This window comes from Ambystoma mexicanum, chromosome 11 (assembly GCF_040938575.1).
Source record: "Ambystoma mexicanum isolate Mex_15411 chromosome 11, UKY_AmexF1_1, whole genome shotgun sequence".
Lineage (NCBI taxonomy): Eukaryota > Metazoa > Chordata > Amphibia > Caudata > Ambystomatidae > Ambystoma > Ambystoma mexicanum.
The window spans coordinates 195,523,949-195,668,127 of record NC_090934.1 but is presented as its reverse complement, the minus strand read 5'-3'; the positions used below and the strand labels follow the sequence as shown (position 1 = coordinate 195,668,127).

Sequence of the window (144,179 nt, the reverse complement as noted above, 5' to 3'; positions counted from 1 at the left end):
AAAGGAAAAAGGATTGAGAGATAAAAGGATCAGGAAAAAAGATAGGCAGAGACGAGAGCAGTTGTATCGCGAAGAGCAAGAAAGACAACACAATAATAACTAGAGAGCAGCAAATGATCAGAGCAGGCAGGAGCAGCAGAGACTAGAAGAAGAAGAGCAAAAGATATGGGAGAAAAGACTAAAGAGAAAAAGGGATGAGGAAATACAAAGGGCAAATGAACAAAGAGATGCAAAGAAACTGGAAGAAGATAGGGTCAGAGAGGAAGCGAGGAAGCACAGAGAATTTGATGATGATGTAGAACGCAAACGAAGACAGAGAGCACGCGATCTTGAATATCTGGAAAGAGAGGTTAAAAAACCCAATCCAGTAGTAGAGTGGGAAGACATCGAAGACATCCTGAGTACGATTCAGTACCAGGCATGTCTCGGGCAAATATCGAGGATGACTTCAACACCAGAAGCATCAGAGAGATGATCGATAGAATATATAAAGAAATGGGGCTAGAACAAGCACCCAAGGGAAAGGGAAGGACAAGCGCCTGGAAAGCACTCAGTTGTATGACACTGCGGACGCCTCCTGAAGTAGTAGAAATAGGGAGCTGTCCCTACACAGGTTGACAATCAATAGGAACGAGGAGGATGAGAGAAATTGCATGAGTTGGGCACAGACGCCAAAAGAGAGGAACATGAGGAAAAGGAGGTAGAGAGGAGACGCGAAAAATGCTTCTCTGAAGGAAAAGGGATACGATGGTCAGATTCTAGTGGGTCTGCACCTAGGGCATCAGAGTCAGCCACACAGTTAGACCGACATGAAGAAGTATCTTACTGTCAGAGGGGGAAGTCTCCACCACCCTATGTGAGCCGACAGGTGGCAATGCGGAAATATCTCTCCTGCAATAGACAGAAAAACAATGAGAGAAGGTAGGGAGGGCTATTTATCACAATTTCCGATGCTCAAGAAAGGAGGAATGAGACCACAGTATATTCCATGGCCACACATGGATCAGGAACACCTGAAAAATAAGCTTCCATTGTTACCATCGGGAGCCAGAAAATGGATACATGAGCTAGAAAAAATGACAGGAGGGAACATGTTAGCTATAGAGGATATCAGGGTCTTTTAATCGTCATACTTGGTGACAGAGCTGACGATGTGTGGACATGTGCTGGTTACCCTGGTATGACTACAGTTAATACTGGACACGACGGAGCACCATTTAACAACTGCAGAGCCACGGTATGGAAAACATTACGATTGCTATATCCGGATACTTCTGACATGGGAGTTATAATGACACGTAAAATGAAGGAGTCAGAGGATCCTTTGCTTTACATTCAGAATTCCCAAGACACGTGGGTGCTCGAGACTCGTGAATCTTGGGGGAAATCTATACCTCTGTTTTACCATATATTATGCCAAGGGCTGCCAGATAAGGTACAGAAGCAGTTTAAGAAATTGTTGGGATTCGAGGCCAAACCGTGGTCTGAAATACAGTTGACAATAGCACACTATTGCAGACTACTGCAGGAAAAGAATTGCAAAAAAGAGGCTGCACGAAAAGCCAAAGAGGCAAAACTAGTGCAGAAAATAGTCTAAATATGCCATTGAAGGGGCAATGATCACTAAACAGACAGGTCGAGCATACAGCAGGTCAATAATCCACAGCAGGTTAATCAGGGCAATAATGGGTCTTACCCCAGTGGGAGAAAATTTAGAGGAAGAGGATGGCAGAGTAATCAGGTAGGCTTTCAAAACATGCAAAATGGCAACCAAGATTTGTCAAATGGGCAATTAATCAGACCACCGCCAATATGTTGGACTTGTGGGATGACAGGGCATCTAGCACGCACATGCAGAAGTCAAGACATGGTGCAAAATGAGCAATGAACAAGAGCAGGTATGGTGAATCCACCTGTGTTTTTACAACAGGAAGGAAATGGAGTTGCACAAAATCACACGGTGCAGCAGCAAACGCCAGGAGCACAACAAAGTTTGCAACCTAAGAACTTGATGAGTTTTCCACAAGGATAGTCTCAGCAGTCTCTGATGCAACTGTCACAGATAGTAAGTGCAGTCCAGGCTGCGAACTCGGGAATAAGAGCTAACACTGGAGATGGTGGAAGTCCATTCATGCAAAATGGGACAAAATTGTATATGGACTTGGACAGCTCACTGGGAACTCTGATGTGTTCTATCCTATCAGTGACACCAGACCCTCACCAGGAACCAAGGGTGGATGTCGTTATAGGGGATAAAGAATATTCCCTCTTAGTTGACATAGGTGCAATACGCTTGTGTATACATGAAGGCAAGTTTTCCTTGTCTGGCGATGTTATAAATACTCAGGCTTCACAGGAGCTGCAAGTTGTGTTCCTTTTAGAGATATGCTTCCAGTCTCTATAGGAGAATGTGATATGAATGTACCACTGTTATATTTAAGAAAAACCCCAGAAAATATCTTGGGACGAGACCTAATTACTAAGTTAAACATGACAATCTCGTTCACAAAGAAGGGCATAATATATTCAACTCCAGGAATGCACTATTTGAATGTATGCGAGATGAGTAGAGCATACGCGGGACACACAGCTATGAGAGCTATCCCATTAGAGCCAGAAATATTTGCATATGGAGTACGTGTACTAATGGCGGGGCTGCCAGGCTTTACAGACAAAACCATGAGGACCCCAGATGAATTTCTATTTAGACCAAGAATACCTATGCATGAGGAGAAAGGACAAGTATTTCCCTAGATGATACACACAGCTATAGTGCAAGGGAAAATGGCTTTGATCGATGGTTGCGATGACGAAGGACGACAATGGTACACAGTAATTGCCATTGAAGAAGGGTACAGATTGACTAACGTCACTGATGATGATCTGTTTGACGAGCAAGCAGATGGAGAAGACACAACAGTTCAGGTAAATCATGCTTTTTGGGTGAGAATGGTCAATAGAGAAGTGCCTCAGAGAATTATGTTGGCACAAAATCGTCCTGAATATTTTGAGGATGACATGGCCCAGGTGCCTGTCTCAGTATGGACCACAGGCCCCTATGACGTAGGCTTATTGAAAGGAGTCGGAGAAGTAAGGATTAAATTGAAGCCAGGAGAGATTCTACCCAAAGTATGACAGTATCCCATGTCTAGGGAAGCTGATGAAGGAATGTTCAAGACAATTTCGGCTATGATGGAACAGGGCATCTTAGTAACATCAGAGTTGTCATGCAATAGCGCAGTTTACCCTATCAAAAAATCAAAGGGAGAGTCTTGGCATTTAATCCAGGATTTAAGGCCAATAAATGACACAGTAGCGGCAGAGTTCTCTTTAGTCCCTAACCCGGCCACAATCCTATGTAATTTACCTGTTGAGGCAGCAAATGTCACAGTGATTGACTTGAAAAATGCATTTCTCTCAATCCCATTGCTCCCAGACTCACAAGATTTGACGTCATTTACATTCAGACATATGCATCTGAAAATCATGAGGTTGGTTGCCCCGTGGGTACTGGGAGTCTCCATCGATCTTTAACAGAGTCCTGCAGATGGAATTAAGCAATATGCATTAGAGAGTGTTGTCTTGCAATATGTGGATTCCATCCTAATTTGCAGCACAACAGAGGAAAGATCCAGACATGATTCTGTTCAGCTATTGACCATATTGGCTGAGAAAGGATATAAAGTTGACAAAGAAAAGTTAAAATATTGTCAGCAAGAAGTGCTGTACATAAGCTAGCTGATCTTTCATGAGGGGAAAAGGGTTACCCCTGAAAGGGATGAAGCCATACTGAACACAGCTAAGCCACACACGATAAAGCAGATGCACAGCTTTTTAGGTCTTTCTAATTATGTCCGAGTTTGGGTCTTTGACTACAGCTCATATACCAGACCCTTGTCACAGGCTCTAAAGAAAGCACAAGTGACGAAAGGAAAAATTGAATGGTCTGGAACCATGGAAGAAGGGTTTACTGAACTCAAGAGAGCCATTTGCACGGCACCAGTTCTAGGGATTCTTAATTATACAGAGGAATTCTACCTGTTTTCACACACAAATGGCAGCGTTATGACAGCAGTGCTCACACAGAGAACCACATTGGGGTACAAGCCCCTGGCATACTACAGTGGGAATTTGGACCCAGTGATGAGAGGCCACTTCCCTTGCTAAAAAAGTTTAGCTGCCGCACCATTCACCATAGAGAAGGCTATAACCATTGTGATGGGATGCTCCATGATATTGTACGTTAAGCCTGCATTATTTGCTATTCTAGAGAAACCAAAGGGTATGCTGACATCTCTGAGAACTTTGGCATATGAATTGATCATATCAAATCCATCCATTAAGATAATTCGATATAAGATAGTAAACCCAGCAATGTTCATAGCAAAACCAGTCACTGAAGGAGAGCCAATACGCGAATTATGAATAATTTTATGATGAGATTCCCTGAGTGAAAGAAAATGCATTGGCAGAAGGGTAAATTGTCTTCGTTGACGGGTCCTCAAGAATCGATCAAAATGATGGGCAAAGATGTAGAGGCATTTCTGTAGTGAAGCAAACAGTTAACAGAGAATTTTGATTACTCATTAGTGCATGATTACCATCTCATTATTCAGAACAGGCTGCAGAATTATTGGCGTTGATACTCACAATTGAGAATCATGCAGACCAGGAAGTAACGGTGTACAGTGACTCCACCTATGTGATGTCGACAGTGCACGCAGGCCTAGCGCGCTGGAAAAGGAGGGTCTACCACTGAGCGGATGGCACGATAGTGAGCACGCAGCCCTATTGGATAAGCTCATTAAGGCACTACAGCTCCCAGTGGGCATAGTAGTCGTGAAATGCACCGCCCACACGAAGGGGACAGATTTTATCTCATGAGGAAATCAAGCAGCAGACACAGAGGCCAAGCGTATGGCATCCAAGGGCGAGGCCATAATGGATGTGGAAATCACTGATGTGAACGAAAAAATTATTATTGCACCAGGTGAACCTGAGAGCTATAATAATATGGGGCAAACCCAGTTAATGGAACTCCAAGGGGAGGCACGACAGGAGGAAAAGAATCTCTGGAAGCAGCGAGGGTGTTCTTTAAACCCCTCCGAAAGCTAATGGTGACAAGACAGCACTGGTAAACCAGTAATGCCTATGCCCTGTTTAAATTGGCATTGGAACAGTTGCACTATCCAGCGCACATGACAAAAGAGAATCTCGCAGAAACGCTCGCTGAAAACTGGTTTATAAAGAACTTAGCAGAGCACGTTGCATTTTTTATGGTGAACTGTATAATCTGCCAGCAGTTCACAGCTGGGCACACACTAAAAGTAATTAGAGGAGTCATCCCAAGGCCCAATGGACCTTTTGAACACTTGCATGTCGATTATGTCAATATGATTCAAGTATGTAATAGATACAGGTACCTAATGGTTGTGGTGTGTCCATTGTCTGCTGTCATGATGCCTACCCCCGGGGACCCAGACCAAGTCCAGCAACCCCAGAAGCAGGCATCAAGTTACCCCAAGCAAGCCCAACAACCCCCGCTAGGGGCTATTTGGGAGCAGTCCTGGCGCCTATGGCACCAGGCTCATATGGAGAGTCAGACTCATAGATTAAAACTTACCTGATGCAGACCATGCTACAAACTTACCTGATGCAGACCATGCTGCAAGAGCTCCAAGCCAAACGAGGCTTGGAAGGGACTATTTTACCTAGGGACTATTTTTTACTCGGGTGGTGCTGGGGAGGAATACTTACCTGGGACTACTATGGAGGCTATTTAAACCACGCCCGAAGAGCAGCACACGCTTCGCGTTATTCTGCATCCAGCAGCGTAACGCTCACCGTGCCTGCAAGTCTGCATCCAGTCTTCTGCCACTCCCGCCTCGAGTTTGGAGCTCCTAGAAAAAGGGAGAAAGAAGGAGAAAAGGTTAGAACAAGAGCAATACCTTTGATCCTTACCTGAATTCCCGATCCATCGCGCCTTCGAGCTGGAAGAAAGTAGTTATTTTATGCGTGTTGCCTCGCCTGCTGTAGCGCCGCGCAGAACTCACCGGCCTTCGCTGCATCTTCACATTTCACTGCATCCTCCTGCATGTTCCTGCCGCACTCAGGCACCTAAGGAGAAAACAAGAACAGTAAGGTGACCCAAGGGAATACACAGCAGAATACCCTCCATAGACTTACCTGATTTTACCACCAGGGGTACTATTCTTCTTCACGGGTCGGCACAGCTTCCACTGCATCCTAGCCGAACCCCGGCCCCTAAGGGGAAACAAAAGGACAGCAAGGTGAAACAAGGGATTAACAAGGGGAACCCTCCTCACCACAAAAGACTTACCTGATTTTACCGCCGGAGGCATTATTCCCCAAGACTTCATACTTTCTCTCAGCGCCTGAATAAGGAAGAAATCAACAGGTTATATATGGACATTATTTTTTCGAACTGTATTGGATAATACAAATCCTTACCAAAACATTACCGGTTGCCACGAGGAACTCTTCAGTAGGGTCAAGCTGCAACCTGCAAGGAATCGGACAAGAGTGAGAGTCAGGCATTTGAACTCTTACGAACTACATACTTACGGTGTCTTGCCGGGAATATCGGAGACAATATTGTCCTGGAACTCACCAAATCCTTCGAGCCAGTGAAGCAACTGGTTATCTACGTGCCCCAGCGCTCAATGCAGGATGGAGAGCTCATCTTTTCAAATCATCAGGTGAGACTATAAGAGGGGACATCCAAGGTGATCAGTGGGGAGAACAGCGGGGTGGGGGGATTTACGCTCAACTCCACGGCTGGTTAATTCCCTTTCTCCATTTGCAGAAGAATATTCCTACAGGCCAAGCAAACAAAGCTAGATGGGCCAGTCCAGTCCATCATCTCGGCCCTACGCGTCACATTGGTGGAGGCCACAGCAGTCCTGTCCAGATAGACGCCTCTGTGGGGGCCAGGTGAGCGTAATATCTAGATGGAGAGAAGCTGGTCCATGTACGCACCCAGACTCTACCTGTGCAGCCAAATTTCTGGTGAGTGAGGTATTTCCCATGTGGGGAGTATGTGAGGTCATGAGGTCAGATAATGGGGCTCACTTTGTTAAAAAAGTCTTTGAACAGATTAGCTTGTTGCTTGGCATAAAGCACAAAGTCTAGTCAGTGTATCACCCGCAAGGTAATGGAATATGTGAGTTGCTCAACGGCTTGTGAAAGGAAAGGATAGCCAAGTTGAAGATTACTCTAAGAAAGGGATGGTTACACTGCCTCCCTTTGGTGCTCTATGCACTCAGTAACCAGCCTAGTTCTGACCATCATATTATGCCGCATAAAATAGCAACAGGAAGAAGAATGTGCAATCCCATGAGCCCCCAGACAGAGCTACATGTGATGCCCAGACAACAGGAGACATCTTAGGGTCTGAAATGCAAAATTACTTGAATTGTATGACATCTTGTCTTATCGTAATTTGAGGCCAGCTGCAGCAACATCGAAAAGGGTGCAGGGCAGCACAGAACACAGAAGGAGATACTACTGCAGACTCATCTCAAAGTCAATGTGTTCCATCAATCTTCCCTGGAGACACCGTACTAGTGAAGAATTATAAGAGAAAGAAGTGGGACGAGCCACAGTTTAACGGCCCCTTACAGTGGAAGACGTCACTCCCTCTGCAATGAAGTTACAATGAAGAAGAGCTTGGATCTTTGTGGCTGACATCAAGCCATACATTGGAGAAGACCCCCTGCCCGCACCCCAATGTGTAGAGATTACAAACAATGGGGAAGAACCACAGCATGTGCAGAAAAGATCCATGATGAGGAAGAAGGATGCATGACCAGCAAAGACAAAAGAACTTTTGTGCAAGGTTGTGGATTAATTTTGGGCATTTCCTCTGAGCAAAAAAGAGGATAAGGACATAAAAACAAACACTCTGTGCATCCCAGTTACAGGGTGAAGAAGAAAATTGCACGTATAAGCCACCACATAATTTGTTGACTTTGAACTTTGGACTGAGACACACTGAAGCCTTGATAAGAAAGGAATATGCCAAACTTTGATCGAGGACACAAAAATTGGGAGAAAATACAGTATCCAGACTCATTCCACACGGAGATATTGTTCAGACTCACTTATAGTGTTCCAGAGTAGCAACACCACCAAAGACATCCTGTGTTACTTTGACATAGACTTAAGGTCATACCCATCATTGGTGGAGAGGCTCAACAGTATCACTGAATTTCTTCAAGATCCTGAAAACAAAAAGATAATAAGGAGGCTGCTCACTGTGATTGCTGAGCAGTTCCTCCTGCTTCCTTAGTACAGAGAGGAAAAAACATATGTCTCAAGCAGAGGAAGAAGCGAATAGGCATGTCAGAGTGCTGTTCTTTCGCTTAATTGAAGAATGCTCAGATCTTGTCGGGAGAAACACTGATGTTTTGACATTTCTTCCAGATCCAGTAAACACTGAACGTTTAAGTATAATCCTGAACAGAATTATCATCCAAGTTGCTCTCCACACACATCGAGATTGCAGAAACTGCTCACAGTGAGTGAGAGCCAAACAGTCCATACTTTAGCAAAGGCAGGAGGCCAAATGTCCCTGTCACCAGAAGATAGCAGATTGGCAAGCAACATCTTCTTTCGCCTAATTGAGGATTTTCCAGGACTTGTGGAGAGGCCCGCCAGTGTTGATGTCCTCACATTCATCAGAGACCCAGCTAATTCTAAACAGATGAGCATGCTGTTGCATGGTATCGTGATGCAGGTTGAACTTTCTAACCATCAACAGAACTATCTGAGAAGGTTTTAAACTTTCCGCCGAGGGACAGATCGAGAAGGTATTGCCAGAGACTTCACTCTTGTTATACTGACAAGAACGACATGTCTTCTGGAGTGAAACAAATAAGAGGCATCGACTGGGAACTCGTGTACTTTGAACATGCACAGTAAAGAAACCTGCTGAATTTATTACCCGATTTTGACATTTTTTCGTATACAGAAAAAAGAACTGTATCCAGAGACAATAGACAATCCAGTGTCCAGGCAAAAAAGGACAATTGTTTCGGTACCTGCAACCCACAAGAAAAATGGCAGAATCCAGAGATAATATTGTCTAGTGTGCATTAAAAGTTAGTTTTCTTTCCTTAGATGATCGAGTTGGGAAACCAAAGTTGCAATCTTGTCATCCCTCAGGGGGAGAGACGCCCTTATTTTTCCGAAACTAAATGATGTAGATTAACCTATAGGGGTATCATTTACCTATGCATTGCATTCATTGTGTTACTGTCAATGACGATTAGAACTGCATTTTTTATTGGTGCACAAAGTGTTCTGATTCCAGTGCACCCGCCTAATAATGTACACATGAATCCCACGAAGGCACCAAGACCCTATATAGTCATTCCAGTCCCTAGAAGGTCTGATAGCGGAATGAGTGAACTTGAGATGAATGTGATTAGCAATGGTGCATACACACTTATGGTAACAAACAAATTGAAATGCCGGAGACAGGTTCTGCAGAGTAAGAATGAAAGAAGGTTACTGACACAACCACACGCATACAAACAATGAATGCACACACACCAGGTCTAGTGTCAATAATTACAGAACCACAGAACCACATGCCTAAGAAGAAAGGAAGGTTAAACAACCAACAATGAGAAGCTCTACTATAAGTGAAGTTAAAAGCCAAATGAAAAAAGCTGAACTATTACAGAGACAGCCAGAGTTGGAGAAAAAGCCACCTGAGCCAGAATTGATAAGCACAACTGACACATCACTGAAAGAAGCGAGTGCAAGCCCAGAGAAAATCACAAGCACAGATGATAGTAGAATCAATATGGCTGTTCATAACCAGAGCCAGGAAAATACAAGAGGACAAGGAAAGGATTGTCAGACTTTCCTCTACTCAACTGACACAGATGAAGATGCCTGCACCATGGATCAGGATACCTGAGAAACTTGCAGCAAGAAGACGCCATATGGATGTATCCAAGGATGTAGTTATAGCAAACTACATGAAAACCTTGAGAATCAAGAGAAGCATACAAGGAGATGACAGTGAGCTAAACGACTACTTGGACAGCACAGCACATTTGGGAAACATCATATCATACCACCATATGAAGGAAGTTGGAAGACGGAGTTCCGAGGGGGAATGCTTTGCTTTTGCACTCCTACCTTACAGCATGGTGAAGTCAAAGATCCTTGTAGCTGTATAAATTGATGTCCAGACAGCGCACTGTCTATCACACGTGGCAATGTGCAAGACCAGAGACCAGTTCATGGGAAGTGATGCTTCATTGAAATGGGTAACTGAAGCAACTGATCCAAATGAAGATGATTATGTCCAGGACATAAAGACAAGAAAGAATGGAAAAATAAAACACATTGTGAACAGATACAAGAAGCCTGGATTTAAAGGAGCAGAAATAAGAATAGAAGCAAATCACAAACTAAACGTTCCAGGAAAGATGCCAGAAGAGGCTCGAAGTTGGAAGAACAGTGGCCAAATGCAAATTTGGGGAACAGCGCTTGCACCAGACGGATGGGAAAAAGGAGTAGTGATATGCAGAGCATGGATGGTCACTGGTCATTACCAAGACACCATTGACATAGTACAGAACGGATGAAGCCATTATGGCAAAAACTTGCTAAACTATTGACATGGGTCTTGGACAGAGGAGGCCACTTGCAGATAGTTGGTTTTAAGTAATGGGTAATCCCTCTTTTTTGATAACGGGGGGTCTGATCTGAAGGAAGGGACAATCTTTAGAGAAAACAAGTGAGAATCAGATCCACTACCCCTCTCTTTTAGTCTTGTATGGAACTTAGGAGAGAGTATCAGGAAACCTAACTGTATCAATGATTAGGAAATCGCCAGCGGAGAAAAAATTGCACTGAACAATTCAAATTGTAACAAGGGTTCTGTCTCTTTAATAGTCATAAAACGTTTTTAAAAAACCAACATTTGTGAAATAACACTCAATCATACCACTCATTCTACATACATCTCATCTAACAGGGGAATTCTAAAGTGAATCTAAATCTTTATAGACATAACATTGCTGTTTGAAATGTGCATTTGTGACAGAGGAAAAAACCATTTGTTTTTCCTAGAACAGTCGACATATGTTTCGGCCCGTTGTGATGTACCACTTTTGTCAACGGTGGTCATCCAAATAAATGTAAGGCCATCTTCAGGACGCCAATTGCTTTGTAGTTGATCAATCTTGATCCCCATTTAGTACATACACACATCTGCAAAATAATTTTTCATATATCAATGTAAATATATTCATCTTATATAAGACTTTGCTGTAAAACATTTGTTTTTGTAAAATGAAAACGACAGACCAAGGTGCATATCTCCCTAAAAACTCAATTTAAGAGCGATGGCTAGTTGTATATTGTGCTAAACCTACCTTTACCCCACTAAGACCATCTTAAGCTATTTAGACTATTGAGAAAATATACAGTCAAACGGTGTCTCTAAACTGTACTACTACTTTCGTCTTGGGTTGGTGTCACTTAATGGGACCCTGTGATCTAAATTCTTTTTAGACCATTTGCCAGATTTCGAAATATATTGAATACACTTACAACTACTTTCGTATTGGGTTGATGTCACTTAATGAGACCCTGTGATCTAAATTCTCTTTAAACAATTTGCGAAATTACAAAATATTTTGAATAAACTTACATGTACATGTTCTATGTGACTGGAATTCTTCGTTTGTCTCGCTTGTCTGAGCTTGTTGTATTTGAATCTTCAAGCGCAGGTGTGTTTGGATTGCGCTCTATGATGCTGGTACCTAAAATTAATTAAAGGAACTCTTTAGAGAAAGCGCCTATGGATAATTTTGTATCGCTATTTAAATATATTACAGTTCGTCACTGGCCTCTTTTAATAGAGTGAAAAAAAGGGTAATGACTTACAAATTAGCATCCGCTGTTGATAGTTGTTAATGCCTTAGTGGAAAGTTGCCGGATGTCTTCTAGTAGTTTAAGGTGGACTGAAGGGCTGTGAGTAGATTAGTTACCTGTGGTAAAAAACACCGAAGCTAAGTGAGCCCGAAAGCACTTCAATGTGTGAAAAAACAATTGTACGAATGTTCGTAAAATAGAAGCTCTATTGAGGCTGAGAGGCACGCAAACATTGCAAGTGTCTTTATTATTCGTTTTCATTTTACAAAAACAAATGTTTTACAGCAAAGTCTTATATAAGATGAATATATTTACATTGATATATGAAAAATTATTTTGCAGATGTGTGTATGTACTAAATGGGGATCAAGATTGATCAACTACAAAGCAATTGGCGTCCTGAAGATGGCCTTACATTTATTTGGATGACCACCGTTGACAAAAGTGGTACATCACAACGGGCCGAAACATATGTCGACTGTTCTAGGAAAAACAAATGGTTTTTTCCTCTGTCACAAATGCACATTTCAAACAGCAATGTTATGTCTATAAAGATTTAGATTCACTTTAGAATTCCCCTGTTAGATGAGATGTATGTAGAATGAGTGGTATGATTGAGTGTTATTTCACAAATGTTGGTTTTTTAAAAACGTTTTATGACTATTAAAGAGACAGAACCCTTGTTACAATTTGAATTGTTCAGTGCAATTTTTTCTCCGCTGGCGATTTCCTAATCATTGATACAGTTAGGTTTCCTGATACTCTCTCCTAAGTTCCATACAAGACTAAAAGAGAGGGGTAGTCGATCTGATTCTCACTTGTTTTCTCACTTGCAGATAGTGCCATTGGAAAGCCCAAAATTCTGCTACAAGAATAAAGGCACCAGAAAGATGGGGGAGAATCAGAACTGTGGCCGAGTTTTTGATGCTCCAGGAATGGTACATGGCACTGCGTTGATCATGGATCATTATTGGGCATGTGGATCCAAAGCATATATCAAACTGCTGAGAAACTGGGGAGGTATATGCACGATAGTGAATGTCCACGTACCAGTGCTGGTGATTCAGAAAATCGCCCTGAATATTGACAGTTTCCCGACTGAATATTGACAGTTTCCCGAAAGCAGATGCTCACTTGAGGAAGAAGAGATCTGTGGAATTGATGAACTAAATGAAGCAAGACAATTACTTTTCTGCCAAATCCATAGAAGCATTTGATGCCATCCCTTATGAACATAGGATGTTCAGTCAGACTTCCTCAGTGTTCACGACAATCTTCATGCCAAGAATTCAGGTTGGAGCAAATACAAAATGGTTGCAGATAACCAGAAGGGAGATATTGCAGACCATCAACACGACCATAAAGGGATTCAACGTAATCAAGGAAGAGTTAAGAGCGATACGACTAATGACTCTCTAGAACAGATACGTCCTTTACATGATCACCGCCATGGATGGAGGTGTTTGTGCAAAAATCGGAAAATCATGTTGCACTTTTATACCTTCTCATGATGAAGAAAATGGAACTCTAACAGAAGCCATAGGTATGCTGACAAAACTACAGAATCACATGATTGATGAAACTGACAAAGTGGATGATGACAGTTGGTATGGAGCTCTATTTGAATGGGATCCTCATTGGATGGCAGATACATTAAAATTCCTAGGAGCCCTGCTAGTGATGATATTGCTTGGATTCTGTGTTATCAAGATAATAATCTTTCAGTGTCAGAAAACTGGAAAAAAGCCACAGGGATGAAGATCATGATTGATGTTGAACCAGGGTGGAAGCCCAAAGATCTGACTGATGAAGAAATAAGAGACTTTGTGAAAGCCAGCATTCATGCACCAGAAGGAACAAAGTTTCGATATCCCAGGAAACAGAGAAATTATGTGGGAAGATAGATCTATTGCATCCCGAATGGACAGTGTCAATTAATGAAAAGTAACAAAGATGAACACGTAAGAACAACAGGAAGTCTAAAAGGAGTCATACAAATATGGACCTCAAAGAGACATGTCTTCAGACTGTCATGTATAGAACCAGAAGATGAAGAAAACCTGGACCCAGAAGAGGAAGTGAAAGTGAATACAGAAGATATAAAGAAGATGGATACAAAGGAAGAAATGAAAGTGGTTGATGAATCACCCAGAGGGGGGAGTGTAGCGGAGGTCCCAAGTACGGCCTGCACTCCAACTGTCCATTTTTAGGTACCAGGAACATTCACGCCGAAGTATGTGACATACGAGGAGCAAATAAACCAGCAGATTGCCGCAGTGGGGCTCTGTCCAGTACCTATAAGAAGAAAAGAAGAACCAAACCCATTGAGGTACCTACACCTAAGAAAACCTGAACAGTAAGGTATCCATTGAGAAAACCATATCAACAAATGAAACGGATTGAATATCGTCTGAGTACAGTCCCCGAAGAAGCCAAAAAGGTCTTAATGGAAGATGAATGGTGACATAACAAGACCCTGGACTGACTCACATATAGAAAATATGACGACCTGCGAACGACAAAAGGAGACAAAACACCATGGATAAATGACACCATGAATCTAAAGTCAAAGGACGATGTCAAATAAAAGAACATTATGCCATTAGCACGATGAAGATATTCAGTTAGTTTACACGTGTACATATGCTTGGAACCACAAGAAAGCTAAGAAAATCGTGCAGCTTTCTATGCTTAGTAGTAAGATAGATAGCGGCAAGCATCACCTATACATATCCACGTCAAAATAAGCATGTTATATAAGTATACTTCCACTATGCACAAAGGCAGAATCAACCAAAGGTTACTAAAGGCCACATGAGGAGAGTTTCATAGTTAACAAATCGAGAATAAAAGACAGAACCGAAACACAGACAGAGACAAATCGTGGCAAAAAGCCAAGGTCGTATCAGCTAAAATGGACTTACAGTAGCTACAATTAATGAAGCAAAGAACAGAATATCCTTCTCAGAAAGGTCAAGATAAGAAGCAGAAGGCAGGTGGTGGGTAAAATGAAAATCAAATTCACAAATTACATGGCGAATGAGGCGTTTTTACGGTGTCTGAATCATGTGACCAGCCAAGTGAGAAGAAGGGGGACTTTCACACCTATGCATGGCAGTGGGCCATGCAAAGATATCAGAACTTTTACAGACAAGAGATGCAGTCTCAAGGGAAACCACAGTGAAATAATGAACACATGACCACTGAAGTGATGAATGTTTGTAGCAATAAGTGGAGGAAGGCCGGGGGAGATGACGAGCACCCTTCACCTGGCCGACCATTCTTCATGCTGCTAGGCAAACTGAAAAAGTATGAGTGGGGTTGGTGCCAACCCAATCAATATGGACCAAGTAATCTATGGTACTATAGTTAGTAGAACCAATGTGACATCATACGTTTAGTGACGTCTACAGTAGCTATTTTTAAGGCAGGGCTTAGATGCCATACCTGACAGTGTTTACCCAATCCCCTCACTCCATTACCATATACAGATATAGTACTTATATTAAAGTTACCTTCCTAGAACCAACAGAATTGCATGCAACATGGTAAGCATTATACGTCAGTGATGATGAGTTTTTAGTATAAATTATGTGTTTTTTATGAAGTTGTTGGAGTTGTCAAGCGAGAAGGAAGATCAAGCAACTACTGATATTCATGACACTCCCCATTTTTTGTACTTGTCATGTCATTAAACAGACTCCCTTTGTCAAACTATTGAGTTGTCATTATTGATTTGATGCTAGAGTACTAATCTGCATCCCCATCCATCTCACGGGTGCTGCTATTCCATCTTAAAGTTCCATTGGGTAACCCCCAGCTTTATGGGCCGGTCGGGGTCCTAGTGCACACATGTCATAGCAGCAGTACAAAATCTTGGCGAACGTATGAAGGAAGAAGGAGGGGTGTAGCCCATCACCTGTTTCCATGACATGTTTTCGTGGGTACGGTCCTGGCTTGGAATGACTGTCAAACTATTAATACCCACCATCGTTTTTCTGCTTTTGATTTTTGATGTGTGCCAATTAGGCCTTAGGTGCTGTGCAAATGCTGTACCTCACAGTGCAATGATGATGGTGACAATGGGCAGTGCAAAAGGAGTGGTACAGATGACACACGAGGCACAAGTACAAACAGGAGATGACTCAGAGCCGAAATATAGAATGACGGCTATATACAACACAGGATACATTGTAGACAGGTTAAATCACACAACAATAAAAAAGCTCCATCAATTAGCATGGTATGACGAGGTATGGGTCGACCTGGAAGGGTATGGGGGTTGTATTTACATGACCTGCACCCCAGATGAATATGCTAGGGATGGAGAAATCCTGAGGGAAGTATGCAGACCATGGATGCCACAAAAGGGAACACCCGCATGGGATGAGGCAGTAGCAGAGGAACAAGAGCGTAAAAGGTAGGGTGAATTACAATATTTGTTGCTTAAGTAATGAAAAGGGGAATGTACGGGAGGAAAGGTCGTTTAGGTCCCCTCCCCTACATTCCCTCTCTACATGTACACTATACTCGTCCCACGGCTGCCGATGTGCCTGTGCCAGAGGTGCTGGACAGCCTCGGGATGACACATACGAGTGCTATGTCCAGAAGAGGACGCATTACTGACTCCAATTTGTACCGAATCCTGACTCCGTTTTGTATATACCAAAGCAGGCCTCATAGCAAAGTCAGTCTGCAGGCCTGCTGCTCTCCCCTGGCGCTGCACACAGTTATCAAGCTACTCCCCCCACCTCCTCCCTTCTGGTGTCCCAGGAGCTGTCCTGTTCTCATGGAATACTGGGCAGAAACAACTACAAGTTGAACACTGTACCTTTCGCCTTCCTCCTTCCATCACTGACCTGTAAATGACCAGGCAAGAACTTAGGCCTGGAAAAAACAATCCATCTCCATAAATACGACACATGATTGGCAGACTCTACCCTTAAGATATATAACGTGTATAACAGCCCAACCTCACACCCCATTTGATATAGCAGATACATGCCACACGACGGTGTGCCACCCTGGTTCACCCACAATGCTAATCCCCTTTGTAGGGCTATACATTCTCTCCTGTGTTTGCGTATAAGGGTGCTGACTCTATGAGATGTAACAGAACGATCAATAAATAACCCATCTAAATCAATTGCAATGAATATGATATCATGATCCATATGTTGGTGTTCTATAATGTTGGTTACATATTGTTCACTAACAAATGCCCCCGCATGCGTATGAGATGCTAGGTGACGTGTACGTTATGATGCAAAATGTGTGGTCCGCATGCTCACTTGTTTTTACAGTACTGAGTATACTTGCAAATGTATTGAGATGTTATAAGAACAATTTTAAATGGTGCAGCCAGGAGACTAATGTAAATAAAAGCAATTCTGTAGCACAGGTGACCATGGTATATGAGATGATAATAAACATGATGGAACTCCATACCAATGGTTTATGTATAATTCCACTGATCAAACTGGGCCAAACTGAAAGAGCCAAAGGGCCATCTCCCCCCACTTCAGCACCGCCGCACACGAGGGGTGCACAGCCGCACCCGTTTCTCCCTTCCTCATGACAGTGCTTCTGCCAGAGGCCCATGTCTCACTAATGCCTTAATGCAACAACTGTATCTTCTCCCACTTCTACTAGGCCCACACGAATGTCACCTCCCTGCCCCGTGACACATGATGGCCCCTATACTTGTTCTCCCTTTCAGGTGAACCAGACAAATGTATGTATAGATAAGTGTGAAATGTATGATTCCCCCCACTGTCAAGATGCCAATGATGATTTTTAAGAGTGTCTTTCTATTGCATATTTTGAAGTGGTGTCTAGATTAGAGAGTTATTATCAATCACACCATCGAGGGCCCCATAACTTTCACCTCAAACTGACCAGCCCGGCTGAAGCATGTGATGTCCACCATCCCGCCAAACAACTATCCAATCATCTGGAGGTGGTGCCTACACAACTACACTGGATTTGGGACTCCACCAATGAGAATGTAATAAAAGTAACACATGTAGTGACATCATTTATGATACTGTAACCCTTTTTAAAGTACTGTTATAGTGATGTTCGGCAGAGCGCTCTCAGAGTTTGAAGAGTTCTCTGCTTGCCCTATTTTGGTTTAGATAAACTTTACTTTTACTTTCACCCGCACTTGGTCTTGGTCTCATTCCCTCCTGGGGTGTGTCCATTATTGACTCTCATTGGGGAGTTTTTGATTGCATTTTGGGGGACTCTCACTTTCATTTGGTGACCCGACATGATTTTGTCCTTCCGTTCCTTCTGGCATGAGACATCCAAGGCCACAGCAGAGACCCAGGGCCCACCCCCTGAACGAGCTGCCCGCCTATGGCAACCAGTACACCTAGATGTGCGCACGCAGTAGGGCAAGAGGAAACGGGTCCCGGCTTTGCAAAAAAAACCTGTACCGCTCGCCGGATCCAGGTGCAGCCATTGAGTGCGGGGCGGCGCCTTGACAGTGCGCGTCCGGAGGGTCTCGGATCAAGACAGACAAGTCAGTATCAAGTGCGACCGACATGTAAAGGAACAAGGGGGGGAGTGGAAAAATAGTGTAAGGAGTCAGATAAGTGGAAAGGAGAAGAGTTCACATAACAGAGAGGGAACTCGTGGGCTTAAATCTGTTCTTTTTTCTTACTGCATATGGCCATTATGGCAGTTCATGAGTTTTCAAGGTGAGAAGGGATATGGGAACCTAGCTCCCCAAGGGAGTGGAAGGCGGCGACTCATAGTGCTATCTCGACTAGTACTGGGTGTAAAGAGGAAAATAAGTAGAAACAGTAGGAGTCTTAAATAAGGAGAAGACTCGAAATAGTAGCTTGAAACGCTTCATCTTTTTCGTTTTCCTTGGGGAAAAGTGTAGTGTGTAAGGGATTAAGATGGGGAACGGGCTGGCATACAAAGGGAAAATATTGCATGGGGAAAGGGAAACAGGCAGGGAGGATTTATGTTAAGTGTTACATGTGTTATGTTTAACAGTCATTGTTGTGTAATCATCTTGTTATTTCTGTTGAGTACAATGTACATGGATATGCAATGATAAAAAGCAATATTGCATAATGTTGTTTACCCACTCTGTCATAATAGGTGTGACAGATTGTAGATTACCAAATACAGTGTCATAGAGGTGATATACTAAGAGGTGAAGTATTGAAGTATTGTGAATTGCATTGTTATACTGATTTAAAAGGTTGGCAAGGCATTATTAAGACAGGATGGGTGCGGAGACACCATTGTCACATATTTGCCAAAGTTTGCCAAGCTATGCAGACACGATCACTAAGTACCACAACCAATGGATTACAGAGTTGAAAGGGGAAGGTTTGCCCCAGCTATGGCCCATAGGAGGGTCAATTTGATAAGAATGTCCTAGACATGGTAGCAACCTGTTTGTGAAATACAAACGCAAACAACTCCAGAATAGTCGAGAAATATTAAATTTGAGGAGATTCTTCGAGGAAGTACCTCCAAGCAAGGCAAAGGAACAGGGTGCATCTCCCCTAGCAACAAATAGCAGTGGAAGGGAGGGGGAAGAGAAGGAGGGTAAGATAGAGGTTGCACAATTATATCCCCTCCTGCCCAAGCCAGTACCAGCAGAAGGGTATATTGACCCAGTGTATGTTTCAAAGCCCACATCTTCCTCTGCGCCCCAACCAACAGCCCCAGCACCACCCACATATGAGTGTCCAAGAACAAGTGGACAGGTGAGTACCCCTGCAATAGATATCGAAAAGTTCACCCAAGATTTAGACTCGCGATTAACAATGGCCCGGACAGAATTATCACGATTAAGAGATATATGTCAGCAAGGAAGTTATGGTACCCCTAGAGCAGAACAAAAATAGATGTCACAACCACTTGAGAGGTCAACGGAGGAGGTGTGGAAGAAGGGAGACATATTGTTCCAAATCAACAATACACCCACGAGAATAACAGAAATAAACCAGGCTGTCAGTGAGGTGGGTGCAGAATGAGGGGACATGGCATTGGATAGAGAGGAAGATATAAGGATATCAGAATATGCAGCATGCATGAAACCTCTCCTACACGCACTAAAGGAAGCAGAAAGGGAAAAAAGTAGCAGTACAATGGACACAAGAAATTCACATTGATTTCAACACACTGAAAGAGCTGATATTGGCAGCACCCGTCCTAGCGACGCCTGATTATGAGAGCAAATTCTATTTATTTTCCCATTGTGATGGAACACATGACGGCAGTGCTGACACAAAAACATCACTGGGCCACAACCCTCTAGAGTACTACACTGGTACACTAGACGTAATGATGCAGGGAAACTTCGCTTGCGAACAAACTCTTGCAGCTGCGGCACTCGCCATTGGAAAAAGTGCAACAATTTCATGGGATGCTCCGTAACTCTAAACATGGAACATTCAGTTTCCCATACTTGAAAGGTCAAAAAGTACATTAACAACACAGTGAGCCACGGCCTATGAAATAATATTATCAAGTGCAAACATACACATAGTGTGGTGTAAAACAGTGAATTCTGCCACATTTCTCACAGAAGCATGCACAGTGGAAGATATGCAAATTCATGATTGTGCCAGGTACAGGGGGGAAGAAGATTGGTACACCCACAGCAAATGAAGATGCACTGACTGAAGGAGAAGTATATTTTGTAGATGGATCAGCATCAATAAATTGTGTAACAGGAGAAAAACACATAGGGGGCAGTGGTAGGATTGGAGGAATGAGAATATGAAGTGATTGTACAAAAGAGGTTGCTCGCCCATTTTTCAGCACAATCAGCCAAATTAGTGGCACTAATTGAAGCTCTGCACACATCCAAAGGAAGTGTCGTAACAATGTACACTGACGCCACATACATGACAACAACAGTACATGGGGGATTGGCCCAATGGGGTAGGAGAGGCTTTAGAAGGGCAGATGGGTCCGCTGTGCAGCATGCAGAACTGCTTGCAGAATTAATAGAGTCATTAAAGTAGCCAACAGTTGTAGCATTGGTAAAATGACAGGACCACAGAAACAAGAATGATGTCATCTCATTAGGAAATGCAGCAGCGAATGCTGCTACAAAGGAAACGTCTTACCTAGCAAAAGAAATAACAGGTGTGTACATACTGCAAAGGCATATGGAGGAAGAGCAAACTCCATGCCAGTTACTCAATATACTAGAGTTGCAGCAGGATGTGCCAGAGGAAGAAAAAGAAGTATGGTTTAAGAGAGGGTGTAGTCAATCATCCACTGACCTTCTCTGGTGACAGAACAACACAGGTAAAGTAGTAATGACATGGAAACTACTAGAAATAGGATTCCACAAGCTTCACTTCCCAGCCCACAATGCTAAACAACATATTGCAGCAGACATTCAGGAAAACTAGTTTGTGCCAGGGCTACAAGAATAGATATCCAACATGGTGATAGAGATTACCACATGTCAAACATATAATTCGGGAATTACATTGAGAACATTACAAAGAACATTGCCTAGGCCAGTTGGACCCTTTCGAGAGCTACATATAGACTACACAGACATGGGAGAAAGGTGTAATGGATTGAGGTACTTAATAGTGGTAGTGTGTTCCTTTTCAAGGTGGGTGGAAGCAGGCCCCTGCGCCCACCCAGACGTGAAGTGTGCAGTCAAGTTCATAGTGAGAGACGTATTTTCCTGCTGGGGGATATGCGATGTCATATGTTCCGACAATGGAACGCATTTCGCCAATGACCTGTTCAAAGCAGTGACAACAATGCTGGGCATAACTCACAAATTATGCATGATTGTTCACCCACAATCAAATGGCATTGTTGATAAGATAAACTGACTCCTTAAAAGTAGGCTGTCAAAACTATGTCACACATTAAAGAAAAATAGGGTATATTTTTTACCATTGGCCCTATTTGAATTGGGAAACCAACCCAGTAAGGACCACTACTTGTACCCGGACGAGATAGCGACGGGTAGACGACTGCACACAGCTCACTCCCCATTACGAAGACAATCAGATGCCACAGAAGTGCAACAGTTTTGGGGGAAGAGTTCCACGAATATTTAACAACTTACAAAAGCAGCATGTATGATTGCAAAACAGCTAGCACCCCCTTCACACAAGAAACAGCGAGTGATACGGTAACCCCAGCCACAGATAGTCCAAGCTGTCAGCTCATGCCAGGGGAGATGGTGTACGTGAGAAGCTTCGTACATCGGAGGAATGCACCCAGATTTCATGGTCCATATGAAGTAGTGTATTGCACGCATACAGCAGTGAAGTTGAAGGGCCTGAGATATTGGATTCATTTGTCTGACGTACGCAAAGCATATGACAGTGCAGGGCAAAATGAAGGAGGAAACAGGTCTGAAGGAGCAGCACAAATGTAAAAAGAGAACCAGACAGAATTGATAGATATCTGAAATAAACGAAAGTAGGAAAATGGTAATGAAAAAGATAAATTAGTCTGTAAATGATATAAATGATAAATGTGAAGATAGGAGAAGAAATATGCATTTGAATAGTAGTTGCAATCAAATAATAGTGATGGTAGAGATTGTCTCTCTCTCTCTCTCTCTCTCTCTCTCTCTCTCTCTCTCTCGTTCATATTGGTTCTCTAGATTTAATGATGATGTTTATGGATGGACACAAGAATATTAATCGGGAGAAAAATTTGTACAAAACATAAAGAGCTCTAAGTCACAGTTACAGTGATACCCAAAAGCCATATCGAAGAGGGGAGGGGGCCATCTACAATCAAAGATCCGGAGCCCCTACTAACAACTGAAGGTACCAATATATATGCCCTTTCCGAGGAGAAGCTGCAGAGCACAGTCTCGCGAAAAAGAAGATCATGAAATTATATCTCCAAGGGATCCTCTGAACTTTTGGCACAGATTCCAGATCGGTTCCAACTGTTCAATTCCACTGAGACGTTCTTTGCTTCCCTTGTTCCAAGCATCCAGGGGCAGGCCATAGCAAAATGGCTGCAAATAACGCGCCGGGAACTGATCCAATTGGCCAACGACACAGAAGAAGGGTTTAATGTGATAAAAGTGGAGCTAAGGTGTTAAAGATGGCGTCACTAGGGCGCAGCGTACCTGTTCGTCTGGAAGTCGGCTTAGTAGACGATGCGAGAATGCCAGAAGTTCTGTGGTGAGGTGAGAGTGACACAAGGAACCAGCCCAACTCCCATCCAAATGGATACTGGACTGGAGGTGAAACAGCTCCCGATGCCACAGGTTAGCTCACCCCTGATTAATGTGGCATCAGGACAGTGCAAGCACTGACAGGGGGAGCCTGATAGTCTTTGGCTAGAAGTTCTCTGCAGACAACTGGAGCAAGAAGAGTTGCGAGTCGAATCCAGGAGCAGGAATCCAGGAGGCAGCAGAATGCAAGGGAAGGTGGGAAGGCAAGGGAACCAAGGAGGACCAAGAACCCAGAGGAAGAACAGAGAACAACTGAGAAGGGGGAAACCACCCCAGCAGGAAGGGAGCAAGGAGAAGGGAACCAGGGAGACCCCCTACCCGGGCAAGGAAGGGCAGGTCTATACAGAAGGGACTGGAAAGACCAGGCAGGACAGAGCGGAACTCAGGTCAAGGCAGGAGCAAAACAACGATCCGGTCAGACCACGTTGAGACGCGGTTTGATCAAACCGCCAGGCTCCTTAAGTAGGGCCTCCCACACCCGGGAGGCTTGGAACGCAAGCCGTGCTGATTCCCAGGTGCTGGGAGGCCCAAAGCGAGGCTTGGGCCGTAAACCGGCCGGGAGCCAAGAGCATTGTGTACCGCGCATGAGCGGATAGCGGGAAGGGGTCGGCTGCGCATTCGCGGAACAGCACGCCCCGGGAACCCGAAAGAGCGCAGGAACCGGAGCGGCCGACTGCGTACGCGCGAGACCAAGCGTCCCGAAGATCCAGGAGCAACCGGTACCCAAGACCGCCCCGTACCCCCCAGGTGAAAGCGGGGGTAAACCCTCCAAGGCGTGGCACGCCGCATCAGGTAAGTGGGCTGGAACAAGCCTGGGTTGGGTGGCGTGACAGCATGCCCCCTCCCAGAAAGACCCGGGGCCCCAGGCTTCCAAGGAAACCGGAGAAAAAAGTCACGGACAAGGCGAGGTGCATGCACGAAACCGTGCGGTTCCCAGGTACGGTCAAAAGCAGGATAACCCTTCCAATCTACCAGAAACTGGAGCACACCTCGATGAATGCGGGAGTCACATATCTCCTGCACTTCGAATTCCGGAACCCCCTGAACCTGGATTGAGGCTGGACGTGGGCTGGAACGTCCAAACGTGTCTTTCACAAAGGGTTTTAACAGGGAAACGTGAAAGACTGGGTGTACCCGCCAAGATTGGGGCAATACCAATCGAAAAGCTACTGCAGATATGCACTTGGAAATCTTGAAAGGCCCAAAAAACCGAGGTGCCAGTTTAGTGGGCAGATTACGAACAGGTAAGTTCTTGGACGACAACCAAACCTGATCTCCCACCTGAAATCTGGGTTCAATGGTCCTTCCCCGGTTAGCCTGCTCCCTCATGCGCTGTTGAGCATCTGCCAGGGCATTCCGAGCCAAATCATGCTGCTTCTGGATAATGCGGACCATCTGGTCAGCCGATGGGAAAGCACTGGGTGGCACAGGACAAAAGGGAAACAGCTTAGGATGCTGTCCGGTAGAGCAAATGTAAGGACTGACACCAGTGGCCGTAGGGTTGCATTGTTGTAGGAAACTTCCGCCAAATCCAGGTACTTCATCCAGTTGGATTGGGTGGCGTTAGCGTAGCAATGTAAGTATTGCTCCAAGGTCTGATTCGTTCTTTCAGTCTGCCCATTAGTTTGCGGGTGATAACCCGAACTCAGAGCTCTGCCTATTCCAAGGTGGCTGCACAACTGATGCCAAAAGGAGGAGAAGAACTGAGACCCACGATCCGAAATGATCTTCTCTGGTAACCCATGTAAACGGTAGATGTGATGCAGAAAAGCCAAAGCCATTTGAGAGGAAGTAGGAATCCTGGAAAAGGGAATGAAATGCGCAGACTTAGTGAAACAATCCACCACTACCATGATGCAGGTGTGTCCCTCTGATGGTGGAAGCTCGATGATGAAATCAGTGGCTATGGTATGGCAGGGATAGGGTGGTAGTTCAGTGGGTCTGAGCAACCCCAAAGGTCTTCTCCTGGGCGTCTTGGTCTGGGCGCAAACTGGGCAGCTCTCCACATATAGTTTGGTTTCCTTAGCCCAACCAGGCCACCAGAACTGCCTGGCAATCAACTCCTGGGTCGCCTTGATGCCACGATGAACTCCTACTTGCGAATCATGGAACCCATGGAGAATGTCCAAGCGAAGAGATCTCGATGCTATGTACAACCGGTGTAGGAAGAAAAGAAAACCTTCACGTTCCGTGATTTGTGGACGTTTCAGTAGATTGGTGCGGTCTGGGTCTGTCTGAGTCTCTTGGAAGATCTTCTGCAAATGGGGAGAGATCGTGAGAAGAAAGTGCTTGGCGGAAATCAATGGAATGGGTTGGTTGTCCTCCTCCACCTCTCTTTCCAAAGAGCGGGATAAAGCATCGGCTTTTAAGTTCCGGGCACTAGGAATGTACGTGATGTTGAAATCGTAGTGGGAGAAAAAAAAGGCCCATCGAGCTTGACGGGCGGTATGACACTGCAAAGATCGCAAGTACTGCAGGTTGCGGTGGTCGGTGCGGACTTCTACTGAAAAGCGACCACCAAGCAAATGATGCCTCCATTCCTCAAACGCTGTCTTGATTGCCAATAGCTCTCTTTCTATGACTGAGTAGTTCTGTTCGCAAGGAGAGAGTTTGCGTGAGTAATAGGCCACAGGATGTTCCTCACCCGTTGAGGGATGTTTCTGCAACAGGACTGCGCCAACAGCAAAGCTGGAAGCATCTGCCTCGACGATGTAAGGCATCTCATCATTGGGGTGACAAAGTACAGGTGCAGTACAGAATGCAGACTTCAAAGTATTGAACGCCACTGATGCCTCAGTATCCCAGAGGTAGGGTATCTTCACACTGGTCAGACGCGTCAATGGAGCTGTGAGACGTGAAAATTGCGGAATGAAACGCCGATAAAAGTTTGCGAATCCCAGAAATCGCTGAAGTGATCTCACGTCCTGTGGTTGTTTCCAGTTCTGAATAGCCCGGACCTTACCGGAATCCATGCTAATTCCTGTACCAGTGATTACATATCCCAGGAATTCCATCTCATCCCGATGAAAGGAACATTTCTCAGCCTTGGCAAACAGATGATGTTGTAACAATCGTTGGAGAACTACACGAACGTGGGAGATGTGTTCCTCTCGGTTGTCGGAGTAGATCAAGACGTCATCTAAATACACCCAAACAGAGATGCCAATTAAGTCGCTGAAAACATAGTCCATAAACCGTTGGAAGACAGCCGGGGCGTTACACAGCCCGAAGGGCATTACCTTCTATTCATAGTGCCCGAAAGGTGTCTTGAAAGCCGTCTTCCATTCATCTCCCTCCTTGATTCTGACGAGATGATAGGCTCCGCGGAGGTCTAATTTAGTAAAGAACCTGGCTGAACGTAAGGACTCCATGATATTCCGGATCAATGGTAACGGGTACCTGTCTTTAAGGGTGATGTTGTTCAGTTGGCGGTAGTCAATACAAGGCCATAAAGAGCCTTCCTTTTTCTTCACAACGGGGAACCTGCAGGTGACTTGGAAGGAACGATGTATCCTTTCTTGATGCAATCATCGAGATAATCCCGGAGGACCTGTTTTTCAGACTGGGTGAGGGCATACACCTTTCCATGTGGCATCACGGCTCTGGAAACCAAGTCTATGGAGCAGTCAAAAGGCCTGTGAGGCGGCAGTGCGATGTCTCTTGGTTCGGAGAATACTGACATCAAGTCAGCATATTCAGACGGTATCATAGACAAGGAACACAAACCAGATGATTCTCTACCTGGGACTAAGGCTGTCGAGACGGACGTCTCTGAGGACGTGTTAGGGCTACAGCATTCTTGAAGGCAAAAAGAGGACATGAACTCCAGAGTACGTGTCTCCCAGTTTATTGTGGGGTTGTGTCGCTGAAGCCAAGGTAGCCCTAAGACCACTTGATATGAAGGTGTCCTTATAACATCCAGCACGATTCTCTCTTCATGTCCTTTGCTGCGTAACAACATACCCACAGTATGTAGTCGTATGGGGCCAGAAGCCAATGGGGTTCCATCAATGACTTCTACTGGAATCGCTTCTTCTTTGGTAAGCAATGGTATGCCGTTGTTGATGGCAAAGCGCTCATCGATGTAGTTCCCAGAGGCCCCACAATCCAACAACCCATGGATCTCGACTGTCTTATTCAGCCACTTGAGACTGACCTTCAGAATCATTCGGACTGCAGGCAACATGGGTGGAAACACAGATTCAGGGCAGGAAAGGACTGGTGGTTTAATCAGACCTGTCGGGGCCTTTCCGGAGCACCACAGGTCACCTAGTTTCCCCCTTTCTTGATTGGTCGTAGAGGACAAGTACCCAGAAAATGACCTGCGGCTCCGCAGTACAAACATAGGCGTTGGCTTCTCCTCCGCTTCTTTTCTTCCTCAGACAAAGGGCCCCTTACGGCACCTAGCTGCATAGGTTCCTGAGTGGTGTTCGAGGACACTGGTGTCCCACCAGGCGGAATTGGAGGTCTGAGGTCCGATTTCTCAAAACAACGCCTTTCGCCTCTTCTCTCAGCCAATCTCTGATCAATCTTTAGCACCTGTTCAATGAGCTTCTGTAGATCTTCAGGTTCAGGAATGTGTAACAGCTCGTCCTTGTACTCTTCTCTTAACCCACGGCGAAACAAGGTCTTCTGTGTTATCTCAGGCCATTGGGAATCAGTTGCTAGTTGGCGAAAACGGCCTATATAAGAGATTATGTCTGTGTTGGCTTGTTTTAAATTCATTAACTGGTTCTGTGCTGCTGAAGCCAGATTGGGGGACTGAAACACTTCCAGAAATGCCTTTTCAAAGGCCACAAAATCGCAGAGAATGGGACTGTTAGAAACCACAAGCGGTGTCACCCAAGCAAGAGCGTTGCCAGACAAATTGCCCAAAATATATCCAATCTTGGCTTTATCTTTATTGAAGTGGGCTGAACGATACAGGAAATGTATCCGGCAATGGTTGCAGAATTCCCCCACACGTCTGCGGTCTCCATCGAACTTGATGGGAGTGGTGTGTGCCATAGCGCTCTCAGGTGGAGGAACAACATTTGAGCTCTGGGTTACCATCTGGCGTAGGGTTTGGTTCTCCTGGCGGAGTCCAATCATCTCAGCACGTAAGGCCTGCATCTCATCACGAAGACTGGTGTCCTCATCCATCTTCGATTCCGAAGAGCCTGAAGCCTGGCATCTCAATCTGTTAAAGATGGCGTCACTAGGGCGCAGCGTACCTGTTCGTCCGGAAGTCGGCTTAGTAGACGATACCAGAATGCCAGAAGTTCTGTGGTGAGGTGAGAGTTACACAAGGAACCAGCCCAACTCCCGTCCAAATGGATACTGGACTGGAGGTGAACCAGCTCCCGATGCCACAGGTTAGCTCACCCCTGATTAATGTGGCATCAGGACAGTGCAAGCACTGACAGGGGGAGCCTGATAGTCTTTGGCTAGAAGTTCTCTGCAGACAACTGGAGCAAGAAGAGTTGCGAGTCGAATCCAGGAGCAGGAATCCAGGAGGCAGCAGAATGCAAGGGAAGGCGGGAAGGCAAGGGAACCAAGGAGGACCAAGAACCCAGAGGAAGAACAGAGAACAACTGAGAAGGGGGGAACCACCCCAGCAGGAAGGGAGCAAGGAGAAGGGAACCAGGGAGACCCCCTACCCGGGCAAGGAAAGGCAGGTCTATACAGAAGGGACTGGAAAGACCAGGCAGGACAGAGCGGAACTCAGGTCAAGGCAGGAGCAAAACAACGATCCGGTCAGACCACGTTGAGACGCGGTTTGATCAAACCGTCAGGCTCCTTAAGTAGGGCCTCCCACACCCGGGAGGCTTGGAACGCAAGCCGTGCTGTTTCCCAGGTGCTGGGAGGCCCAAAGCGAGGCTTGGGCCGTAAACTGGCCGGGAGCCGAGAGCATTGTGTACCGCGCATGAGCGGAAAGCGGGAAGGGGTCGGCCGCGCATGCGCGGAACGGCACGCCCCGGGAACCCGGAAGAGCGCGGGAACCGGAGCGGCCGACCGCGTACGCGCGAGACCAAGCGTCCCGAAGATCCAGGAGCAACCGGTACCCAGGACCACCCCGTACCCCCCCCCAGGCAGAAGCGGGGGTAAACCCTCCAAGGCGTGGCACGCCGCATCAGGTAAGTGGGATGGAACAAGCCCGGGTTGGGCGGCATGACATAAGGGCCTTGTCGTTGATGACGATGAAGAACAGGTATGTCCTAGACCTGTTGACAGCTATGTATGGAGGTGTTTGCCAAAAAATCGAGAATGCATGGTGCAATGGAACTCTTTCACATGTCATAGCAGCCGTGCACAACCTTGGCGAGCATATGTAGGAAGGAGGGGTGCAGCCCAGCACAAGGTTCGATGACATGTTTTTGTGGGTACCGTCCTGGCTCAGAATGACTGTCAAACTATTATTACCCACCATCGTTTTTCTGCTTTTGATTTTTTGTGTGTGGCAATTAGGCCTTAGGTGCTGCGCAAATTCTGTACCTAACTGTGCAATGATGGTGGTGACAACGGGCAGTGCAAAAGGAGTGGTACAGATGACACACAAGGCTCAAGTACAAACAGGGGATGACTCAGAGCTGAAATTTAGAATGGCGGCTATATACAACACAGGGTATATTGTAGACAGGTTATATCACACAGCAATACAAGAGCCCTGTGAATTACCATGGTACAACGAGGTATGGGTCGATCTGGAAGGGGTTGTGGTTTGTATTTACATGACCTGCACCCTGGATGGACATTCTAGTGACGGCGAAAGCCTGAGGGCAGTATGCAGAGCATGGATACCACGAAAGGGAACACCCGCATGGGATGAGGCAGTAGCAGAGGAAGAAGAGTGTAAAAGGTTGGGTGAATTACAATATTCATTACTTAAGTAACGAAAGGGGGGAATGTAAGGGAGTAACGGTCATTTAGGCCCCCTCCCCTCCATTCCCTCTGTACATGCACACTATGCTCGTCCCGCGGCTGCCCATGTGCCTGTGGCCAGAGGTGCCAGACAGCCTCGGGATGACACATACGAGTGCAATGTCCAGAAGAGAATGCATTACTGACTCCATTTTGTACCAAATCCTGACTCCATTTTGTATATGCCAAAGCAGACCTCACAGCAAAGTCATCCTGCAGACCTGCTACTCTCCCCTGGCGCTGCGCACAGTTAGCTAGCTACTCCACCCATCTCCTCCCCTCTGGTGTTCCTGCAGCTGCCCTGTTCACATGGCCGACTGGGCACAAACAGTGACAAGTTGAACACTGTATCTTTTGCCTTCCTTCTTCCATCACTGACCTGTGAATGACCAGGCAAGAGCTTAGGCCTGGAAAAAACAATCCATCTCCACAAACACGACACATGATTTGCAGACTCTACCCTTAAGATATATAACTTGTATAACCGCCCAACCTCACACCCCTTTTTATGTAGCAGATGCATGCCTCACAACTGTGTGCCACCTGGTTCACCCACAATGCTAATCCCCTCTGTAGGGCTATACATTATCTTCTGTGTTTGCGTATAAGGGAGCTGACTCTATGAGATGTAACAGAACGATCAATAACTAACCCATCTAAATCAATTGCAATGAATATGATATCATGATCCATATGTTGGTGTCCTATAATGTTGGTTACATATCGTTCACTACCAAATGCCCCCGCCCATGTTTGAGATGGTAGGTAACATGTCCGTTATGAGCAAAATGTGTGGTCCGCATGCTCACTTGTTTTAAAGTATTGTGCACAAGCGCAAATGTATTGAGATGTTAAAAGAATAATATGAATGGTGCAGCCACAAGACTAATGTAAATCGAGTTTTGAAGTTCTAGCACCAAAATCTTGGAACTCACTGCCACCTAAACTGAGATCAGAAACATCACTCATTGCTTTCAGAAAGGCACTGAAAACTACCCTATTTGAATAAACATATACCACCCACACTGCTCCCAGGTACCTGTAACTTCAAGTAATGACTGTAACCAAACTCTTTACTGTTGTAACCCATCCTACTACTGTAATGTTCACTGTTCCCATGTAACCTGGAACACGAGTAATGGCTGTAACCAATCTTTTACTGTGTCCACATATTGTACTTACGTTAAGCGAGTTTTCAGTAACAGCGCCTCGATGCCCAGGGGCAGTTGCACGCTTTAAAAATGCAAATAAAATAAATAAATAAAATCAATTCTGTAGCACAGGTGACCATGGTATATGAGATGATAGTAAACATGATCGAACCCCATACCAATTGTTTATGTATAATTCCACTGATCAAACTGGGCCAAACTGAAAGAGCTAGAGGGCCGTCTCTCCCCTCTCCAGCAGCGCCGCGCATGAAGGGTGCACAGCCCTACCCATGTCTCCTTTCCTCATGACAGTGCTGCTGCCAGAGGCCCATGTCTCACTAATGCCTTAATGCAACAACTGTATCTTCTCCCACTTCTACTAGGCCAACACAGAATGTCACCCCCCTGCCCACTGACACACAACCCCGATGCTTGTTCCCCCCTTCAGGTGAACCAGACAAATGTATTTATAGTTAAGTGTGAAATATATGATTCTCCCCCCACTGTCAAGATGCCAATGATGATTTTTATGAGTGTCTTTTTATTGCATACTTTGAAGTGGTGTCTAGATTAGAGAGTTAGTATCAATTACCCCGTCTGTGGCCCCATAACCTTCACCTCACAGTGACCAGCCCGGCTGAAGCACGTGATGTCTGCCTTCCTGCCAATCAACTATCCAATCAGCTGGAGGTGACGTATACACAACTATACTGGATTTGGGACTCCACCAATGACAATGTAATTAATGTAACACATGTAGTGATGTCATTTATTACGCTGTAACACTTTGTAATGTACTGTTAGAGTGATTTTGGGCAGAGCGCTCTCTGAGTTTGCAGAGTTCTCTGCTTGCCCTATTTTGGTATAGATAAACTTTACTTTTACTTTCACCCGCACTTGGTCTTGGTCTTATTCCCTCCTGGGGTGTGTCCATTATTGACTCTCATTGGGGAGTTTTTGATTGCATTTTAGGGGACTCTCACTTTCACACATTCAGCGGCCCTTTCCAAATTTCTCTATACAACTGCAAATGCATGTTGTAAGTGCTTCCTCAATTCTTCCACATATTTGTGAACTGTGGATGCACTCACAAGTGTCTGTTCATGTGTCCTGTACAATAAATGTTGTGGCAGTACCATTTTTCTTCCTGTCAGTACCTCATGAGGCCTAATGCCTGTTGCTTTAGCAGGAGTCAACCTAATGATCATTAACACTAAAGATAAACGTAGATCCCAACTGGAACCTGCCTCTGCTACAAATGTCTTTAGCATCTCCACAATAGATCTATTGCTTGGTTCAACATTTCCATAAGAGGCGGGCCGGTAGGAGATGTGCAATTTCCTTTTTACCCCCAACATCTGCCACACCTTGCTCATCAGTGCTTGTGAATTGACCTCCTCTGTCTGATTCTATCCTTTGGGGTAACAGGAACCTTGAAAATATATGATTTACCAATAAGGTGGCTGCTGTTTGTGCACTACAGTCTGGCGCAGGAATGCATTCTACCCATTTCGACATTAAACATACCACCATCGATAAATACTGATTTCCCCTAGCTGATCTTTTCACAGGCCCTACATAGTCGATTTGCAAATCTGATCATGGACGAGTTAAACCTCTTATCATTAATGGAGCTCTATGCATTGAAGCAGATATAAATTGTGCACATGCCAGACACCCAATGGTATATAATTCCACCTCCTGGGACATATGTGGCCAGTAAGCATAGTCTTTCAATATTTCTACAGTTTTCTTGTGTCCTGAAGCTATTGCATAATGCGTATGGTGTAACATTAGCCCTCTGAATGTTAGAGGTACTACCTACCTTATCTGCCTGCCATAGACTCCCTAATCATCAGACCATCCTGTACTCTAATTTTCTTCTTGTTCTTTAATAACACTCTCAGCTCCTCCTTTCCTGCACAATCGTTTTCAGTTAAGGGATTTTGTTCGGGGTCTATCAAATGATTATAATAAATCCCCAAAATTGGGTCCTCTTTTTGTGCCTTAATCAGATCCTGATCTGGCATATCATAACTCCATTGCACTACAGGTTGTTCAACTTCTTTCAGAGATTTGGAGTGTTTAACTGCATCCACCTGTATTTTACCAGTTAGGTATTCAATGGGCAATAGTTCCTCCATAACAGCCCCAATCTTGGCCCCAATCCTGGCCAATTGATCTACTTTATCGTTTCCCTCCTTATCCTCTCCTGGTGTCTTTAAATGTCCACGCATTTCCCTCCAGTGTATTGTTAAATCATTCTCTGACACTAACTTGTCTATAGCTTGAATCATTTTCCCATGTTTAAGAGACTTTTTGGTATATGTGAGCATGCCTCTTGCTTTCCAGCCAGGCAAATATTCTACGAAGCTATTTTGTGCATAATCAGAATCAGTTACCAGGACACTTTCTTTGAATTTGTTATCAGCTACAGTAGTATTTGCTTTATAAATGGCAGCTAACTCTTCTGCCTGGCTACTCCTGGCATCAATTATCATTGCTATACTAGGAATGCCTTCACAGCTTATCCAGACATTTCTATCCCTGACACCAGCTGTTTATTGATATCATTTTCAATATGATAACCACACCCATCTACATACACAATTGGCAAGTCATTGCACGTATTTTCATTAAAAGCTTTTTGTGGTGATTGTTCCAATTCCTTCAAACTGGACTCCACTTCTATCTCATCTGAGACACACCCAGCTGCACAGTCATGTAGATCTGCTATCCCTTGAGCAAACGGGCTCTTTTTGTTCTGTCCATATCTTACTTCTATAGGGAATCCCTGCAACGCCAACGTCCAGGAAGCAATCCTTAACTGTGCTAGGTTGGCTGAACTCATTCTTTTACTCTGTAAGAATTGCAATGGTTGATGATTTGTTTCAATAATTACCTTTTCTCCTCAAATAATGGGACGGAAATGTTGTAACGCCCACACAGTGGTCCTAGGGCCTTTTCACATTCACTGAATTTAGTTTCAACCTGAGATAATGCCTTCCTTGCATAGGCGATAGTTTTATGATTCAAATTATGTTTTTGAGATAACACCGCTGACATAAACTGCTCAGTGAATCCTATTCCTACAAAGAAATCTTTATTCTTTATGGGGTAGGCCAAGCATTGTGCCTTCATGAGACATTCCTTCAATTTAGCAACTGCTGCAGACTGCTACTTTTTATAATTTCCAGGGTACATTCTTTTTCAACAGTTTAATAATAATAATAATAATAATAATAATAATAATAATAATAATAATAAAAATAATATTAATTTAGTCAAAGGTTGAGTGATTTCAGCGTAATTTTCAATATATTTTCTGTTATATCCTGTCATCCCTAATAGACTTTTTCAACCTTTCATATCTTTAGGATCTTTTAATTTCTATATCGCACGCACCTTTTTCTTTTGTGGATTTAACATGTGTTCAATTACTTCATGGCCTAAGAAATGCACTCTCTTTTCTACCATTGGGCTTTCTGCAGAGATACTTTAGCTCCTGCTTTCCTTAATTGGCCAAGCACATGTCTAAACTCACCAAAATGACTTTTTAGGCTCTCATTTTTAACTAGGACATCATCCACATAAACTATAGTCCCTCTTTCCGCCGGATCTGGCAGCGCTTTTCTCAAAAATATCCCATACTCGCTACCACTATTGACATACCCAAATGGTGTTCTGGACCAAGCGTATTGTGTTTCATCAAATGAAAATGCCACCAAATTCTGTATGTCTTCTGCCAATGGCACACACCAGTACCCAGATGTAAGATCTAACGTGGTAAACCCCTTTGACCCATGCACCTGAGCAAGTCCTTGATCAATGAATGGAAGTGGCCATCTAGACACTGGCACCCTTTTATTTAGCTCCCTCTGGTCTGCACACAAATGCCATTGGCCATGTGCCTTTAATACACCCATAATGGGAGTGTTGGAAGTGCTATGAATGGGTCTGATAATTCCTCTGGATTCTAAATTCTTAAATATCTCTGCTAGTGACTCGAAGCATGCCAATGGCAACCGATATAGGTGCACAAATACTGGATTTCTACCACATCCCTCTGGTAATGTGGCAACATGTAGATCAATTAGGCCACAATCATATGCATCCTTGGCAAACACCTCCTTAAATTCCATACATATTTTCCTCAACTCATTCCTGTCCTCTTCACTATCACAGGCATCTCCTAACAGAATTTGCTCCTCTACCATTTTTGAAAATTCTGGGAAATCCTCCAATGGAGGAACATCTGTGCTTTCTTCTAATTGTGTGACTGTATCTCTTTTGCAGAGTTGCCACTTTTAAATATTTTGGAATATCAACCTCCATTTCAATGGGCTGATTTCCTGTTACATTTTCACCTGAATCAAATACTATGCAATTCTCTTGATGGCAGCATACGGTCTCATTGGAATCATAAGGATGCACAGACTGAATTTTGAACATCCCTTTGGGTTGAGAATTCAGAGACCATGGCAACACACCCTGTGCATCTACATACCTCCTAGGGATATTCCCATTCACCATATTGTTGAAATCTGCAGTATAATGTGATTTTTATATTGCCATTCCTAGTAAGGAATTCTCTAAATAAATATCTTGACACCCTTTATTATGCAGCATGATTTTGAATGGCCCTTCCCCAATTTCTACCAATGGGGTATATTCACAGCCCAGCCCTTGCTGCTTCATGGATTCACTTATGCATACAAAGGCATCATAATCCTTCATCTGTTGTCCACTTGTGTGCTTTAATGTTATAGCAACCTGTCTAGTGAATGCAGGAATGGTAATATCCTTCTTCAATTGTAGCTCAATTGCATACGGCAATAGCTGTGCGCAATGATATGCCTTTCTTTTGTCTCCAAATTCGGGTGCAGGCCCACCTAGCCGGGACCATACTTTTTGGTTAAGGAAATCTAACATGATACACATCCTGTGCATAATTTCATTGCCCAGGTAAAAATCGTTTTGTGTACCACTCACTATCCACACATTGTGGTAAATAGTTTTTTTTCCAACAGTGATTTTTAACATACATCTTCCTGCAATTCTATATGTGTTGGTTTTTAATTCTGAATTTTGGGGTCTCCTCCCTTTCCATTATTTCTGGAGTAGTTTCACATTAATAAAACTCCTTTCTTGTTCAAGTGCTAACATGGCTTTTATCATTTCAGAATGGCCATTTACACCTTATGGATCCATGGCTGCTCATCTTCCATGTATATTTCAGCACGGGTGCTGATATGTTTTTCTGCGGTTGCCTCAGGGACAGTATTCTGCTTGCACTTCTCCTCCTTTAGGTAAAAGCGCAATGTATGTTCATCTATTTCAATTTGCTATTTTTTTCCTAGGATCCAAATAAATCTGCATGGATTGTTTTTCCTTTTCACTTTGCTTTTTGCCCTGACACCTCAGGATGACTGTGGCACTAGGTACACAGCCATTTTGAAGATATACCTCCACTGCATCATTTGATTTGGCAACGGTATGACATTGGTTTACACTGCCCTTTTGTGACTTTATTTTCTTAGGCCTTAATGGTTTCTTTGTCAGAGACTACAGGATTACATTCACTCCATCAATGAGGGGTGACAACCTTTTCAGGCAATCTGTTCCCATCAGGAATGGAATTTCACAGATAGATGTGATCAATACTTCCTGTCTTATTCTGTGTTTTCCTATCTTTATGTCAACCTCAGTGACACCTTCAGTAGGTACCTCCTCGCCATAAAAATTATTTACTGGACCTTGATTTTGTTTCACACTGATCTGGTTTTGTGGGGATCTCCCTTCATTGATACTATTTACCAACTCTTTGGACATAATCGTGGCCTGGGAACCTGGGACAATCATTGCAAATGCATTGCACTTTTCTTCCACAGTAATGGGAGCATAATACCTGTCTTCAACTTCCTCCAATACACGCAGAAAGTGTGAATTTCTGCTGATTTCAGGACATACCTTTCTCAGGCCCTTCTCGCTTTTTGCCAAACACAGGGGTAAATGAAAGATATCTTTCCCTCCTTTTTGCCCATCTCATCTTGGGAATCTTGGTGTCTCTTGTCATGTTCAGAAGTCATCTGGAGTGTAGCCACGGTCTGCTCCTCTGCCTGGGGACCATCAGCGTTTACACTATAGTTCTTCAACTGAACATGCTCATAAACATCACATGGTAAGTTGTCACTTTCTAATTTTGAGAATCTATTGGTGTCTGGCGCAGTATCAGCCTTTTTGATTTCTTCAAAAATATGTGGCTCAAAGAACTCTTCAGGTGACTGACCTGCACCCTCCTTTTTAGTACTTATTTTTCCTCTTTGCATTTTATAGGCATTTTGATTGTCTATGGAGGATGTTTTAGTCATCACACTCCTCCATCAGTTATTTTATCAGTGCATATGATGTCTTTTCTGAATCTCTCTATTTGCTCTTTTGGAACTTCATGTTTATTTTCTCCTTCCTCTTTTCTATTTGCACACACTCCCATAGTCTGATTCAACGCTACGTTAAACCAAACCTCTTTTTTAGGTGTGGTTGCAATTCCTGCCTCATTCTCATTTGCGGGCATCTTCATGTTTAAATCAGCAAGCAACTCAGGGCCGTTACATTAAATTGGTTTAAGGGGTTCTGTATTTTTATCATTGCAGGTGCCATTAGCATTTAGTCACTTATTATCAGAGGCCCCCAGGTCACTTCTGCGACTTTCTGCCCCTGCATTTGATGGCTGTTTTTGAACTGTACAGAGTTTCCCTATCTGTTCAGACAACATTTATACTTGGGCCTCAAGACATCAAAATCTGTCAATTTCTCTAGAATCTTCTCTTTGTGGCCTAAACTGGTATTGGTTATTTTCATCCTGGTTAAATCTGTTTTGATATCTCTCAGGAGATTGATTTCTTTTTGGGTGGTTTCTGAACTCTTGATTCATGGAGGGTGGGGAACGTGGTGTGCTCATTCTTTGGTTGTGATCCATTGGTGGTGGTGATTGATTATAGTGGCGTGGGGCATAGTTCATATTTTGTCTTTCATTTTGTGGGTACTGTCCCCTATTCTGGTTTCCATTTTCAATGAATCTATCCACATATCCTGGTCTGTCCTGGTTGCCATACACCATAGTATTGGGATCAAATCGGCTCTGTGCCCCCAATGTCTGGTAGGGACTATTATTCTTTTGATCCTGATTTTGTCTCTGATTGTTATTTACGCCTGATATATGGTCTCCCATGTACCTAGGGCTAATGTAACTCCCTATTACTTGGATCATGTGACTGAAACATCAGCGCCTGTGATGGTGACCTCTGTCATGCACCCCTCTGATCAGATGTCATATTATTTCTGACTGGAGTTTGAGCTGACTCGAGGGACATTTTGGCAGATCTTATCTCCATTACTCTCGCTGAGGAGTCTTTAGATTTTTTACTTTATCTTTTATTTTATTTCCCTCTCCACTGTTTTGTTGCTCTTTATTGCGATGTTCTGCCGTTACCCCCACCCTCTTCCCTTTGGTGGCTACCCCAGAGCGGCGGCGTCCTAGTTTAGTTCACATCACATCAGAGGCGAAGACAGGGTAGGGCCTGAACGGGCAAGTCCCACCCAAGTTCTGTAAATTCCCACTCAACAACGCTGTATGGGCATTTACAGATGTTAATGTCACTGCGGTGGGCCCAACAACATTACCTTCAGGCCCCACTTGTTAGACGATCCTACCTACGCCTCTGCATCCCATTGCCTAGTCCCACCTTGAAATTGATACACAGCCATGTTTCATTGCCCTTATTGCAATACTCTGCCGTCACCACCGCCCCCTTCACATCTTCCCCTTGCAGGCTACCCCGTACCAGCGTCATCCTAGTTTAGTTCACATCCTGAAACCTTTCCCACTTTGAATTTGCCATCCTACCCTGTTGTATTACCTTTACATGGCCTGCTCTGCCGTTACCACTGCTCCTTCCCCTTGCTGCTATCCCAGTGTCAGCGTCCTCCTAGCCCTTTTCCTCCTTCTCATGTCACTCTGCTGCCTTCTTTAACCTACCCTTGTATCTACCTCCCAAATCCTCTAAAGCTTCCTTGGTGCCCATTGTCATGCATGCCAACCCCGCCGCCACAAGTGCTTTGATTAGGTGCTTCACTATCCGTCTAGTAGTTTTGACCATTGTTGTGGAATATTCCTTAAATTCCACACTTCCATACCTTTCCCCCAGTCATTTGCCCTGTTTATAACAGCAAATTGCCGCCCCCCCTTTTGTTTGCCTTCTAGAGAGACTACTTTTGGACCCTCAACCAAACCTACGCTGATAGCTATCTTAGACCTGCGCATGTCCCCACTGCCTGGCCCTCCCCGGCCCCACAGTTACGCCGGCCAGAGAACTCCCCTCCCCTGTATACACTTACCTTGGAGAGAAAGGGATCCAACTGGAGCACCCTACGCTAAACACAACTTGGTACTAATATGCCCCATCCACCCCTGAATTCACGCCTGCATGCCTTTATTTGTGAAACGAGATCAGCTCCAACCATCCCACTAAACCTGTGGGGGACTGTTGCTGATGTGCCTGAAAGGATAAACCCACGTTTTGCAGTTGTGCACCATAGACCATCTTTGGTAATGGTAATGTTTATATATAAAGTGCCCATACACAGACAAAAGTTTAAAAGCACTCAGGCAGGGTGGGGACATGGGAAAAAAAGAAACGGTCGCTCAGAGCCCTTGAAATTCTTAGACGATAATAGTCTGCACAGGCAGAGTTAGTGCATATAGTAAATGCACAGTTGAGACACAGCAAATAGGCCCAAACAGCGATTCTGCAGTTCTTACCAAGTGCATTTAAGGGTGAGGACAAGGGAGAACAGACAGACGATCTTCCGGCACAGTGCATTCGAACATGCTCATGCTCAGGAGGTCACAGGGTGGGGAGCGGGGTCCAAGTACACCAAGTGCACCCAGTCAGTGTAGACTGGGGTAAGTGCAGAGAGAGCCACCACTCTCCAGAGAAATTCCGAAGTGCAGCATAGATGGGTGGGGTGTAGGGCCCTGACGCAAGTGCGAGAGAGAACTGGCATGGGTGTCGAGACCTGGGAGACTCTGAAGTACCCCAGGCAGCCAGTCAGCAAAAAGCTGTAAGGGGGAGGAGGGAGAGTGAGAAAGAGCAGAGAGCTAGATTAGCAGGGAAGAGGGAGAGAGAAGGAAGAGGAGAAGAGGAATGTCTCAAGATGAAGGGCGGCAGGGAGGCTGTTCCCAAGGAAGGTACCTGCTGAGGATGAGGATCTCCCTCCAAATCTCTGCTTGAGGCCAAGGATAAGTCTCACGGTTCTGTTCTGGATGAGTTGCAGAAGGCGCAGGGCAGAGGCGGGGAGGTTGAGGAAGAGGCTGTTGCAGTAGTCCAGCCTAGAGAGAACCAGAGCTCTGGAGACAGTGAGCTGCTCTGGGAAAGTCAGAAAAGGTAGAGTACCTCTGAGGAGGTGTAGCTGATAATTAGATTTTTTAGAGATGTCTGAATTGTGGGAGAAGGTAAGAGTGGAGTCAAAGACGACCCCAACTCATCCTAGTTGTGCATTGGGGTAATATATATATATATATATATATATATATATATATATATATATATATATATATATATATATATCTAGAGAACCATTTCCTTAATATTAGAAATTTGTGGTGCTAGCGCGAGCCTTTCACCCTCCCGTACATTACACTAAATTGCTGTGTACTTCTTGCCATGTTCCCAAATTGCCAACCGCCAAGGGGAGCCATTCCCGGTTTAAAACATTATGAATTCAAATGCATGCACATTTTAATACACTGAGAGTGGGCTTGAATGGATGTCATGGCTTCACAAGTCACTATCCCAACTTGCAGTCTCTCTCGTTCCACCCAGACAGATGCAGGGATCACAACATTCAGAACGGGCACTTTGTATCAATTTTTCCAAGGCCGTTCACTGGCATCTGACTGACACCCCCCAACCCCACCAGCCTCTCTAAGGCAATGGCTTGGTGCCAGACTCACTCCATCCCTTTCATCCCTCAAAAAGCCCCAGTCCCACAAGCTTCCGGAGGCATGTGAGGGCCTCGGTATCAAGTCAGACCCTGCCCTTTAGGCATCATTTTTATGAAACATAACCTTGACATGGCATTTGACACAAACTGGCCACCCTGGGCTCCACGAGTCAAAGGCTCAAGACATGACTGGTTGTGCCTCCTCCCTAGAGGCCTTCTGAAGGCAAAAGCCTGATATGTGATGATCGTGCTACACCCTGACCTTACAAAGAGATCGGCCTGACATAACGCGCTTCAGCTGGACTGCACCCACCATGACTGACGCTATCACATCCTCTCGTTCACACTACCAGGGTGTGCTGTGCGGAATTTCCTTTTTTTCTACTTCTTTTTCTTTTCCTACTCTTTAGCTTCGCTGACCACTGCCTCATTTAACACAGTGTGCCATTCAAACCTTGAAGACTGCAATGCATTGAGGGTTCCAGCATCTGTAATGCATGCCTCCCAAAACAAAGTACAAATCAGGGACTCTGACAGGAACAGATAAGGAAAAAAGGAATCCCAGGAGGGGCAATTTAAGCTGTAAAGTTGCAATGTTTTTCAAAGGCCTAATTTCATCCCAGTCCAAGGAAGTGTTCAAGACCACGAAACCTCACAAATAAATGACTTTGTTAGCCTAAATAAGGAGCTTATTTGGATCCAAACTTTATTTTCTCTCTCTCTCTCTCTCTCTCTCTCTCTCTCTCTCTCTCTCTCTCTCTCTCTCTCTTTCTCTCTCTCTCTCTCTCTCTCTCTAAGACATTTAGATGTTGCACTGTGTATGCACTGGTAGCTTACGTGTGCTGGATTAAGGGTGTTTATGTATTTATGTAAACATTGTGAATGCTGTCGCAGATTTGTTTTAATACATTGTATATGATTTGCGAAATAATTTGGATTAATGTAGATTGTGACATCATACATGGTACTGAAAGGGTTGATTAATTCAATAATCAAATAATTGAAGTATAATTTTTCAAGAAGTTTCAAATAATTTTCATCAATTGGTCTCATCTAACCCACATATTTTTTTGAGATGCTCGAATAGGGTACAGCTGGCCAGTCGCTGACTCTGCATGTCCAGGTACTGGGCGGTACAGGCGGTGATCAAGAAACACAGGTCAGGTAAGACTGGGCCTATTTGGGGCCAAAGGGGTCTGTGTTTGAGGTTCTTGTGTTGAGGCTGTCAGGCACTCTTGCCTCTGGCGTTAGGCTATGCAAGGCCAAAACGTGCTGAATTTTCTGGGAGCAGAGCATCCTGGAGGTGCAGGAGGAGGGAGTTCCAACTTCACTGTTACCTCGGGTCTAGAGAAGGTTGACATCCGCTGATCCCAGCTCTGCTTCACCTGCAGATTCTGATCTTGGACAGATGCCGCAGTGGAGCTTCCTCATAATCAGCTCCAGATGGAGGTGTCTTCTCAGCTGCTTCGGGATTCGTCCCAGTGATTAATACCTGCAAGGTGCTGATTCCCCTATTTTATGAGATTATTTGAGTGCATATGTATGTTTCAATCACAATCAGGCAGCCTGTCAGATATTCTTCCCGGCCAATCACACAGGATGTGAATTCAGCCTTAAATCCCAGACATCCAATCCAGTCCCTGGCCAGATGTGGTCTTGCCCACCCCCCTTCCTGAGCAGACAGTGGCCATGGCCATAAATGGCCACATTGTAATATTTTCATGCCAAGGAAATCAATTTTGGCTTTGGATATCCTCTGCGATTTCCAAAACAAGACTGCCACCTAGGGGCTCTTGGCCAGGCCGCAAGCTGTACATTCCTAAAACGAAATATCACCACCACCATTACACCACTATGGAGCAAACACAGAGATAGTTTGGCAAAGTTACTCACAAAAGAACATACAGGGTACCTTTGGGGCACTATTTTCTGAGAAGTTGCACGCCTGGCATGGCCGGGTCACGTCTCTAGTGAGACCCTAGGGTAGGACTGAGTTGAGAAAAAAGTTTGGTGAAACAGTTCAGGAAAAGCAAAGCACTCATGGTGCAGGGGGGTTACTCCAGATCTACAGCCCATGACTGTCTCCAAACAAGCATGAATGGAAGTCACTCCTACTGGATGAGCGGCTGGTTGTGGCTGTTCCCTCTCCTGCTAGCACTGCAGTCCCAGTAAAATGATGGCCACCATTCGGCTTCATTGCATTTGCAAAGTGTCAGAAAAGCAACTCAGGTTGGGCCGTTTGAACAGTGGGCACCGCCAAAAGCCTGGTGTAGATTTTTTTGTTTGCCTTTTACATCAAAGCAGGGGTGAAAGTGAAAAAAAAGGAATTAGTGGTACCCTGGCTGCATCCAAAAAGGAGGCCGTGGGACGGTCGGCCGGATGGCCGGGAGGGCAGGAGGGGTGGGGTACGGAGTGAGGGAGTGAGCAGGATCACAATCTTTGGCTCAAATAGTTGGGTTTCAAGGTCTACAGTAATAATGTCTTATAGAGTTTACTTACAAAACACACAAATTGCATATTAAATCCACATGACAACATTCAAATCCTTAAAGCAACATGTTAAGCCAAAAGAATATCCTTGTGGCTTTAACTTTCACATTCTGAATGGTCAAGTACAAGTCCCAGAATGCAAGATAATGCCAACCTGAAATATCTTGTTAAAACCAGAATACATTCAGTGATTTGAGACATGTAATAAAAGAACTTGTGTAATAAGCAAACATAGCATAGATATGTGAGATTCTTTGTCACAAACTTCCAGCTCGCTGTTATTCATGATGTTGAAAACATTTCATTAGTGACTTAAAGCAACTTAATTGTTTTGCATATCAAGATAGTAGACATCGTGGATATAAACACATCTTTAAACGGGTGCTTTCTGTTGCTCACTTTAACTAGTACAGATTTGCAAGGTAACTGGTTCTTTGCGAGCTGTTTGAGCTGGAAATGCTCCATCATGCATATGCAAGGCTCTGCCACTGATAAAAGAAATGTGTTTGCAACCGGAGCACCTTAACGACCTGCGAGCCACAGATGCTGTGCACGTGTCCGCCCAGCTGAGACTTTGGAAACTGGCAGTGCTTGAATGTCCGGCCTAAGCCGATTCTATATTGGCTCAGGAGAAGGACAACGCGTCCTGGACCTGTTTCTTGAGCCTTTCAACTAAAGGTACGCTCTGTAAAAAGCAAACAAACTAGTGGCACAGCGTACCTACCATCTCTGCATCAAAGTACAACACAAGAGCAGCTTCAATGGATGTTCAAATAAGGGCGAGTAGAAGGGGTCCATGAACGGGCAATCAGGGAGGTCACTGAGGAGGCCTCAGTGAATGGTGTGAGCTTGAAAGGGTTGAAGAAGGCCTCAAGGAGCTGTATCATGAGAGCTTGCCACATCACCTTATAACGCCAGCCTCGGATCAGAAAACATTACAATCCCAGGAGGCCATGTTTGTATGTAGTGAGTTTTAGAATGCGAACACTCTAGATTAAGAGCCCACAGTAAAAAGTTACACAACATGGCCACTATAAGGAGAGACTATTAAGGGTACACGCAGAATATGTGAGAGAGGGCCAACAGAGGAAGGCAGGGAGGGAAATATCGTCCCAGTCTTGGGTACGCAGAGTCCACTCTTTGAGATGTTCTTTCAAGAGCAGCGCCTTCGGCCTTTTCTCAGTAGCAAGAGGGGCAGTCGCTGTCAGGCAGAAAGCTTTTCCATATTATCTGGGTGTCACGTGATGAAGACAGCCAAGGCGCTCTCCAATGGGAGGGCAAGGACACACCCTGACTCTTAAACCTTGCATACAGGGTAGGCCTGGGGCGTAACATTTTATTGGGCACCAATGAAAAAGTGGCCACAGTTGCAAATGGCAATTCATTCCTTTTGTGACAGACCCTCCCCCGCCCCCACCTATCTGCTCCCTGGTCCCATTATCTACTCTAAATGATGTATAATCTTCTGTTTTAGGCAGAGCGTTGTATGATGTGCTGTGTGCTGGCTTTCTCCTGTCGACATTTTGTATCCCAGCGTTCTGTGACTGGTGCTCAGACCCACAACATTTTCAAGAGAATTGCTTAGCAGAAGGACTTACTTTAGCAGTACACGGGCTTGGGAGTAAAAAAAAACAAAAAGGGGGGGGGTGAGGATTTGGGGCTTGCTCTGTAGAAACCAGAGTGTACTCCTCCTAATGCGCATGTTTCTGTATGATCCAAGTTCTGGTTCTTTCTCTCTGCATGCATTTATTACATAATATTAATAAGGTAACATAGTGCTTAAAGATGAATTCCTCCTGATTCTAAGTGCTATATGAATAGCTATTACTAGTACATCATTTACTGGGACTAAATTTATAAACCTCGGTAGGCTAAAATGGCTCTCCCGAGCGTCGCATAACCCGCAAACTATCCACCCAAAGCTCCATGCGTTATTGGCGTGTGTCACCGCACATGCCACCATGTTTGCATTGTTTCTTTGTCGGTCCCAGCTTCTGCAAGTGTCAGTGTAAGAGAGACATGCACACGAGTTTTAAAATGCAAAATGTTGTAACAATTTAATCAGATTGATTGAATATTGGTAATTTGTCAAATAGAACAGGACAGCTTTACTGGGAGTCCAATTACAGAATAGACACAAAATAACCATTAACCCATGTTAATCATTCCCTAGATGCATAATCACAGCTGGAACCAGTCCCTGAAACAAATAGGCTGTTTATTCACAAGCAAGAAAAGGGGCGGGGGGTGCTTTCAGAACTCAAACTATGACGTCAGTGCAGCAGAAAACAGGGGGCTGCAGTGAGTTGAATGTCCAAGAAAGAGTTCAGGCTTCAGTGCTTAGGAGAGCGAGAGCCCCAGATGACTCTCCAACCACTGGCAATGGGGATTTCATGCCACTTTGCTGGTGTCCCATTGATATGATATGATATGGTATTTGTAACGCGCCTATACACAGGTGTTTCAAGGCGCGACGAGGCAGGGAGGGGAGGAACAAGGGGAGACAGACAACGATCCTACTAGGCCAGGTGTCATTCAGATCGCGCAAGTGCAGGGGTGGGGGAGGGGGAAAAGTGCAAGGGGAAGGGGTGGGGGGGAAGTGCAGTACAAGGTAAGTGGCGTAAAGTAATAAATAAATAGGGCCAGCTGGTGGCAAGTGCAAGGTAAGTGCAGAACAAGTGCTGGGGAAGGGGGGGGCTGTAGGGATACAGAGACAGTCCCGCAGTGCAGAGGGGTTCCAGGGCATCAGTGCAAGTGGAGAGTGGCTGGGCCCAGGGCCGAGGCCGTTTAGAGAGGTCCAGTTGCAGGATCAGTGCAGTTTCAGTGAAGAATATTAGCTGTTTAGCAGGGGAGAGGGAGAGAGAAAGCAGAAGCAGAGAGGAAGGTTTTGAGGTGCTTCCGGAACCGGAGATGGTTCTACTCGAGTTTCAGGGAGGCAGGAAGGCTGTTCCAGAGGGAGGCCCCTGCCGCGGAGAGAGATCTACCCCCAGCTCGTTGCTTCGAGAAGCGGCTGACCCTGAGGTGACCCATGTCAGTCCAGGTGGGCATTACAGGCAACGCTCCAGGTGCCTCGGGCAATGGGAATGCCACACGATTCTACAGGTGTCTTTGGCGAAAACGGCATTTCATGCAGTGCTACGGGTGTCTCAGAGGATCAACATTCCACACGGCTCCCCAGGCGTCTCAGAGAATGCTGCATGTGTCTCGTGCAATGGGGTCACTTTCCAGGTGTCTCAGAGCAAGGGGATTTCATGGCACACTCCATGTGACTCCAGAGCGCCACATGTGCTTTTCACGTGTCTCTCACGTTCAGGTGGCCCTCCATGTTTTTAGGGCAGTACTCATTCTATGCTCCCCCATTGGCCTCAGTGTTCTTTTGCAGGACACTGGTCCTGCCATGCAGTGCTCCAGGTGCCAGGTGAGCCTTTAGGTGTGCCAGCTCATGCATTTCCCCAAATTCCACCAGCAACACGGTGTCCATCTCAGAAAATGGGAATGCCAGGTTTGGTGGGGGTACCGGCAAGAGGGGCTGAACGATGGCTGGGGCAGGCAGTGCTTCACTTAAGCCACTTTTAGGATGTTTTCAGTCTGGAAAAAAGACAAAACCCTCAAAATAATAGGAGCCAGAAAGTCCAAGCCTTCCATCCATTGCACAGTGTTTAAAATCTGGCTTCCGGTTGGGGATCCTCAAGAGCGCACTTACACACCTGGATGCTATTTTCTTCCTTGAACCTCTCTTGGAGTACCTCCCCACCGCCTTTATCCAGATGTCCACTTTTTGCAAATATACTTGCCACTTTGTCTTCTGTTTTGTTCTCCGAGTTCAAAAAGTAAAGGTAAGAGAATTCAACACATCGTCTGACTTACTGAGTTGCATTTGGCGCGTCATTGTGTTTATAGAAAGAACTGTGTAACAGACGTGTATGCATCTTTTAGGAATATGCTTTCTTTTTTATATGATTTGCTATGACAATTGATGTATTAATTGCGCTTGCTTTAGTTATTTATAGCATGTTTATGGTTAAAACAATAGTTAACTGTACTTTTGTGCTCACTGACATGATATGGCATTTATAACGCGCCTATACACAATTGTATCAAGGCGCCAGGTGTAGGCGTGTGTGTTAGTGCAAAAGGCTTATATGTTAGCCGTAGGCACTTTAAAAAAAAATACGAAAAGGAAGTGATTACAGTTTTTTTTAACTTCCTTTCCAGAGCGCTAAGGACTGGGGACTGCAGCGCTAGAAAGCTCTGAAATAAGCTACCTATACCAATCGTACAGCAGGGCAGGTCAAGTGTTCAGATGGAAACGACACAGAACACTTTGCAATTGCTTCTTGAAGCTCAAATAGTCAGGGAAATGTCCCAAATGTGCTGTGAGCTCATTCCATTGCTCCGCCCCTTAGTCTGACAAACTTTCACCCATGTGAGGCAAGGTTACATGTTGGAGTCACTAGGTTTGAGTGCTTACGTTGGCAAGAGCTACTTGTAGTTAATGGCTATACGCGGGAGCTACGGGCGAGAGCTACTGGGGTGATGATGTCCGAGGCATTTGAAAATTTGTACCAAGATTTGTTTGGGTTGTTTATTTGCTCTTTATACAAAACAAGAATGACATATGAATTTAAAATATTAATACCTTTAAAAACATCTTCATTTCATTGTTTTTATTAGTAGCTGTGTCCTAAAAATTGTCAAGCGTATCAGAATGTAGGCGACCAATCAGGACATTCACTGTGAAGCAGCCGCTGCATGATAGCCACTCGTGCTCACTAATCTGGTGTGCAGCTTGAAACATCAGCAGCACTCAGATGCTGTCAGACAGGACATGGTTCATTTCGAAAGGGCGGATTCACAGAGATAGGCAATCACATTGGCTGAGGGTGCAGGTACCTCCTTGCCATAGTGTCTGCACCTAACTGCACACCTGGCATGCCAGACATACATTCAGGGAAGTTTTTAAAATCTCTTACAACAGACTCAGCCATGGGTGTCATCGCACCCTTCACTATTGCAAGTACGTTTCTTTCTCATCAAATCGTTCGCAACTTTGAAGGATGCCTCTGTAGCAGCATTTACGTTGCAGTGTTTGGTTTACCTATTTTTTTGGATCGCAGACAGCTTCATTTGGGAGCATTATTTTCATAGTGTGTGTGTATTATTGCAAAATGTCTTTCAACATTACTCTTTTTCTGCCACTGTACTTTGGCACCATAGATTAAAGATGCACATTTTCTTTTAACGCTGGAAGTAAAATAAACATGGGTTCCCACTCCGGAGGGAAATGGTACTTCATTTGCCTTTTGTTGGATGGTGCGTCCCCATCTAGGATTTCAACAAGGATAGCAAAGAGCTACTGGGAAGCCTCAGGCGAGCTACCGGTAGCTCACGGTCTACTGGTTGGAGACGGGAGCTGTGGCATCAAGGCATGGATGAGATGATGTAACCATTAGAAAGTGCCCTCTGGTGGGCATGTGAAGCCAATTAAGGCGTTGCAGGGCAGGTGTGACATGGGGGGCATATGGAGTTTAGTCACAGTTCTGTACATTCATTTGTAAGATGTTGCCTCTCTGTTGATGTCAGTTTTGGTAGAACTGATATGGAGAGCCTTTCCATAGTCACATGTTGCCCCAACAACAGTTTTGCATTAATGCCCAGACGCATTTTGCCTGGGTAGGGACCAAATCACTTAGAGAGGTGAGCATAATAGCTATTTCTATGAACTAAAAATGCACGAGCGTGGTGACCAATTTTTATATAGTGCTAGCTTAATCGAGGGCATCAAAGCGCTGTAATAACAGAACGTGGTACTCAATTTATCGACCTCAGAAGAATGAAAAGACTGAGATGGCCCAGCCGGGATTAAAACGTGTGTCAGCAAGCTGCACATAGACGTCAGAAACGAGCGCTCAGCCCACTGTGCTATCTAACCAGCATCTTATACATATTACAAGTATATCTCTTTTGATGCTAGTAGGACACAGCCAGTTTTGCTTAAAACAGTGCTTTAGAACATTTGCATCTCATTTAAAGCCTCATATCGTGTGCAGTGTGTATTTGTATTTGTATTTATTTGTATTTATTTATTTGTATTGCGCAGCCTGCCCACGGGCATCAGGGCGCATGTTTAGAAAGGTGGTTACAAGAAAGTGTTACAGCAGGCAGTTAGAGGTTACACTGTGCCCCACCATCTTTAGAAACAGCTGCAAAGCATCCATGTGGCTGTGAAGTCCGACATTCAGGCTGAGTAAGGCATCCTGACATTACTTGGTGCATATAGTGAAAATAATGGGACTCAGAGAAGACCCTGGGTGGCACCACTGTGCACCAGTGCAGGCCTGGCTTCTAGTCCTGAGTGGGACACAGTGTTAATGTAAGCTTCTAGGGAGGCACTACACCATCCCAGGGCGTTATCAGAGACCCTAACTATTTTTTGTTATTGACATCTTGTAAGTGCTGTCTATTTTCAGGGGTTTTAGAACAAGCCCATTGTCTCTGGGCATCCCTCGAGGCCACCAAGGTTGTATATTACTTCTGGTGCGTGGATTTACGCTCTAGTTTAATTAGCTCAACAGCCACAACTTTTTGCAATGCGTGCAAGGGTAGTGTTATATAGATCTATTTGTTGGGTAAAGTCACTGGAGCATTTCGCTGGTTAAAATTCCTCTATAGTTAATGGTATTAAAAACTTCATTGTTGAAAGCTTAAATGCCTAGACCTTTTTAGATAGCACTCTGGTTGGTTTTGAGATTAGAAATAATTCACTTTAAATTGACAGTGTTATGCTCTGCCCAATCCATTTCAGTGTGAAAAGGGGTATTTGCCCATAATCATCATTATTAAAAATGCAGTGTAATGTGTGTCATTTGTAAGGCATTGGACCGACCTCTAGAGGGGCAGAGCCAGTTGGCGTAGCCTAGATTTATTCACCATGGGCATAGCTCTCTTGACCATTATCTGCCCATATACTGAAGTCATCCAACACCATAAAACACCCAGTAGAGGGGAATATTGCCAATAAGGCATCATTCAATGTGTTTGAAAACTCCATTATGCTTTGCTTTGCTTTGCTTTGCTGGAGGACATATTAGCAAAAAGGAGTAGTTTGATCATCAACAGTTACTTTGAGAAATATAGATGCACTGGTGTGAAAAGTTTAAATATGTGTTTGGGTGGTCTATCGTGGTTTCATTGCACTTTCGTCGGCCAGTAAATGTCCACTATGTAGAATGTCCATCGCTCTTTTTACGCATCTGGTTTGCGGGGGGCGTGTACCCATTCCCTACTACTATAGGGGCAGAGAGATGAGGAGGGCACGGATTGAGGAATAGGAAGCACAAAAAGTAATGCTGGCACAAGGTATGTCATGGAGGCAGTGGGCAGGTCTTGTGGGTATGGAGGTGTCCCCAATTGCCTGATATCATAGGGCCTGAGGTGTAGGAGTCACGGGCCAGCGGCCTGAGAGGCCCAATGAGTAAAAGCTGGCGCGAGGGAGGCAGGGGGTGCTCTCAAGTGTTTGGGGGCCTCCCCCTTTTTGCTGCTGATGAACAGAAAAGGAGTTAGGCCGAACGAAGAGTTGACAATAACAAGTGCCGAACAAAATGGGCACGTTGGGAATGTGGTCAGTGAAACCACATACAACCATTAGGCTCATCTTCACGGGGTCTCTACAACGAACTTCCAGAACCCTCCTATGTTTTGTGGTCCACCAACATGTAGAGGGTGGATCCGTGTCAGGGTTAAAAGGAGTCTCGTTGGCCACATACGTCATGTAATCACGTCTCGGTTACAAAAAGACCATCCAATTCGTTGCCCATTATATAGCTACAGAGGAACAAAGCGTGGAACTCAGGGGACCTGAAATGCTGATCCCTTACTTGCTTGTCAATTACCAAGCAAGTAAGGGCTCGCCATTTCACTTTATTATTTATTTGCATTTTTAAAGAAGCGCTCACACAGCCTGCGGGCATCAAGGCGCTGTTACAGGAATATTTGTGTTATTGTTTTTTTATTTTTTTGGCCTTAGTTGCATATATATAACACGGTTAAATACTCAGAGGTTTCTAAGTGCGGACCAGGGGATCCAACCTGTGTTGCTTCATGTTGTCTTTCTTCCAAGGCGAGCACGTTGTCGCTGAGCTATCCTCCCGGGATTTAGGATAATCCAGTATAAAATCCACGGCAGGAATATTATTTAGTGGTGGCTCTTATAACATAACCAGAGAAGTACTTCGGCTTAACATGTTTAAATAAGGATGTTACTTTGTCAGATTTTGCTGCATGCTCTAAGAGACATGTCCTTGTACTTAGTGTTCTGTTTAAAGTAATCCTTAACTAGCACACATGTCCTTCTCAGTGGGAAAGATGACATGTATTCCGCCATTTCTGAGGGCCCAGCAGAATAGAAAAACAAATAAAATGTAAACAAAACAAAAAAAATAGACTTTTAAAAACACAAGCTAATGACTCACAACCCTGAATCCTACCAATACATCGGGTCAGGTAGGGAAGGTTACTTTATGAAAAAAGATTATTATGGGATTGTGTAGACAACCAAATTTGAAAAAGGGGGAGTCAGGAAGTAAACACACAGCAGCACTTCCACTCCTTTCTGGCCCAAGAAGCACTAGGAATTTAAAGCTTAGAGGTATTTTGATTTATTGACTTCCAAAAACCCGACTGACTTCCAAAATATTTGACATTGGGTTTCATGACTTCCTGTTCTAAATGGTTCACTGAAGTTCTGGGTGAGGGTTTACTGAAGAGATGTGTTTGTGAGCTAAGGTCTGGCGACTGTCCTGCGTTTGTGGCTTGTGATTGTATGATGTAAAATGTCGGTGGGACACATTTGGGGGGGATTGAGAGCATTTGAACAGAGAAGGTTGTTCAGTGGGCTCTGTTAGGGGTTGCTGGTTTGGACTGGAGCTATCGTTGAAAAGAGATATATTTAGAAAATGTCTGTCCATACAGTTATTTGCTGTGGTTTCTCCAATAGAAGAAATTGGTGTTTTTTTTGGCCCTATAGGGCTTTGCTGTTTGTTGATGGAAGGTATGTCTTGGACGGGGCTATGGGACTCTCTCCAGTGAGTGACATCATTCATTGTCATGTGATTCTCAGAGAGGCTGGAAGAAATTTGAACCCTTTGTCTTCTGCTCTGGGGTCTTGCATCATACAGTGACGTTGAATGTAGAACCTCTTGGCTATGCCAGAGTATTGACCTAAATCAGAGAAAGACTGAAACTACTGAGACAGTGAAACTCAAGAAGGGATACATTTATGAATTCATTAATGTAGTTGCTCAGTTATGTACTAATTTATTTCATTAGTAATGTAGGTGGATTAGAATTTGAAGGGATTGAGGCCTTCAGAACAGACATGTGATAAATATAAAACTCAGCTTCTCAAGCTATCAATATAAACTCTCCATATAACTAGAGTGGACAGTGGTCAATAATTATCCAGCTTTCGATGTATGGCTCCTAAAGGGCTTAGCAGGACGGCTGCATTGCCTAATGCTGGTTCTGAAGTTGGCTGACAAGCAGACTAGAGGTTAGGGCCATCACAGCCGGCAGCTCTATGGCAGGTACTTTGGATCCTGCAATTGGTAATGGGACTGGGATACTGAGGCATGTTAGTGACTGGTCCAGGGGCCGGATCCCAGCACCTGATCTGTGGGAACCTAAGGGTTTGGAAAGCAGTCTAGGGTTTGAGGGCATGGGTGCAGATTTGGAGATGTTTGGCTGATCAATCTTCTGCACCCACAGCTCGGGATACATTTGTAGACTAGCTGGACGAGGTTCAACGTGGGTCACAGTCATTAGAGCAGCTGATCAAAATGGTCTAATGCATCATGGTAGTGGATTCGGGCCATGTGGAGACTGAATAGGTCACTTGCGTTGTAGTTTGCTTGCTGACTGTTGTGGTTGTGGTGGTTGTGCTTGTTCCACCATCTAGTGCAGCTGTAGTGGTCTCTGTCGTGGTGACAGTTGAGACAGGCTCTTGCAGGAAGGGACACGATGGCAGTAGTTGCTCTAATGGTACATCATAGTCCGTTTCATTTTCAACATGTGCATGCTCTGTGGTATTTCTGTAGTCTACCGACACACACCCATCTATGGTTATGGTTTGGGTAGCACAGGAACTGGAGGTGATATTTGTTTGTTTTTTTGTCTCCCTAGTGATGACTGTGATAGTTATGGTGGTCCTAGTTGTCTTCTTTATTGTTATATTGGTTGTCGGGATGCCATTTGCATTTCTGGTATCAGTTGTAGTTTGAATTTTGGTTTCAGTTTCCGTTTGAATCACTGTAAGAGTGGGTTCAGGCATTAATGGAGTAGTTGATGGAACAGGCTCTGTACTTGAACTTGTGTCAGTTAATGGTGCTATGGTTGTCATATCTGTTGTTGGTTCAGTCTCTGGTGATGTTGTCTCAATAGTTGTTGCTGTTGTTGGCTCGGGTGTTGAAGGCTCAGCAGTTGGAGGCTCAGTTGAAGATGGTTCCGCTGTTGTTGGCTCAGCTGTTGAAGGCTCAGCTGTTGAAGGTTCTGCTGTTGAAGGTTCCGCTGTTGATGGTCCAGCAGTTGGAGGGGTTTCCTCTGTTGTTGGCTCAGCTGTTGAAATTTCAGCTGTTGAAGGCTTAGCTGTTGAAGGCTCAGCTGTTGATGGTCCAGCAGTTGAAGGTCCAGCAGTAGAAAGTGGTTCTTCTGTTGTTGGCTCAGATGTTGAAGGTTCAGCAGTTGAAGATGGTTCCTCTGTTGTTGTCTCAGCTGTTGAAGGACCAGCTGTTGAAGGTCCAGCAGTTGAAGGCCCAGCAGTTGAAGGTGGTTCCTCTGTTGTTGGCTCAGCTGTTGAAGGTCCGGCAGTTGAAGGTGGTTCATCTGTTGTTGGCTCAGCTGTTGAAAGTCCAGCAGTTGAAAGTCCAGCAGTTGAAGGTGGTTCCTCTGTTGTTGGCTCAGCTGTTGAAGGTGCAGCAGTTGATGGCCCAGCAGTTGAAGGTGGTTCCTCTGTTGTTGACTCAGCTGTTGAAGGTCCAGCAGTTGAAGGTCTAGCAGTTGAAGGTGGTTCCTCTGTTGTTAGCTCAGCTGTTGAAGGTCCAGCAGTTGAAGGTCCAGCAGTTGAAGGTGGTTCCTCTGTTGTTGGCTCAGCTGTTGAAGGTCCAGCAGTAGAAAGTGGTTCTTCTGTTGTTGGCTCAGATGTTGAAGGTTCAGCAGTTGAAGATGGTTCCTCTGTTGTTGTCTCAGCTGTTGAAGGTCCAGCAGTTGAAGGCCCAGCAGTTGAAGGTGGTTCCTCTGTTGTTGGCTCAGCTGTTGAAGGTCCGGCAGTTGAAGGTGGTTCATCTGTTGTTGGCTCAGCTGTTGAAAGTCCAGCAGTTGATGGCCCAGCAGTTGAAGGTGGTTCCTCTGTTGTTGGCTCAGCTGTTGAAGGTCCAGCTGTTGAAGGTCCAGCAGTTGAAGGTGGTTCCTCTGTTGTTGGCTCAGCTGTTGAAGGTCTAGCAGTTGAAAGTCCAGCAGTTGAAGGCCCAGCAGTTGAAGGTGGTTCCTCTGTTGTTGGCTCAGCTGTTGAAGGTCCAGCAGTTGAAGGTGGTTCCTCTGTTGTTGGCTCAGCTGTTGAAGGATAAGCCGTTGAAAGCACTGTTGTTGGCTCAGCTGTTGAAGGTCCAGCAGTTGATGGCCCAGCAGTTGAAGATGGTTCCTCTGTTGTGGTCTCTAGTGTTGAAGGCTCAGCTGTTGGAGGCTCTGATGAAGAATGATCTGCTGTTGATTTTTTGGTTTCTGCAGTGGTTAATGCTGATGCTTGTGTGGTTGTGGCAGTGGGTGCCATTGTTGTTGTTGTCGTTGGTGTTGTCGGTGTTGTTGTTGTCATTGTTGTTGTTGTTGTTGGTGTTGTCGTTGTTGGGGGTGGTGTTGTGGTTGTTGTTGTCATTGTTGTCGTTGATGTTGTTGTCGTTGGTGTTGTTGTTGTTGGTGGTGATGTTGTGGTTAGTGTGGGAATCAAAGTGGTTGGAGTTATATTTGGATCTAAAATAAAACGAAAAACAGTTAATCAATAATTAACAGAGAGCACAAAATATCTGTGGCACAGATAATGACTAAGGACCAGTGGCCACTGCATTTACTATTCACCCCTTTATTGCAATCTTATATTTGACAAATTCCCAAATACCCATTAAACATTTGTCTCTGGAACTATCATAGCCTGCTTTATTCTGATCACTGAGCCGAATTTGGGTCATGATTTCTATTATTGTTTGTTTGTTTCTATTGCGGTTCTATATTGTGCTAATATGCCTCTTGGGCCGCTTCAAAGCCCTTTGAGACATTGCAGCATGATGCAATGCCAGAAGAAGGCACGATGTATACAGACATACTAAATGGAGTGAGCATCAGTTCACAGCAATATCTGTGCTATGGCCTGAGGGTGGCCCTAGGAAGGCCCAAACACAGCTGAACGTCGTGTTCTGTAGTCCAATTTCTATAGGCAAGAGAGAGTAGTCCGGATGACTCTCTTGAGCGAGGGTGGACTGTATGTTGTACATCCTGAACTGAGTATACTTCCCTGTTCCTGCTCTGATGGCAACCCATCCTTTGCGATTCCATGGGTCTTGTACATGCAGGATCCCTCCTTATCCTGTGCATATATCAGCCTGCCTCATTGACCCTCTCTAACCTGCCTTTACTTACCTCCTTACATTAATGGGCACAGTGGGTTGATCCTCAGATGCTTGTGATGTGACACAATTAGAACTGGTAGAACGGGGGCAGAGGGATTTGTGGGGGTCTGGGGGGTGGGATTGGTCAGGTCTCATGCTGATCATACACTTGACTGGCTGGTCAGCTGTCATTTAGTCTATTGTAGTCGGGGACTGACAGGCGGAATCTTTCCAATAGGTGTGGCAAGGTCTTTCAGCCCAGGTGGGTCCGGAATTCTAATAGACCCCTCAATGTCAATGCCATTGACTGTGCACTGTTTTAAATGGGGCCTTTATTTTGTAGGGGTGCCAAACTACATTTAGATGTGAACCTGTTATAACCTGGGCACTGACCTACATCTGTATCCAAACCACATTTGCATTAGAGTTTTTAAAACCATGGTATCAACCCAACTCTGTATTAGAGTATTTTTATCAAAGGTGCTGACCACATAATGAAGAATGACCAAAACTTGGATCATAGTTTGCAACATACTTGGGCTTGATCCACATCTGAATCAGACCTTGTAGTATCCTGGTTACAAATCTTCTTCATCTAGATTGAGAGTTTGTAATATCATGATGTTCAACACTCTAAGAACAGAAGCTCCAGTATCATGGTGACATATACACATCTAGATCCTAAACTGTACTATCACGGGCATGACCTACATCTGGATCAGAGCTGTAATCCCTTAATTTCACTGCAACTGACCAGAACTGAGTCGAGGCTAGTCTTTGGAATTTGGCAAAAACGAGATCAATTTATTTAATATAATTGCAATTGATGTGGTGCACACTGCCCTGGTGCTGGAAAGTTGCTTTGTCTACTCTCCCCTGTGGTTCAAACGTCCATGAGTCCAATAAAGAAAACATTTGTTTCTCCCAAATGTGTATACTTAACATCTCAACTTGGAGTGATGTCCTGTAAATGCAAAGATAACTAATGTAACTTCTTCCCTTGCTTATCAAATTGCTGTTCACAAAGTGCCATAACAACTGCTGTTGCATAAGAAGAAAAGAAGGGGATACCCTCACAGCACTAGCCATGTCTCCCTCTGTCTGCAGGTGGGCTTATCCTTGTGACTGCTGTCTATGCTGGACTCTGCTTATGCCGTCCTTCCGCCATTTTCTCTGTGGTGGGTTGCAATTCGATGGATTCTGCAACTTTGCAGAAGATCTAACCGAATTCCTGAGATATGTGGACGTAGGGAGACCAGTGTTGGGAACTGACAAATTTGACTTGCTGAAATAAATAACATACCACCACCTGAGTATTTTGGATAACCGAAGGGAACCAATTACTCTTAACTATGATAATAACACTGCTCACTGATATTTTGGGTGTACATCCGGGTGAAATAACAAAACATATATTTTTTTATGTCTCATTAGTACCCGAAGTCGAACGTTGGCAGAGTCTTAGCCAATCACGATCATCGGAATGTGGGCTTTCATTGCTGGTTTTTGGTTCCAATATTGAAGATCTGTCTACTTCCTCGCCTTGGCAACACCCACTGCAGGTGCATGCAAGTGCCTCTTCTCACTCTGCGGGTTGCAAATTCTGCCCTGCAGCCCCAGGCCCAATACCTATTTCTTGTAATGGGGCAGCCTCCTCCCATTCCATGCCTGCTCTATTTCACAATCCCTGAAGTGTTCTAGGCTGATCTTGTTTTCTTCTGCACCTGTGACCGCCTACACGGTTTCTGCTACCACATTGCTCTTTATGTCTATTGTCAACATCAAAAGATGCTGTCACTCACTTGTGGGTATTGACATTTAAAGGTTTTCATATCTGTGCTTGGCATCGCTTTAAATGGCATGCAAAATCGAGCTGGGTCTCTTACGGGGCATGGCCAAAAAGGGGTGTGGCCTTAAGGCCAACATTCAGATCAGGCAAGTGTACCCACTTAATTGCAGTTCCAATCCCCTGCCAGGTGCCCCGTTGCATCGATAATCACCCTATCACCTGGGGTCCGAGGGTGATTATCACTGCATCTGTAGATAAGGGGGTGCCTGGTGGGGTCAGCGCCATAATTCTGGAAGAAAAGGCAAGGTTCTTTTTTGACTGAAGCTCTTGCTTATACAAGAGAGCTTCAGGCTTTAGGAAAATGTCCTTGACGTCTAGCAGCCTGGTGGGCTGGGGTTATCATGGGACTTTAGGGAGCTCCAGCACAATAAGACACCATTTTTGGAGACTGCCAGGGCTCTGTCCCGGTGAGCCCCAGCCCACTTAAGCCCTAGTGCGGGGGAAAGAATCCATGCATAAAGTGGTGTGGTAGAATGTGACACCTGGCCTGAATCAGGAAAGAAATAGCATACAAGTCTGAAGATGCGGGCCACTACAGCTGTTATGTGCCCATAGCCCTTCTGGTAAGTGGGACCAACCCTTTGGCTGCAGGCCTTAGAGTTAAAGTAAACGTATGTGTACAGCACAAAAGAAGGCTCTTATACTGTGGGTCAATTCACATGCTCTTAATAGATCTTTTGGCAGAATTCCTCATCTCCCCATGCCACCAGCCCCACTTTCAGGGTTTATTGTGTTCACTCAAAAGCAGGGATGCCTGGGAATTCTATGTGCAAGTGCAACTCAAATAATAGCATATTTCCCTGTTCACAGGGACTATGCTTTCTGGCCAGAGCCCTATGAGGCTTGGTCTCTCACATCTATGAAAATCAGATGATGGCCATCCCACATTAGACTGGCCAAGTGGCCTTCCCTAGCAGTGGTTCATGGGGGCTAAGCATTCCCAGATCAAGCTCATGGAACATTGAAACATTCGGTGGTCAGTCCACTGCAACATTGGTGGTTCTCTGAAGGATCATGCTAGCGTGGACCCTGCCCCTTAAAAGGCAAGGCAGTTTGTGTCGAGGTGGTTCACATAATAGTGAGAGTGACTGCACTGCCTCTGCACTGGTCCACTCAGCTTCCACCTCTCAAACAGCACTCCTGATTACATCTAGCCTCTCTAACTGATTCTACATCCTTCTCACAAGGAATGCCCCCAATGGACAGCCTATCTGTGGGACCAGTGTCCAAGCTATGCTTTCCTAGGCGTCAAGTGCCAAACCTCTAATCCTAGCAATCACACCCACCCAGACATATAGGGCTGGATTTCCTCAGAGTTACAGGGTACCAACAAAAAACAAAAGATTAATGACTTCTAAAGTGGTGATTTAAGGTTTCAGCTCCTGTGCTGGCTGTCATTCTGGATTCTGCTGTACAAAGGGCAATCAACCTTTCTTGTGATAACTTCGTGCCACAAGTCCCCTGTGTGGCCTTTTTTTAGGATTTTGACACGAGCTCAGGCTCACGTTTGTGGGGTTTAATGGCAGCCTCAGGATCAAATAAACTGAAAGACCATGTTAGGTCCAAAATGCGCAGAAATACTGGCTTGTGATGAGAAGGCACCCAGCCAGAATGAAAAGTCAGCCTCCAAACTTCAACAGAGCCAATATGCCTAGTGAAATCACATGTGTGTACTTCTGCAAGTGAAGCAAGGAGCTTGTGAAGAATTAAACCATGCGGAAGAAGGGAATTTGAAAGGCACATTGTTGATGAACAGACAAAGAAGCAGTATTTCATTTAAACTAACAAATCAAAATACTGTTCCCAGGGACTAAAATCAAAGAGCCTCGTGTGATTGACAAAGTCCAAACCCAAGGCCTACTTTTCAACACAAGTGACTAATGTCTCAAATTGTGGCATTCACAAACACAGAAACTGATAACATGTTAATGGAAAGTGTGTGCATTTTGCAGCTTGAAATGAATAAATGGAGGGAACATGTCCCCTTTGCCAAAACATCTGAGCCCATCATGATGGGAAATAAACATTGTTGGTTCTATCCAAGTATATTGAAAATAGACAGTGGGCCACATTCGCCCAAAGACAGATAAACTTCCCCAAACATAGGTTTCTATTTCCTGAAAAATGACCTTAAGTTTCAGTTGCAAGAGACATGACTTTAAGTTTCCTAGTTCGCCCATGCAACCTCCTGCTAAAATGCTAGTCATCTTAGATTAGCTGAACAGTGGATTTTAAGAATTTAAATGTAACATTTTATCATAATTATAATTTCATTCGGCCTCATTACGACCCTGGCAGCAGCCGTGCTGGTAAAAACAGGATGGCTGCCGCCGGAGTTGTGTTTTTTTTCGGTGCCTTGCTTTGGGGAATTACTGAGCCATTACAACCTCGGGAGTCCCAGAAGATAGGCGCCAGAAAAAGTAAGTCCCCATTCCCCTTTGAGTCACATAAGACTCCATGGGGATGGTAGCACTGGCACCACTCCGAATGGTGCTGGTGCTAGCATCAAAGACTGCGGGCGGATGCCGTTCCCCCTGCCAAGTCAGACCTGGTGGGTGGGACGGCACACACCCACAGCACTCTGAGTGTGCCGGATCGGTAACAATGGTGCTGGTGGCTTACTATACACTTTGTAATGCGCATTGTTGCACATTTGCTGATTTTCACTGATGCGGGCATTTGCACCTTAATTACATTTTTGCACAATTGCATATTTGCACATTATTTATATGCCTGAACTATGTATTAGATATGTTCATGGACAATTGATGTTTTAGTTTCAATATGGAAACTCCAGTGTTTTTTTGTATGTTTAGGACATCATTTTTGTGATAAGAGCTGTGGTTTTAGACAGAGTATTTGTATTATGTACTTAATTCTGTACATTTGACATCTGGGTCCACATTCATGCACTGGAGAGCATGTGACATAATCTTGTTAATAGATGTATGTTTTAATTAGAAAATCTGCACCCTGCACTTTATGTGTCATATTCATGGAATTCAGGTATAAAACTGCGTAGAATAAAATGTCATGTCTAGAACATGTGTGCTTGTATTCAGAGGGGTTGCACTATGCACTTCATTTTGGATACTTAGCATTTGGGGTACGACATTGCATGTCATGATATGTCATGTTTACGTTGTCTCATTGGAGAGGTCAGTCATAATTAATTGTGTTCCCTCAATTCAATTGATATTTATTTTAGTTGTTACAGACTCACATGTCAAATGTGACTAGACAATCTTGCAGACCATGAATGTAATATGCAGCAATTCAGCATTATTTCCTAATTGGGAAACTCTTTCAATTGAATGCAATGACATGGTATGATATACTAGGCTAAGATGGCCAACATATTGTTGGATGAAACATAGAGTTGCTAATGTGAGACTGAAAACCCATTTAAATGCATTTTCAGGATGAGATCTATAAGTGTGTCAACAAGCGCTCAGTTGGGTGTTTATACTGCATCACGTTTTGTGTGTTTGCTGTATTGTTTGCCAAGGGCATTGATATTTTGTACTCAATGAGGCCAATTCTTTCTAAATTTTCATGTTGGCATCTTGAGCATTTTTTGATGGAGGAGCAGAGTGTGAGCTGTGTGCACTGGTGTGCATTTTTGTGTTTTTCATGCATATATGTATAGCAGGTTTATGTGTAAAATAAAGAAAATTGCCATGTAGAAGATTTTGGAGTGCAAAATAAAAAGGCAACGCAATGTAGATGCAAGTAGATGTGTTCCTTCTTCCCATAATTTAAGTTCAGAACTCCAAGAGCTTATCCGCAGAGAGGGGCTGGCCCTTGGGGGAGGGGAAGAGAATAAAAGTTCAATCCAAAAGTAGGACCAATAAACTGGCACCTCATAATTTCAATATTTCTGAGGTGTGGCTTTGAGGTGAAAAAGTGGCTGTACAATCCAGAGAGGGGTGAACTGCCGAAAAATTTCCTGGGTGAATACTGAAAAAGGGTTGCAGAATTTAACCTTGCCAGGACAGCTGCCTGAAGTCATCTGGGTGCAACTATTGAAAAAGGCTACAGATTTAACATTGCTTTGGAGACAGCAATTGGAAAAGACTTAAGAGGCTGGGATCTCTTCAAGGTGAGCAAAATAGAAGGATTCATGCTGTCTCTATTCATGACTGAAGTGCCTGACCAGATCCCTGTGCCTCCCCAAGAGAGAGTCCTGAAACTCAGATGCCTTTCCTGAACGCTGAACCAAAAAATACAACGTACGTAGTTTGTGCAACAGAACCAAGTGTGGGGATTTGTTTGTTTTGACACCTTCCCCTTAGTTAATCAGTGGGGTGTATGGAAGCAGATCCTTTGTATATTTTGATGAATAATAATTCAATGAATTCCCTCATAGCTAAAAACTATTGTCTGTTAGTGTGATTGGGTAAACCTATTTTCGTTGTCAAAACCAGAATTCCCTACATGGAGGGGGTGTCTATAAACTAAATTCCCAACGGTCATCATTCCTCACACCTGGCCTTTAAGCCGAGGGGTGCTGAATGTATCTGAAGGTCAGGGTTTGTTTTGGTGATGGGTAGACAAGTGCTTTGCTTAATGAATCAAAGTGTAGTTCCTAATTGAAAAATGCACAATATCTCCTGAGAGTGAGAAAAGGATCCTAATAGAAGTGGGATTTTTTATTGCTTCAGGGTGAAGAAGAAAGAAAGGTTTTATCAATCCAAAATATTATCAAAAGTGTGTGGTGCTATTAAAACTGCTATCCTTTTCAGGTGTGTATAGAAATTAAACCTACAAAAAGATGCACGTGTGAAATTGATTTAGAAAATAGAAAAGGTTGCAATTGGTTTAAATCTAAACCTTATCAAGGAGTGCTAATGCTCATGATTTTGTAATGTTCCAAGGTATGGTTTAATTTTGACATCAAGGGGTTTTTGTGGGACAGGATGGATGAACTTCTTATTTGGCCTGCATTCTATGTACATGAGGCACAAAGGTGGCAGCCCAAAAAGTGAAATTGTGTATTGAACTTTATTTTGTGCCACAGAGAAGGTGGTGTGTGTAATCATTTGATGCAAATATTAATTGAACCTATTATTAAATAGATATATATTCTTTCTGTACCCCCGCATGGTTCTTGGCTTATTGGTGGCACAGGGCGAGCGATCTCAGTGGCTCTATATGAGTTGTAGACAGGGCTAGAACGGAATAGATTCAAATGATATATTGTGTGGCTCTTTAATTGGGGGGTGAACTCCCCATGTTAAGGGCACTCTCTAAATATATCATTACATGATTCAGATGCGCTGTACATTTTCTGGACCTAACCGAGGTAAGTTCAGGTGCACCAAACATGTCCGGAAACCTCAATGGTAAGTACTGACTCAGGTGCACCTTCCCGGCTCTGGATCTCACAGGTCCATTCAGATCAATGGGCCTCCCTGCCATGTATGCAGGTGCACCATTTATGTTTTGGGCCTCGCTGGGGCAGATTCAGATGAACATCACAGGAACAGGGCTTTAAAGGGGCGGATTGAAATGCCCATACATGTTCTGAGCCTCATCAGGGCATATCCAGAATCCCTAAACATGCTCTGATCCTTGCCAGGGAGGATTCTGAAGCATCACAGTGGTCCTGAGCCTCAGTGGCTGTGACCTAAAAGAAGCACAGTGGTTTGGGACTTGCTGGTCCATACTCAGATTCCTCAAACATGGTCTGGACCTAGCCAAGGTGGATTCAAATGCACCAAACAAGTCCAGGACCTCAATGATAGGGACCAACTCAGGTCCACCTCACCGACTCTGTATCACACAGGTCCGCATGCAGATTACTGGACCATATAGGTTCTGTGCTTCATTGGTCCAGACTCAGATTCACTGTTAAGATTCTGGGCCTCATTAGCCCTCGTGCAGTAGCTCTATCCAGATTATGTGACACATTAGCTCTGACTCAAATGCACCAAATGGGTCTTGAGATTAGTCGGCTTGACTCTGACGCACCATACAGGTTCTGGGTCTCACCGATTCTCACTGTGATGCACCATACAGGTTCTGGGTCTCACTGATCCTCACTGTGATGCACCATGCAGGTTCTGCGTCTCACTGACTGATTTACACTGTGATGCACCATACAGCTTCTGGGTCTCACTGATCCTCACTTTGATGCACCAAATAGATTTTGGGTCCCACTGATCCTCACTGTGATGCACCATAGAGGTTCTGGCACTCACTGATCCTCACTGCATCAGTGGCCACGACTCAGATGCACTATATAGGTTCTTGTCCTCACAGCTCTTTGCTTAATAGCACTATACGAGGTTGTTGCCTCACTGATCCGGACTATGATTCCTTTATTAGTTCTGATACTCAGTGGTCATGACTCAGATGCACCACACAGGTTCTGGGCCATATTTGTCTTGAGCCAGTCACAGTATAAAGGTTCTGGGCCTTGCTGGTCTTCACTTAGATCCCCAATACAGGTTTTGGGCCTCAGTGGTTCTGACTCAGATGCTTAATACAGGTTCTTGACCTGACATGTCTTGACTCCCTAGCACTATAAGGTCATGGACCTCACTTGTCTTGACTCAGTAGCACTATATAGGTTCTTGGCCTCACTGGTCCTGACTCAGTAACACTATACATGTTATGGGCCTCACTGGTCCTGACTCAGTAGCACTATACAGGTTCTGACCCTCAGTAGCACTGACTCAGGTGCACGCTACACGTACTGGACCTTCACTTTGCAGTGTCTGTAATGCTTCCAATTGCACTAGAGCAAGGCCCTGGCATGTGCATATCACTGAGCAGTGTTTCCCGTTCAGGCCAATGATTTTGCAGGAAGATGCACTCACATGTGGAGACGCAGCCCCACTGCCCGCAGGGCTTCCCAGTGACATAAATGAGGCCTCCCCCGCGTGTATGTCATCTTCAGAAGCCTCCTGTTTACTGCAAGTTCATCCAGAGGCAGTGTCAGGGCCTCTCAAACGTGTTCAGTCCAATGGGCCCCAAGTATCGCTGGTGGGACGGGGGCAGCTGCTGCCCCATGTTGTATTACAAATCAATGCAAAAAACACGTAGAGGGGCCAGATTGAGCAGGTGTGGGTGTACTTCAGGCAAACAAAATATACGACAATACTACAGAACCCCAGTCTGCAGTTTGCTGTAGTCACTAAGTTACACCAAACAAGATACTGCCATTTTTGAATCTCTTGGTTCGATGCCCTAGTCACCAAATCTGCAATGTATACTAATACACACCACTCATGAAAACCAATTCATTGATTTTACACAATACTTGAGTTATACAAAACAGTTTCCTACATAAAACACACTTCTGATAAAATGGTTAAAAATACACATTTTAAATCCATCAGTCCAATTAAATTGGTCAAGCTGTTATTTGTTAAGAGCGTGGGCATACGCTGTTGAATGAACGCTGCAGACGTACAAACAAATTAATATTTAAAAAATGACATTTCTGTCTGAAGGGAAGGACGGATCGACCTTCACACTGAGGTCAGTATACACCCCTTTTCAATCCATTCACTGACCCATGAGAGTAAACTCACACATTTGCATTGAGGATTTAGAGATGTCGCTCTCTTCGTCTTCAATGAAAACCCAAATGTGATAAAGGATATCTTGGTGTCTGTGGATATAGGCTATCAGCCTATGGAGGCATTGCTCTGGGATCTCAGTTTGGTTCTTCACCCTCAGCATGTGTGTGCTGCACAAGTGCCCAGATGGGACCAGAGTGAACTCGAGAAGTAAATATTGACAGGTTTCATTACATTAATTATGACAACCAGTATATATGTGGAAAGTGGATATCCACATCTGCCTTCTAATCACAATTATAATTTCTTGGTTGCAGAACTATTGGAAAGAGTGTCCACTCCATTTAAATGAAAATGATGGTTATATAAACAAGACATAGGCCCTCATTACGACCCTGGCGGATTTTTTCCGCCATCGACGGACTTTTCCGCCATGGCGTAAAGTCCGTTTACGCCATGGCGGATGGCGGACTTACCGCCCCATTCCGAGGTTGGCGGGGCGGTAAGTCCCCATTGACCCATTTACCCTTCCCCATTCCCATTTCGGCCCCATAGGGCTCAATGGGAGTGGGGAAGGCGTTAATTACGCCACCGTACATTACGGTGGCGTAATTAACACCAAGGTCCCATAGCGCCATGGATTTTTACGCCCGCAAAAAGCGGGCGTAGAAGTGACCATGGCGCTTTGGGAACTCGTAGTTGGCGGTAAGGGGTCGGCGCAGCTAACGCTGGCGTAAACCCCTTACCGCCAGGGTCCTAATGAGGGCCATAGTCCCCTGAAGAAAGTTCCACATCAGCACTGGGACTGAAACATGTCGGGACTGCACATGACTATTTGAAGTCAAGTTGCACCCACTTGATGGATTTGTTAGTTAGCCATTTGTAGTTGTTGAAAGATGTAGTATTATTTTTGTCACTCACAGACACTTGGTTGCGGGTTTAGTTTTGTTTAGATTGCTTCTTAACATTACTTGTTCATTTTTTATATTAATTTGTTTTGATATCCGCATCGTTCATTCAACAATGTATGCACACCCTCTTATCAAATATCAGCGTGACCAATTTAATTGGACTGATGGATTTTAAAATGTGTATTATAAATCAACACTTGTTTAACGCTGTACATAAAATGGCTGACTTTGCTGGCACCACCGCTAACTAACTCCAGCCTCCTTTTACACAGCAGCTGCTCCTTTTAAACGCCTCGGTGGCTTTCCAAGCTGGGTTTCCGAAGCATTACCGTTTTGTTGAGTCCCCCCGAGCGGTGGTCATCTGCCCGGCCCTGTTGCGTGACTTCTGCACACCTCTTTGTCATTCCAATATGTTTGCTCCCTGCTGTATTCTGGCAGGGCTGGAATCTCCCTTGCCTTGGGCCCATCCTGCCAGGGTGCTGACTGGGCCTGCTTTACAAAAGGACTGGAGCCTGTTTGCAGCTTTCATTGACCCCCATCCTGAACGTTCCCTCGACTATTGCCTGGCCCCACTGCATATCTACCAGTATTATATGTTATGTGGGTCCCCCACGTCCCCTGGCTGTGACTGCCTCACCCATGCAAAAACAAAGGGAGCATGTCCCTCTGGATTCATTGCTATATTCAAGCCTGTTTGCTCGTTGCTAGTGAGCGTTGTCCTCCTGCTGTGTCATGCCCCATTGCCAGCACCAAGGAGTTTCCCTGCTCCTATTGTTTTTTCCCTGACTTTTTTTGTTCATTGTTTATTCTCTGCTATACACACGTTGCTTATACCAGGGTATCTGTATTGAAGGCAGAAATTAGAAGAGGTAGCTCAGGATGTTGAGAGACTGCAGCTGAGAAATGTGTTTAAGCTACATGACACATCTCCTTTTTGAATCCTTGTGCATTCAACAGAGCCCTTTTTTTCAGAATGGAGTTATATTTGCTTTTGACAACATGTGTCTATTTCAACTTTGTTATATATAACCAGGTTGATATTTCCTTCACAGCAAGCATTGCATGTTGCTTCTAAACCAAAAGATGAAGCAAAATAACATGCATGCTCTCTGCTGTTTAAATTGCAAACTGTTAAACTGGGAACCAAGTGTTTACATTTTGACTTCCCCACTGGTCGCGTTTGATACTGAGCGAATTCAGTTTAGCTCATTGCGCCTTATTTCCCTTAACGTCCACGCTACACCCTAGTGATAATGGTGCCAGTATGCGCCATAGAAAGAATGGGTTCGGATCGCAAATGTGCCAAGAGAGGCCAAGTCTCAGCCACCCCACCTCCCTCCCCCCATCCATGCATTCACTCAACACTCTGCGCCTTTCTTACTTGTACAGAACACCTCCATGGAAACCAGTCCTGCAAATTTGTAGACGTAGAACCCATTCGCGGACGGATCGTTCAGAGTCCGCGGACACGCCTTGATCAGGATGTTCCCGCCCGCCGAGCAGACACCACTGATCTTGTTCCACAGCAATGGCGCAGACGTAATGCCGGTCCCCAGGAGGGGGTGTCCTCCCGTTTGCACGGAGAAGGGCTCCGCGGAACCACACCTCACCGGCCCAATGCAGCCCTCGTGCATCATAACCCCCCTGGATCCGGTGTACCGGTACCAGCCGAACATATACCTGTCGGTGGGGAACACCCCGGTGGAGATGGTGCTGGAGAGCCGGGAGGGTCCAGAGATCGTCTTGTCTGTGGTGCACGGGTCACGGCACTCAAAGATTCCATTGTTGTTGTAACAGTCTGTGTGGCTGTCACAGTATATGCCACCACACAGGACAGAGCGGCTGGATGAGCAGAGCTGGTTGCTGGGGATGTTAGTGCAGGTTGTAGGAGGGACGCACTGGTTCAAGGTCGGGCTAGTGCATTCATTAATATCGACGCACGTCTTTGTGGATGTGCTCCAGGTGGTGCCCTGTCTGCAGCACAGGGAGGTGGTGCACCTGGCGATGGGGTAACAGGTAATGCCGCTGCCGAGGTACCCGGTTTTACAGGCACAGGACACGTACGTGGGGCCGGGTACCGTCCCATAGGAGGTCACTGTGCAGTCCGGTGACGGGCAGTTACTGCTGCTTCCTGCATCTGCGGGACAGAGAAAGAGAGAGAAAGAGGGGGAGGGGGGTACATTAGTGAAACGGCAGTGCGTCCAAGTTCACATCATAACAGGCGGCTTGACTGCGCAACCTCGGGCCACGGCCATGAAACAGAAATAACCTCTAGGAGGTGAAAACTCAAACACTGAAAACCTCAATAGGTGCCGTGCCGTGCACGAGTGGACGGGGAACCAAATGTGGCCCTGGAAATGATATGATATGACATTTATAACGCGCCTATACACAAGTGTTTCAAGGCGTGATGCAATCTGTAGATGCTTACCCAGTCCTGTTTTGTTTTTCTTTGCATTCTGGGACATGCAGTTCCACTTTTTCAATTATAAAACTCAGACTGCAAGTCCCAGAATGCAAAGAAAAAAGTATTACTGGATACGCACCTGCAGAATGGAATGAGTCACGTTGGCAACTATGGTGTTATGCTGTGTGAGAAGGCCAACCCTAATAAGTGAGGTCTCGGGACCTTCTCATACAAGAACATTCTGAAAAATGGGTCTAACCACACGTGTCTCTACATAAGATTAAGAACAGTGAAACATAACACAAATCTGACATATACGTTAAGAGTGAGGGACAACATACTAGAAGCTTTAGAACAGACCTCTTTAATTCAAGTGGATGTGGGGAGTTCCCAAAAACTAGAGTACACACACACACACACACAGACACACGTGCGCGCGCACCAATTGTCCAGAGGCCCACGGGAAATTGTCCGTACTTCCATGTAGGCCAGTCCAGCACTGGTGCCCTGCTTGCTCATGCCACACAGGCCCTACTTGTCCTCAATGATTTCCTTAGTCGACCCCAAGGCTTGCTCTTTTCCTGTGCAGGTCCGTTTGAATTCCTCTACTCCTGTCCTCTATCCACCCTGCTAGAGGATGTTCCAAGTATGCAGAACCTCTGTTTGAAAGATGGGTTTATCGTCCCATCTTGTACCTTCTACCCCAAGGAGTACCTCGCCGCGTGTACTGGGTATGTTCCTTTTAGGTTTATGGATCTCACTGTCTCCTCTCTCCTTCCCCTTCCGCTGCATTTTTACATCTATAAATATGCTGGTCCCTCCAGGCCGGCGTGTGGTTTAAGCAGTGCACAATCGTCACCCCCTGTCTCAAATCTGTCTCCCATCTGTTTGTATCCTCTAGAGCAGGGGTCTGCAACCTGTGGCTCTGCAGATGTTTTGGACTATGATTCCCATGATCCTTCACTATTGACTAAACTGGCTAGGGCTGATAAGAGTAGCAATCCATCCCACCTGGAGACCCAAAGGTTGCAATCCCTTGATCTGTGCCCTCAAGAGACTAAGGAACTTTTAAGAACACATTTCTTCAGGTCTGATCTAGAACTGGGTCCACACTTTGAGGCAGTCCCATAGGGCTGCACAGGGAGCTCCAGGTGTGGCTTCTGGAACTGGTCATAATACTCTAGCCTTGTGACCTTCAGAACCGGACACATAACTGCAGATGCCACCTTGAGAACTGGTTGCAGTACTCCCAGATGCAGACTGTGGACATGGCCTACAAGACAGAACTCAACACTCCTCATGCAACCGTCAGAAGGGGATGGACCAACATTGCCTTTGTTGCCTCCCGAGCAGAATTTAGTGCACCAAATGCTCTGGATCTCTAGGACTTTCCCATGGCACCACGAGTATCACCTCCTTTCCTTACAATGAACTCTGCATACAGTGTTTGCTTCCTATTTATCTTTTGTGTTAGGTGCGTTACTGGCATCTAAGAAGAATAGATCCCTACTCTGTGTTTACCACTTTCCATACCCACCATTTCAAGAGTGATCCGTCCCTCGGCCTTATAATTCAGTCCTTTCCATTCATTGGGGCTCATTATATGTAAGAATACCACCACACGGAATTACCATTCCCAGCATCTGCTCTGCCAGAATTACCGACGGATTACAAGTGCCAGTAAGGGTAAGTAAATCCCCATTCCATGGGGTTCCATAGCACTCTATGGGGTGTTGCCGGTATTACCGGCAATGTTAATGCTGGTCCCGGTAATATTAGCTGATGTTTTGTAGGTGGGGTGCCTGAGTTACCGCCAGCTTTTGGCTGGAGGTAAATCAGGCCACCCCACCATCAAACATGTAGTTTGCTGGTCCGGAAACATGACAGTAAATGGAATTTCTGGCACGTTAATCCCAGACCGGAACACCTATAATGAGGCCCTTTACGACTTCCCAACCTATATATGTGACTCCCATAATTCCCTGCACCATTCATGTACAAATATTCTCCCCCTTTGGGGTTCCTTCGGGCATAACAAATATGTTCCGGCAGAGATCAGTAATGGCAGCCACCATGAAAAGCATGCTTCTGTCATGACTATTGAACCAAATGGACTGCACCAGATTATTTGGCAGACTTAAACATGCTAGACCAGTCTATAGGGATCAAGCCCTTCCGGGAGCATCAAAATGTTGATCCCACTGAGAGGCTGGCAGTATTCCTGTTGCATGCGCCAACCCCTATAGGCAAACTTCGGCCATTGCAGGAAACCATTGGCAAATTTGGTGGATGTTCAGCAAGATGCTGATAGCCTTTGTCCATGTGTTGTTCCACAAGTCCCACCCCTCAATAGAATGAGACTGTTAGTGTCTTCGGCCCCTCACTGCTTCTTATGCTTCCGCTTTTTGAATTCTGTTATTATGGCTACCTACTTGATCCAAATCGATTTACCTCCAAAGTGTTGGGCCTTTTCCCTATCAATGTCTACCCTCTTTTCATAGTCATTCCGGACCTTTCCTTGCTCAACATAAAGTTTTGCAGCTTTCTCAGTGGTTCTCTGCATTGTTCGCAGCATTATGAGACGGTAGAGCACAGCCCTCTTGGAATCCAGTCAAGGAATCTGGTGATCTTGTGCTAGTTCTTAGGCTTAGAAATATATGGCAAGAACAGAGTCAAGTCAGCTCTATTAACTATGGAAAAGAGATTCCCGGTGAATATGGTAAAATGATTTCTAATGAAGGAAGTAGAGAGCATTCTAGAATGTGAAACTGGAACCCAAGGGAATGGGTGGATGGGGGCAAAGAAAGCCCCTATAAATCCTTTCACAGAAAGAGGAAAAGTTAAAGAATAGGAGTTGTCATAGCTACAAAATGGCAAACAGTTCAAGCAGACTTTGATGCAGCAGAACCTCCAAATACAATGTTGATTAGGGTGTAAACTGTGCAGAAGAGTATGACCCATTTGCAGTCCATGTCCATAGATTTATGACAAGATGGACAGGTAAAGCCTGGCCAGAATCAGTGCCGTAGTTGCAGTGCTTACTTTGTGGGGGTATTTGCCAGGGCTCAAACATGGCACTTGTTTCTGAGCCCTGCCACCTATTGTCTTAGGCTCAGTTTGAGGGTCAGTTTGATTATAATGAGGAATTTGAGCAAATGTATTATTTTAAGTGTCAGTCAGTCGGTCACACAACAAGCAACAACAGTGTTCACTGGCCTTATGTACCCTGTGGCCCCACAAGGCCCGGTTAGTAGGTGTGTGTGTGTGTGTGTGTAGCACATCATGGAGCTGGATGGAATGTTTTCAAGAAAAGAAAAAGAAAATAACAATAGGACAGAACTCCCCTGCCGAAGAATGGGCTGGGCAGGGAAGACAAGAATCCAAAGAGGATTTAAAACAAAGGACAGTTGAAAAAAGACCTTTGAGGAGATAGAAAGGAGAAGAAGAACAAGACTTAACTGGGGGGTCGCTGCCTCGAGCACTCCCCTCCCCACCCAGACCTAAATCTGGAAAATGGTGGCAGGTGGCACGCGAAGAGCCCCCCAGAGACTGAACCAGGCATCTAAACTGCTAATGCAAGGGGCAGCTCAGCCACCCAGGGCTGTGGTAGAACTATGATAACGTTGCACATGATAACACATTTGGATGAATCAAAAGAGAGGAGGCGTTGCTATGGGAGGCTGAAGGAGCTATTTCTCCAGGTCTTTTGGTTGTAGCCCCAGATAGAAAAAACGGGGCTACAACTAAAAGGCTAGCTAGCCCCGAGTCCCAACATTAGCGTAGTCCCAGATCTTTTCCAGACCTAGCAATACCCCTGGTCCCTCTTAGGCTAACAACTTCCAACCCATCAGTCCAGGGCTACAAATATGGCCTATGAGTCATGTCCTCAAATTCTGCCTATAACACCCAATAAAGGGAATCTTGTAATGCTAGTGCATGATGGACCATGGAGTTCTGCAACACAGCGGGGGGGGGGGGGTGGGGAGCAATATTCCAGGTAATCTCTGCAGGTAGCAGACACACTGATCAAAGAGATGTGTTTGAGCAGCTGTGGCTAAGCAACTCGATGCAGGCCCCATGCAGGTTAGCAAGGATTAGGAAGATCAGTGATGGGTCCCTCCAAACTCTCCAGATCTAGGAGCCCACTCTAAGCACCTGATTGGTCGAGTTGCTCATACCAAGGATTAACAAGGGACAGTGTGCAATGTGGAATGTGGTACTCACTGTCTGATAATGTAGGTACAACGCAGGCGAGGAGCAGTGTGAGTCCCAGGAGCACCTTCATTTCTTTCACAGGCCGGTCTTTCGTCTCACACCTGAAAACAATCACATGAAGCCTTTGGTTATTGGTCTGAAGGGTTAGTGGGGGATTCACACCAGTGAGGTCGCAGGGAACCCCTCTGGTGGGGTAATTGACCAGTCAATGTATGGGAGCCATTCTAACCACTGTGCATATAGCTGCCTAGGAAAAAGTGCCCCAGCCAAAAAAGCTGCCATAAAAACAGCACTGGCTAAAAAGCTAAAATAGGAAAAAGTGCCCCAGCAAAAAATCTGCAATAAAAACAGCACTGGCTAAAAACCTGCTATAAAATAAAAAAAAACCTGGCAAATGACCTGCCACAAGATATAAAAAAAACCTGCTATAGTAAAAAGAATCCAAGGATAAAATCTGTGGCAGGAAAAAGTTCCCTGGATAAAAACCTGTAGTATGAAAATGTACCCAAGATAAAACACCAGCCACAGCAAAAACCTTCACAATTAAAACATTCATAGCAAATACGCTGTACCAAAAAAACATTAGAGCAACGTTTGCAAAAAAAAATGTGACTTTGCTAAGTGCCAGGCTATTATGCAAGTCTATGCAAAAAAGACTAGCAAACCCGTCCTTGGCACTTAAGGGGTTAAAGAAAGTTCTATTTTCACATTAACAAAGAAAATAAACAACGATCCAACGTAAATGTGAGCTACCATAACAATAAGTGTACCTGCCAAGAGCAGCAGTGCTAGAAACCAGTGTGTGACCCTGGTCCAAGGCAAAGACCTAATGTATAGTACACAAAGAGGGGTTTCTATTCTTAACAACTGCACTAGTGGCAACGTATGAATTAGGAACATTTCAATGCAGCGATGCCAAGTCAGTCATTAAATGTTATGAAGTGCATCAAACTCAAGAAATGCTCATTTCTGACCAAAACACCAATGTAGAAATAAGTATTAAACATTTAATTTCATGAGAACTTGAAAGCATGAATTTGACCAGCTAACACGTGTTTCGACTAATGGGTCGTCATCAGGACTGCTTCAATTGCAGGCACTCACAGAATTCAGGCTACCATTGAAGCAGTTTTTTTGTGAGTTTATACAGAATGCTATTATTTGCCTACTGAAACCGTGAGCTCTAATAGAGCCGCGTCACTAATTTCAAGAACTATTTGGTCTATTAATTGCGACAGCACTTAACATTGTACTTGATGTCGCCTGAATTCTGTGAGCAGAAGTCCTGATGATGACCCATTGGTTGAAACACGTGTTGGCACATTCTCTTCTGTGCTGTGTCTTTATATCATAAACGTAGCATAACTCATTAGGCACTTTAGAGCAATCTCACGTTGTGCATTTTCAATAGTGAAATAGTCGCCATGTCCTTCTTTTAGCCTGAATTTACATTGCATTCTGGTGCTTACTGTCCTGCATTTATAGTGTGAATACATCTGCAAATACTACACAAGAATTGCAAATGTGCATCTATGACTGCATCATATGACATGCACATTTTTCTACAAGCTGCTTCATCGCAACTGCTTCTCACTAGTGATGTAATGTGAGAAATTGGGCGGAGGTTTGTTCTCATTACTCGCTCTTTGGAACATTTATGCTCAAGAGTTATGTTCACAAGCTGATTACGCTTGCATCTAAAAACAACAGGTTCACGCCTATGCATATCTCCAGAGATCTTGGGGAATGGGCAAAGGTATGTGTTGCTCTGCCTTTCATTCATCCACAGTTGATAAAATGAGTAATGTTTTGGAATGTGTCATTTGTATAGTGCCTTTCACCTTTGGCATGGTCTCAACGTGCTGTAGGCTGAACGTTCTTGGGGGACTGAAATCCAGGTGTGAGGACTTCGTCAGAGGGTTATAGAATGCATGTGTGCATTTTAACCAATTCAAAGGTAGGGATAGCCACGTTCCTGCTAGTCACCTAAGTCGAGCCAGCATGTCTATAGGTTGTAGAAAGGTAGTCTGGGGAGTATGCAAGGAGACAATATGTGTACAGCTAGACCACATTTCTATCGTGGTGGATAGCTTAATTCAGATGACAGAGGTGTTGTGTAATGTGTTTTTGAGTAGTGCATGCAATGGAAGGGTGCCGAGAGGTAGTCTGGAGAGTATGTGGGAGCAGGAGAGACATTATGTGTGCAGCTGTACTGTGGCGTATATCTGCATTCTAATGACAGAGGTGTTGTGCAATGTGTCTTAGTGCTTGTAGTGGAAGTGTGTTGAGGGGTAGTCTGAAGAAGCATGTGAGGGCAGGAGAGGCATTATGTGTGCACCTACACCACATTTTGTCATGAGGAAAAGCTGCATTCTAGGGATAGAGGTGTTGTGTATGTAGTGGATGGGTGCTGAGATGTGGTCTGGAGAGTATGCGAGAGCAGGAGATACATAATGTGAGCAGCTAGGTCGAATTGTGTTCATGAGCGATGGCTGCATTCTAATGACAGAGGAGTTGTGCAGTGTGTTTTAGGGTAGTGCATGTAGTGGATGGGTGCTGAGATGCGGTCTGGAGAGTATGCAAGAGCAGGAGATACATAATGTGAGCAGCTAGGTCGAATTGTGTTCATGGGCAATGGCTGCATTCTAATGACAGAGGAGTTGTACAGTGTGTCTTTGGGTAGTGCATGTAGTGGATGGGTGCTGAGATGCGTTCTGGAGAGTATGCAAGAGCAGGAGATACATAATGTGAGCAGCTAGGTCGAATTGTGTTCATGAGCGATGGCTGCATTCTAATGACAGAGGAGTTGTGCAGTGTGTCTTAGGGTAGTGCATGTAGTGGATGGGTGCTGAGATGCGGTCTGGAGAGTATGCGAGAGCAGGAGATACATAATGTGAGCAGCTAGGTCGAATTGTGTTCATGAGCGATGGCTGCATTCTAATGACAGAGGAGTTGTGCAGTGTGTCTTAGGGTAGTGCATGTAGTGGATGGGTGCTGAGATGCGGTCTGGAGAGTATGCGAGAGCAGGAGATACATAATGTGAGCAGCTAGGTCGAATTGTGTTCATGAGCGATGGCTGCATTCTAATGACAGAGGAGTTGTGCAGTGTGTCTTAGGGTAGTGCATGTAGTGGATGGGTGCTGAGATGCATTCTGGAGTGTATGCGAGAGCAGGAGATACATAATGTGAGCAGCTAGGTCGAATTGTGTTCATGAGCGATGGCTGCATTCTAATGACAGAGGAGTTGTGCAGTGTGTCTTAGGGTAGTGCATGTAGTGGATGGGTGCTGAGATGCGGTCTGGAGAGTATGCGAGAGCAGGAGATACATAATGTGAGCAGCTAGGTCGAATTGTGTTCATGAGCGATGGCTGCATTCTAATGACAGAGGAGTTGTGCAGTGTGTCTTAGGGTAGTGCATGTAGTGGATGGGTGCTGAGATGCGGTCTGGAGAGTATGCAAGAGCAGGAGATACATAATGTGAGCAGCTAGGTCGAATTGTGTTCATGAGCGATGGCTGCATTCTAATGACAGAGGAGTTGTGCAGTGTGTCTTAGGGTAGTGCATGTAGTGGATGGGTGCTGAGATGTGGTCTGGAGAGTATGCAAGAGCAGTTGAAAGCATTATGTTTGAACTATAGACTGTATTTCTATTGTGGGGGTAAATTACATTCTAATGTCAGAGGTGTAGTGCAGTGTCTTAGAGTAGTGCATGATATCGGTGGGTAGCTGTGCCTTTGGCTAGAATCCATAAGCAGGTAGAGTGATACGTACCCATGTGTCCTGGCTGCATCAATTGGTTGCACAGATGCAGCAGGATTTAAGGAGGTGATGGGATCAGAGTGTTGCTAAATTCTGGCCGCTGGCTATATAGAATCCTTTTGGTATAATGCAGTACTGCTTACCCTCGGAGATTCGTCCAGATGCCATACGATGGCCACCCTATGACATGTCTTAGTGCTACACTTTGGTTCATCTCAAAACTCGTCTGAGTGCCATACCTCGACTGAGTAAGACTAAGTTGGTACTTGTTTAGACTGTTATTGGCAACATTTTGAAGCAGCAACCTGTGGTAGGGAGTATCCTGCAAAAACAAGTAAATTTGATTGAATAGAAGTGTATCAAATGAAGGAGATACTCCGATATGATGGAAATACATTTCGCATTGGAGCATTTGTCAGAAAAGCATGCTCCCTGGAGTTTTATTATCATCAGAAACTAGCTATAGATTAAACATTTCCATGGTGTGTGGCATGCAGTATTGATGATGGCATCAAGATGCCCACTCATGAAGTAATACAACTTCAATATAATTTGTTTTTTTCCAAGGTCTCTTTTGAAAGATATGTTCAGGCCTAAGCAATCCTGTTGTCAGAGGTCCAAACCACGCTACTGCAACCCCTCTCCTGACCAACCCTCTCCTCGGGGGTACTCTAACTCCCCCTATGTCCCATGTCTGCTGACGTCAAAAGACCTGCAGTGATCAGCATGCTTTGGTATGTCGGACTACCTTTGGAACTCAAATTCCCAAGGAACCTCTTTGCAGGGAGGGCTTACGTGCCCTTGGAAGAAGGTGTTGCCTTTCCTCCAGGTTGATCAAAAGGCAGCTTCCTGGCCATTGCCCCCCACCACAGGCCTGCTGTAAAGCTACCCATGTCAGACAGATAATACACATCCCTGCCATAGCTGAGCACTGCTCACCAAGATGTCATAGATATGATATCAACATTGCCCCCCCCCCCGTTCTTTTGGCACCCTCTGTGGAGAAGCGAATCTCACCTATTTCATTGTCTGCCCCACCCAAAGCCACTGAGCCAGACCCGCGGCAGGGATCTATGAATCTTGTATGTTCTATTAAAGGCGGGACACATGGGAGTAAGAACGCTTACAAGCATGTCCTGGTCAAGGCACTGTCGGAGAAATTGGAGGTTAATGACATCACAAGCAGTATTCGCACAACTTGTCAAATATTGTTGGATTGCATGTTTTGTGGTGGCTGAGGTGTCAGGTATGGTTTTGTTAATCCTTGTGTCAGGAGCTGCCTGTGGAACTGCAAAGAAGCCTTGTCTAACAAAGGAATTATGGTTTATACGGATACATTTTTTTAAGTCTGTCATCTTCATGATGCCTGACACGACCCTATTTTGGGGGACTTCTCTCCTGCATCATCGCCTGTGGCGGCTCTAGTGGGAGGGGCCAAGGTCTAGCCTTTAATAGATGACTATCAGCAAATCCTGGATTGTCTGAGAGAAGCCTTGGATCAGCCTCGAAGGCTCCAACCACAGCTATTTCACGGGGTGCATTGGATTCTGTTTACCGCTGCATTAATGTTACCCCAGCGTCTTGTGTTTGATGATGGCTTTGAACTAAATGCGAGCCGGGGCTGGGGTTGATAGCAATGGGCCCATAGTTGCCATTCAATTCTGCTATCTGTATTATGGATGGTTCAACTCTGGGGGGAGCTTCCTCCCTTCTGTTTCCCTCAGTTAAGAGACTAAGAACTGATGATTTTTTCTCTGTACTGTCTTGGAACATTAATGAGCCATCCAGTAAAAACTTGGCCCCTGATTGGCACGTCCCGATTGACAACTATATGATATGATATGGCATTTATAACACACCTATACACAAGTGCTTCAAGGTGCCACGTGGCAAAGGACAGGAGACGAGGGAAGAAAGAGACAGCAATCCTATTAGGCCAGGTGTCATTCAGATCGTGCAAAGTGCAGGGGAAGGGGGAAGAGGAAAAGTGCTGAATCGGACGGGGGTGGAGACAGTGAAGTACATGGGGTAGTAAAATAAATAAACAATACAATAAGTAGGGCCAGCTGGTGGCAAGTGTAAGGGTAAGTGCACACATCAGGTGTCAAGTGCTAGTGGGGGACTGTAGGGATACAGCGCACAGTCCCCAAGTGCAGGGTTTTCCCTGGCGGCAGTGCAGGTGTGTAACTAGTAGGGGAGGGGACCTTGGCCCGAGATCAGAGGGTTGCCAGGTGACCAGTACAGTTTGAACCAGGAGTTACGCAGGATAGAGGAGGAGAGAAAGCAGAAGCAAAGAGGACGATTTTGAGGTGCTTCCAGAACAGAGATGGTTCTCATCAAGGTTCAGGGAGGCAGGGAGGCTGTTCCAGAAGGAGGCCCCAGCTGAGGAAAGAGATCTACCACCAACTCATTGCTTGGAGAAGTGACTGACCCTGAGGGAGTTGGAGGTAGATGAGCGAAGAGCTCGAGAAGGAAGATATACAGGAAGAGAGAGTTGAAGGTATTGAGGCCCCAGGCCTCAGAAGGCCTTGTGGAAAATGCAGAGGGTTTTAAACTTAATCCTTGCAGCCATTGGGAGCCAGTGTAGGGATTTCCGTCCTGGAGAGATATGATCCCTGGGCTTGAGGCCAAGGACAAGTGTTGCAGTCCTGTTCTGGATGAGTTGCAGACGGCGGAGAATGGAAGCAGGTAGATTTAGAAGGAGGCCGTTGCAATAGTCCAGCTAGTGAGAACCTGAGCTCTGGAGACAGTGAGCTTCTGGGGGAAGGAGAGGAAGGGAAGAATACCTCTGAGGAGGTGCAGCTGGTAGTGTGACTTCTTAGAGACATCAGAGATGTGAGGAGAGAAGGAGAGTGTGGAGTCAAAGATGACCGTGAGGTTTTAGCCTCACAGGTGGGAGCCGGAAGAGGGCCAATAGAGGCCGCCCAGAGAGTAATAAGAAAAGAGAAAGCGGGTGTGCCGATGAGGAGAATCTCAGTCTTACTGGCATTAAGGCAGAGGTCATTGGTGGCACACAACTCCTGGATAGCAGACAGACAGTCAGAGATGAGAGACAGAGAGGAGGTGGCCGAAGGTAGCCTGAAAATGAGCTGTTTGTCATCCGCATAGCACTGAAAGTTGGGGCAGAGAGTGGCAATGTGGTGGGCAAGAAGTGCCAGGTATTGGTTGAACAGCCAGGGAGAGAGGTTAGACCCCTGGGGGACACCACAGGTAGAGATAGAGAGAGAGGAGAGGAAGGACCCAAGTTAGACCTGGGAGTGTTGATCAGAGAGGAAAGAAGTTCGCCACACCAGGGCCTGATTGGTGATACTCAGGTTATCAGAGAGATGGTGGAGCAGAATGGCGTGGTTGACCATGTCAAAGGCAGAAGAGAGATCAAGTACGATGAGGACACAAGGGGTGTTGGAATAAAGTTTGGAGACCAGGTCTTCAAGGATGTTCAGGAGAGCAGTTTCCGTGCTTCTGGCAGCTCTGAAGCCAGACTGATGGTCATGGAGACAACCAACAGATCCGTTTTTCCAGGACTGTGCCCAGGGAATGATTGAGATTGGGCGATAGCTAGCCGGGCAGAGTGATATGCCTGCAGGAGACATGGTCGGAAGAAGCCTGCTTTCACCTGGAAAGCCCTATCCATTTCCCTTTGCTAGCCTCTAGCCTCCTTCTACCTGCGCTGTGCTGGCCCCTGTTGCATGTTGCTCTCCTTGCCACACATTGGTTTGCCTGTGCTGTACCTGTGCTCACCCCTGCCCATTTCCCTATGCTAGCCTCTAGCCTCTGGCTCCTTGCACTGTGCTAGCCCCTGGTGCATGTGGCTGTGTTTGAAACTGGTTTATATACCTGTGCTGCACCTGTGCTCGCCCCTGCCCATTTCCCTATGCTAGCCTCTAGCCTCTGGCTCCTTGCACTGTGCTGGCCCCTGGTGCATGTCACTGTGTTTGCAACTGGTGTATATACCTGTGCTGTGCCTGTGCTCGGGCCTGTCCATTTCCCTATGCTAGCCACTGCCTTATTGCACTGTGCTAGCCCTTATTACATGTGGCTGTGCTGGCCACTGGGTTATGTACCTTTACTGCACCTGTGCACACCACTGTTCACTTCCTCATGCTAGCCTCTGCCAGCTTGCACTGTGCTTGCACCTGGTACATGCCGCTGTGTTTGCCACTGGTTTATTTACCTGTACTGCACCTGTGCTCACCCCTGTCCATTTCCCTGTGTTACCATGTAGACTCTGGCAGGTTGCAATGTGCTGGCCCCTGGAACATGTGACTGTGTTTGCCACCAGTTTATTTACCTGTGCTGCACCTGTGTTCACCCCTGTTCATTTCCCTTATCTAGCCTCTAGCCTCTAGAACCTTGCACCGTGCTGTCACCTGGTACATGTTGCTGTGCTTGCCACTGGTTTATGTACCTGTGCTGCACCCATGCTCACCCAGATCCATTTCTTTGCAATAGCCTAGCCCCTTTCTTGTACTCACCTCAGTCCATTACCTTGGGGATTCCCACTCCTTATCACTAATGCACCCCAAACATTCCCATCCATGCCTTTGTTTAGCCACTCCTATGTTCCTGTGCTAGACCTGACAGCTAACCCTCTGCTAGCTCCAGTCTCTCCCCCGTGCTCGCATTGGCCTGTGTTCTTGTGGTAGCCATGCAGGGGCGCAGCCAGCCTCTGAGTGAATTAGGATTGACATTGATATTTATATTTTATTTCTATAGCGCTCGTACACAAGTGTTTCAGAGCACGACAAGGCAAGGGAGGGGAACAGGGGAGAACAAAACAGCGATCTTACTAGGCCCAGTGACATTGAGAATGCGCAAGTGCATGGGAGAGGGGGAGGGGAAAAGTGCATGGAAGGGAGGAGAAGTGGAAAGTGCGAAGCAGAGGAGAAACAGATAAATAATAATAAATAAATAAATAATAAAGGCAACAAACAGTTGTAGAGCAGCCAGCAATTTGCAACTGCTAGGTTTAAGGCAGCAGACAGGGTAGGTCTGATAAGTGCCAGAAGAAAAAGGGAGGGCTATATGGGTACAGATACAGACCCAAGTGCAAGGGGTGGCTTGGAGGCAATGCGGGAGGGTGGCAGGGTGAGCAGGTACCTTGGCCCGAAGGACAGAGGGTGGCCAGGTGCACGTGCCAAGAGAGAACAGATCAGCAGGGGAGAGGGGGAGCAAAGGCAGAAGAAAAGCAGAAGGTCTTGAGGTGCTTCCGGAACCAGAGATGGTTGTCCTCAAGTTTTAGAGTGGCAGGGAGGCTGTTCCAGCGGGAGGCCCAGCTGAAGACAGAGATCTACCCCCAGCTTGTTTCTTTGGAAAACAACTGACCCTGAGGGAGTTAGAGGGAGAGGAGCGAAGAGCTTGAGAGGGGAGATATTTGCGGAGGGATAGCTGAAGATATTTTGGACCCAGGCCCCAGAAAGCCTTGTGGACAATGCAGAGGGTTTTGATTTAATCCTTGCATCCACTGGGAGCCAATGGAGAGATTTCAGAGCTGGAGGGATACGATCCCAGGGCTTGAGGCCAAGGACAAGTCTCACAGTCCTGTTCTGGATTAGTTGCAGAGGGCGGAGAGTAGAGGCAGGTAGATTTAGAAAGTTACAATAGTCCAACCTAGAGAGAACCAGAGGTTGGGATACCATGAGTTTCTGGGGAAAGAAGAGAAAAGGCAGAATACCTCTGAGGAGGTGCAGTAGGAAGTTTGTCTTTTTAGAGACCTCAGAGATGTTGGTGGAGAAGGAAAGGGTGGATTCAAAGAAGTCTCGCGGGTCGGGTTAGGAGGAGGGCCATGGGAAGCTGGCCAGAGAGTGAGGGGAAAGGACGGTGAAGATGTGCCGATGAGGAGGATCTCAGTCTTGCTGGCATTGAGACAAAGATCATTGGCGGCACACCAATCTTGAATGGCAGTTAGGCAATCAGAGATGACAGAGGGCGAGGAGGTGGCCAAGGGCAGCCTGAAAATGAGTTGAGTGTTGGCAGCATAGCACTGGACATTTTAGCAGAAAATGGCAATGCAGTGGGCGAGAGTTGGCAAGTATTGGTTGAAAAGCCAGGGCGACAGGATAGACCCCTGGGGAACACCACAGGTAGGAAGATAGATGACAGGAAGGACCCAAGTTGGACCTGGGAGGGTCAATCAGATAGGAAAGAGGTCAGTCGGCCAGAGCCTGATCAGTGATACCCAGGTTTTCACAGAGACGGGTGAGCAGGATGGTATGGTTGACCATGTCGAAGGCAGAAGAGAGATCGAGGAGGATGAGGACAGAGGGAATGTTAGAGTCAAGGTTGGAGAGAAGATCTTCACAGATGTTCAGGAGAGCAATTTCCGTGCTTCTGGCAGCTCTGAAGCCAGACTGGAGGTCATGGAGACAGCCAACAGAATCGGAATGAAGGTTAAGCTGAGAGATGGCCAACTTTTCCAGGAGTTTGCCCAGAAAGGGAGTAATGGAAATTGGGCAATAGTTAGCTGGACAAGAAGGATCAGCTGTGGGTTTCTTGAGAAGAGGATGCACAAGGGCATGCTTCAGAGGGGAGGGGAAGGCTCCTGAGGCAAAGGAGTGGTTGCAAAAATCAGCAAGTACCGGAGCGAGGGTGTCAATGTGGTCCTTCATGGTTTTAGAGGAACAGGGATGAACCTGATATGAAGAGGCTTTCATAGATTGGACTTGTCTAGCGACCTCGTCAGGGGAGAAAATAGGAAAGGACAAGAAGGATGGTGGGGGATGGCTAAAGGAGGGTCAGCAAGCACAGATGGAGAGGGGAGAGTAGGGGTGGGGGTGGATAGGGTGGACAGGATGTGATGGGTTTTTTAAATGAAGTGAGAGGCAAGGGCATTGCAAAGAGCCTGGGAGGCAACAGGAGGGGTAGAGACTGCAGCAGGGTTGGCCAGCACCTTGCAGATTTTTCGGCCGAGTTGTTAGATGCCGCAAAGACACGACCTTGAATGTGGACTCTCTTCTTGGTGAGGATAGAGAGTCGATATTGCCTTTGTAGCAGGCGACAGGCCAGTTTGTCAGAGGATGAACAGGAAGCCCTCCATTTCCTCTCAGCTGCCCTACACTTACGTTTAAGTGTAGCTAGGTCACAGTCATAGCAGGAATACTGGTCCCTTAAGAGTGCCACAAATCATCTTGATATTTTCATGAAGTTCTTCCCTTTACTAAATACCACCGTCCAACGTAATGGCATACATTCCAGGGACACCATTGTATTCCCAAGTTCTGTATAACAGGTCTAGTCAATATATGACAGCAAAAACCTCTTATGACCATGTTATTATTATTATAATTGGTTATTTATAACGTGCTTAATACCAAGAAGTTTCAAAGCGCAGACCCGGGGATCAAACCTGTGTTGCTCCATGTTGTCTTGCTACCAAGGCAAGCACGTTGCCCCTGAGCTATCCTCCCAAGACTATGCTCCGTCTTATAGTCCAACATGCAGTCATCAAATATCAGGAACAACTTCTTATGACCAGGTTCAGAAATGCTTACCAGTGTACTGCTTCTGGATGCCAGGAACACCTCATAGGACTGGGCCGACTGGCATGCAGGTGCTCCTGGGGATGGCACCCTCTGCAACACCAATCAATAACAATGTTATTACCGTTTCTATTGGTTTAGTGGGGCCCTCGCAGGCCCTCGGGTTGGGGGGCCCACGACCCCATGTCCTTCAGGCTACCTCAGACTTAAAAACTAAATATTTCTTTTTGATGTCTGAGTGCCCCCATAGACCCCAACCAGTACATGGTTCCAGTTGGTGTGAAATGGAGGCCTTGGGATCCTCTACTTTGTGCATGACAGGAACTAGAGTAGATTTCTGCTGTGTGGAACACATGAGTCGGATGGCCTGCCTACAGAGGAATCCTGTGGAGTGACAGAGTCATTGAAAAAGCTATGAAAAATGTATTTTTTGTAAATATGTTTGTGCATGTATATTATAACATATGTGTGAATGAGTGATTGTATTATGTATGATGTATGGGTAGCTGATTGTGCATGTGTGTGAGTGTATGGTGAATGGGTACATGTGTAAATGAGCAAGGGAATGGTGTGTGAATGTGTGTGCTTGTGTTTAATGCTGGGCCGAGGAGTGGATTTGGGGAGTTGGTGGAGGACATGTGATGGGAAGAGGATGTGTGGGGTGAATGGCAGAGGTGTGCACTAAAACATCATTTTAATAGGCATCTATTATAAAGCAAGCATGATATGTGTTATTAGTGGCTAGATGGGCCTTTGGTGCAGCCAGTCTAGTAATTTCTTACTGTGACATGACATTTATTTAACTGGACTTCTTTAGTAAAGTAAGCATGATAAATTGTATTGCTGGCTAGACTGGCTTTTGGGTGTAGCCACTCTTGCCATTTCTTACTGTGGTACTACTTCGTTTCTGGACATCTATGATAAAGTAAACATCCTAAGTGTTATTATGTGGCTAGACTGGCATTTTGTTGGGTATGCAGTGATTTGAATGGAAAAAAATTACAAATGAAAAAATATTGAAAAATAAATATATGGGGGATGGGGTAAAGCGTTAAAAGGTGTGGGGGTATCCGGGCGATGTTAAAAGATTAGGGAAACAGGGGCCCACACAAGTAAAAAAAAAGATATTTTATTTATTCATTATTATTTCATTTGTTACTATATCATTTGCTAAAATCACATGTAACCATTTGGTGCAGTCAGTCTAGCCATTTCTTACTGTGGTCTAGCCTTTTATTTACTGGGTATTTCTGATAATGCAAGTATGCTAAGTTGTATTAACCAACTATACTGGCTTTTTGGTGCAGTCTGTATAGCCATTTCTTACTGCAGCTTGGCCTTTTATTAACTGGGCATTTCTAATAAAGTAAGCATGATAAATGTTATTACGTGGTTAGAATGGTATTTTGGTGCAGCCTTTCTAGGTACATTTTACTGTGGCATGGCATTTTCTTCTGGGCATCATTAGGGCTAAAGAAAATATGACAAGTGCTATTACGTGTCTAGACAGGCACACATTGTGCAGCCAGTTTGGACCTGTTTGCTTTCAGTGGCATTGCATTTTTAATGACAAAGCATACATTGATTAAAGCATTACTATTCCTTTGCACTGTTGGTGAATTGCATCTATTGGATTTGTAGTCAACCTATAAAACCAATTGCAAATGCTTTGGCTTTTTACCCAATTTCTTGAATAAAGTGTGCTGTCTAATACACCATTTTAACCCACTATTCAAACATTTATCTCGGAGGTAGAAACACCCCATGATCCCATTTGTATGGATTGGGTCCACTCGCAAGGCTTGGTCACACTAGCATATTTGTGGTAAATGTTTATGCCCCTTCAATTAAAAAATTCACCAGCCGCCACTTGGTGAGTGACTGGTGGGCGAATGGGAATGAATGTGTGCATGCAAGGTTGGGGTACGAGCAAGGAGCATTGGAACATGGACGTTTTCGTACATGTTTTCCTGGCATTTTTGGGAAAAAGTTAACTTGATGAATATTATTACGTGAAGGGGGTTTGGGGTTGGGGTTTACAGCATAAAGGGCAGGCAGAGTGGACATGTTCTATGTTGCGTGGCATTGTTTACTCACATAAGGTGCAATACTGCTATGACGTGTTTTCTTACAGGGTGGGTGGAGGCATTTGTGCAACCACACAATGAAATGTTTCCTTACTGTAGCATTGGATATTTTACTGTCGTTTATGGCAAAGTCAACCAGAAGAGTATTCTTGCATGGTGGTATGGGAGTGGGCAAAATGTATGCAGCCAGCAATAACATGATTTCTGCCTGTGGCAGGATATTTTTACTAGCATTAATGTCAAAGCCAACAAGCAGAGCCAGTATATGCCAGTGAACATGTGAACATGTGTTCATATGATCTCATTACTGTGCATAATATTACTGATCATGCACGGATTTGGCTGGTACATGTGGGTGCCTGGAGCCAGACACAGCCCCCTTGCTTCTGGAAGGTTCAAGGCTTGATTAAAACACATAGTTATATCTTTAACATAGTGCAATGTGCAGTATCATCATGCCTCCTGTGCAGGTGTGGTGCTCTAGGCCGGCTTGGATTATGGTGCGGCTTGTGCTTTGATGATGAGCTTGGAGGCAGGGGCCCTCAGCATTGTTCACGGGGGACCCCACATTCTGTGCTACGAAACTGACTGTTTCAATGACACTCCCCTAAAATCTGGGCTCGAGCACCTCCTGGGAAATTCCTAAATTGGCTGCATACATAGGCCTATGTTGGGTTGAGCATAATGTGCTAATGCTGCGGTTTAACCATCATAAACACATAAGGGATAAAGAGAATGCATTTTTTGATTTTTGCAGCACGTTGTATTAAAGTGTTATCATTACAATGATTTTAATTCGTCCACAACAATCATGGATTTCTTTCAAGAGAACTCTGGGACTGCATGATATGCTGACCTATTTTGGTTTGATTCGTTCTTTTATATTTGAGTATGTTCATTTTTGTCTATATATTTACAGTACATTAATTATATGTATTTTTTAAAGTAGTATGTATTTCCTTTCATTGCTCGTATTTCGCCATCTTGCTCAGAGCATTGCTTTTATTGACTACGTGCCTCGTGGTCCTTATGGAGGGTTTTTAACCCCCTTTTTAGACTTGACAGCTTAGCGCAAGTTGAAGTATTCTCAATAGGTGATGTTAATTTTTAATATAAATGCTTAGATATCCCTTGCCTTTCCCTTTTTTTTAGGACTTGACTGATTTAGGTTTGGAACAAGTTGTAGCTCTGCTGGCCCATGTGTTGGGTAACATTTTGTATTTGGTTTTTGCAAATAAATCTAAAACTGATTTTTTATCAGCTGAGCCTGTGACTTGGTCTGACCACTTTCTAGAGTTCATTACATTGAAGCTTCCGATTCCTGCTCCTACAAATCCTGCAATATTAGCCGCACAGCGGGACAACTATTCTGCTGATCCAATTTATCTTTTAGCTATTATGCAAGAGCAGTGTACTATGAAATAGCAGAGGTGGAGGAGATTGTGGTAAGTTACTTTCACGCTTTATTCTCCATTAGTCACCGAAACACTCTGGGTTCAGAAGTACACAGGTAAGAAGGTAGGGACACAAGACAAGTACATATGTATGATGAACACTGGTCCCCCACACCCATCCAGCCAACTACTCTCGCTCCAACTGCCCAAGAGTCTCTCAGAACCCAAGCACTAAGGTTCTGGCTGCAAGAACCTCTGATGTCACCAGCTGAGCACACACACACATTACTACATACTACTAGCACCGACATTAGTTTAACCTCTCTGACAGAAGTGCTGAGGCGTGCGGCAGAAGTAGTTGCTCCCATGAAGTTAGCTCACTCCCGTAATCACTGATCTGAAGCTTGGTTTTAGGAGGAACTGAAAGCGTTCTGCCTTATAGTAAAACAGGTGGAACGCAAATGGCGTCACTTATATGGGACGGGTGAAAAGGTGATTTATTGCCAGTGCACTAAGGATGATCATACTGCCATTGTGGCAGCAAAACAGGCCTTTTTTACCCATAAAATCGAAAGTGCATTAAATCCACCACATGAATTGTTTTCAATAGATAAATCACTGTTGTGATTCACGGATAATCTTGTTCCTGTAGTTGCTCCTAAACAACTACATTGTGATTCACTGGCTATATTTTTCATTACCAAAATTGGAAATATTTGTGCCGGTATTTGCATGATGTATCAGGCCATCAATACTGCGGATTCTGTTGAGATTAAGTCAGTCCCTTCCCAGGATTGGTCGGATTTTCCAATATTCGCGACGGAAGTTCTGTGCAAATCTCCTATGCAGCTTAAATCTGCTGCTCCTTCTGATCCTATACCACTGAGTGTTCTGGGGGACATTATGCCAGGTATAATTCACTGGGTAGCTCAAGTTAATGATCTTTCTTGCCAAACCGGCTACATTTCTGCTGAATTGAAGCAGTCTATTACCATTCCGCATTCTATCGACCCCTATCTTTTTCACCTTTTTTCATGAAACTGTTGGAAGCTCTAGTGTCTCCACTTCTCCCTTCTTTTCTGGAAACTTCAAATTTCCTTGACCACTTTCAGTCTGGTTTCCGGCCGGGTGGAGATACAGAGAGTGTTCTGGGTTCTGTTGTTGATGACTTGATCAGGCTGGTTGATGGCAGAGGAGTGAGTGCCCTGATTCTGTTAGATCTTTCAGGGGTTTTCAACACTGGAGACCACTCTATCCTGCAATCCCGATTGGCCTTGGAGGAGCTCTCCAGGACTGTCCTGGCCTGGTTTGCTTCTTTCCTGGCTGGTAGAGGCCAATCCCTTTCTCTTCCTCCCTTTCTCTCCACATCTTATTCTTTGACCTATGGCGTTCCACAGGGCTCTACGCTGTCCCCATTGTTTTTTAATATCTATTTTCAGCCTCTTGTTTGTCTTGTCCGCTCCTTTGACCTCCGGTGGTACTCATATGCAGATGACACCCAGATTCTGGTTTGACTTGATCTTGCCGGGGCTGAGGTGTCCTCACGCTTGAGTCAGTGCTTGGCGGTCGTGGAGGGTGGGGGACTGTGGATGAAAAATTGTCTGAAGTTGAATGGGGACAAAAAAGAGATCTTGGTGGTGCTCTCCCATTGATCCCACTCGTTGGACTCCTTCTTTCTGGCCTCCTTCACTTGGTGAATTTCCCCTCTTAGTGAGACAGTGAGAAATGTAGGGGTTATGATATCCTCCACTCTTTCTATGGCTGCCCAAGTTGACACAATCTCTAAAGCTGGCCATTTTCAGCTGAGAATACTGCAGAAAACTTTACCTTTTTTGCCTAAACATTTGCATCCTGTGATTGTGGCTTCTTTGGTTCTTAGCAGATTAGACTACTACATTGCCCTATTTTTGGCTCAGCTAGTTGGGCTCATCCATTGATTACAGGAGCTGCAGTAGCTAGCATTCTCTGGAGGTGGCAAACCTACCTTATGGTACGCATATTTCCCGATCTTACGATCCCTGCATTGGCTTCCAGTTTGTAGCCGTGTGGAATTCAAGGCTCTCTGCCTGGTTTACCAGGATTATTATCAGCAGGGGGCAGACTATCTCTGTGACAAGTTTGTCCCATATATCCCCAGTCTGGCTTTTCGTTCTGTGGATGCGTTCTTGGTGGTAGTCCCTAGGTTTCCCCTCTAAGAGTAGGTGGCCGAGCATTTTTTATATCCACTGCTAAGCTGTGGAATGGGCTGCCACCTGCCCTGAGATGCGTCCAGAACCATCTGAAATGTAGCCGGAAGTTGACAACTGTAATATTCTAATTCTTAGCGCCAAGATGCCTATTGGCGAATGAGTGCTTTACAAATAGCATTAACATAACAAAAAGGGTCTGTTAGGTCAGTCCTTCAATTACATAGGCCCACCTCTTTTAAAGGTTTATCAGCTACTTGGGATGTGAGGCTGAACCAGACACATTTTAGCTCCACCCACAAATATTGCATCTCTATGCGTCAGCACACCCCCTCAATTTCTAATCTCACTGAAAGCACTACCAGAGCACCTCAATGTGATGGCATTAATGTGCAGCTGTGTGATTTTTGGGCACATAATATAAATGTGCACCAGTGAAGGACGCACAGCCAATCAGGTGGCTGGAAAAGCGGGCGAGAACACACTGTGTACCGCTCACATTTTCCAGTCACTCAAGGCCCTTTGCTGGGTGGAGCCATATTGGTGCTGGGGAGGCCACAGGGAGCCTTTCTACCCCAAAGACATTGTGCACCCTTCCCCGCCTCCACCCTCCATCCCCACTTACCTTCTGGACTGGTGAGTTGTGCTCTTGTGCCGGTGCTCCTCTCCGGCCGTGGCTGCCATATTAATACAAAAGGGACTTAGTCACATTTCTATTTACTATGGTGGTGGCCATCTTGCTTTTTTTTTTTTATGGGAGATTGGGTTTGCACATTATGCACGCAGCCTGACTCTGTTAATAAACGACCTATTTGCACCCCGGGCAAACCCCGGGGTGCAAGTTGTATTCACACCCTCGGCGTCGGCGTACATAGGTGGCAATAGCCCACAGCCCTCTCTGATGCGCTTGCTTCACTCAGGCCTACCTAGGCTCGAGCTGGCGGGCTGCTCCTACCCATGTAGTTTCTACCCATGTGCGCCCCCAAAAAATGGGTGATAGCTCTGTGAGCTCTGCCATTTTAAGGTTATCCTGGACCTGGGAAAACACCACCAATATCGTTGTTGTCTGCACCCACCCTCTCTTCAGCCCGTTTCTAGCTATCAACTTATCTTTACAAGCCCATGGGCACACATCTTATGTTATCAGCTGGTTTGCAGTCTCGTATTACCAAACGGTGAGCACAGTACGGGCTCCAGAAAGTCAGCACAAATCTTCCACTCGTCTGTAGTCTATTTAAATAGTATTTTTGTTAGACTGTTCAGCTCTTCTGGAGGACCTCAACCTATTTGGCACGAGCTTTCTGCTCCTCTCTGTCCCATCAACACTCATACTAATCTATAAGCCCTTCAACACTTCCATACATGCTCAGCTTGCTAAATCCCCTCCAGGCACGCTGAGTCTTCTCATCCCCTCCAAAATATGGCATTGTTGCCCTGTGATCTTGGGCAATCAATATGTATTTTGATTGCTAGAATTCATCACGTGGCATATTAAGTAGATTTGCATCTGATGCTGTACCAGTAAACTGCATTGCCATGCCTCAAAATGTACCATGGTATGAGGAAAAGCCTACAATCCTTTGAACTCTTTGCCCATTTCTCCTAGTTATTATTGTATTGTTTATTATTTTACTATTTTTGAAGCTGACCATTTTGACGAGCCCCAGCACTACACATACCTTTGATTCCCATATCATAAGCCCTGCTTCACACACTGCCCCCTGTCGTCTGAGACCAGCGGGGAATCTCCCACCACACCCCCTGCTCTGAATGCATCGGAAAGGCCTGCGCTAAACACCTGGGAAAATGGGTAAACTGGGGTCACAGTAAAAAACTGATGGAGACGCTTCCCTGACGTCAACCAAGAAGAACACAAAAGAAACAAAGTATCAAGGTGCACCTCTCATTAGAGTATTCTTACAAAAAAGAAAGAGGTAGTGCACACTGGAGGGTGGAAAAACCTTTAAATGTATTCGGTTATTTTTCAGAATAATCATAGTAAGGTAGCCAAGACGTGTTTCAAGCTTCACTCTTCATCAGGGCTATATTATAATCATCTGGTGACATATATCATGGTATCAACCAGTAAGTTCAATACGTACATAATAAACATATTTTTACATTTTGGACAAAAACAAATAGGATGACAACAGAACAAAGAAACAGAAACAAATTGACAAACATATTTCATTAATTACAGAAATTCGAAGCAATTATTTTGCAAACATTGTATTCCTAATGTTCATTCCATTCCAAGAAATTATCTCATACTTTTACAACTCGTGCATATTTTAGAACTAGCAGCTCTATCAAACTTATGTCACAGCAACACATGTGCCAGGACACGGTTTCATAGAATGATATATATTGTTATGTTGCCCCTCACAAAACCTATAGCAATGCGGCATATTGTGGCATCACATTAAATATATGGAACACACTATGGAATGGAATGAGCATTATGAATACAATGTTTGCAAAATAATTGCTTCATATGTTTCTAACTAATGGAAGATTTGTGTCTATTTGATTCTGGTTTTGTTTCATTGTCATCCCATATGTTTGTATTCAAAACGTACAAATATGTGTATTATGGATGTACTGAACATTTTGGGTGATACCATGCTATATGTCACCAAAGTACTACAGTATAACCCTGATGCAGAGCGAAGCTCGAAACATGTGTTGGAAACCTTACTGTCATTCTTCTGAAAAATAACCAAATACACATAAAAGTGTTTTCACCAACCAGTGCACACTATCTATTTCTTTTTTTGTAACACAACTCTAATGAGTGGCACACCTTGAAAAGTTATTTCTTTTTTGTTCTAACAGCTCTGAGTGCAGCCAAACTATGACTTGAATGACAGGCTGAGTTCCCGGGGAAAAGAGGGTGGGCCTCGCCCCTCTGAACACACCCTGTTTACAAGACTTAAACCTACTTGCCGAAGGGGGAAAGGGAGAATCAGAAAACAGTGTGCATAGAATTTGCACTATTTGGGGTCACAGGAGTTTACACAAGGAGTTACACTGTGATTTGATGTAACATATATTTGTTTAATTATTATTATTATTATTATTATTATTATTATTATTATTATTATTATGCATTGGTTATTCAAGTAACCTTACGCATAAACACATCTAGAGAAACTTGTGAAGATTAGCATACTTCACATCTGGATAGAATTGTGAAGATTAGATTTGTGTCATATCTAGATAGAATTGTGAAGATTTCCCTTGCATCACCTTTAGGGTGAATTGAGAAGATTAGCTTTGTGTCATATCCAGATAGAATTTTGAAGATTAGCTTTACATCACATCGAGATAGACTTGTGAAGATTAGCATGCATAACATCTAGATAGAATTGCGTAGTTTTACTTTGTGGCACATCTAGATAGAATTTTGAAGATTAGCCTTGCGTCACATTTAGAGTGAATTGAGAAGATTAGCTTTGCGTCATATCTAGATAGAATTGTGGAGATTAGACTGCATCACATCTAGATAGAATTGTGAAGATTAGCCTTGCGTCACATCTAGATAGAACTGTGAAGATTAGCCTTGTGTCACATTTAGAGTGAATTGTGAAGATCAGCCTTGCAACACATCAAGATAGAACTGAGAAGACTAGCCACCTTGAAGAACTTTGAGAATTCATAATGCACTAACCATCCCACTCCTGCTTCCCTCCAATACACATCACAAACGATATACATGCCTTTGGGCTAGCCAAACTACACACAAACACACACCCAACACACATAACACTTACACACAACAAACTACCAAGGCATTGGACCATACCACCATGTAACCACAACCTTAAACACCAGCCAATCTACACACAAAACAAAAAGACCAGGCAATGGACTTCACCCTTATGGATACAACAAGCCACTGCACACAATCAAAGCCAGCTGCATGCCAACACACATAGCCACCAGTTTCTCCTGGTGCTGGACCTATCCCATCCCTCAACCCTCACTAACCCTCCCCCGTCCTCTTTCTTGCAGAGCCACGTGAGCGCCTGGAGACTGCCTCTGTGTTGGTAGCAATGTGTGGTACAAATCAACATAACATAACATTTATATTTCTCGTTGATTAACAAACACCAGCATATTAACAAGTGCTGTGTGGTCCAGAGGGCACAGAACATGGGCTCTTAAGTCTATGTACTGGTGTAATATTGGCACATTGTACAAATAAAGTGCAGTTTATGCATGACTTATGTTTATACAAAGTTATTACGGGTGTTAAGACCGAGTCTCCTAACATCGGTGGGCAACCTGCATTCACATTTCATCTTACCGACAAGTCTAACTCTGCACGTCTTCCTTCTGTGGTTCCTAAGTTTAGTGACAAATATTTGGGTATTAAAACATCGATTAAGAAGGGTAAGGACTAGGATCCGAAGGGCAAAGACATATCTCTATGAACCAGACTTAGCAGACCGTATTTGTTTAGGGACAACCAGCTTTACCCCGTTACTAAGGCCTATGAAGCAGATGTGCGGGGGAGGCAATAGGGGATTTAAAGATCACCTGTGAAAAGACTTAGGTCCTCATTACAAGGTGGGCAGTGAATCAACAGTGAAACTGCTTGAACCCGTAAGGCCCTTTGAAACGAGGTAGAGCTATCTGGGATGGATGGGGATGCACATCTTACTCTCTCACCAATAATCAGACGATTTAGGAAGCTGGCAAAAACTGTAGCTGTTTTATTAACAACTTTCTAAAACAGAGTACAACGGGCATCAGTGGACGCCGCACAAGCATTCTCAATGTTTCATTTGAAAAAACACATGTTTATATGATATGATATAGCATTTGTAACGTGCCTATACACAAGTGTTTCAAGGCACAAAACCTCATCATCTCTGACGTCATACTATGTGAAAAATAAGCAAAAACCTACAGAGGTTTATAATAGGCTTAAAGGGAACATCTAAGTATACTTTCTGTGGGGGACTGGACGGTGATTGGCTCTCTAAGGTCAGGTGGACAGCTATGTCTATCCCAGTGCAAGTCATCTTCCGTGTCGTAAAAATACACAATGTTTCATTGGCTTTCAAACCATAGCGCTCTTCACTACGTGGCCCTCTATAATTGGTTGGCACGCTTGTACCCTTCTGGAAAATTCCACTCGCTAGCAGCACGCAAGCTGGTACCCCAGGTTCTGGAGGGTTGTACTTGACCATGCCTCCCCACCCAATTAGCCCAACGTCCATCATCACTCCTGCTGTCTGCCATTCAATTAGTCCTTTGACATCGGCCTTGCAAAGGATCCCTGTTCCTGAGAATAAAAGAGAGTGTGAGCATGGCCTTATCTTCTGGTCTCGGTGTAGTTCGGCCCAAAGTCTATTTTCATCTGAACATATGACAGGAGACTGTGTTTTTAGCTCCTTCTTCACATTTAACACTATTAAATGAATAAAACCTGGCACTTCTAATGTTTTTCCATTACACCTCAAGAGGAGCTGGTCTTGCTTCTCACCTTCATTGTATCTCCTCGAATAGATAACCAGTTTTTTGGCTGCCACAACCCTTGACATTCGGCTGAACAAGCCTTCACGAATCTTCCGTCACCATCAGCTGTTTTCTGCAACTGCGCCACATTTTCAGCCCTTCTATTCACGGGGCTCTCGTTTGCTAAAATGCATTATTGAAAAAATCAGATTCTATACACATATAAATATATATCGGTGGCATCGCCTGCAGTCTATTCACTACGTATAGCCAGCCTTATAATGACTTAGTCTACTTGCGTTACAGCATCTGTACAATTGTAAAACTGCTTTGCATTTTCTTCAGTGCTCTCCACACGTGCAATCTTCATTTTGCTCAAGGAATGTTGCTCAATTCTTTACTTCGCCATCAGATTTTATAAGGTCTATATACTCTCTTCATTGACCTCTCTTCTGGTTGTGTCATTTCTGCTTGATGTGATGTCACCAGTCTTCTCTTTCATTCATCTTCACACTTCTTCTGGAACTTCCTTCAGAAGACTGCCATTTCTCAGTGGGTACATCATATAGGGTTTTCTCAATGGATACCTTGTTTCAAGGACTCTTAGTGGTATAGGTACCATTGCTGGAGTTGCGCATGTCGCAATTTCCGGTTTCCAACATATAGGCAAAATGGGGGAGGGACTTTCAGTAGAGGCACTTGGCTCCTCCTCCACATACTGATTGACTGCCAAAATAATTTGCCATTACTGCCGCTCAGTCCTGTGGCATTACCACAGGATGACGAGTGGAAGTATGGCAGTGTAAATCCCTGTTTTTTCAGTCAATGGGACTTGATGGGGATTTTCGGTGGAAATACCATGATCGGTAAATCTGCGTGTTAAATCACAGTTTTGGTCATAAAGTGTTAAATCAACCGCCACCAAATTGATGATGGTAGATCCCCCACTTTACCTCCAAACCCATAGTACGGCAGAGCGATAAAACTGTGTTAACGCAAGGGAATTACTGCCACTTTAGGGCTACTTTTTTTCATCCGGCCAAATGTGGCAATTAACTTGTTCATGTATAATAGTTGATGTAAGAGTTCGGTATCAACACTGTTTGGCCAAGATCACATGGATAAACTGTTACGCAATAGTCTAACAAAAAATAATCTAAATAGACAGCAGACAAGTGGAACATTTGTGCTAACTATTGGGAGGGCCTCAGTGTGCTAAATATTTGGGAATGGTAGACTGCAAATCAGCTGACAGCGTAAAATGATTGCCCATGGGTTTCGACTTAGAAGTTGGTAGCCAGAAACGGACCAAACAATCATAAGGGTGCGCATAGCCTTTCTGGGGTAAGCTGGGAAACCTGCAAAGGTGCAAGTCTGCGTACAAAATGGTGGGGTAGCACTTAGAAATGAACCATGTAGCTGTACATGGAGCAGCAATGGCAAACATCTGGACCATTGTTTTAAAATTCGGTGTCTTAAAAAGTTATCAGGCAAATTTAGGAAATCTGCAATAAGGATGTTGGTAGGATAAAGAGAGGAGTGCACGGTTTCCTTGGACACCCGGGATGAGACAAGTGTGGCAACGTGGCACAGCTCTCCGTGCTGTGCTTCTGAGCCGATTCTGTGGGATGGGGTGTATCCAGTGCTGGAAATTGACGTTATTTACTGGGGATACCACCAGCGATGGGCAGGCGGGGAAGAGATTTTCTTCAGACCCACCCCAACCCAAATACAAATTTGCTTACATGAACCCCTGGGAAATAATCCATGAGAGGAGCGTTTCATTTGCAAGCAACCTAAAATAAACCTGTAGTTAAATAGGTTCTGCATAGTACTATCCTAACAAGCCATCTCACACACTTCCTTACCAGATGTTCTGCTTAGTACTATCATAACAAGCCATCTCACACACCTCCTGACCAGATGTTCTGCTTAGTACTATCCTAACAAGCCATCTCACACACCTCCTGATCAGATGTTCTGCTTAGTACTATCCTAACAAGCCATCTCACACACCTCCTTACCAGATGTTCTGCTTAGTACTATCATAACAAGCCATCTCACACACCTCCTGACCAAATGTTCTGCATTGTACTATCCTAACAAGTCATCTCACACACCTTCTGACCAGATGTTCTGCATGGTACTAGCCTAACAACCCATCTCACACGCCGCCTGACCAGATGTTCTGCATAGTACTATCCTAACAAGTCATCTCACACACCTCCTGACCAGATGTTCTGCATAGTACTATCCTAACAAGCCATCTAACACACCTCCTGACTAGAAGTTCTGCATGGTACTATCCTAACAAGCCATCTCACACACCTCCTGACGAGATGTTCTGCATTGTACTATCCTAACAAGCCATCTCACACACCTTCTGACCAGATGTTCTGCACAGTACTATCCTAACAAGCCATCTCACACACCTCCTGACCAAATGTTCAAGTAGTCTTGCAGTTAAGGTTCTCGAACCTGGTCCGGACACCATGGGTTAGAATCCTGTCTTGGCAACCTGTAAGCAGGTCAAAAGCACTGGAACACTTGACAGGTGCAAATGGATTCCCTGACTCTGAAATCCGGGGAGAACATTTGTTGCTAGATCCGGAAAAATCAGGCCCAATGGCCAGCAATGGGTGTATCTACTCAGGTTGCTTAGATGAATAAGAAGTGGGTTTGCCAGGATTGGTTCCGGGCACAGCATTAGAAACCTATGGGACTCCAGTCACAGTACATGGCTTCCTTGGGATGGACAACGTGCTGGTATAATACCCTCAGTGAATAGTCAGGTTGATATCTGGAGCATGGATGCTCAGTGAGTAGATTGCTAGAGGCAACCCCTGGCTGTTCATCACCTCAGGTTGGCAGGAAGTGCAATGCCAAATTTCATGTTCACACATTGGACCCCCAGTCTGGATGGGCATGTTCGAATTGGCCCGCACCTGAGTTACTCATCGTCATTAAAGATAAATCTGCGTTCTGCCACGCAATGCCTCTGCGCTGATTCGAGACCAGGTGGATTTTCCTTTTTCATTGCTGTGACAGCTTACTCTGCAGCTCATGCATGGATGTGGGTGCGTGTAGGAAACTGTTGGGGCCATTATGGAAGTTGAGCTGCGCCCAAACCATTCCAACACTTAGGAGGCCAATCAACATGGAGATGACTGCTCAATGTTTGGAAATGTGGCTTGGTGACTAAGATCATGGTCTTTGCATTTTGCTGGTATGTCAGGATAGCCTCTGAGGCTACGTCTTGATCGTGAGCTCCTACTCCCAGATCGTCGCTGCAGCAGAGTTGCTGAAGGAGCCTCCTTTTCAATCTCAGGGAGTCCTGCCTAGTTCGCTGCAGCAGGGTCGGGGATGTCGTCCTCATTGTCTCTTCTGGTACAACGTTGTTACATCCACAGTCTTTTTTTTATGGGTTTTTTAATGAATGTAAGTGTATAAGTGGTAGGGGTTAGAGGATAATGTTAAATTAATAGGGGAAGGGGCCTGCAGCCTGAGGGGAACCGCTAAATTAAAAAGGCTTTGGTAAAAAACACATTGAAAAAAAAGGATGTTGTAATAACATAGAAGCGTCTCTTCTGGGTCATGTCTCGGGGAGGTATAGAGTGCCTCTATCTCAGTAGGCCCCTTATTTTCTTGAAGAAGGAACAGTTTTGTGTTATGGAACCTCAAGAGTTCGCAGAGCTTCCATGGTTTTCTTAAGTGCAGCTGGCGGCCACGGTGGCTGCTTGAAGCGCCCGTGCTGCTTTTGCCATTCGGATGATGATGACGAGGTAGCTTGGGAGTTGTGCAGTTGTCAGCTGGTGTCTACTGTTCCATCCGCGGGGACGTTGATGTCATGAGCTGCGGCCAGGATCCTGCTGTTCTTTCCTGATTAGGAGAGTGATGGGGCCACAGCTCAGGTGTGGGTCATGATCCAGAAGTTGTGAAAATACTGTAAGAGGTCAAAGGCTAGGTTCTGTTCTCTTTTATGTGCAATTCTGATGACTGCCTCCGAGTCCTCATGAACCTCTCTGCATGACCGTTTGCTTGGGGCCTTCAGGGGTTGGCTTGACTATGCTGGATGCTTAGTTCCTCAATGGGGTCTCGGAATCCTTGGCTTTTGAAAGGTGGCCCATTGTTGGCATTCACAGATATTAGGATGCCCCTCTCACTCTTATTCTCACCACCTTTTGGGGTCACTTCCAGGAGCGTGTGGGTACTTACTTTCAATTTCACTATGTTTGACCACGTAGGCTTTTATCCTCTGAGATCATCAGTTATTCTGTCCCCGCCCCGCGGCCATGCCCTCTTTCTTGTGTGCAGAAATGGTGTCAATCTTAATCTGTAGCTCTTTGTGTTCTATTGGCATGAATGTTCTGCTGGATGAGTGGATGAGGTGATGTGGCACGCCTTGCCTTTCTGGTGTGACCGCATGAGCACAGTTCCTAGGCCACAGAGACGGGAACCTACCACAGTTGGGCTCTTTTCCTTGGTGGGAAGGTATGACTTTCTGGATTTGGACTGGAATGCCATTTGATGTGTGTCATTCCAATTCCACATGGAGCAGTTTTTAGTGAGGTCTTTCAGTGGTTCCACCTGCAGCATTTCCAGTTGCGGTATGAAGTAACCACAGTATTTTGCCCTTCCTATAACACTTCTGACCTTAGTAATTGTTTACAGAGCTGAGGCTGCTCTAATGTCCAAGACCTTCTTTGAGCTGGCCACGATCCTGTCCTTAAGGCTTGGAAGACTGCTCAAGGTCACAGGATGTGCTTATGGTTAGTGAGTGAGACTACCAAAACACCATTGCCCATGCACCTGACGAAGCAGGGCATTTCAGTGGTGTCTTGGAATATCTCTGCGGTGGTCAACCCACCAGAATTCAGTCTCTTAAATCAGCGGGGACCTATAAGTGTTCAAGAAGTAATTAATTTTATTGAGTCTTTGCCAAGGTTTAGTTGGAGGTCTCCTGCACATAGATCAAGCTACATAAAGATGTGCTCCTCCTGTGATGTCTGCAGTGAGGTCATCAACAGTGGAGTTGGGGTTTCGTGCTCTGTTGAAGGCCTTGTTTCTGAGGTGCATGTCGGCATGCATGTCGACCTTACTTTCTGGACTCATGTTCTTCGTGCTTACTGAGAAACCCAAGGCATTGGTCGGTTCTGTCACTTTTACTTATTTATTTATGTTTTCATTGAGAGAGTGTGCTGAACCCGCAGGCATCAAGGTGCTATTTACAAGGCCGATATTGAGGATATAACCTTAGAACTGTTTCAAGAGCTCCTCGAAAACAACATGGTGGTGAGTCTTTGGTGACCATAAGTTGAATTTATGAACAGGAAATATGCCAGCTGATCACCACTGTCAATTATGGCTCATACTCACACTCCATGAATGGTAATCTGTCACCTGGGGCAATTCATCCTGTGTCCTTGTGGAGTCCTTTGGTGGTGTGGACATAGATAAACTACTCCTCTGTGGATGATGCAGACTAGATAGAGGTTATTGGCTCTTCAGTGCAGCAGACAATAAGTTGGGGATCACCTCGGCTCACTCATGTCAATTTAATTCTCAATGTATCTTGGCAGAGGTTCACTTGTTTATTTGCTTATTTATTTATTGGACTTCATAAAATGCTTGCACCTAAGGTCTATACAGAATGTATTACCGAAAGGGCTCCAACAGGTACACAACAGGGAAAAAAGGGCCAACCGCATGATCTTTGCAATTGGGAGTAGCGAGGAGGTGGGATTTGTGAGAAAGAAGAAAGAGTGGGTGCGAAGTACAGATAATACGGAAGTGCAGATAAAGGTTTGTGAGTGAGGAGGAAGGAAAGGTTAGTGACAACGGGTTTAAGGAAAGGGGCGACAAGGAACAGCTAGCAGAAAGAGGGATTCAAACCAAAGGGACATGATTTAGAGAAAAACAGAGAGGCATCTAGTCCTCTCAATAACAATCACCAGCCCAGAGCACAGCGCAGGAGGGATGGCAACAGAAGGAAGAAAACCAAGAGAGAATAGAACCAGAATTGCCAAAGGAAGAACAAAGGGTATCGTGACCCACTCTATCACAGGCCTCAGGCCAGTAGAAGAGAACAAGAAAAGAGATTGATGAGCATGACAAGAAGAAATGAGGACACTTGTGACATGTAGGTGAGAGGTTTCAGTAGAGTGATGAGGGCAGAAACCACGATGAAGTGGAGGAAATGGTGAGATTGAATCAAGAGAGAGTCATAGTTGGGAATAGATGACACATACAAGAACCTTTGAGAGAAAAGGTGGAAAATAGAAATATGTTGATAATTAGAGGGAAGAGATGGATCAAGGGAGGTTTCCTAAGAATTGGCAGGATAGTAGCATAAACGGAAAAGAAAAAGAGACCAGAAGAGAGCAAAGAGTTAAACAGAGAGGTCAAGTAAGCAAGAAAACAAGGATACACTGAACGGATGAGAGCAGATGGGAAACTGTCAAGGGGCAGTGGTAGATCACGCTGAATCAGTAGCTTAAGAAAAACCTCAGCAAGGGTGGCAAAGCAAGAAAGGGAATAGGGGCAGTGTAAGGCAATGAAGAAGAGAAGGAAGAGGAAGAAGCAATGCAAAATGAGTAGCGCAGAGGATCTATTTTAGAAAGGAAGTAAGAGGCAAAGTCAGAAGCCGAGAGGGAGGAGTTCAGAGTGGGGTCAGTTGGCTGTGACGTAGGAATCAAGGGAACACACAGCTCAGTAGGGAAAGTAAATCACCTTTATGCATTTCATCAGGATCAGGTTGTAAAAGGCATATGCGTCCTAGTGAAGTTATACTAGAAATTAAATGGAACACACTTATAAATGGTATGAGGATTGTCCAACTCAAACTCTCTCTAGATTTCAACTATAGGAATTCTAATCCTCCCTGGGTCCCTTTACTAAAGATCTAAACAGTCTCTTGCTTCCAGGGTACAGAGCTTGGCTCGCTTATTCAGTTTAAATACATGGGGATTTAACCCAACTGAGTTCTTGGAAAGCTCCTACAAGCAAGCATTGCTCCCCCCTGCTGAGGGTAGTGATCTGCTACTAGCAGATATTAGGCCTGCCCAATCCCCCCCATTCTACGTGAACTGCATTGGCTTCCACTCCAAGCCAGGATACTGTTCAAGACTGCATTTATCACCTACAAAGCAGTCACGAGTAGCACACCAGTGTGCCCGGCGGCTAAGCTCCACTTAGATGGTAGCACATTCTCCTCGTGCAAGAAATCAACCAACCGTCTTGAATCGCAACTTGTCCTCAAAAGGAAGACCAGCAAATAATCTTTCTCTTGCTTGTCATGCACCCACCCTCTGGAACTCAATCCCAGTGTCGGCTCGGAAAGCCCTCACAATTCTCCAATCTCACAAATCTCTCAAAACATGGCTCTTTCAACAACAGCTGACCAAAGACTAATTCCAATGGACACACACACACACCAATGCACAAACCTCATAGTAATGCACTACTGTTAAAAGATGCTCGCCCAATTGCTGGCTGCCCACAGTCTGTACAGCGCTCTGCTGCTCTCAAGCTAGGTCCACGCTCTCAACAATAAAAAGCCCCAGCTTATTTTCATTGTCAGTCATAAATGTTCTCATTCTCCAGCTGCATGTCACTCTCCTGGGTGACAATGATACATTCAACAGACTATTGCAAGAACGTGGTAGTTCCCCTCTTGCTTAGTGTAACTGTCAAGCTTAGATATTGTTAACCTCCAGCTGCGGATAACCTTGTTAGGTGAGGGCACTCTTTCTTGATCTGGTCAGTGAGAATATTTGAAGTACAGTTCTCAGCAAGCGCCTCAATCTCCCTCCTGATCTAGTCACTGCCTCTGTCTGAGGTATAATCTCAGCAATCTCCATGGTCTGTCTCTCGCTTGATCTGGTCTCCACCAGTGCCTGGGGCATTGCACTCAGCAAGCTCATCAAGTTCTTTCCTGGTCTGGTCTCCACTACTTTCTGAGTTATGGTCTCAGCAAGATCCTTGGTCTTTCTCTCTCTTCTCCACCATTGCTTGAGGTATAGCTCTCAGCAACCTCCTCAAGCTCTCTCTTGATCTGTTCTCCATCAGTACCTGAGGTATAGTTCTCAGCAAGCTCAGCAGGTTCTCTCTTCTAGTCTTTGCCACTGTCTGGGTTATAATCTCAGCAAGCTCCATGGCCTCTCTATCTCTCTTGATTGGTTCTCCACCAGTTCCTGAGGTATAGTTGTCAGCAAGCTAGTCAAGCTCTCTCTTCGCTGTTCTCCATCAGTGTCCAGGGTAGTATGCAGCAAGGTGCATGGTCTAACTCGCTAATTCTCTTGATCTGGTCTCCACCAGTACCTGAGGTATAGTTCTCAGCAAGCTCCATGGTCTCTCTCTCTCTCTCTCCCTGGATCTGGTCTCCATCAGTACCTGAGATTTAGCTCTCAGTAAGCTTGTCAATTGGCCTCTTAGTCTGGTCTCCACCAGTTCCAGAGGTATCATTCTAAGCAAGCTCCATGGTCTCTCCCTTTCTGGATATGGTCTCCATCAGTACCTGAGGTATAGTTCTCATCAAGCTAGTCAAGCTCTCTCTTCTGGTCTTCGCCAGTGTCTGGGTTCTAGTCTCAGCAAGCTCCTTGTCTCTTTTGTTGTATGGTCACCACCACTGTCTGAGGTCTGCCCAAAAGCCCAACCATACTCCTACCTCCTTTGATTAAATGGAAGGCAGTCTCTAAAACTATTACCCCAGAACTAAAACCGACACACAACTCACCACAAAGACTATTGGAAAATAGACCACTTGGGTCTGAGCCCCCCCGAAACCAAAATGAAATCAAAGAAATAGTACAAACAAACATCAAACAGACCAACCTAATAATGCCCCTGTGTGCTGCAAATTACCTTGCTACTGGATGCCACGCACAACCCCCCCCCCCTTCAAGACTGACTCTCCACTAAAATCTTTTGCCACCTTAAAGTACACCCCCACACCGCCACTCCCACATGACTAGTACCTCAGGCCTATCCACCACCACTTCAGCACTAATTGAGCTATACCAAAACTCACCTGTTTATCTCTCTCCCCACCCTACCTTAGCAGCTAACCCAGACCCAGAGCACTGTAATCTCCAGATATTCGGCTCTCCACTCCAGATAAACGCATGCCCAGGTAACACCGCCAAACCCACTGAACTAGACCAGCACTCAGGTACCTGGTACTCCCTACCCGCGACCAACAACATCACAGGTTTCCCATCTGCCTATACGTCTAACAGTCCCGACCTCCATAGCGCAGCGAAGTGGCAGAAGGGCGCTGCACAAGACCACCTGACGTCACGTAGATTGCATTACATTCAAAAGCATATGACAAAGAAAATGAGTGCAAAAGAAACTAACTCAACAGCTCAAAGAAAGGGGAAATAACAGGGGCCAGTAAAACACGCAGGGTGGAGATCATTACAAATCATGTGATTAAATAAGGAGCGGTACAGCTAGCGGTGCACGTCAGCCGGCACCACCTGTCAGTCGACACGCAGCTGGCTGGCCTTGCATTTACTGTAGGCTAAAATATGCTATTGTTGGCAGTGCTTGCTGCATTTTTCGAATATGTGTGGAAAATAGCTCCTGCTCCTCTGCAGAATGTTTGTAGGTTGACATTTTTGGGCACAACCCATAGCGCTTGGAGGCCATTCGGGTCCGAGTGAGTTAGAAGGCATTCTTTCATGCTGTGCAGATTTGTGACACGTGTTGCTGGAAATTGCAAACAGTGCTGCAAATAATGACCAGATAATGAATACGTGGCGTATTGTTTTGGCCGCCGGAGATAATCAGGAAGTCGCCTGGAGAAAGGTGTGTGATGCCTGCAGGCACCTGGAGAGATCACAGTTATTACCTCCCCGAATCACGGTACTCTGCACGCACGGACGGTCAGTGGGAGGAGCCTGGGGCATGGGTGCATTGGGCTCCGTAAACAGAGATGTGCGGGGCATATAGCACCGGGGCAGGCAGTGTAGGGAGCCAGGGGCATGTGTGGGGAGGTGTGGTAGATTGGGGTGCCTTGGACTGAGGTGTGAGGGGCATATAGCACAGGAGCAGGCAGTGTAGGGAGCCAGGGGCATGTGTGTGGAGGATTGGTAGTTTGGGGTGATATGGATTGAGATGTGAGGGGCATAAAGCACAGGAGCAGGCAGTGTAGGGAGCGAGGGGCATGTGTGCGGAGGTGTGTTAGATTGGGGTGCTATGGACTGAGATGTGAGCGGCATATAGATGAAAACTTTGTCACCTCCAGACATCGCTTTATATAAAAAGAAAAACAGCTTACTTCCTGGCATTGCACATGGTACTACTCCTGCTTTGAGCCTTCACTTTCACAAGCTACCCCTAGTATCAGGCCTGTAACTTCTCCTACTTAGCACTTATGTAGGCAGACAAGCTTTCACAAGCTACCCCTAGTACCAGGCCTATAACTTCTCCTACCTAGCACTTATGTAGGCAGACAAGCTTTCACAAGCTACCCCTAGTATCAGGCCTATAACGTCTCCTACCTAGCACTTATGCAGGCAGACAAGCTTTCACAAGCTACCCCTAGTATCAGGCCTATAACTTCTCCTACCTAGCACTTATGCAGGCAGACAAGCTTTCACAAGCTACCCCTAGTATCAGGCCTATAACTTCTCCTACCTAGCACTTATGCAAGCAGACAAGCCTTCACAAGCTACCCCTAGTATCAGGCCTATAACGTCTCCTACCTAGCACTTATGCAGGCAGACAAGCTTTCACAAGCTACCCCTAGTACCAGGCCTATAACTTCTCCCACCTAGCACTTATGTAGGCAGACAAGCCTTCACAAGCTACCTCTAGTACCAGGCCTATAACTTCTCCCACCTAGCACTTATGTAGGCAGACAAGCCTTCACAAGCTACCCCTAGTATCAGGCCTATATCCTCTCCTACCTAGCACTTATGTAGGCAGACATGCTTTCACAAGCTACCCCTAGTATCAGGCTATTACGTCTCCTACCTAGCATTTATGTAGGCAGGCAAGCTTTCACAAGCTACCCCTAGTATCAGGCCTGTAACTTCTCCTACCTAGCTCGTATGCCAGCAGACAAGCTTTCACAAGCTACTCCTAGTATCAGGCCTGTAACTTCTCCTACCAAGCATTTATGTAGGCAGACAAGCTTTCACCAGTATCAGGCCTATAACGTCTCCTACCTAGCATTTATGTAGGCAGACAAGCTTTCACAAGCTAGCCCTAGGATCAGGCCTATAACTTCTCCTACCTAGCTCGTATGCAGGCAGACAAGCTTTCACAAGCTACTCCTAGTATCAGGCCTGTAACTTCTCCTACCTAGCATTTATGTAGGCAGACAAGCTTTCACAAGCTACTCCTAGTATCAGGCATGTAACTTCTCCTACCTAGCACTTATGTAGGCAGACAAGATTTCACAAGCTAACCCTAGTACCAGGCCTATAACGTCTCCTACCTAGCACTTATGTAGGCAGACAAGCTTTCACAAGCTACCCCTAGTATCAGGCCTATAACTTCTCCTACCTAGCACTTATGTAGGCAGACAGGCTTTCACAAGCTACCCCTAGTACCAGGCCTATAACTTCTCCTACCTAGCACTTATGTAGGCAGACAAGCCTTCACAAGCTACCCCTAGTATCAGGCCTATAACTTCTCCTACCTAGCACTTATGTAGGCAGACATGCTTTCACAAGCTACCCCTAGTATCAGGCCTATAACGTCTCCTACCTAGCATTTATGTAGGCAGACAAGCTTTCACAAGCTACCCCTAGTTTCAGGCCTGTAACTTCTCCTACCTAGCTCGTATGCAGGCAGACAAGCTTTCACAAGCTACTCCTAGTATCAGGCCTGTAACTTCTCCTACCTAGCATTTATGTAGGCAGACAAGCTTTCACAAGCTACTCCTAGTATCAGGCATGTAACTTCTCCTACCTAGCACTTATGCAGGCAGACAAGATTTCACAAGCTACCCCTAGTACCAGGCCTGTAACTTCTCCTACCTAGCACTTATGTAGGCCGACAAGCTTTCACAAGCTACCCCTAGTACCAGGCATGTAACTTCTCCTACCTAGCACTTATGTAGACAGACACGATTTCACAAGCTACCCCTAGTCCCAGGCCTATAACTTCTCCTACCTAACACTTATGTAGGCAGGCAAGTTTTCAGAAGCTACCCCTAGTACCAGGCCTATAACTTCTCCTACCTAGCACTTATGTAGGCAGACAAGCTTTCACAAGCTACCCCTAGTACCAGGCCTATAACTTCTCCTACCTAGCACTTATGTAGGCAGACAAGCCTTCACAAGCTACCCCTAGTACCAGGCCTATAACTTCTCCTACCTAGCACTTATGTAGGCAGACAAGCTTTCACAAGCTAACCCTAGTATCAGGCCTATAACGTCTCCTACCTAGCATTTATGTAGGCAGACAAGCTTTCACAAGCTACCCATAGGATCAGGCCTATAACTTCTCCTACCTAGCTCGTATGCAGGCAGACAAGCTTTCACAAGCTACTCCTAGTATCAGGCCTGTAACTTCTCCTACCTAGCATTTATGTAGGCAGAAAAGCTTTCACAAGCTACTCCTAGCATCAGGCATGTAACTTCTCCTACCTAGCACTTATGTAGGCAGACAAGATTTCACAAGCTACCCCTAGTACCAGGCCTATAACTTCTCCTACCTAGCACTTATGTAGGCAGGCAAGCTTTCACAAGCTACCCCTAGTGCCAGGCCTATAACTTCTCCTACCTAGCACTTATGTAGGCAGACAAGCCTTCACAAGCTACCCCTAGTATCAGGCCTATAACTTCTCCTACCTAGCACTTATGTAGGCAGACAAGCTTTCACAAGCTACCCCTAGTATCAGGCCTATAACGTCTCCTACCTAGCATTTATGTAGGCAGACAAGCTTTCACAAGCTACCCCTAGTATCAGGCCTATATCTTCTCCTACCTAGCACTTATGCAGGCAGACAAGCTTTCACAAGCTACTCCTAGTATCAGCCCTATAACTTCCCCTACTTAGCATTTATGTAGGCAGACAAGCTTTCACAAGCTACTCCTAGTATCAGGCATGTAACTTCTCCTACCTAGCACTTATGTAGGCAGACAAGCTTTCACAAGCTACTCCTAGTATCAGCCCTATAACTTCCCCTACTTAGCATTTATGTAGGCAGACAAGCTTTCACAAGCTACTCCTAGTATCAGGCCTATATCTTCTCCTACCTAGCACTTATGCAGGCAGACAAGCTTTCACAAGCTACTCCTAGTATCAGCCCTATAACTTCCCCTACTTAGCATTTATGTAGGCAGACAAGCTTTCACAAGCTACTCCTAGTATCAGGCATGTAACTTCTCCTACCTAGCACTTATGCAGGTAGACACGTTTTCTGAGACTCCATCTCCAAGAGTTATAATAAAATCTTGAATAGATGAGGCTCGCTAGCTTCAACTCGTTTAGAAACACTGCTTGAACTGGGTGCAGTTATGTGTGTGTGATTGGGGGGGGGGGGGCGGTGGTTCCCATGCGATGCCTCCCACCTCTAGTCCCCAATCCCACATTCAGGCCGACACCAGAATGTTGTTTTTGTTCAAGCACTTTACCCTCGTCCCTACATGCTTGACATGTTTACTGCCAATATTTACCACTCCACAAATCTGCACACTGCACTGGCCTGTAGGGAACTCTGGATTTCCTGGTAGGCCTCTGCATCCTGGGCCTCTTCTGTGTGGTAACCTATGTTATTTCCAAATGTTTACATTGGAAAAGGTTTGGGCTTGATAGAAAAGGGTAATATGGGGCCAGTTTTAATTATTTACAGGGCCTCTTTTGGTTCCCTAATCACCTGTGTCCACACACTTAAATCATTCCAGTCCAGACATGTCACGACTGTTGTCGCCAGGGCACAAGTGTCAAGGGTATGTGCGGGTGGACGGAGTCCCACATTTGTTTCACAAGTCCCCCAACTTTTTTCAGAGGGCACATTAATATGCTAATTTCTGGTGACACCACATTCAATTTGTATGCTAATGAGAAACCCGATTTTGTTTTGAGGCCATGACCCCTGGTTGTGTATACAACCAACACCACTGAGGGAGATCAAAGTGCAAGCGCAATAACAGTGAACGACTCCTAATGCACTGTAATGAACGATGCTTCAGCCTAACAGCACACCTCACCACCCGGCACCGGCAACAATAGCTATACCACAGTAGGTCCACAGGCGACCATTCTCCGGCAACAACCAAGGCGCAAATGACTATTAAATATTAAGTGTATAACTTCTCGAGAACATAGGGCCATAGGCATCAAGAAGTCTTGGTATCTGTCAAAGTGTGGTCCATCCATTAACTCTAGTTCGATGTATGAATTAGCGGAGATGCCCCAATGTAATGATAAGGCTGTGATTGTATGTTGTACCCAGGCACACGTTTAGAAGATTCTTAAGAACCCAACTAAACTTTCCAGGTTCATCTGTGCGAATGTTATGCCACATTAGATACATAGCTGTGCTGGCTTTAAAATCCAACCATACTATAGTAACAGAAGTAGACGCTGCTACATGGGATATAAGTTTGGAAACCGCACAAAATGGTGCCACACTTTGCTGACTCAATAGCCTTGAAGGCGGCCGGATGTAGCGATCCAACGGACCAAAAAGTACAAAAGTGGTAATTCTTTCTGTTCCAATAAACTTTCACCTTTTCAGTAAATAGTTAAAGTATAATGATCAACAAATCCTCTTGAGTGAGTTCAATGGAAATCAATAAGTGGTTTCAGCTCATGACGTACCGACACGTGTTTCGCACAGAGTGCTTCATCAGGATGATTTATAGCGTTTTGGCTATCGTGTCTTGATATTCTCTTGTTATTTTCTGTGCCACGCCTCAGCGGACATGGATACAAGGAATCATACTGTCATGAAATCCACATTGTGAACGGAGGATAGCACAGGGGCACCGGGCTGGTCTTGGAAAAAAGAACACGTGGAGCAACAGAGATTCGAATCCTGGATCACACTTAGAAACCAAACTCAGGTATTAAAAAGCAAAAAAATAGACACTCAATATAGATCAAGACCCTCATTATGTTCCTTGCCAGTCTTACATAGAACACTCACAACCTCTGTAGACCTTTTCATGACCACTATGCTTCCAATAGTTTTGCCTTTCTGGCCCTCTATTAGTGTATTCAGGTCACTCTGCGGTTTGATATTTATGGTATAACCAATAATCTTAGTACCCAGTTCATTGGGTTATTCTGCATTGTGATTTTATGACTCTTACTTAATTGTTCCCTATAACCTTTTTTTCATGTCCATTGTCTAATAATGAAGGCAGTTGATGGTTAGTTTCATTGGGAACCTAAAGAGCTTCCAGTAAAGTTGTGGCTCTCGCCCCTCTCTGCAACTGGGAACTCTAGATGATCTCCATCCAAGTTCCTATTTTATTATCCCACATTGCCCAATCCAAAATGACGTCATTTCCAGACAGCTGCCACATCGAGCCAGCACTTTTGGAGGATTCATGTAGCTTCTATTAGTGTTGTCTTCTTCACTTGACTTTGCTCTAAATTAGCTGGTAACGTATACACTTTCCGCTTTCTCTCTAACTTCTCTATCTCGACTTCTAGTCCTAAAGAAGTGCTGCTCTAGATCACGAAAAGTGTAAATTGTTTAAACTCATTTGAATAATGTGGACATTGGAGCAGTTGCTAATTATATTGCTACGCCCAATCATATTTCTTTTGCATCTTAATGGCCCATGCATGCATCAAGGAGTTAGATTATTGTAGCAGAGACACTGCTGTGGTGAATTCTGTCGCTCAGGGTGTCTCTTTTCAACAGTGAGATTTACGCAAGCTGTGTAATCCACCCAAGCATTTGCTACTCAGAGACCACCAGTCTGCATGGCAACCCATAGGCCGGTAGAAACGCACAATCAGCACAACGAACAGCACGATGAGGGCACAGCAGTGGAACTAGCAGCTATAAACATGCCAGTAACATAACATGCACAGGTAGTGTGAAGAGTAGCCATGAGCGACTTGGACAGGCAGTGTGAGAAGCGTGTGGCAGGTGGAGAGGCGGTGTGAGGTGCCTGGGGAACATGGAGGGACTGTGAGGTACTTGGCACACCAGGATAGACAGTGTGAGGCGCCAGCCAAAAGACCGAGTGTGCAGGCGTTGGCGCACACGGACAGTGTACATGTAAACCTGCTGAAGTGAAAGGGCGTGGCAATACTGATTAAATGAGACTGTTTAGAGAGACTTGCAATGGAGAGCTCAGTGTCTTCTGACGAATTAAGAGATTGGAACAGGAACCAGGGTTCCTCCTCCACATTTCTCTGAGGGTCTCCCCCTCACATCTCTCCGTGGGCCTCCGCCTCACATCTCTCCTTGGTCTCCCCCTCACATCTCTAATTGGTCTCCCCCTCGTATTTCCTCATGAGTTTCCACCTTGCTTCCCGCCATGGGACTTCGCCACCTATCTGTCCCTGTGAAACCCCCTCACATCCCTCCATAACACTCTCTCTCACACATCTCTCACGCCCCCTTCATATAGCTCTGTTGGTCGCCCCTCTCGTCCTCCCATGGGTCTACCCGTCCCTTGCTTCTCTGGATCCTCCTCTTATACTTGTTTTTGGGACGCATCCTTGCATTCCTCCCTGGGTCATCCCCTCACATATCTCTGGGGGTACTGGCCTAATATCTCTCACTGGGTCTCCCCCTTGCATCCTTTCCTGGGTCTAGGCTTCACATCTCTCCCTTTGTCTCCTACTCTTTTCTCTGCTTGTGACATCCCCTCCCTTCCCTCCTTGAGTTCCCCCTCATATCTCTCCCTGGGCCCCCTCACATCTGTCTGATGGTACGACCTCATATCTCTCCCTAGGTCATTCCCTCACATCCTTTCCTGGGTCCAAACCTCATAACTCTCCCTGGGTCTCCCCCTCGTCTCTCCCTAGGCTTCCCTTTCTGTTCCCTCCTATGGGTCCCCCTTCATATCTCTCCCTGCTTCTACCTTTCAGATCTCTTCCTGGTTAAGCCCCACGCATCTCTCCGCGGGTCTCCCTTTATAGCTCTTCCTGAGATCGCCCCTCATATATATTCCTGCATGGCCACTTCTCATCCCCCACCACGGCTCCATCTCACACAAAACCCTCCCTGAGTCTAACCGTCAAACCTCTTTGTTCATGTTTCTCCTTGGTTATCTACCCCGTATTTGGCCCTTGTTTTACCCCTCACATCTCTTGGGTTTTCACTCCAGTTTTACCCTAGACCCGTCTCCTACTTCTGTCCTTGGTGCCCCTTCTCACCACTCATTGGATCTTCCCCTACATCTCTCCAGGCTCCCCGACCCCCCTCCCCCCCTCGTCGTCCCGTTAGAACCCTGTATCCCTGATTTTCCCCTCACACCTCCTGGCCCTCCCTTTCACATATGACATGGAACTGCCCCTTACTTCTCTCATAGGACCCCCTTTCAGACCTTTCCCTGCGTTTCATGGTCACATTTATACAGGGACAGAGCCAGGGCCTTTCGAGTTTTTCAGTTGAAATTGACCTCAAAACTGCTGACCGCAAACAACTCGTCCTGTGTTAGAAACCTTATCACAAAGCAAAATACTTCTTTAATTCAGTACAGTAAATGTACACTTTGAGCACGCACACTACAGGCTGCCTTTGCTGGGTCCTCCCGCTGTCACCTCCCTCTGGCTCTGCAGTATCCAGAAGCGTACTTAGGGAATTGCCGTTTTACTCACTGTACACTACATTAGCATCTTACTGACAAAGAGAGCTTAATAGCTTTTCAGTGTTACAGCTCCTCTCTGGCTGCCTTATTTTTGTGCAGGTGACAATAAACCTGTCCCGTGAAAACCTGCAGATACTCACCCCCTCCCGTTATTCCTTTATCATACATCCAAACAGTACTAATTTCATTTAGGAGACACATGTACAGCCCTGGTTTTAACTTGCATTGTGGGGCTTGTAGTACTGGATTTTCCCAATACAAACACAAAATTACAAGTCCCAGAATGAAAATTAAAACCAGGACTGTACTAGTGTCTCAAGAATGGAATGACTAATGTGGGCAGGGAGGTCCTAAACATGAGTTTAGCCCGAACAAAGCCTGAATGTATGCCTTCACACTTCCCCTTGGTTAATCCTACCACCCCCGCCTCTTGGCCTCACCTGGACCTACCTCGCATGCCCCTCACTCTTCTACCTGGGTGTTCCCACTGCATCTCTCCCTGGGTTTACCACTCAGGTACTTACCTGACTCTATGCCTCAGATCTCTCTCCCTGGGTCTATCCCCCAAACGCCTCTCCTTCGTTCTCGCCTCAAATCTCTCTCTATACCCCCGCTTATAATGAACAGTTTCCCAGTACAAAATTACAAGGGCCTGTCTCTCCTTATCTCACGCCCTACGTTTCACACCCGTTTCTCTACGTGGGGCCAACGTCTCCCCTTCACATATTCCTGGCCTGGGACTTCTCTCTGGTCACTACCATTCCTGCGTGGGTGCCCCTGCCGCTCACATATCTCCATTACCCCTGTGCTTTCCTCCAGTTGCGCTACCCTTCCCCTGAGCCCGGCTCACACGCCCCCTTACTGTGATCTCTCTCTCCTTGACGTGTGTCTCTTACCTCATCAGCGTCACTTTCGAAACCCGCATCTCCTCTCCCCTGTTCTCTAGACGTGCACCTCAGTCTGGCCTCATCCCTGTGCCTCCCTTTACCCCGTCTCTCGCTTTAACCTGCTTTAACATTTGCCTTGTTGCCTTCCTCTCCCATCACCCCATCTCTGTCCTTAAGCCTGTCTCCTCCTACCCATCAGTCCCCACACTGCTGTCTCTGCTCTTACCTGTCTCTCTCTCTCTCTTGAGCTCCCCTTTCTCCTCTGCTGTCTTTCCCTCTGCAGCTTGGTGTTGGGTATTATAGGTGAGGTACACACCGCAGCCAATCAGCAGTCAGCAGTCATCAGCTGCCACGCCCCTCCAAGACATCACTGGAACTTCTTGTGACTGGCGCCCTGAGGCCACTCACTCGTCCGGTGACATGTCAGCTTTCTCACAAAAGACTTAAACATCACATCATTTAAAATGACTACCACCATAAGTCAGAGGAAAGGATCCAGTAGCCTAACATATCACAACATGATATGACACGAAAGGCATAACGTATGAACTTGCATGTGCTTGTCCGTGGGTCAAGTCCTAAAAAAAGTGGAGGACTCATTAACATACCAACTGAACGTAGTGTGACCAGAAATTAGCACATCAAGGTGTACTCTGAAAAAAGTGGGGGGACTCCTGAAAAAAGTGTGGGGACTCTGCCCACCAGCATGTACCCTCGACCTGAGCCCTGTCAAACGAGTGTGGTGCAACAGGGCGGGTACATAGTGTGGCAGCCCCCTTCCACATTCAGGATAAACGAGAGCGGATTCTCTGTGTCCAGGAGAGAGGGGTGCAATGAGGGCATTACCCCAAGGATGGTTACACGTGTCTCTCCTTGACAGAGTCTCCTAGAAGCTCAGACACTTGCTGTACACCTAGAGCAGACTTTTAGCGTGACAGTCATCCTAGTGCGCCACCCAGAAGACTTAGAGCAGGACAAGACACCAGGAGCGCCAAGAAAACATGCAAATGGAAATGGGCGCCAGGGGCGTCCTTTGGGGGTTGCCAGGGGTTGCAGCTGTGTCCCCACTGCTCTCCCTTGCTACCCCTGTGCTCTCCCATGCTTCCCCAATGAAACAAGTGGTTTACATTTTATTCTTTTAAACTGAAGCTCCTGGGCTGCGGCCAGCACCATGGGGCTCTTTGTTTCTGGAGTGGCAGGCTTTCTTGTTCAGGCATCTTAAAAAAAAGCCATGGGTTCCACAAGTGTAACACTTTGAGCAGTGACCCTAAATAAGAAAGAAAACGAATAACACATATTTTCTCTTTCAGGAATTCTATACAATTGCTGTAGTCATTAAAGGTTTATTTCAGGCACAGCTCAGGGGGTGAGTCACTAATTTAGTCTGTTCTTAAACACTTCAAATTCACAATGCAGACAAAAACGATCAAAAAGAATTTAGAGTAGAATAGGCATCCATTTCGGGCGAAGTATTTTGCTTATAGCAAGTTTTTTATTCCCGTTAAGATCATCAGAAGACATTCCATCTCGGTGTCCTCGGTGACTTGACAAAATTCTTGTGCCGAAAAGCTTGTGTACAGTGTAGAAATGTTTCACCATAGCACATAAAGTGGCCCTTGATTTCATTGTGCCACAATTAATGCTTTGTTGTAATGTGTCTATCTTTCCTATCTCCCTGGCATGCTGTTCAGGATGTTCGTTTACATGTATGAGGTAACGAGTACCCAGAGTATGGGATGCCGTGTGAGTTATGAACCCTCCCAATGGTATGTATTTTGCCAACCTCCGAAGCCTGAAAAGTAGATCCACGGAGGCTTGACATGTGGCCAACTTTGCACCAGACCTGCAGATGAACTGGCCTCCTGTTAAATCTCAGTTACCAGTTTAATGGTATCCACTACTGAGTCTAATGTGCTTTCTACCTTTGAGAACATTCAGACATGTAATTGTTCATTTTACTATAGCAGGTAAGATAGCTCAGTAGGTTGAGCGTTCGCTGCTGCGATGTGTTTTTGATCTGCAAGTTGCAGGTTTGAATACCGGCTAGGCCAACTCATCCTTTTACCCTTCTGAGGTCGATAAAAGAGTACCAACTCAGGCTGGGTGATGTTGTATGCCTTTTTGTGCTATATAAAGCGCTTAAGCATAAGAGCTATATAATAAAACATCATTATCGTTTGGCCTTGGACGTCTGCTTGCATTTACAGTCCTTTGGTAATATGGGCCTATACACACTGATATTCCCGATGCATATGGTGATCCATTCTTTTATGAAATGTATATCACATGACATTGATATTGTAACCATATTTTCCGTAGTGTACTGAGGAACAATGCTATGTGATGCCACCTCCTGTTTTGTCTAGGGGGGAAAGGTTGTGCTCCATCGCTTCCCATGATGTCAATTCAGGGTGGGGTCAAATGACATCACTTCATGTGATGTCATCAGAGGTCAATGATCGTGTGATGTCACTTCCGCTTACCCCAGGCATTTTGGTGAAATGATGTCGCTGGTGGGCGCTGTTGAATGCCCAAGTAACATAACACAGCTTGACATCACATGAGATGACATAGCATAGTAGCATGCCATCATGGCGGACGTGAGGCAAAAAGGGCACTGGATTATGACCAGGCATGGGACAGGAAGTGGGCATAACATTTGGATTGGACATGGTGCTAGGGAAGGAAGTGATAAAGGAATAGGACAAGACACGAGGTTAGAGCGCGATTTGGGGCTAGTTCAGGCAGTGTTGGAAATTGCCATTTTTAACTGTGCGTTCCCACCAGCAAAGGGGGTAGGATAAGCTGAGTCGCTGCAGGGGGAGAGGGGTTGGGAGGTCCAGGAGATTTTTCTCAGCCCCCCCTAAATAAACATTTACCTTTTACGGGTTAAATCATTAATATCTGCTAAATTACCCAAGAGAGGATGAGCGTTTCCTATAATGTTGCAAGCAAAGTATAAAAGGTGTGCCCCTTTTTAAACTTAAAAAGCTGTACTCAAAAATGTTCTGCAGAGTGCATTCCTAAAAGGCATAGTCTCAGGATCCCTGACAAGAATTTAAGCGGTCTTATGCATAAGTCACTTCACTTTGGTCCCAACAGCATGAGTTTGAATCCCGAAATCAGATCAAAAAAGTTAAAGCCCATGAAAGGTGCAGATTTCCCAGATCCGAGATCCAGGGAGACATTTTTAGCAGGATCTCTGATCCCAGAAAATACACCCCAATTACCAGCGCTGAGTGCAGGGCGGGATCAGAGTCGGTCAGTTCGTGAAACTAGGCAGATGGTGTAAGAGGATTCAATCCAGCACTACAGCTAAGTCAATGCCTAGTCTGGGATACTGAATGGAAACCCTTATTGATATATCTTTAGGTCCAGTTCATGAGTTCTGGATGACTACCCCTATATAACACCCCTCTCTTGGAACCCCCCTGACCCGACTGAGCCAAGAAGTAGTTCTGTTTTGCAAGTTTAAACGGTTTATTTGAGAATGTAAACAATATATATATATCACACTTTATAATAAATTAATAATTAATATCACACTTCAGAACATGAGCAGTTAACAACAATGGGTAATGTTCTACTAATAAACTGATTTGATTACCCAGGAGTAGTATAAAGGATGAGGTAGCACGCTTGGGAATAGGAACAGAAGAATAAGGTGGTAGAGAATGCTTTATCTAGTTTCAGATGGATGCAATGTTGAATGAAAATGCAATACAGAAAATACTCAATATGATTTCAACAAAACAATGTAATCACTTTTCTCTGGCAATCCACTGCCCCACTTATGCAATGTAAGGAAATGAAGAGGATAGCACACAGTTCTTAGAAATGCAATCAAATGTAATTCAGTTCACTCCAGCAAGCTTAGACTACAGAAGTTTGAAACACAGGCCCAAAATGCTTTTATATGTGCTGGCAATGAAGTGACGAATATGCTGAAAATGGTTTTAATTCCCTTTAGGAGGTCCAGGGTGAGTGAAATATACTTGGGATGAGTTCAGGCTCACTTTAGCAAGGATCTAGGAGTAACTAGCAGGTTAAACGAATTTGTGGCAAAGGAAAGCAAGGAAGCTGCTGTTTTCACACGTGGCTGGATTTTTTACCAAATCGCGAATCGCGGCAAAATTCGCGAATGCGTGAATCACGATTACGGCATAAGTATAAGGAGTAACAAGTCGGTTCTAAGCTTGTTGAAAAGCTGAGATTCTAAGCTTTCAGAGGAAAGTTAAACCAAGTTCCTAACCCAAACGGTTCCAGAGATACGGACGATTAAATAAAGGTAGTTTTTCGGATTTGAAATTTTAAAAGTTCAAAGCGACAGGTTACAGCTTGCAGCTAGAAAATGACAGGTGACAGTTCTACTTAGGTTAAATAGATGAATTATACTATATGAAACTAAGGGATAGGTTCTGAGTTTTGCTGAGTACTCACAAGAGATTTTGGACAGGAAGGCGACTTTGTCACGGATTCGGTCACTGCGCACAGCACTTCACAGCGATCTGGTCTCCGGTTCCGAGTACAGCTCTGCTTTCTAGGTCACCAGCACTGCTCCTGGATCTTGGGTTCTGCTGGTCTGGTCTAGCACCGGTCTGCACGGCTCCTAGTCCCGCTTTCTTCAGACACAGCAATGTTCTAGGCAGGGAATTCAAACAGCTCGCCCGGCTGTTGATAGTCTGCAAATGATTTTTGGGCCTGCTGACAAATACTTTTGCTTGCAGTGGACCTTCTTGGTTTAAAGTTCTGTAGTCTCTGTTTAGCTTGGAAGTCTAAGTGTAGGATCTCTGGATGTGAAGTCGTCGGTCAGCATGCTCCGCAGCAAATGGAATTGAATGTCCTCTCTAGCTTCCAGTGGCTCTTTTTATGTCTTTTGAAAGTGGGTGTGCGTGCAGCATCACTAGCCAGCCCCTCTTTCAACTGCCCATTGGTCAAGCTTTCCGCACTGCTTTGATTGGGGGAAGGAAATGTGTGTCATGGTGATGCTGTAGGTTTTATGGGTCAGAGGATCCTCCCCTGGTCAGTTTGCCCACAAATCTATATTTGACCTAAAGACATATTTCATAGATACACAGTGGTTTGAAATTACATGCACCCATCACGTATCACATGAGGTATACTCTGTTCAAACTCTGATGTTTCTAAGAGCTTGCATTCAGAAACGGCAACATTTTGCGTTTTTTAAGTGGTTTTGCAATATTGGTTTTTCATTAAAAATTATACACATATACACGGCCTGTCCATACATACTCCAGTAAATTCCCATGTCTCTAGCTTAAACACAGAGTCTGTAGTATACATAAATATCAGGGTTTTGCCCCAGAACATCACACAAATTCCCAACACGTCTTAAAACGTGCACAGAAAAATCACAAGAATTATGGTATCATTTAAATAATTTTGACAAGTCCGCACCATGAGTTATACATCTTTCTTAAAATCATATTCTGGCCAACAGGGGTGTGTCTTCCCAGGTCACATGGTGGAGAAACCAGTTTATCCAGTTTCTGCCAAGCTCAGAGACCCTGCCCCTCCCAGCTTCTGCCAAGAGGAAGCTATTTTACGATTACCCCAATAAACCATCTGCCTGGGCCCTGGAAGGCCCATTGTTCAAGAGGAAGCCATTTATGACCTCCCCCCAATAAACCCTCTGCCTGGGTCCTTTGTTTAGTCTCTAGCAGTCCCTTAGTAATTCAATCAGAGAGGGGTAACCTCCCCTCAGAATGCAGCCAGGCCTGAGAACTGCTGTGGATCCAGTTTCACTCCAATTGGGGGGAAGTTGCCAGGCAGAATCCAGTTCCTTAAGCCAGGCCCCAGCGGATGTCACTTTTAGTTACCCAGTTTTCTGCATTCAAATAAAACTAACAATTTTTACACATGCAGCTAGAATGCTGATTCTAAGTTCAAAACTATGACATTTTAACAGTGACAAACTTTGTGGCAGTCACAAGTCTGTCCCTCAGTTTATTTACACATTTCGATTTTTGGTAATTTTAAATCCAGTTTCAGTTTAAGCCGCTGCAGACCTGCATAGCTCAGCCAGTCTTGTTATAAACCTTCAAGTCACTTCAGAATATAACTTTACATTGTATCCACCTTTTAGTAAGTCTTTCTTTGGCCTGCTTTGGGTTCATTTATTCAGTTTTACACAAATGTCTGGTGTTGTTTTAAAACGCCGGCTTTCTGATAGTGGTGAGTACTGGTAATGCAACCATTTTTGGGATTTAAGAAAATGAATTCCCCACAGTTCAGCATTGCCATTCCCTATGGTTTCAGGCTACTGTGTGGGTAGCCCAATGGTGGTTTTAGGCAGTGCCCTCCTGTGCTCACAACATAGGCAAAAACGGGTGGCAGCCTATTCTTCATGCATTTCCCTGTGCATTTTCTGGGAAGCTCTGGCCATCATGATGTTTTCAATGCCAGTAATGCACAGTTTTTTTTGGTAGGGGTCGGATGCATGGGTAAAAACATCCCACAAGCCCCCCTCTTGCGATGGCTATTCTGTTTCACTGATGGAACTCGCAAGATCTGGGATGTTCTCCTCATCTTCTTCCAATAGATGGCACAGTTCAGCATCTTTTTCTCCATCCGGTCGGATCGATCGGTTCTCCTCGCCGGTCCTGATGGGAAGATTGGGCAGTAGCCCGGGCCCCTCGGGTCTTTGCTCCCGGTCTCCGGATCGTCCTCCCTGGCCAGTCTCAAGGTTTTCTTTCTCCTAGGATGACAAAGGAAGAGAGGCAATACCTATTCATAGACATGCACATTTCTTTTTGCATTCAAAACGAAAACACCCACATTAAGAAACTCAGAATTTGATAGGCGATATGTAGGATATATTAAGTTAGAACTGAATTAATCTGAGACAGTACCCTCTGGGATTCCAGAGGATTCCTCCAGTTGTTGCAGAGGGTGCCTGGGATGGCAACACTTCAACTGGTTAATGTGGACCCACTTGTCTTCCCCCTCTGCCAAAGGACCTTTAGGGATGTGGATCTTGTAGGCCACAGGGGAGATCTTGTCTATAATCTCATAGGGTCCCTTCCATGTAGGCAAACATTTTCGCTGCTTTGCCTGGTTTCTTTGGAAGTTGTATAAATAGACCCGGTCCCCCACCTGATATTCCTTCCTGGAAGTTTTCAGGTCATAGTGGGTCTTCATACTCTCGGCTGATCTTTCTAGATTCCGCTGAGCATAGGCAAAAGCATGTTGAAGGTGTTTCCTTAAATTCTCCACATACTCATGAGTTGTGGAGGCATTTATCAACGTTTGCTCTTGGGTCCTGTAGAGCAAATGCTGAGGAAGCACCATCTTGCATCCAGTCATCAACTCAAATGGTGACATTTTGGTTGCAGATGAAGGGGTAGATCTGATGGCCATTAGGACCAGAGGTAATCGGATATCCCAACTTGGCCCAGAATCTGCCACAAACTTCTTTAATATGCTCACAGTGGTTCAGTTATATCGCTCTACGGCCCTACAGGCCAGCTGCAGAAGAAGCTGGCCTGTAAGCAATATGTAGCTTTCTTTTGACCCCCAGTATCTCCCACATCTTTGTCATTACTTCACTGGTGAAGTGGCTACCTCTGTCTGACTCAATCCTTTGAGGTAGACCAAAACGGGAAAAGATGTGGTTAATCATCAGGGCAGCTGCTGTTTCTGCCTTGCAGTTTGGGGCTTGGAGACATTCCACCCACTTGGTAAACAAGCATGTAACGGTCAACATGTACTTGTTTCCTCTAGACGAGCGAATCACAGGGCCTACAAAGTCAATTTGCAAATCTGACCATGGCAGTGTATTCCCCTCTTTTGGAGAGGTGCCCGGTGTGTGAGGGATGTTGGCTGAAATTGTGCACACACTAGACACCCCTTCAAGTATTGGTCGAGGTCCTGCCCCATGTGTGGCCAGTATGCAACCTCTCTTAAGATTTCCAGTGATGTGTGAAAACCCCTATGACCGGCGGTGGCTGCATCATGGGCGTGACTTAACATCAGGCTTCGGAATGAGGTAGGAATCACCCACTGATCATGGCCAGCTTGGGATTTCCTTACCAGCAAACCATCTTGGATCCGGAACATTTTTGGACATTTCATCAACACTCTTAGGTCCTCTTTCCCAATGTAATTGGTATCCGTCAGGGGAAAGTTCTCAGGGTCCTCAAGGTGTTGGTAAAACTTACCAATAATTGGATCCCCCTTCTGAGCTGTAATCAAATCAGCATCAGGGGTCTCCTTGCTACATTGGGCAGTTGAAAGATCATTGTGAGCATTTGTCTGGGACCTAGTGATAGCAGTGACCTGGATTTCCCCCAACAGGGACTCTATTTCTATTAGATCCCCTTGGATGGCCCCGGTTTTGGCCAGCTGATCAGCTAAGTCATTTCCAGTTTTGTCTGGTCCCTCTACTTTGGAATGACCCTTGATCTTTTTCCAGTAGATGGTCATCCCATTCGATGTGACCAGATCATCAATGTTTTGGATCAACTTCCCATGCTTCAAGGGTTTGTTGTTAGCACATAACATGCCTCTGGTTTTCCAATTAACCAGGTGCTTCACGAACCCGTTCCGTACATAATCAGAATCTGTGATTATGACCAGTTCGTGGAGTTGATGCTGGACAGCAGTGAGGATGGCCTAATGCACAGCCATCAATTCTGCCACCTGACTACTTGGGGGACCAATTTTGTATCTGGCGGAAGGTTCTGGGAACTCCTTCACTCATGCATTCCCTACGCCAGCCACCAGTTCTTTCTCCCCGTCGTTGTCAACATGGTAAGAGCATCCATCCACATAGACAGTGGGCATTCCCTCACACTTGTCCTCTTCAAAGACTTTGTGTGGGGAATTAAGGTATGCCTCCGTGTTGTCCTTGATTTTTAGACTTTCGTCCTCGAGACAGTTTTCTCTGGCACAATCATGCAAGTCAGCCAGACCTTGCGCGAGGGGACTCTTCTTGTTTTGGCCATATCTGACCTCCACAGGAAAGCCTTGCATTGACAGAATCCAGGAAGTAATTCGGGAATTACTCACATTTCCGGCCCAGATTCTATCACTTTGGAGATATTGCAGAGGCTGGTGTGGAGTCTCCACTATGATGTGTTCCCCCTGGATAAACGGGCGGTAATTCTTCAATGCCCACACCGTTGCCAGGAGTGCCTTCTCACAATCGTTGAATTTTTCCTCCACAGAGGATAAAGTTTTGCTCGCATAGGAGATTACTTTATTGACCTTGTCATGCTTTTGGTATAATACTGCCGTCAAGCACATATTAGAGAACCCCGTCTCCAGGAAGAGCTCCTTGTTTCTTACAGGGTAAGCTAGGCAAGGCGCTTGTGAGAGGCTTCTTTTGAGTTGTTTTACCGCCTCGGCTTGTTCTGGACCCCATTCCCACTTGACCCCCCCTTCACGAGATGAATCAGGGGTCTGGTGATCTCTGCGTAGCCCTCAATGAGCTTTCTGCTGCAATTAGTCAGTCCAAGGAGGCTCCTTAGTTCCCGCAGAGTTGTGGGGTCTTTCAGTTTCTGAAGTGCTTCCACTTTCTTTTCCTGGGGACAGAGACCCTGAGGGGTAATCTCATGCCCCAAGAAATTAACACGGGTTCTACACCACTGTGCTTTCTGAAAGGAAAGTTTTGCTCCGGCGGCCCTCAACTGGGTCAGAACATAACGGATCTCCGCTATGTGTTCCTCCACAGATGAACTTTTGATGAGGACATCATCTACATAAGCCAGGTTACCCCTTGCACCCAGGTCGGGCATGGCCTTGTGTAGGAAAATGTTAAATTCATTTCCGGAGTTGAGGTATCCGAAGGGAGTCCGGGTCCATGTGTACTGCTGGCCCCCAAAGGTAAAAGCCAGCTTGTATTGGTCCTCCCTACTGACAGGCACAGTCCAGTATCCATTGGTCAGGTCTGTTGCAGTGAATACCTGTGACCCCTGGATCTGGGCCAGCCCTTGGTCAATGTAGGGCAGAGGCCATCGGGAAGTATGGACCCGTTTGTTGAGCTCTCTGAGGTCGGCGCAGAGTCTCCACTGGCCGTTTGGCTTCAATATTCCCAGCACCGGATTATTGAAAGTGCTGTGGACTGGACGGATTATTCCCCGGGACTCAAGGTTCTTAATTATTTCAGTAAGGGACTCCATGGATGCGAGAGGCAAGCGATATTGCTTCACAAACACTGGAGTCATTCCAGGGTCCGTGGGGATTGTTGTTGTGTGGATGTCGGTGCGACCACAGTCATATGAGTCTACCGCAAAGAGATCTTGGAAATCCAAGAAAACTTGTTTCAACTTTTGCTTCTGTTCCAGAGTCACACAGGCATCAGCTAGGTTGACTCTCTCTTCCACCATCTGCCTGAAGCCTGGAAAGACTTCTGGTTTGGCTATCTCAGCGGCCTCCTCCAGCTGGGTGGAGAAGTCCCTGGTCAGAGTGCTGATTTGGACTTGAGGCCTCAGGTGGGAAAGGCAACCCTCATGGACCTGGAAAATCACCTCATCCCTCCTGAAGTCACAAGTCACATCTTCCTTACCATAGGGGCAGGAAGTGTACACCAGAAAGTTCCCCCCATGCCGGGTAAAAATCCTGTCTGGTGTTGTATTGTCATCACTGTCACTGTCAAAACAGTCCTTGGGGATTGGTCCTAACAGTTCATTTCCTAAATCAATGGAAAAATGTCGGTCATCAACCGCCATTCCAATAATGGTGCCTGCAGCTAGAGTAATACTCTTTAAGACGCTGTTATCCACCTCTATTAGAATGGTGTCATGTTCTATGTTGACTAATGGTGTTGGGTTTATCCCTAACCCTTGCTGTTGGAGAGAAGCATTTAGATGTATGTAAGCATCAGGGTTTTTCAAATGTTGTCCTCTTTTAACTTTCACTTCCAGGGAGAATTGTCAGGTCCTTTCTGGGATAGTGACTTCCTCTTTAATCTGAATTTTAACTGCATAAGGTAGCAATTAAGCTGACCTAAATGCTTTTTCTGGATCATCAAAGCCCATGGGATTATCCGCTAATCGGGACCAAGCTTTGAAGTTTATTAGGTCCAAACTAATGGCAAAGCGATTGAGAATGTCACTGCCTAAGTAAAAGGAGGCAGTGACGTCTCGCACGACCCAACAATTATGGACTATGCTCTTGTTGCCAATGGAGATTTTGAGCATACACCTGCTTGGCAGGAGCTGTTTGGAATTAGGTGCTTCCAGGTCCATTTCCCATTTGTCTATCAGTTTGAATGTGGGAATGGCTGGATCTTTTGGGACTTGGCGGAACATGGCTTCGCTGATGAAGCTCTTACCGTTGTTCACGCACACTCGAGCGAGAACAATGTCCTTCCCATCATTTAACTGAACAGGGATGAACAACTGCTCTCCAATTTGCTGAATATCAGCCAGGCTCTGAGCTGATTTCACATCTTTCTGGACTATAGGAGTGGGAGTTTTTGATTGTGGATTAGTAAAGAATTTCAGGGTGTTTCCTTCCAGTGTGGAATACCACTTTAAACTGGAAGGAAGGTTGATTTTCAGAAATAGAGAGGACCCCCCATCACCAGTCTGTTGTCCTACTGCTATTACTGTCACGTCTGGAATTTGGTTGTTCTGGAAGTGAAATTGTACTTGGTCAGATTTTTGTTCAACCATGTGTCAGGTGCCGTTTAAACTAACATGGTTGACACTCTGTTTTAATTTTATCGGTCGGCTAGTCTGGGTCCAGAGGACCTTGTTTACACAATCTATTAGGGGTGACAACCTTCTCAGGAGGTCATTCCCTAGTAAACAAGGGGTGCCCTCTGGAGTCACTACTATGACTGGGTGTCTCACCTTGTGTCGCCCAATTTTAATGTCCAAGTCTGCAGTCCCCTCAACGGGAATTTCCTTCCCGTCAAAGTTCTGCAGTTGTCCAGGAAGAGAGGTGAGAGGAATTCGGCAATTCTCCCCCCCTTCCTGCATTTAGTTCCTCAAAGGCCCTTTTGGACAGAAGGGTAGCTTGGGATCCAGTGTCCACCAGTGCCAAAATTGTACCCTGCTCCTGTACTTGTACCGGGGCATAGTATCTTCCCTCCTTCTCCTCAAGGGGGCACAGATAATGCACATTTTTGGACAACTGGTGGGCTAACTTTCTGGTTTTGGACATTGCTAGCGAAGAGATTTGGGCAGAATTCTGTGGGGAGCCTTGGGAATCTGAAAGAAAAAGTTGGCAACTGGAGATCAGAGCCATTGTGGGTTCCCCTGGTTCCGGTTCTGGGCCGCCCCCCTTCTTGGAGGCAGTCACCAGGATGGGTTTGAACCAGGGGATTTCGGTATTGTGGGTTCTGGGAAGAGATGATGGGCGGCGGTAGCTCAGTCTCCATATCTCCCCAGTCTGAATTGACATCCCTTGGACCCATTTTACTTTGGGAGGAGTTCCCCCATCTCTGAAGGAGAAGATCCTTTTCCCAGGATCTTCTGAGGATCCCTCTCCCTCAAATTGGAAGACCTGTACCTCCTCCACAAAGTGGGTCTGTTTGGGTCCTTTGTTTCTCCTACCCCCCCTCTGCTCCTTGGGAGGCAGGCTTTCAGGGGTAGGAGATTTTGTTTCCGGTTCCTGGTTTTCCAGGGGCTGTTTACAAGTTGGGAAGGAAGCTTCCTCCAAGGCTTTACACCCCCCTTCCGCTTGTGCCTCCTCCCTGGGAACCGGTGGGTTATCGGGGTGCTGCCCCCGTCATTGTTCTGGAGCACCAGGTCCCGAGTTTGGGGCATTCTGTGGTGGCATGCTCATCTGAGGGTTCTGTTGAGCCCTCACTATGTGACCCAGATCTTGTGCCATATTTTGGACCTGGCGCTCAAGTTGTGAAACCTGCTCAGGCTGATACTGGGCTCTATTTTCTCCCCTGGGCTGATCCCGGGAAGGGTAGCTATCCCTTCTCTGTTAGTACCCCTGGTTGGGAAGATTTTGGTACCCCTCCACCCTTGGCCTCCCCTCTCCCGGATTAGGTTGTCTGGGCTCAGGGAATTGGGGTAAGAAGGATGGATGATTTTGGGGCTGGAAATTGGGCGGATACCTGGGGAAAAAGTTCTGCCCAGGATTTGGAGAATTTCTGCCCTCCTGGGGGAAGTTAGGAGGGAAGTTCCCCGGGTCAAGTGCTTGGCTGGATCCCCCCTCTTGGGCTGGAGGAGTCCACACATAACCCAGGATTGGTCGGTTTCCCTTGTAGCGGGGACTTACATAGTCAGGGGAGCGGGGGACCCCATTTGTGGGACTACCTCCTCGACTCCCTGTCTGTGACTGGCCCGAGGGATTTCTGGGCTTAGGATTATTAGGTGCAGGTAGGTTTTTAGGCCCCCCCATCTCCAAGTCTAAAACGGGGGCAACCTTTACCTCTGCCACCTTGGCAGCAGCAGGGGTGCTGTTGGTTTTGGGGTTTTTGGGCGCATTATTTTTATTTTCTATGGGCTTCTGCACCTCATAGATCTGGGTAGCCTGTTCAATGACCCAGTCTAAAGATCTTTTCTCGTGAAAATCTCTCACAAGCTGGGTCATGATGTATTTGGGCAAGGCATGGAAAAATGTATTGACAAATTCTCTGCTGTCTGTGCGCACCCTTCTGGTGGTCTGCGCAAAGGCACGTTTCAGTTCTTGCACAAATTCTTGTGGGGCCTGATCCTCCCCACATTGCAAATTGTAGGCTGCCTTGCGAGCCTCTTGGGGATTTCTGAACAGAACAGAAAAATGTTTTAATATGGCCGCCCTATAGGTGGACCACCTTCAATGATTTTGGTCCTCCAGCCCCGCAAAGAAACTGGAGTACTCTGGGGAGAATGTCCACTTTACATATTGGATACAGCTTTGGCTGTCCTTCAAATGAAAAGTCTCTATCATTTGCTCATAGAGCTCCAAGTGTTCCCAAACAGAGTACTTGGCGTTCTTATGATAAGGCGTGATGACACTCCTGATTGCCTTAATCTGTTTCAATGGGTCCTTAAGCAAGGCCCTTTTTGCCTTATTGGCCTTTTTGGTTCGGGTAACCCTGGTCCATTCATCCTCTGACTCAGAGGCACTGCTCCCAGAGGTTCCTGTCTGATCTTCCAGGTTTTCCCGGATTCTACGAGCCTGGGAATGGCTGACAGAATGTGGGGACCTGGTCTCCTGTGTCCTGCGCCGTTCAGAGGAGTCTTCAGATTCCTCCTTGCTGCCAGGATTTGATGGATACCCCCCCCACTGACCTAACTGAGAAGAAGTTTTCAGGATGCCCTTAATGGGCCTATTCTCCTGGGGTTCCCCAGTAAATTGCACTGTGCTTGGGTGCCCATACCCAGATGCCCGCCCATCCATTCCTAGGAGGTACTGGCCTATAAGCCCCATGCTTCTGGCTGGATAGTAATCTGCCATCCCTGTGGCCCGGTGCTCATGTGCGCCAGGGGACAGGGGGGTGGCAGAGGCCAGGGACTGAGAGAGATAAAGGCCTCTGGTACTAGGGCTCCTGAGGTTATGCTCAGGAGTTTCCCTTTCCCAGCGAATCTGGACTCTATCCGCCCCTGCTCCCTGTTGCAATGCAAGAGCCTGCGCCTTAAGGCCTTACTAGACTCTATCAGTCTCTCCTGCATCGCTACCTGTTGTTGGAGCCTATCATTGTGCTGGCAGAGAGCCTCATTCTCTCTCTGTGTTTCCTGATTGGTCCTGGAGCACTGGGCCAGTCTTTGCTGCAGGAGGGTTACCTCCTGAGTCCCATCCCTACTGGCCTGCTCCTGTCTTGCCAGAGCCTCCTCCACCCTCCTGGTGTGCTCTAGCAAGTCCTGGTGTTCTTTTTGGAGGTCACCCAGTCCCTGGTGGGCCAGGTGATTTTCTTCCATTTTTCTTTTTAAGTGGCAGACTTCCTGGCCTAAGGTGTCCCTTTCCTGACTAAGAGTCTGCATCTGTACCGTCAGGTCACCCCTTTGCCTTTGGAAGGCACCAGCTTTCTGGCACTCCTGATCAAACTCTGCCTGGGTATCCAGGACTTTCAGGATCAGTTTATTGCTCTCCTCTTTCTCTCTGTCTAGTTGGATTTGCAAGGTGGCTACCTGCTCTGTGCATGCCCTGTTGAAATTGATCTGTTGCTCCAGCTTTTTCTGGCTCTGCAGTAGGGAGTCCAAACTGTCTTGGCGTTCCTTCTGCAAAACCAGAATTCAGGTATCCTGGTCAGCCTTTTCCTGTTGCAGTATATCCATGTCCTCTTTTATTTTAATGATATACTGCCTACTATCATTTTCTGACTCCTGGCTCCTCTGCAGCCTCTGCTCAGAAGAGTCCAGATCAGATTGGGCCTTCTGTAATGCCAGCAGTTGCCTACTCGCCAGATCTTGGCCTTCAGCACATTTGTCCTGCATGGCTCCCATATGTAAATATAAATATGCCGCTACCCTGGCAATCTTGTTGTGCTCATCCGTGGCCTTAGGGGACATATATAGTTCACTCAGGGCCACATGTAAGGGACCCTGGTCTCTCCATATATCTGACACTGTTTCAGTGATCTGGGGTGCGATTGCCTGCAACCAGACCGTCTGGTCCTGATGAGTCCACTCACCTCTCACAAATAGCTTATGTAAGAAGTGCTCTCTGGCTATTTTCATATCTACCAAGGTCGTCATTCTGGAATTTGAGTTCCTTCCTGACTTACAGAAGTTTGTATTTTATTTTTGCAAAACAGACCTTTTCCTTAGAGCGTTCCTTTGAGGAGTGCTTTACAGCGTAACACAGAGTGGTGATCCGACCGGATATGTGTATCTGGTCAGCTGGCACACTGTATTAATCTGCACAAGCTCATTGACCACAGTAATTGTGTTGTGCCCTTTGGTCGCTCATTGACCACAGTAATTGTGTTGTGCCCTTTGGTCGCTCATAGACTATAGCAATTGTGTTGCCCATGGCCATATATTCACCACACTGCCATCTGTACGAGCCCTATGATTACTGCAACTTAACACTATGTGCCTGACCTCATTCTCTAGATAACAACATAGCAGACTTAGCAGTTACTCTGCCTGCACTACACCATAACTAAAACTCTAGCCACCTATCCAGATACAGGACGCTTACACATTACACAATGCTCCTTATACTATCCTATCTAGTATACCTGGCCTCCTCACTTGCCTCACCCGCCCCATGGGAACATCTCACTATGTCGCCTCTTATAGCAACTACAATACAACAATCCACTACACAATATAACATAGCTGACAGAAACCTAAGATTACGAGCAAGACTACCCAGAATCTTTGATCCGCTCATCAAATACGAAACTAACACCACTCGAGAACCTACTCGCAAACCATTCACCCATAACCACGTTAAGCACAATAACTACCAAACTAACAAAGAAACATTTGCCACTCCCAATGCTGCAAAAAATACTACTACACATCTTAACCGCACACCTAAACTCAAAGGAGCCTTAATAAACGCTAGATCCTTAGTCGCCCACGCCATAGAAATATCTGAAGTTATCCTGACAGAAGACTACGATTTCCTAGCCATTACAGAAACTTGGCTGCATGAGGCATCAGGCCCAGCACTATCCCTAGCTGTGCCCAATAATTATACTATCCTCAGATCGGATAGGTGCGGAGCTCGAGGTGGAGGACTAGCCATCATCGTCAAAACTAAACTCCAGATGAGACTCACCCCCTCACCAACCATTGATTCTTGTGAGATAATGTCCACCAAGACACCTACAGCTAACTCACAAACCCTTAACCTTCACTTGATATACAGACCTCCAGGTCCAATCAAGAATTTCATAGAAGACTTAACTACCATCCTATCAGAAAACCTTAAAGATACTACTCAATCAATATTACTAGGCGACCTCAATATTGGCTTTAATGATATCAACGACTTACAAGCCACAGCAGCCTCCAACACCCTAACAGAACTGGGTTACACACAAAGAGTGCTTGAGCCCACCCATATCAAAGGGAGAACCCTTGATTGGATTGCTGACCACAACTGCATTATAGCCACTCTCACCATCTCACCCCAAATCTGGTCAGATCACCATCTAATCTCATTCTCCTTGGACACTGCCACCCCCAAACTGCAACAACCGTGTGCACCTCCTGCACTTACCAGAAACAAAAAAAACATGACACTAGACAAACTACTCCCCGGCATCATGCCCACTTAGGACGCTCTACCTGACAACCTTAACCCTAACAGCCTAGTGGAAGAATTTAACAATATCATGAACAAAACTCTTGACAATATCGCACCACTCAAGCTCAGAAACAGCAAGCCAAAGAACCACCTGAACAACTGGTTCACCCCTCTCTTAAAAAATCTGAGATTAGAAAAAAGGAAATGGGAAAATACATGGAAAATTAACCCCAGCCCAGAAAATAAACTGAAATTAGCTAAAATCTCTTCTCATTACAAAAAAGAAATCATCTTAGCTAAACAAGAGACCTACAATAACAGAATCACACAAGCCAAATCAAGTACTAAAGAACTGTTCACCATACTCAGAGAACTGGAAAACCCAATAACACCTCAAGACAACTGTCTTAAAGATAAAAAGTGGTGCTCCGAAATCCAGCAAGCCCTCTCTAACAAAGTCCGAAACCTCCAAAAGAAAATAGAACTAAAACGTGAGACCCTAGCACCCAATATATTACCGCCTATCAAGACACTTCCTAACTCCAAACCCACTACGCAATTCCACTTCTCCAAAGTCTCCATACTAGAAGTAGAGAAAGTAATACTCGGTCTAAAACCGTCCAACTGCAAAGGAGACTTATGTCCAGCACAACTCATCAAAGATGCCGCACGAGATCTAGCACCATTTATCACCAAGTTAATTAATGCCTCCTTTACCACAGGCATTATCCCCAGTAACTTAAAAGAGTCCTGGGTGCTCCCACTCTTAAAAAAGGCTACTCTAGACCCCACTATACCCACTAACTATAGACCTATTACTACGGTACCGTTCCTTCTGAAGATACTGGACAAGGTGGCATATATACAAATCCAGAGCTTCCTGGAACAAAACCAACTACTAGGCTCCCGACAATCTGGCTTCCGCCCTCTTCACGGTACAGAAACTGCATTGATTGACCTGAAAGCCCAAATAGACAAAGTAAGAGATTCTGGAAAACCAGCACTCCTCCTGCTACTAGACCTATCGGCCGCTTTTGATTTAGTGGACCATAAAGTCCTATGTAACCACCTAGATTCAGCAGCACACTTCTCCACTGAGGCTATAGCATGGATACAATCCTTCCTCAGTGACCGCACCATGAGGGTTTTCTCACCTATAGCAGCTGCAGACCCCATCCCTATTACCTGCGGTGTGCCACAGGGATCATGCGTTTCACCAACGCTATATAACATATTCACTAAGCCCCTGTTTGATGATTTGGACCATCTGGGTATCAGGTATACCAACTACGCTGACGATACCCAGATCCTCCTCCCACTCACAGGGGTTTACGAAAAAGATCTAGCAATGGTGAACAAAATATACAGCATCGTTCAGGCATGGATGGCAACCCATGGCCTATGCCTGAACGATGATAAAACTGAGCTTCTTATCCTAGGCACCGCACCCCTCATCAAAAAACTAAGCTCAAACTACTCTTCCTTCATCATAGATGGGAACTGCATACAAGTTGCCAAAGAAGTTAAAACATTAGGCATCTACCTTGATTCTACCCTATCATTCTCCAAACAGGTAAACTCCCTAGCTTCCTCGACAGCCTACACATGTAAGCTCATTAGAGCAGGAAAACAATTCCTTTCCCAGCACAGTTGTCTAACATTAGCCAGAGCCCTTATCATCTCTAAACTAGATTATTGTAACGCACTGTACATAGGAGCCACTAAATCTATCATAAACAAAATCCAGATACAGCAAAACAAGGCCCTCCGAGCGGCATTGAACATCCCCAGGAGAGAACACATTACAGTAATAAGAAGGAAACACAAATGGCTCTCCACCCATGAGAAAATCAGACTCAAAACTGCATCTCTCACATACAAATCCCTACACAACAAAGCCCCCCAATATCTTAAGGACAGATTCACCAGAACACACCCCACAAGACAAACCAGACTTGCTTACACCAATCGCTTACAAGTACCACGCTTTAAACTGACCACCATAGGCGGAGCTAGCTTCCCAGTCAAAGCTGCTCAATTGTGGAACGAATTACCCACTACTGCGAGGCTAGAACACTCCTTTTCCAAATTCAGGCAAATTGTAATCAACTGGCTAACGACAGCAACTGCTAATTGAACCCATGATAATGCTCACGCCTGTTTGCTACACAGTATCTGCACCATACGATTGTAAACTTGTATTGTAAACTTGCACCTGTAACTGGTAATGTCTGTAACTGGTAATGTCTGTAACTTGTAACTGTAACCTGTAACTTATGCTCTAAGCTGCACATATTCTTACTTTCTGCGCCCTTATACCCCAGGGTCCGGTGCGCACAATAAATTCTAAACAAACAAACAAACAAACAAGTGATAGATCTAACCCAAACGTCCGGCTCGAGCCCCCACTTTGTAAGAGGATTCAATCCAGCACTACAGCTAAGTCAATGCCTAGTCTGGGATACTGAATGGAAACCCTTATTGATATATCTTTATGTCCAGTTCATGAGTTCTGGATGACTACCCCTATATAACACCCCTCTCTTGGTACCCCCCTGACCCGACTGAGCCAAGAAGTAGTCCTGTTTTGCAAGTTTAAACGGTTTATTTGAGAATGTAAACAATATATATATATATATATATATATAACAGTGTATAATAAATTAATAATTAATATCACACTTCAGAACATGAGCAGTTAGCAACAATGGGTAATGTTCTACTAATAAACTGATTTGATTACCCAGGAGTAGTATAAAGGATGAGGTAGCACGCTTGGGAATAGGAACAGAAGAATAAGGTGGTAGAGAATGCTTTATCTAGTTTCAGATGGATGCAATGTTGAATGAAAATGCAATACAGAAAATACTCAATATGATTTCAACAAAACAATGTAATCACTTTTCTCTGGCAATCCACTCCCCCCCTTATGCAATGTAAGGAAATGAAGAGGATAGCACACAGTTCTTAGAAATGCAATCAAATGTAATTCAGTTCACCCCAGCAAGCTTAGACTACAGAAGTTTGAAACACAGGCCCAAAATGCTTTTATATGTGTGGCAATGAAGTGAGGAATATGCTGAAAATAGTTTTAATTCCCTTTAGGAGGTCCAGGGTGAGTGAAATATACTTGGGATGAGTTCAGGCTCACTTTAGCAAGGATCTAGGAGTAACTAGCAGGTTAAACGAATTTGTGGCAAATGAAAGCAAGGAAGCTGCTGTTTTCACACGTGGCTGGATTTTTTACCAAATCGCGAATCGCGGCAAAATTCGCGAATGCGTGAATCACGATTACGGCATAAGTATAAGGAGTAACAAGTCGGTTCTAAGCTTGTTGAAAAGCTGAGATTCTAAGCTTTCAGAGGAAAGTTAAACCAAGTTCCTAACCCAAACGGTTCCAGAGATACGGACGATTAAATAAAGGTAGTTTTTCGGATTTGAAATTTTAAAAGTTCAAAGCGACAGGTTACAGTTTGCAGCTAGAAAATGACAGGTGACAGTTCTACTTAGGTTAAATAGATTGAATTATATTATATTAAACTAAGGGATAGGTTCTGAGTTTTGCTGAGTACTCACAAGAGATTTTGGACAGGAAGGCGACTTTGTCACGGATCCGGTCACTGCGCACAGCACTTCACAGAGATCTGGTCTCCGGTTCCGAGTACAGCTCTGCTTTCTGGGTCACCAGCACTGCTCCTGGATCTTGGGTTCTGCTGGTCTGGTCTAGCACTGGTGTGCACGGCTCCTAGTCCCGCTTTCTCCGGACACAGCAATGTTCTAGGCAGGGAATTCAAACAGCTCGCCCGGCTGTTGATAGTCTGCAAATGATTTTTGGGCCTGCTGACAAATACTTTTGCTTGCAGTGGGCCTTCTTGGTTCAAAGTTCTGTAGTCTCTGTTTAGCTTGGAAGTCTAAGTGTAGGATCTCTGGATGTGAAGTCGTCGGTCAGCATGCTCCGCAGCAAATGGAATTGAATGTCCTCTCTAGCTTCCAGTGGCTCTTTTTATGTCTTTTGAAAGTGGGTGTGTGTGCAGCATCACTAGCCAGCCCCTCTTTCAACTGCCCATTGGTCAAGCTTTCCGCACTGCTTTGATTGGGGGAAGGAAATGTGTGTCATGGTGATGCTGTAGGTTTTATGGGTCAGAGGATCCTCCCGTGGTCAGTTTGCCCACAAATCTATATTTGACCTAAAGACATATTTCATAGATACACAGTTATTTGAAATTACATGCACCCATCACGTATCACATGAGGTATACTCTGTTCAAACTCTGATGTTTCTAAGAGCTTGCATTCAGAAACAGCAACATTTTGCATTTTTTAACTGGTTTTGCAATATTGGTTTTTCATTAAAAAATATACACATATACACGGACTGTCCATACATACTCCAGTAAATTCCCATGTCTCTAGCTTAAACACAGAGTCTGTAGTATACATAAATAGCAGGGTTTTGCCCCAGAACATCACACAAATTCCCAACGCGTCTTAAAACGTGCACAGAAAAATCACAAGAATTATGGTATCATTTAAATAATTTTGACAAGTCCGCACCATGAGTTATACATCTTTCTTAACATCATATTCTGGCCAACAGGGGTGTGTCTTCCCAGGTCACATGGTGGAGAAACCAGTTTATCCAGTTTCTGCCAAGCTCAGAGACCCTGCCCCTCCCAGCTTCTGCCAAGAGGAAGCTATTTTACGATTCCCCCAATAAACCATCTGCCTGGGCCCTGGAAGGCCCATTGTTCAAGAGGAAGCCATTTATGACCTCCCCCAATAAACCCTCTGCCTGGGTCCTTTGTTTAGTCTCTAGCAGTCCCTTGGTAATTCAATCAGCGAGGGGTAACCTCCCCTCAGAATGCAGCTAGGCCTGAGAACTGCTGTGGATCCAGTTTCACTCCAATTGGGGGGAAGTTGTCAGGCAGAATCCAGTTCCTTAAGCCAGGCCCCAGCTAATGTCACATTTAGTTACCCAGTTTTCTCCATTCAAATAAAACTAACAATTATTACACATGCAGCTAGAATGCTGACTCTAAGTTCAAAACTATGACATTTTAACAGTGACAAACTATGTGGCAGTCACAAGTCTGTCCCTCAGTTTATTTACACATTTCGATTTTTGGTAATTTTAAATCCAGTTTCAGTTTAAGCCGCTGCAGACCTGCAGAGCTCAGCCAGTCTTGTTATAAACCTTCAAGTCACTTCAGAATATAACTTTACATTGTATCAACCTCTTAGTAAGTCTTTCTTTGGCCTGCTTTGGGTTCATTTATTCAGTTTTACACAAATGTCTGGTGTTGTTTTAAAACGCCGGCTTTCTGATAGTGGTGAGTACTGGTAATACAACCATTTTTGGGATTTAAGAAAATGAATTCCCCACAGTTCTAGGTTGCGTTTGGCAATTAGCATTGCCATTCCCTATGGTTTCAGGCTACTGTGTGGGTAGCCCAATGGTGGTTTTAGGCAGTGCCCTCCTGGGCTCACAACATAGGCAAAAATGGGTGGCAGCCTATTCTTCATGCATTTCCCTGTGCATTTTCTGGGAAGCTCTGGCCATCATGATGTTTTCAATGCCAGTAATGCACAGTTTTTTTTTGGTAGGGCTCGGATGCATGGGTAAAAACATCCCACAATGCTAGGGACACAGAAGGGCACAGGATTATGGACGAGTACGGGATAAGGACTGGACATAGGACATGGGTATCCCATTATGGCAGGCAGGACAGCATGTCGGACTAGAGAAGGTCATACGGTTATTATATGATATGACATAAGTCATTTATAACGCTTCTGAACACAAGTGTTTCTAGGGACGACTACAAGGTAGGCAAGACAGAGGGAGGACAAGACAAACTATCTTACTAGGCCTTATGTCATTAAGATTGTGCAAGTGCGACAACGCAAAGTGCAAGGGAAGGGGAGGGGGAAAGTGCCAGGGAGAGGGGGAGAGGGGAGTACAACACGGCAGCATTGCTCTGAATAAGTGCAGGCCAGGGCAGCGCGGCTCTGTGTAAGTGCAAGGAGGCAGGGGACTGGAGAGGTTACAGTTACAGTCCCCCAAAAAGCACAGTAGGCCCGAAGCCAGAGCAGGGAGGACTGATCAAGGAGGGCCTGGTACCCAGTGAGACTCTGAGGGTAGTCAAGGGGCCAGTCGATGCAGTAGACAGGTAGGTCAACAGGGGAGGGAGAGAGAGAAGACAGGGGAGAAAAGGAAGGTCTTGGGCTGCTTCTGGAACTGCAGGTGGTCAGAGAGGAAGAGAGCCTGTTCCAGAGGGAGGCACCTGCAGAGGAGAAAGATCTACCCCCCAATCTCTGCCTGGAGAAACGTCTGACCCTCAGAGAGTTGGAGATAGCAGAGCGAAGGGCTCGAGAAGGAAGGTATTTTGGAAGAGAGAGTTGGATGTAGTGCGGGCCCTGGCCCCAGAAAGCCTTTTGGACAACACAGAGGGTCTTCAACTTCATCCTTCCAGCTGCCAGGAGCCAGTGGAGAGATTTCAGGGCTGGACAGATAAGGCCCCTTGGCTTTAGGACAAGGATAAGTATTGCAGTCCTGTTCTTCATTAGTTGCAGTGGGTGGAGAGAAGAGGAAGGCAGATTGAGAAATAGGCTGTTGCAACAGTACAGCATAGAGAGAACTACGGCTCTGGAGACGGTGAGTTTCTGGGGGAAAGTGAGAAAAGGAAGAATACATCTGAGGAGGTGCAGCTGGTAGTGGGCCTTCATAGCAAGGTCTGGGATGTGGGGAAAGAAGGAGAGAGTGGAGTCGAAGATGACACCAACGTTTTTTGCCTCAAAGGAAGGCGAAGGAAAAGGGCCCAAGGAGGGCAGCCAGAGTGAGTGAGGGAAAGAGGGAGCAGGGGTCCCAATGAGAAGGATCTCCGTTTTACTGGCATTAGGGCAGAGCTCGTTGGAGGTGCACCAAACCTCCATCATGGATAGGCAGTCAGAAATGAGAGAGAGCGGAGAGGAAGCTGAGGGGAGCCTGAAAGAGAGCTGGGTGTCATCTGCATAACTCTGAAAGTTATATGAGAAGGTAGAGATCAGGTGGGCCAAAGGGACAAAGTAAACATTGAGAAGCCAGGGTGAGAGTGTGGAACCCTGGAGAACACCACATGTGGAGAGTGATGTGGGGGAAACAAATGACCCAAGTGGACCTGGGAGGGTCCGTCCAGGAGAAAGGAGGCCAGCCTCTCCAGGGCCTAATCCGTGATGCATCGGTTCTCACAGAGCCAATTGATCAGGATGGCATGATTGACCGTCTCGAAAGCAGAGGAAAGTTCAAGGAGGATGAGGACAGAATGACGGCTGGAGTCAAAATTGGAGAGCAGATCTTCACAGGTGTTCAGGAGAGCAGTTTCCATGCCTCTGGCTGCTCTGAAGCCAGACTGATGGTCATGGAGACAACCAACAGATTCAGTATGGAGAGTAAGCTGGGAGATGGCCAGAATTTCCATAGATTTGCCCAGGAAAGGAGTGATAGAGATTGGGTGATAGTTTGCCAGACAAGTAGGATCGGCAGAAGGCTTTTTGAGGAGGGGTGCACAAGGAAGGGCTTGAGGAGTGAAGGGAAAGATCCAGTGAAGAAAGAGTGCTTGCAGAAATCTGCCACGGGTGTCGATGTTGTCCTTGATAGTTCTGGAGGATCAGGGAAGCATCTTTATGGATGACACTTTGATAGATCAGACTTGTCTAGACACATTGGGCCTCATTACAGGTCTGGCAGTAACCCTGACCGGTGCTACCGGTGGGTTGCCGACGGATCCCTAATAATTTACCGGCGTCTGATCTCCCAGTGCAACTGGCTCATTATGAGCCGGGCGGCCCGGTATGTCAGGAGCCGGTAAATTGTAAGTCCCCATTCGCATGGAGTCTTATGGGACTCTATGGGAGTGTGGAAATGGAAGCACTGGCACCATTGCTTATGGTCCCGGTGCTTCCATGAAGGATTTGCCTACCATGACCGCTACGCCCAGCAGGTTCAGACCTCTCGGGCACAGAGGCCACGGCAGGCAAACACCTGTTTGCCGGTCCAGAAACAAGGGTGCCGGTGAGCTTTCCGGACCGGCAAACTTAGAATGAGGCCCATTGTCAGTTGTTATTAATAATAGCTTATTAGTTTCTCGTACCCAACTTTGTTGTCAGCAGCAGCAGAACCTCTTGTAGACAACAAACTACTCAGTACATTTTCTGCAAGACTGCAAAAAAACTGTCCATGTTCAATTCTTTTGTTGCACGACTTTCCTTCATGCAGGGTCATTCCTTGGAACCTATTTTCTTCTATGGCCTTCTCAAACTGGGAAGAATGTTTTCCTCGCCTTTCTACCATTGACTCAAACACTGATATTTGTTGGCAAATAGCACAATTTGCATCAATGATTGTGTAATCACATTTTTGTAAGTCAAGAGACAATTCTGATCATTCTTGAAGTGCATCAAACCTAATGCCAAGATTAGCAACAAACTGCACACACGAAAGGAACCTACAGAGTCCAGTGTATGTTACGTGTTGTGCCATCACGAGTGCCATGACTAGATGCCAATGTAAAGTGTTTGTAAAGAGCAGGATAAGCATTCCAAACAGCCTCTACTGTTCTGTAGCTTGAGGCAACCCAGCGAGTATCTAACACTCTTTCTATTTTACAAAGCTGAATTTCAAGAGCGTCTTCACGTTCTTTTAGATGCAAATGATTTTTTACAGATGTGCCAAAAAGAGAATACAGTTTGTCTAGCAATGCTTCAAAATGATTTGTAGCTCCAATGTCTTTCATGACATCATTGACTACAAGTTCTAAGCTGTGTGCTGAGCAGTGCCACGCTACAATATTGTGAGAAAGTCCTTCGTGTAACCTTTTCACAACCCCGCTATTGTGGCCAAACATTACTGATGCTCCATCACAAGTGACTGACACCAGACATTTGGTGAGAAAGTCCTCACTAATGTAATTGGGTCATTTTGGAGTGAAGACAGCAAACTGTTTGCTAAACCTTCAGCAAATGCATCACTGAGTCTAATAAGGTCAATAAAAATATTAGCTGGAGACTCCGTATCCTGGAGCTGAGTACGCAGGTACACAATTAAAGTATATTTTTAAATTTAAGGCAGTTGCCTCATCCAGCAAAAGGCGCACTTTAGGAGAAAAGGCAACTATTTTGCCAAAGGACTTTTGATCCATTTACGATTAAATGTGTTGCTGTATACTTGAGCAAGCCACATTGGAATGGAAAATACGTCTCATATCTAGCCCATTCAATTGCTGACAGTCTATCTCAGATTCAGAACCGTAGGCTGGCCTGTTCCGCTTTGCTTCTTTATAAGCCGTATGGAATATTCTGGCAGTTGTTGATATTTTCCATGCCTGTGCTCTAGAAGTTACTTTCAGCAATGTATATTTTTTTGCCTGTTCTAATATTTTTTGATGCTTTGATGTGTGTCCATGTTCGGTAATCTTCTGTCGTAAGGATCTTTGTTGCTTGTCCTTGCTGGTACCGTATGAGCTTATGGTTGACTAAGTCCATTCTTTAGACAACTTCATCCCATGAGTTTTCTCTGCACCAAAGCTATTGAATTGGCGAGAAATGATGCATCCAAGAGTGTGTCCTCTAACAATCAACCATGAGTACCTGCTTTGAAAATATTGTTTCTGGTCCAGCTTTTAGCCTTTAGGGAATCTGCCTTTCGTTAAGGGAGCAGAACATTGCGGAAATGATAATTGTCCAGATTCCTTCCTAGTGCTTGGCATTTCCATGTCACTGTAGTTAGGTATTTCATGATCTTCTTCAGTGATACCAGTGTCACCTAGTCCCTCTCTGAGTGGAATACTTGCCGTCTGGACTTCTGTATGGATGTTGACAGTAGTGCTGGTGGTATCATCTAGAATGTTTTCTGGTTCTTCAGAAACACTATATTTTACCGTATCTGTCTTAGAACCAGATTCCTATTTACTTTGCTTGCTTGTAGGCTCATCTGTTCTGCATTTTTCACCAGGTTTTGAAAACTATGAAGACATTTTCTTCTGAGCTCCAGACATTCTAGGGAAGGAAATGAGAAGTAGGAGTAATCGATATCATGGGATTCCTTCCAAGTTCCAATACACACAAGTGATACTTTTAAATACGAAAATCATCACTTTATTTTGCTTCTGGGACCGTAAAGCATTGATCCTCCTCTTGTTGTTTACGTAAATGTTGCAGTTGCCCCACTGGGGATTGTCATCAGAGTGCCGGCGGCCCCACGGAAGGTTAGGTTTTAAAAGAAATAACTTATTTTGAGCCAATCACTTTAAAGTGATGAGCCCTGCCACTTAAAATAAGTTATTTCTTTTAAAACCTAACATTGCGTCCGGCGACCGCCACGCGGCTGATGACAATAACAGTGGGGCAGGTAAGCTGTGGGACAGAGTGCAGGGCTAGCAGGACTAGAGAGTAATTTACTATCCATCCCCAAACCTACTCTTGGCGGACCATCAGTCTGGTCAATCATGTTCGGAGTGAAAGTCCTACTGTAGCACGTCCCCCCGACCTGCACACATTGCGTAATTAGAGAAAGTACCATTTAAAATATTTTGCAATTGCCATCGGACATTTGGGAGAAGTATAACACACCTCTATTAGGCATCTGACCATGAGGGTACCCCCGATTATGGGACCTATGCCAACTATCAAAAAACCTCTGAAAGTCAGATGAAGGAAGTAATAAAAAATCAATGATGAGGGGTAGTCTGTTGAGGAAAATGGCATTGAACAACTGCTCATACACTCTATTACCACTTTCAAACCATTATTTGATGACACACAGAAGAGGGCTTCAGTGAAACCCATATTGCTTAATGGGTCCACTTTTAAAGTCGCCCACTTAAACATTAGGTCACTAGGAAAGTCAGCTATAGACATCCATGACTTTATCCTGGATAACGCCATTGACATTTTGGCTATAACTGAAACTTGGCTCAAGGATTTTAGTGGCCCTATTATTGAGGCAGCCACTGCTAGGGTTTTAGTCTTCTTTGGACAGTACAGAGAGGCAGGTATTGGTGGAGGGGTAGCACGTATAGCTAGAGAAGAACTTCATTACTTCCGAACACTCACAACTAGTGAGAGCTGTGAGTTGCTACACCTGAAGATCAACTCCTCCCCAGTCCACTGTACTCAAGTCTTTGTGATTTACCCCACCCCAAATGAGATGCCTTATTTTAATGAGGACCTTATGGCCATTTTAACTAATTTTAACACTCCCAGTACATCCATTCTGCTCATGGGAGATCTCAACAGGGGGAAGGGAAATCCCACAAACAAAGAAGCGATCGCCCTTGTGCTCGATCTAAAAAACATTGACATTTTAGTCTACAATAATGAAGGGACACATGTTAAAGGTAACATCTTGGACTGGGTTGCGGCAAGAAATATGCAAGTTGACTCAAGCTGTACTATCCCTTGTGACTGGTCTGACCACTTTATTAAGTTTTTTGAAATAATCCTTCCCGGGAAATGCAGGGGAAACTACTTAAAAAGGTGACCTGTAGGAATGTAAATAAAATTGGAATAGCTGATCTGCACACATGTTTATCCAGCACCATGGCACATCCATCAGATCTTGATTTACCCTATTTAATGGCCTCAAGATATGATTCTGCCATGACCAATATGCGCAATAGCTTAGCCCCTGTTAAGACTAAGATTGTTAGGGATAAACAAAACCATTGCAAGTGGTTCTCTCCACAACTCATCAAATTGAAACAGGAAAAAGGCTAGCAGAATGTAAATGGAACAAAAACCAGATGGACGAAAATGAAAATAATTGTAAAAATATTGAAAAGGAGTATAGAGAAATAATTCTTACTGCTAAAAAACGTTTACAATGCTGAAATTGAGGAATCCTGGAATAGCATGGGGAAACTCTTTGAAATCCTGAAAATTTAGGACAAATCACATTTGAAATCAAAACTAGCCTCTCCTGCCATGGAAGATTGCTCAAATGTCCAAAAAGCATTTTTAGACAAAATTACGATAACTCATGTGAAAATTATGGCCGATCCGGCTTCAGCATCTGAGCCTGACATGATCGATACCCCCCCTGCGTGAGGATGCCATGCTTTTTCATTTCTCTGCCATTTCTGTGCAGACCATGGGGGAAGTCCTCAAGAAGATGCACCCACCTCTTGTAACGGTGATACCCTGGTGGTTCAAATTATTCTTAACAATGCCAAACTTTTTTCACATTTCTCGACTCGCTTTACTAACACCACTTTTCGACACTGTACCATTCCTAAAGAGTTGTATTCTCACCCTTGTTGAAGAAGTCATGCTAGACCACAAACATTTTGGCAATTATAGACCTATCACCCATGTACCCTTCTCCTAAAGGTCGTAGATCGAGTAGCTCCCATGCAGCAGCAAAAATATTTAGAAGAGGTTAACATCCTCCACCCTCGACAATCCAGATTCAGAGAACATCATAGCATGGAGAGAGACTTACTCGATCTCCAGAGTCAGATGATGATTTGTATGGAGAGGAGCAAGCCATTTCTACTAATGCTCCTTGATTTATCGTTGGCTTTTGACCTCCTGGACCATAAGAAACTCCTAGCCTCACTATCTTCGGTAGGTCACTGTTCTGCACTAGCTGTGAAATGGTTGAACTCCTTTCTGTTAGGCAGGATGTCGAGAGTGTGTTGGGGCCAAGCATCTCCAGGGCCAATATTGTCCACTTGCGGAGCGCCTCAGGGAGCATGTCTTTCCCCATACTCTTTAATATCTATTCACGCCCTCAATGTAACATACTGGATAAAGCAGGGGTCAAATTCACAAACTATGCTGTTGGCACTCATTTGTTGGTGGA

The 144,179-nt window shown here is 45.3% G+C and overlaps 1 protein-coding gene across 1 annotated transcript; it reads right to left on the bottom strand.

The window, feature by feature from the left end:
• Positions 1 to 52,964: 52,964 nt before the first annotated feature.
• On the bottom strand, positions 52,965 to 114,499 carry LOC138503226 (mucin-2-like). The gene is made up of 4 exons (XM_069622812.1): positions 114,456 to 114,499; positions 73,245 to 73,336; positions 67,995 to 68,750; positions 52,965 to 55,692 (listed from the first exon to the last, which is right to left on the bottom strand). Exons 2-4 carry the CDS (start codon positions 73,303 to 73,305, stop codon positions 53,516 to 53,518), a joined length of 2,994 nt encoding a protein of 997 aa, XP_069478913.1. The 5' UTR covers positions 73,306 to 73,336; positions 114,456 to 114,499; the 3' UTR covers positions 52,965 to 53,515.
• Positions 114,500 to 144,179: the final 29,680 nt, after the last annotated feature.

Excerpts from the sequence above, each read along its gene's own strand:
- LOC138503226 (XM_069622812.1), bottom strand. The coding sequence starts at position 73,305 with ATGAAGGTGCTCCTGGGACTCACACTGCTCCTCGCCTGCGTTGTACCT. Across the intron at positions 68,751-73,244 it reads TGTACCTACATTATCAGACA|ATGCAGGAAGCAGCAGTAAC; the intron begins GTGAGTACCACA and ends TCTGTCCCGCAG. Across the intron at positions 55,693-67,994 it reads CATGGAGGTGTTCTGTACAA|ATCCAAATATAACTCCAACC; the intron begins GTAAGAAAGGCG and ends GTTTTATTTTAG.